The 144,179-nt window shown below is 42.2% G+C and overlaps 3 protein-coding genes across 7 annotated transcripts in view; 1 reads left to right on the forward strand and 2 right to left on the reverse strand.

Annotated features, from left to right (window-relative positions):
- LOC147633699 (uncharacterized) overlaps positions 1–12,503 on the reverse strand; it is a 14,279-nt gene extending 1,776 nt beyond the window's left edge. The window contains exons 1-4 of one of the 4 annotated variants that reach the window (XM_086804706.1): positions 12,347–12,501; positions 2,724–3,363; positions 1,020–1,136; positions 1–910 (exon numbers count right to left, since the gene is read on the reverse strand). The exon at positions 1–910 is cut by the window's left edge and continues 247 nt beyond it. In XM_086804706.1, the coding sequence (XP_086660832.1) occupies positions 1–910; positions 1,020–1,136; positions 2,724–3,341 (1,645 nt within the window). In that variant the 5' untranslated portion in view covers positions 3,342–3,363; positions 12,347–12,501. Of the gene's footprint in view, positions 911–1,019; positions 1,137–2,723; positions 3,364–3,509; positions 3,530–3,579; positions 3,617–12,346 lie in introns of those variants that run through there. The other 3 variants (XM_086804707.1, XM_086804704.1, XM_086804705.1) reach the window with 3 other exon arrangements.
- A 42,366-nt stretch (positions 12,504–54,869) lies between these two features.
- On the reverse strand, positions 54,870–114,725 carry LOC147633700 (uncharacterized). Of its 2 annotated transcripts, XM_086804709.1 has the most exons (6): positions 114,222–114,725; positions 113,636–113,992; positions 112,496–113,511; positions 112,305–112,394; positions 55,664–56,524; positions 54,870–55,572 (listed from the first exon to the last, which is right to left on the reverse strand). In XM_086804709.1, exons 2-6 carry the CDS (start codon positions 113,724–113,726, stop codon positions 55,435–55,437), a joined length of 2,196 nt encoding a protein of 731 aa, XP_086660835.1. In that variant the 5' UTR covers positions 113,727–113,992; positions 114,222–114,725; the 3' UTR covers positions 54,870–55,434. The 2 variants fall into 2 exon arrangements, with proteins under 2 accessions (XP_086660835.1, XP_086660834.1); XM_086804708.1 differs by having other exon boundaries at positions 113,636–114,720.
- Positions 90,100–91,160, forward strand: LOC147633701 (uncharacterized). The gene has a single exon (XM_086804589.1). It carries the CDS (start codon positions 90,195–90,197, stop codon positions 91,158–91,160), a length of 966 nt encoding a protein of 321 aa, XP_086660715.1. The 5' UTR covers positions 90,100–90,194.
- Positions 114,726–144,179: the final 29,454 nt, after the last annotated feature.

The raw sequence follows: 144,179 nt of genomic DNA on the forward strand, positions 1-144,179 counted from the left end.
GGGGATGGTTCAAAACCTGGGTATGGTTCACCAGCTGGGGATGGTTCATTACATGGGGAGGAATCAAATGGGGTCCTTGCAAAGGATGGAAAGGCAAAAATGGCCCACCCAACTCAGGTCGAGCACCTACTGCAGGCCCAGTAGCCATTGGGAAGGCATTTGGTACAGTAGCACCAACAGGAAAAGGATAAATCATACCAGGTTGAATCGGGATTCCAGGTTGAAGTGGGATCTGGTGGTGCATTCCAGGAATAGGAAGCAACCCTCTTTCACTTGGTATAGAACCCAGCAAAAAGTGACCCGGCAGCTTTCCTCCATCATTGATTGGATGTTTGGTGTTATCCTTCTTTGTAGAATCTGGCACAGAACTTCCAGGATAACCCAACCACCTTGGGTTTGTTATCCCATCAATCCCAGCTGGGAAGGGCACATCCTGCTGTAAACCATTTGGTTGAAAATTGATCCCAAAAAAATTTGCTCCGGGTGGCATACCGGATTGCCAATGATCATTTGAGGGGTTCGAGAAGCCAAACTGTGGGTTGTTTTTCAAATAGTTGGACAGCAGGCTAGTATTCACCGGATCCAGATGAATGCCAGAAAATCCAGGATCATTTTGAAGGTATCTCAAGGCTAATTGATCCACCTCTTCGATCATACCCTGGCCTAATACAGCTGCAGGATCAGGGTGAGCACCATGAGCAAGAGGCTTGTTCAGGAGGAGTTGAGCCTCAGAAAAAGCATTCCTTTCATGCAAATGAGGTCCTTGGAGAGCCGAAGAAAAGCGTCCTCCATCTGGTTCAAATGCATTGACTCGCAGTGGTGCAATTTTGCTTTCCTGTGCCACATTGTCTCTCCCCTGACCTGAGCCCCCTGGATGTTCATGGGAAAAAAGCTGTATGATTTTGAGCACCTGTATACAAAAAACAAAGATAAAAGACTCGGTAAGATAAACAATGGGATTTGTCCCAGAGAAACTGTCTGGCCCAATCCCATGCAGATAGGAGAAACCACCATGGTACCTGGTCGGCAGAAAGCTCACAATCGAACTTGCCCCTCTGGCTAAAGTTGTCTCTAAGCACATCTCTAGCAATATCATCCGCCAAAGGCAAGCATTCCCTAAAAATGTTGAAACGCACCTGCCGAAAAGAAAGGGGACAATTATGCTTGTGTTCATACATCTTGATACCCTTGAATGATGCCATACAAGCACAAGCTCCTCCAAAACTCAAGAGGATAAAAAATGGGACGGCAGGGAGAGAGAGAAGATACTATGTCTACAAAAGACCCAAAGGGTCTATGAGACCAAAAATTGTGGGCATATGATCCATGAGTAAACTGGACGTCAGGACAACATTAAAAAGAAAACGAAGCTGCCAAAAGAAAAAGAGAGACAGATTATCACGTGGGCAACAAGAGACATGCTATGGCATGTTAAGCCCTTATTCAAGGGCCAGGCAAAAGACTGCACAAGCACTTTTGACCCAAGACTACACTAAATAGTGGGACTTCCCACAAAAATGCTTGAAGCATCATGCATATATCACACTTCCTAGACTGGACCTTCAACTGGTAAGAAGCCAATAGGACGACCAAATGGACAGCAGGCACAACAGAGTAGCAGTGTGGGCAGCGACTACACTAGTGGGACTTCCACAAAAATGCTTGAAGCATCATGCATAAATCACATTTCCAGTTGCTAGACTGGAGCTTTGAGTCTTTGGCAGGTGAGAAGCCAATAGGAAGACCAAATGGGCAGCTAGGTAGGCCAGCAGCATGGTCACCCAACCCGCTGCCAAACTGGCCAACCACAACTATGCAATCGCCCAAACCTTCATGAAAGGGCGACCCACTGCACTCCTCCGTCAACCCCAACTCCTCCATGAAAAGAGCAGCCCACTACACTCCTCCATCAACCCCAATGCATGATGCATAGTGCAGCCTTACTCCTTCCTTTGGTCTTCACTTTCTTGCCCAACTGCTGAGGGAGTAAACCAGTATTTTTGGTAAAATAGTTCAGATCATCTGTTGTAGAGATTTTTTTAAGCCAACACCTTAAAGACCCACATCCACAAAGACCACTGGATACATGAATATGGCTTTACAAAACCATGTCTTTCGTCTTCTGATTTCATCAGTTTATGTAGACCACAACTGTCACATGCTTCATCACACAATTGAGGATTTCTAACTTTCCTCCTGCGATCTGCATTCTAAAATGGACAAAGAAGATCGAAGAGATGATCAAACACAGGCATTGTACCACATACATGAGACCACTTACATGGCACATAGGAGCAAGTGTATTCATATGCAAGTTCAAAGAACAAAGGGCTCCATGGATCGTATAGAGCACAAGATACACAATGTACGGCACTTCTTTCTTCACAAGGCTTTGCTACTTAGGAGCCCACTCATAGCATGTCACACCCCTGCATTGCCTGTTAAGATCACAAGGTCTCACACCATCTACTTGACTGATCCAATGTACCAAGGTCCAGCAAGCACACACACACACACACACCCCAGTAACCTTTTACAAAAAGACTTGAGGTACAGCCAAAAAGGTATCTGAAATCTGAAACGGATAAGTAAAGCTGCAGAATGCCGCCCGCAGGGGGAGGAGGGGGGGAGGGGGGGGGGGGGGGGGAGGCGGCAGAGAGAGATTGTCAAAAATTACCATGCATATATAAACAGTGTGTATGAAGGAAGAAAAATGTACCAACCTGGGCAGCATATGACCCTTTGGAGTCTTGAAGTGCTTCGGGCACAAGGTTTAAGCCACCATGAGAGGCAGCCTCAAACACACCAAAAAGCTCTTTTGTGTCAAAGTTAAACAAGAAAAGTTTAGTTCCTGGAACAACCCGTTCCACAATGTCTCTTTGAGCTTCTGGCAGACCCAAAACACGATAATGGAAGCACTCCCTCAGTGTTACGGAGCTGCACAAGAAGACCAAGCCAGCAGGCCCTCGTCCTTCTCTGCGGCCTTCTTGACATGTGGCCCGAAGGCGATACTCCTCTTCAGCCCTGTGACGTTCATTGAGAGATGGCCTGAGTCCATCATCAAAACCACTTTTCCTTGATTTCGGTGGAGAACCAAACCCCCTTTGGCCTGCTCTTGGAGAAGATTTGAAGTCCCTTCTCCGCATCCTCCCAGAGGAGTCCATACGATCTCTTGAGGGGGATTCCCACCTGCTTCTCTTTGATCTTTCAGGAGATTCTAGCTCCCTTCCACGAAACTGCTCGTTCTTGGCCGGGGACCCTCTTCCCCCTCTTGGACGTCTTCTACCAGGGGAACCCCTTTCCCATGCCCCAGATTGTTTAGAATGCATTCTCGCAGACATGCTTCAAATCCGAAACAATTTCCTGTAAAGTCGACCAAAAAAACCACCTATGAGTTTCAGATAATCTACAGCTTAACAAGCTTCAAATTAGATGACAAGCTTTTCGGTTTCCTAAGAAATAGATCCTTCTATCAGTTAAAAGAAAAACCAGCCAGCCATGCTCATGACCTCCAAAGGAGGAAAAGGCACTGGTGAGGGTAAGTCCCCTCCCTGGCTTGCCGCTCTCTGAGATAACTACCTCGGACAAGGAAGAGAGGGGGGTGTTACATGCACTGAGGTTGATCGTGATAACGCACAACAGGGCCTTCTTTATACCTTTATGTAGTGAGAATCTTTAGCATCCAAATTCATAGAGTAGAGAGAGCGAGAAGAGAATGAGAGAGTGAAGTAGATGACACCTTATTGGATCCCAAATACCCACTGAAACCCCCCCCCCCCTCCCTTGCAAGCACGAGTATTTGCTTATATTATTCTTTGGAGAATGTTGTACAATGCTTGAGAAAACAAGCGATATGAATGCCCAACACAAGGACGAGGAAGACCGTACGTCGGCTGAGTATCCACCAACTGTAGAAGACTCTTTGGGCCACTAATGCAAGTTTAGATAGCTGTAGGACTGCATGTATGCTGGCTGAGTGCTGAAGAGGACTTCAATGATAGCATGGAGATGATTGGATGCTGAACTGCTGTTGTACTTTGCTGAAATACTGAATGAATGAATGAGGAATGAAGCACTTGTTTATATATGTCCTCCAGGAGCAGGTTGGCCAGCATATGCTGTCAGCCAGTTCCCTGTTGGACAAATAATGTTGAAAAAGAGCATTTAATGCTATTAATCAGCATAAAATGTTGAGCACTGCTTGATGTTCTGTTTCAAGCCTTTATACTAGCTGCTACTGATTTCTTAAGCTGGCCGACTGCTGCACATACAGAGTTAGGCTGTCAACCTGTTGCAAATGCTGGCTGACTCGAGCATACCGGCCCCAACTGCCTGTCATGTGGCTGGCCTCGTCTGCTGCCTAGGGCTGTGAACAGCCCTCGGACAGGCTGATTGTAATTTGATTGAACACAATGCTAATCAATACACTTAAATACACTAAGATTTGATGGACACTTGCTCAAATACAAGAAGTAAATTGCTGAATTGACAAGAGACACACAATGAGCCGGAACGGCCGACCCCTCCCTCAAATAAAGTATATTGATCTTGGAGAATCAAGTACATAGTGTCATGGGCATTTTTGACTAGATTTCCATACCAATGCATATGAATACAGTATTGCAAACAAGTGGTTGTCGATGTAGACTTGCAATCCACACTACCCTCTCAAGTGTCCATGTTCCCTACCATCTGCTCTCTATCGTTCCACCAACACACGGTCGCAACAATATGCAAGAGAGAATGTAGGACAAGAGAACACTACACAGGGTATGTGATCTTGTAATCCGGTTCCTCCCTCCTGCTACTTGCTTCCATATTTAAGCATTAAAGCTTACCAATTGCAAGTAGAGTCAATGACAGTGGAAGTCTTCGCGCTGGAAGTCCTTGGAGTGAAGAGATCTTCGATTTGTCGCATTTCTTCACGACAAAAGTCTTGAAGAGGATGAAGGGAACCTTAGGAAAGCTTCCCCTATGGTTCAACTTGAGAAAGGAGGGTTGAAATTAGGGTTTTCAGAAAAAAGACCAAAAATTACGACAATAAAGAGAGCTGTTTTCCTGAATTTCAGTCATTGGGAGTGTGTAGGAGAATGATTAGCATCCGGAAACACTCTTGGAAGCTTGAGAATCACCTTAGCAAGCTTGGAAATGGAGTTGGGAAGGAGAAAGTGCAGAAAATGCAACCCAACAGCCCTCATGAAGGAGGCGCCAATCTCTAGAGAGAAGAGGAGTGAGGTGGTGAGTTGTCCAGTGTAGATGGCAGGCAGGTGCTTTGTGGAGCAAGCTAGAGCGGACACATGGCTGGTTACTCCCTTTGTACAAAGGAGATAAGGTCTGGGCGGTGGACATTGGGTTATGTCCACCTCGGGACATTAGTGTGTGTGAACACCGGACTGGTTATAATTTATAAGTGAGTTTTGGTCGCCCAAAACTTAATGTAGTATAAATTAGTGCTAACTCCTAAGGCTAGGTTTATGACCAATACTTACCACCTGTCACATGCCACATAACCATGTTAGCAGACAGTTTCACACGCACAGTTCGCGGGCGGGCGTCCCCTTACCCGGAACTACACATTGGTCAAGCAAGCATGAAAACAACATGCAATTTCAATTGCAAGCAAGCACATAAAGATGCTATGCAATGCAACATTGGTATGGACAATCCACGTTCATGAGACTATACCAAAATAGACGTGCTCCAAGCAAGTACACGAGGTACCAGACCCAATGGAACACCAATCCACCAAGCATTTCTGGGCATGTACACTGAGGCACAAGTCCCAACGGAAAGCCAAGTCCACAGTATCACGAGTGGCATCAATCCCCGGCATAAACAACTGCCATGGACACCAGTCCAATGTACATACATGATAAGAAAGCACAGGTGGACCAATTGGATGGCCAAATGGTGACATTCCTCCCGGCTTCTAAACAGTTGTCCGCAACTGAAAAGCATCCAAATATGTCTGAAGCACATGCGGGCAATCTCTGAAGAACTCTTCATCTACCCATTTAGCATCAATGGGAAGATAGTTCTTAAACTTCACAAGGTAACGCCTCACAACTTTGCCTGCAGCAAGCTTGCGTTCCTTGTGATACACAATCTGCTCTGGCTGCAAGATCTCCTCAAGCTCATCCACTTCTGGTGGATCTTCAATGACCGTTTCACTGGGCTCCGGTCCTACATACTTGCGAAGGAGACTCACATGAAAAGCATTGTGTATGTGCCAATGACTAGGTAATGCCAATCTGAAAGCCACTTCATTGATATTCTCGATCACTCGAAAAGGCCTATAGTACCTGGTTGCAACCTTAGGATATGCACCCTCTTTGCTAAGCCTCTTTGCAAGTCTTGCTTTCTCAAATTTCAGCAATACCCAATCATTCTCTTTAACACCCAATTGCCTTCTATGATTGTCAGCAACCTTTTTATGCTCATCTTGTGACCTTGCAATGGCTGTCCGCACTTGAGCAAAAGCAATATCCAAGTCTCTTACATACTCATCAGCTGCAAATATCTCATCCTTGTGCGAAGGATGGGTGGTAAAACCACCTTACCATAAACAATCTCAAACGGGGCCTTTCCCGTAGATGCATGCATCGTGTTGTTGTATGCAAATTCCACAAGCGGTAAGTACTTTTCCCAAGAAGACTTCTGATCTGCCACATAACATTTCAAGAGATCCAACACGGCTGAATTTGCAACCTCACTTTGCCTATCCGTTTGAGGGTGATAAGCTAATGAGAAGTCCAATTTAGTGTCCATATTATCAAATAAGGCCCGCCAAAAGAGACTTGCAGTCCTGGGATCTCTATCCCCTTCAATGGACTTCGGCATTCCATGATGCTTGAACACTTGTGCAAGATATATTTTAACCATATGCTCAACTTTGATGGTCTTTTTGACTGGCAAGAAATGAGCTTGCTTGCTAAACCTGTCCACAATTGTCCAAATTGTATCATTACCCTGTTGGATCCGTGGCAAGTCAGTCTATAATGAAATCAATTGTAATACTTTCCCATGGCTGCGTGGGAATAGGCAATGGCTGAAGCAAATCTGGTGCTTTTTGCCTATCAAATTTCACCTTTTGACAGGTGATACATGCACGTACATGTGCCTCTATGTCCTTCCGCATACCTGGCCAAAAGAAATACCGCTCAATCATGTGCGTAGTAGGCATTATGCTTCTATGACCAGTATATGAAGGAGCATGGCACTCATCCAAAACCTTTTGCCTCATGTCAGACACCACACATAGGCAATTATCTTTCATGAGATAACCCTCTTTGATCACATATGAGGCATGTGCATGACCAGCCATCAAATCAGCCCAAAACATGCATACACACATACACACACACACGCACGCACGCACACATGCATACGCATACACATAAACTTCCGAGAGTCAAGTGTTATCACAAATACATTTGAGACCATCAATGTAAGAGCTCATATGAAAGCTAGAATACTCATAAGTACCTAAAAAATCTCAAGAGATCATATCACAAGAAGAGTAGAGAGAAGCAAAATTGTTTGCATAGGCATCCTCGGTACGAGCCAAGTATGCACGTGCTGCATCCCTCGGTTGCATGTGCAACTCTTGAGCAATCATTGCTATTGCATGATCCATATAAGATTCAGCTTCCTTGGCCTTCAAACAGTCATGTACCAATGGATCCTCGCGACGGTAAAGATTCAATTCTTCTTGTTGTGCATGGAGAAGAGCCTGCATATGAGTAAGTTCAGCCCTCAAGACTATAGACTCTTCAACCTGCATCTTCTCTTTGCCACAGGACGGCTGTCCCACATATTCATGTTCTCTATTGTGCACCACATGAGTTTGCTCATCTTGTAAAGCATTGGAGGCATGCATTTCAATGTCCCTATCTCTTGTGTTAGCATCTCCAACATTCATTGTATGGTTGTCCATAATGTCCTAAGTGTAGAGTTCATGGTGATCGTCTCTCACGATAGAAGTGAAAGAGAACCGTATGCTCTGATACCAATGTAACTTGGTTGAACACAATGCTAATCAATACACTTAAATACACTAAGATTTTATGGACACTTGCTCAAATACAAGAAGTAAATTGCTGAATTGACAAGAGACACACAATGAGCCGGAACGGCTGACCCCTCCCTCAAATAAAGTATATTGATCTTGGGAGAATCAAGTACATAGTGTCATCGGCATTTCTGACTAGATTTCCATACCAATGCATATGAATACAGTATTGAAAACAAGTGGTTGTAGATGTAGACTTGCAATCCACATTACCCTCTCAAGTGCCCATGTTCCCTACCATTTGCTCTCTATTATTCCACCAACACATGGTAGCAACAATATGCAAGAGAGCACGCAGGACAAGAGAACACTACACAAGGTATGTGATCTTGTAATCCGGTTCCTCCCTCCTGCTACTTGCTTCCATATTTAAGCATTAAAGCTTACCAATTGCAAGTAGAGTCGATGACAGCGAAAGTCTTCGCAATGGAAGTCCTTGGAGTGAAGAGATCTTCGATTTGTCGCATTTCTTCGCAACAAAAGTCTTCAAGAGGATGAAGGGAACCTTGGGAAAGCTTCCCCTATGGTTCAACTTGAGAAAGGAGGACTGAAATTAGGATTTTCAGCAAAAAGACCAAAAATTACGACAATAAAGAGGATTGTTTTGCTGAATTTCAGTCATTGGGAGTGTGTAGGAGAGTGATTAGCATCCGGAAACACTCTTGGAAGCTTGAGAATCACCTTAGTAAGCTTGGAAATGAAGTTGGGAAGGAGAAAGTGCAGAAAATGTAGCCCAACAACCCTCATGAAGAAGGCGCCAATCTCTAGAGAGAGGAGGAGTGAGGTGGTGAGTTGTCCAGTGTAGGTGGCAGGCAGGTGCTTTGTGGAGCAAGCTAGAGTGGACACATGGCTGGTTACTCCCTTTGTACAAAGGGGATAAGGTCTGGGTGGTGGACATTGGGTTATGTCCACCTCGGGACATCAGTGTGTGTGAACACTGGGCTGGTCATAATTTATAAGTGAGTTTTGGTCGCCCAAAACTTAATGTAGGGTGTACACACTCACTTATAAATTAGTGCTAACTCCTAAGGCTAGATTTATGACCAATACTTACCACCTGTCACATGCCACATAACCATGTCAGACAGTTTCACACGCACAATTCACAGACGGGCATCTCCTTACCTGAAACTACACATTGGTCAAGCAAGCATGAAAACAGCATGCAATTTTAATTGCAAGCAAGCACATAAAGATGCTATGCAATGCAGCACTGGTATGGACAATCCCCGTTCATGAGCCTATACCAAAATAGACGTGCTCCAGGTAAGTACACGAGGTACCAGACCCAATGGAATACCAATCCACCAAGCATTTCCGAGCATGTGCACAGGCATAAGTCCCAACGGAAAGCCAAGTCCACAGTATCACATGAGTGGCATCAATCCCCGGCATAAACAATTGCCATGGACACCAGTTCAATGTACATACATGATAAGAAAGCACGGGTGGACCAATTAGGTGGCCAAATGGTGACACTGATGACACTATGAGCAATGCAATGCTTATGTTTAATGCTACTGATGCATACCTATTTCTAAGGCTCACTCTACATGCACTATCTGATGAATTCTCCAAGTGGGTTAAGAGGACTGGTTCTTGACTAACCTCTAAGGCTTAGAGACTGACCTACATAGCTCGTGCTGCCTGACTACCCCTGGACTGAGGGCTCACAATGGAGTCACGGCGTACGACAAATATTTCTATAAAAAGGTACTACTTCGGTACAAAATGTTGCATTGATGATCATGCCACCGTGTCAATGTGTACCCCAGTGCAGGGTGCACATGACATTCCCTACTGCTTAACTTGGCGGCAGATTCAAAGTTTCCAAGTAGTCCGCCAACAAACTGGGAATACTCCTAAAAGAACTCTTCATCCAGCCATGCTGCTTCATGAGTTTCTCGGTCGTTGAATTTCCAGTAAAACTGTCATATTCTTCGATCGGAACCATGCTTCTATCTATGGAGGAGAATTTTCTCTGGCTCTTTGACTTCGGCTTCCTCGATCGTATCTGGTTGTTGCTCTTCTGATGATAGATCTTGCAATGTTGGACCTACATATGACTTCAACCAAGAAACATAAAAGACATTGTGCATAGTACAACTTTCCGGCAACTTTAACTTTAAAGAGACATCACTTAACTTCTGAATGACGCGAAATGGGCTAAAACTTCGGAATGAAAGCTTGGGACAACGCTTGCCCACTTGCTTAAGCCGTTGTTTCATGATGCGGTGATATACCCAATCTCCCTTCTTAGAGTTAACATCTCGCCTAGATTTGTTGGCTTGCCGGATATATGCTTCCTAAGCTACGACATGGCGCTCCTTAACTAACTCAATGATTTCTGAGAATGTCTCGGTTGTCTTATTGGCCTCTAGAGATGGTGATACCTGTCTCGTAAAAAGAGATGAGGACCGGCAACCAAATGCTGTCTAATATGGCGTACAGCCAATACTCGATTAGTGAGTATCGTTTAGAATTGCCTAAACCAATGGAAGGTATCGTTCCCATTTCGATTGCTAGTCATCGTAGTATGATTTGAGAACGTCAAAGGCCAATTGATTATAAATTTTTGTTTGGCCATCTGTTTGAGGATGGAATGCACTCGACAACAACAACTTAATCCCAAAATAGTCCAATAATGCGCTCCAAAAATGGGACGTGAATTTAGGATCTCTATATGATGTGATTGTCCGTGGCAAACTACTAATGGGATACCAAAATCGAATGAACAAGAAAGCTATGTCCTCGGTTGTGGTTGTCTACTTACATGGAATGAGCATGCAAAAACTTACTAAATCTGTTCACAATAATCATACACTGGCTGTTTCTAGATCCACCTGAGGCGGGAAGAGGACCTACGAAGTCCATATTGATGTCATGAAAAAGTCCTTCTGGAATACGCAAAGGTTGAAGTAACCCTGCTAGTTTCATATGAGGAACTTTCATCTTTTAACATATCTGACATGATTGGACGTGTTGGTAGACCTCCCGTCGCATCTTACGCCAATAGAATGATCTCTCTAACTTATCCAAGGTACTCTTGATACAGTACACAGAGACGGTTCTTGAAAAACAACCAACCATCATGTATACTGTAGTGGCCTGGTTTTGAACCAAGAGCCAATTGATATTGAGTCTCAAACTCTTCCGAATCTGGATACTATGCCTTCATTCTGTCCAAGTCTTTGCCTGGAATTTCCAGCACAGTGGACTCCTACAATGTCTGAATTATGTCTTTTCAACTAAGAGCATTGGCAACGGGGTTATTTTTACCAGGGACATATTCAATCATTCTCCCAAATTGTTGGATCAATCAACTCCATCTGCATTGCATGTCACTCCATCGGGCACTGGGCATGGTTTGCAACCATTTAAGTGCCTAGTGATCTGTCTTAACTATGAAGTCTCTCCTGTAAAGGAAGTGCTTCTAATGTTTAAGAGCGGTCATCACCCCCAAAAGCTCTTTGTCATACACCGAATAATTTTTTTCGGCATTATTCAACTTGCGGCTATAATAAACCATTGGCCTACTATCTTACTGTAAAACAATCCCAATGGCAAGGTTACTAGCATCGATAATCACCTCAAAAGAATCATCTCATGACGCCAACTTCAAAACTGGTGACTCCGAGGCAACTTTCTTCATTGTTCGAATGCCTCTAGAGCCTTGTGCGTGATGGAAACTTTTTGACAACGAGTCTTCACGCCCTTGAGTAAGTCCGTGAGAGGTACTGCAAGGTTAGAAAACTTGTCTGTGTGTGTGTTGTAGGCCTCTGTAATCTGGACATAGGCCTGTGTTATTGATCCTCTTTCATATAATGTGTTTCATATAATGTGTATTAGGACTGTTTCTTAAATATGTCATCCATAGCCAACTCTGTCTGGAAAACCATAACCCTAGAAAAGGACCAGAAACAAGCTAACCCAACCCTAAAAAATCAACCAGGTTCAAACCCCGCTGAAACCATCCCGTTGGTGCGTGGCTAGGCCTACGGGCTAACTATTAGGAGGATCTACTCAACAGAAAAAGAAAAAATAAACAATTAGTCTGGAAACCCTAACCCTAAAAGCATCTCTAAAACACTCGCCCTAAACGCACTTCTTGCACTACTCCAAAAAGCTCATTTCTGCTAAGAACCTAGGCAGGGAACAGATAAATCACCTTACAATGAGGTTTTCAACAGCTTTACAAAACCCTAACGAGTCGGAGAAACGCGAAATCGCATGCGCAGTAAAACGGAGGTAACGATAAAGAAAAAAGCAGCATACCTTAGAAGAGCCCTGTCAATGGGGCAGCCAACAACACAGCCCCACGAAGCCCTTGCTTTAAAAACAAATACATACTAGTACATCATTACATGTACATAATATACATACAATAATAATCAAACATGCCTCTATATACCTAAGAAAACATACAAACATATGTGTGCACAACATAAAGATTAAACCATAAATGTATACAACTTGAACATACAGCCATATACACACACACACACACACACACACACACACATATATATAACATGCATATACACCACACATGAACACATACTTGACACTCATGAACACATGCATTCACACATTCGTATGCTCCCACATTTAAACAATTGGATATTGCCATTAAATGCCTTGTTTTCACCATCATTTGCTCTCTTAAATGGTTATTTATAGAAATATGAAATGAACTTATGAATCCACCATAACCCCAAGGATAGCATGGAATTCCCAGTTACCCTCTCCCACCATCCCAAACCATGAAGCCCAGATTATCTTTTCAGTAATTACATAGCATTTTACAAAACATAGTATCAATTGCAGCCCAGATTATCCCCCTTTAGTTACACTTAATACTGAAGTGGTAAAGATTTTGAATAACAAAGGCATTAGATATCAGGGGGCTGACTGTTGGCGTGGAAAGAGGTAACCTCTTATCTATGGAGTTTCAGTTAACCAAGAAAGAGAGAGACTTGATGACTCAGGTGCTGGAGTTGCTACATAGTGAATTATGCTCCACAGCCACATTGATATTTCAGTCTAGATTAAGGACTGGTCTTGGATTAATGGTGTCAAATTAAAGGACTAGTCTTGGATTAATGGTGTCAAATTAAAGGAAGGCAAAACTAGGGATATTTATGCTTTAATGAGAAAAGGGGATGCTAATGTTATGTACTGTAACAAAATATGGAATGTAAAGTCGAGTGCTTCTCGCTAGAAAAAGAGATGGCACCTGATCTGGAACTATCAGGTCCCTAGGAAATTTCAAGTCTTTTTGTGGAAGGTTTACATGTGGGCACTACCTATTTATTGGTTATAAGCTGCATAAAAGAAACATGGCTAGTGGCATTTGCCTTAGATGCAGATCTTCAATAGAAAGTGGCAAGCATGTGTTTTGGGAATGCCTAGCCTTAAGGAGCACTTGGTGCAAAATGACTAAGTGGATACAGAAGGATCTAAATATGCAAACCTTTTGGGAGGACTGGCTACTTAGGAACTAGGCAATTTTAATGATGAGCACAGTGGGTTGGTATTTAACATTGTCAGAACTTGCACTCTATGGGAAATCTAGACTAGCAGAAATGAAATTGTTTTTTGAAGACTACATGTACAGGATTGCAGGATACTGAGCTATAAATGTATATGCATGTGCTGGTCTGTATGTAATGTACATAAAATTAGGTCTTTGGAGCTGGATTTGCTGATTCAGAATCTGCAGAGGAGTATGCCTTGATTATTTCCCTATTTTTGGCAGAGCTTCATGTATACTAGGGGTCTCTCGCTAATGTGGATTTGTTGGATGCAGGTGAGGTGCTGGATTGAGAAGAAAAGGCCTCCAAGATTTGTTCCTAAAACTCTAAGATGGTACCACAAGGAAAAACAATTGGATCGCACTTTTGTGGCTTTTATTGAGAACCCAGTTGGCACTAGACCTACTGTCAAGGTGTGGTCAAAGCATGGGGGAATGTTGGAAAAACAATATTCCCCAGGACTACACTACTGAGGCCATGATGGAGGCTTGCTTATTATTGGGATATCATATCTCCTAGGATCAGTCTAGCTTCTTGTGTGAGGATGAAATATGGGAATTTCTTTATAAAATTTTGAATGAGATAAAAAAGGAGTAGATAGTTGTGTTTGTGGGGGTGATGTATGACTGAGTTTTATAGTTGTGTTCTTGGGGGTGATGTAATAGTTGATATAAATATATTATTGGTCCCAAAAAAATATATGAAATGAACATTCTCAATGTCTAGATGTTAATAGGAAATAAAGCTCGATTGTTTTTAGAGCTATAAAAGTAGCATCTATGGTTGGATATTGTAATTAAAGGCCCTATTTTCACCATCATTTGCTCTCTTAAAGGGTTATTTATAGAGATATGAGCTAAACATTTCCAACTTTAGGTGGATATTATTATGTGTAGATAGATGCTAATAGGAAACGAAGCTCGACTGTTTTTAGAGCTATAATAGTAATATCTTACATATAAATAGGCGTAATAAATATACATTTAAAATTGTATAATTTGAAAATAATTTGTAGAAAAATAATCTATAGAAAAAATTATATAATTTGTAGAAAAAATTCCATTGTGTATTAAAGTTAATGAATTTCACCTCCTTGAATACCACTAGACATATAATAGGGCGTGATTAATTAATTAATACCTTAGTGTAGTCTAAAATATTAATCTCCCTCGCCCTCGCCTCGACCACCCTCTCCTTCGCCCCAGCATCGCGTCTGGGCGTCCCTCTCCTTGCTTACCCCAACGAACGACGACCACCTGCTCTTGCCCTTGCCTCGACCACCCTCTCCCTCTCTCTCTCTCGCCTTCGCCTCGACCACTCTCTCTCTCTCTCTCTCTCCCCCCAGCCTACGTCTCTCTCCCCTTTGCCTTGCCCCACTTGCCACCCCCTCCTGCCCTCGCCTCAAGCACCCTCTCTCTCTCTCTCTCTCTCTCTCTCTCTCACCCTTGCCATCGCCGTCACCCCAGCCTCCCTCTCGTTCCATTCACCCTAGCCTCCCCTCCATGTCCGTCTCAATCGTCTTTTATACCTCTTGAAGTCGGCCTTCGACAAATCTAGAGAAGGCACCAGATTTTCGCATACATCACTTAAGGTTTATGGTCCTAGCTTTAATTCTTTTGTTCCAAGGTTTCTCTCGACAGTTTAATTAATTAATCAAAAATGAAATTTGGGACCCATATGAGCAATTGATAGAAAATATATAATTATAAAGACTGTATACATAAAGAAGATTGTATTTTAATATTAAGTGTTCTATCCTCATATGTTTGCATATATATATATATATATATATATATATATATATATACTTAAAACTTTTAATTATATACTAAAGAACTAAAACTCTCATGGTTTTAAAGAACGCTAAATATGTAATTGGTAGTCCATAAATAAAGGAACATGGTCCAAAATATATTACGTAAGATGTTTTTTTTAATTTGTTCACTATGTTATAGGTGGTTCATTATAAATAAACATAAAATTACATAAGCAATTTCATATTGTCTTCTCTTAGCTCGTCTATTATATATTGTCATTTCTTAGCCTTTTGTTTAGTTAGCTTTTATAGTGTGCTAGGTGTTTCTTTCTCTTGTTAGATATACCTTGTGGCGCCATGTCCAACTTTGAAGACATAGATTCAATGAATTGTGATGACTTCTTTGCCTTGAGGCTAGTCTTTTTTTCTTTACTCTTACCAACTCTTATTCGCAAATGTTAAAATCTATGCTAAATTTGTAAGCATGTTTTTGACTATGTTTTAGTGCTTGAAAAAGTATCACCTTCCAATGTTGGATCTTTGCATGATAAGAAGCCCATGGAACAACCTAGAAAAGTTGCCAAAGAGATTTTCCCTTCTAAGAAATGAAAACGAAATCTTTTTAGTAATGCACAACACATTTAAATTCTATTTAGTTTTTGGAACAAATTTTAAAGTTGTCTTGATTGAAGAGTATTTTCATTGTTGTTTGCAGTGAAAAAATGTCAAGCACAAAAGGCCATTAAGTTTGGAATATGGTTTACTCTCCAAACGTCCATGAGCATCATGTCCCTGTTAATCCCTTAGATACTTAGGTTATGTGGGGAAATAACTTATCATTCAAAAATCTCATGAGCTTTCAATAGTCGTAACATTCATATCCTTTGCATATTAAATACATCAGAGTCTTGTTCTAGATTTGCTTTCGAGGAGGGTAAGATCCTAAATAAGTATAAAACATATAAGCTTAGTGCTAGCTCCAAAAGACTAAAAGTTAATTTAATTAATGTAAAGAATTGAGATACTATAACCTTGGTGGTGGCTAGAAATAGTATCTATCTCATCAATTTGAACATTGGGGATTTTATACATATAGAAGGACCTATAGTGAAGAAGAAACACATAAATGATGGGTGTTCTACACTTTTCTCTCTGCATTTATATGCTACCTCTGTGATCATTAAGGCGGCACAACTATTTGATGTATCTCTTGGAGTAATCAAAAGCCTCTACCAATGCAACAAAGTCATTGTATGGAATAATAGTATTTGTGATTCTCGAAATAAACAAGTTAGAGAAAATCCTTGGTGGCACAATGTAATAGTTGATTGTGGGGTAGAGGTCTAACTAGCTTGGATCGTGCAACTTTGATTCTCTAACCTTGCTCGAACTTTGGTACTTCTTGTTATAAATTATTTTCTAAGCCTCTTCTTTGGCATTTATTATTTGTTAATGATAGGAATAAGGACTCAATGCTTTAGTTGGGGAGTTTGAGTCTAGTGGAAAAGTCATTTATGTTGCAAGAAATGTAGAGGTCTGGGCAAAAGCAAAGTCACACTTTCTTTGTCTATCCTTAATCTCACCCTATTGAGACAATGGCTACGCATGAGGGTTTTTGGGATGAATTAGAGGATGTCTTGAGCAAACAAATTACCGAGCTTGGTCTTACAAAAAAGAGGCGAGACATAAGCATTATAATGTACAATAATTGAATGTAAAGCTCAAAGTTTGCTTCTAAGAATCTCTTTGTTTGCCAACTAATTGGAACATTGCAAGTCATCAATGTGAATAGTGTCTTGCTAGAGTATGTTTGTGGAGTGTGTTGAGGTGTGCGCTTGAGCCATCAGGGCGACATTGCATTTTGTTTTGGTTGTTCTAAAAATATTAAAGTTCTTCAAGTTCCAAATCAGTACGTTAAGATTGTACCACACAAGGGTATGCCAGTTATTATGAGATGGCTGGCACGTTTGTGGGCAAAGTCTTGGATTTTGAAGCCCCATTTGTGTCTTTGTATAGTCAAAATGTCCTTGGAACAAGAAAAGACTTGTAGATTATAAGATGATTGGCACTTTTGTAATTGATCACCTCGATCACATGGTTGGGTTTAGGTATGGAGGTGTTGCATATAAAATTTTGACATTCTAGGATATTTAACTGTTTTTTACCAAATGTGTGCACCATAGATGTATTCAAATCTTTTCAATATATAATAGAAGGTTTTGTTCCACAAGTTTTCTTGTTGCAACAATGGATGCTTCTCATATTGAGGATTTTGTTGTTATTAATCCATCAAATAAAAGTATTTTGATGGCTTTAAAATACTTATTGAACCCACATTCAACTATGGAACTATTATCAAATTCAATTCTAGAAGTGATCTGCAAAGAAGTAAACATTATGGGATCACACATAAGGAACACAATTCAATCTTTCATAGATTGTCATAAACGAATAGAATAAATTGATTGAGCTCTTTGTTGTTAAAACTTTGTTGGATTCATGTGAAAATTCAATAGCACTTATGATGCGTATTTTAAGAACATGCACACAAGTGTTTTGTGAAAATTCAATAGCACTTATGATGCTTATTTTAAGAACATGCACATAAGTGTTTTGTGTCCAATTTTTAATTCACATCTATGAAACCATTGATAGTGAGCCTAAGATTGTAACTTTGACAATGTATAATTTTTTGAAATCTCACAAAGTAGTGATTGTTTTTTACAGAGAGTACATCTTTGTACTCCTAGTTAGAGTTAATAATAATCGTAAAAGAAAGCGACAGAGTGTTATTCCATGTGTGCATGCACTCCATGTGAATTCAACCTTAACCGACTCCATGTGAACTCAACCTTAACCGCCATAAACCTTCACCTACCCTATGCCTTTTCGCATTCCTCATACAGCTTGGTATCACATGACTGAATCTTGATTGAGAGAGGGAAGCTTTAATGGAAATCTCTCTCTTTCTTTCTATTTTTCTTTGCAAATAATTACCTGTTAAGGCTATGACCCTAACACTTTGACGATCACAATGTAAAGAATGTCCTAGTGGTGAAATTGGTGCATTGTTGTGAATGGAGGCTTGGAGAGTGAAGTTTGAGTCTGAGTCAGAAGATGATTTGAATCACATCTGAAGTTGGAGCTAGAAGCTGAAACAAGTTTCGAATCAGAAGTTGTAGTCCAAGCATCCATCAGGCATGCCTCTACCCAGTGAACAAATCTAGAGTTCAAGCGGGTCGAATTGACTAACAGTCACAGTCAGAGCATCCATTAGTAGGAGGATCCAGTCGTGGACCATCCAACCAGAGGAGAGTCGAATAGTCATTTGATGTCCGTGCAAAGTAGACCATCCGACTTGCTGAATCCAAAGGCGGAGCAGATTGGTCCAAATAGAGCCAAGTAGGAAGGGTTACAGTTTCATTGCTCCTTTACCATTCACCAGAAATCAAAGCAGTAGGAAGAAAGCTAAAAATCTGATGCCAAAGTAGACTACACCACGATTAGTGCCATGGGTAAATCTTGATGTCGTGACCGTGTAACGAGAAGCCATTGGACCAAAGACTGCCAATTCTACTTGTGCCAACAAGGTTCAAAACAAGGTTAACGAAAGACCTTCTATATGCGAAAGCTTTGGAGGAAAAGCTGAAGGATGTCTAGAGGGGACTATGTAATGCAACCGTAGCAAGCAAATTGATAAAAAGGACAAAGGATTTGGCTGATTTAGTTGAAACATTAGCTTGTGGATGGCATCTTACCCATAACCAGGGAACTCTGTAAGCTACTCATAGGATTCTAAAGATTGAAGACCTGCAAGTAGCAGCCCGTGAGATGGAAATGCTTGATCAGAGCTCCAATGGCATCCCCATTAACTTCTTTGATGCCCATTAGGCGAAGGCGCTTGAGATTAGGATAACACAGGGCGACCACTTGGATGGCGTCACTGGTGATTTTCTCACAATCGACGGGTCCAAGCTGGAGGCTTTCCATGGTTCCATCCGTGCAGCAAGCATGGAGAGAGATGCATCTGTAAGTTCCTTGCAACTATCCCCAATGAGATCCCTTAAGCTGATATGTTGCAATGGCCCCATAGAATCTAAGCCAATGGCACTTTGAGCATTTGCTAGCAAGATAGATGGTAGTGGCAAAATCTAGGGTATGTGCTTGCATGTCTAAGGATTTCCAGAGGCACCATGTTCTATAGAGACAAAGGCCAGGTCGGTCCCTGTAGTTGAGAAGGACAAAGAGGGCTATGACTATGTCATATGGAAGGCTTGTCCAGTCCACAATGTTGTGGATTCAGTATGTGCTACGCAATACTGTAGAGCGGGGTAGACTTGGGTGATGGGTCCAAGAGCATGCAAGCATTGTGTGAGGTAGCAAGGTTCATCAGTCTAGTAAGTGTGTTCCCTATGTTCATTGTGGCAAATATGACCATGACAAAAAGAACTGCCTCTTCCAAGTTACTCAAGTGTAGAAAATCCAAGGATGTTGTCCGTCTGCTGAAGAACAAGAAGGAGCTTCAGAAGTTTATCAAAGATGTGAGGTAGGCTTCAGTGTGACATGTCCAACATACTCAATGGGGAGATTCCTTGCATAATGTTGAATGTGCAACATTTGCAGCTGGCCAACTCTCGTTCGATGTGAAACATGAGATTTATAATCTGGACGATGAGGACAATAGTTCTGAGAGAAACTTGGAGAGTGACTCCAAAGCTTCCGATGCAGATCCGAAAGATGCTTATGGCTACCATGGTAATGGAGTAGACCGGGCTACGATTGCAGGTGAAAAGGAGGGGCTATTAGGCAGAGTTTGGCAAGGGGATTCCTTAGATCTACTTGACGACGATGTGCTAGATGGACCTAATGTTTTGGCAGCTCGTCGTGTTTCTTATGCTTCTGTTAGGTCTACTCCTAGGATGATCTATGATGTTCTAGCACCGAGGAAGACTTTGTCTGACATTGGATGTGTGGAAAGTGTTTCTCCTGATGCTCCAACTGTACATGATGATGCACATTAGCTTGATTACATCCTACATGTCAGTGATGGTAGATGGCATATAGGGAATGAGCAGCATGTACCTCCTGTAGAAGAGGAAGATGATGCATATCAAATGAGGTAGTAGATGAACTCCCTATTGGGTAGTGTAGGTTATGGGGTCAACTTTACAAAGATGTTTCCGTCTGCAACTTTCATACCTCCCACATTTCGACATCCTTATTATCACTTTGGTTTGGGGTACCAATCAACCCCAATGGAGGTGTTTTTAGGTTGCCAATCCTTAAGTGTTTAGTATGAAGACCAGGTGTAGAATGATGTGACCAAGTCCAAAATTAGGACCATGTGGATAGTTGGCAACAGTCTGCACCTTATGAGCAGCCCATGGCACATTTAATAGATGATCCGGAGGAGCAAGCTCTTGCTATGCATGCACGAGATGTCTGTGTAGAATGTTTAACCTTCTCTCTTTTCAATATGTATGTTGAAGACTTGACACCGATAGCAGCCTACACCAAGATGCCCCAATTGCAACCAGTAGTGTGGCACATGTTCATGTTGAGGTTGATGCCGATGTTGATGCCATATTAACATGGACCAATATGGGACCTAGAGTCCGATGTGATGAGAAGGAGGAATATGCCCTTGATTAGCATAATGAAGCCCTTGAGAAGGTAGATTTGGTGAATGCATGCAAGATAGAGAAGGACCAAGATGTCCAGCTTGTGCACTCCCTTGAAACCTCAAGTGTGGTTTGTGGGCGGCATGCATGTATTGAGGTTGTGAAAATTTCTAATTTTGCTATTCATGAGGATTCTCTTTTTACACCAGATGCTATGGCTTCCTTGGAGCAGCATGATAAGGTAGATTTGCTTGTATGGGATCTTGAACCTGAGGAGCAGCAAGCTCTTTTTGAGATTGAAGATGATGCCTCTCAATGAGCAAAGGTGGCTGGACAGCTCCATGATCCCAAAGATGCAGCTCTAGGAGTAGCTTGTTTGCTTGATGAATGCTCAAATGAAGGAGCATGATACTTACATTATGGATGCTCGCATGAATGAGCAAAATGTTTGCTTTAAGGATGCTCGGATAGATGATGAGCAGGAAGGGTTGCAGAGCATGCACCCATGGATGAGGTAGAGGGTGAGGCAGTGGAGGAGCCGTGTGGGCAAGAGAGCCCAGGAATGCACTCACATGTTGAGACCCCTCAGATAGATATGCAAGAGAGCATGGAGGACGATCCCCAGGATGCTGAGATGCATGAGGACAAAGGTGAGGTTGTGGAGGAGTAGAGTGGTTGCGAGATCCCAGAGAAGCCCTCACATACCAAGACCCCTTGGATGGTCGAGTACTTGGATCACTACCATGCCAAATATGCCCATATGATGGGCAAATGTTTACAGGAAGAGTGTAGTTGTGCACTCACTTTTTGATGTTGTTCATGATGGGGCTGATGCTGTTTAGCCAGCCTTGACTTATGCATGCATGCATTATGTTCATATTATTGTGGATGTATGCCTTCGTTGATGGTTACAACTACAAATCCATGGCAAAAAAACAAGGCCTGCCCACCATAATGCTACAATAGAAATTTTTTCTATATCATGTGGATGCTGCGAGTTCATTGGGTGATGCATAAAGTGCAACCATGCGCAAAATTTTTAAATTTGATTTCAAGAATCAATGGGAAGCTCAACATGAATCATTGGCTTGAGAGCATGCATGGGCATCATTCAAATTCACCTCTGCTGATTTTATGTTGCAAACTCTTTTCCCCTCCCTACCATGGTTATATGCTGCATGCATGCCATTTGTTTACCCACTTCAACTTTTAGCTAGTATGCAAGCATGGGCACGAGTGCTAGAGCTTCATCGACACATCCTTTTGGTCCCGACACTTATGTCCATCTTGTATCCACTCTATGCTATTGGACTATCGAGATCCTTTGTGATACATGGTTCTACCTTTTTATATTGTATAATCATGTATGGATGCCCTTATATTTTATGGGTTCCCAACCTTGGCATGTTGCCATGAAATGGTTGCATTTTACTTACACTATGATATATGTTATGTGCAGTGTTATATTATGAGAGATATTCACTTATATACATGGCCATAAGTGTTCACACTCACTTAAACTGTGGCCGGCCATGCACTTTAGGCTCATAAGAGGCCTAATGCTATTACAATGACTACTCTCTCATAAAATATCCATGAAGTACATCACTTAGGACTTCATCCTAACTTGCTACCACACGCTCTTGAAGTGGGAATTGCCATAAATACTCCATCACACCATGATGGGCACCCTTCCAAGTTGTAGCTTTGGACACTATTGCTTCATATCTTGAATGTATGACCCTTTGGTGTATCTATTGTGACTCCTTGGTGTAAGATAATGACGGTAGATATTGTTAACCCTAGAATTGGGTTAACATCCCACCCTTCCTGATGGCGATCGCATCCTTGTGATCGCATTGAAGACCTTTGTGTGGGGAGAATGGACAAGCTTTGTCAATGGCTTTGATGTTGAGTGACGCTCAATGGTCTTAGTTCCTCTGGGAAGGAATACGAAAAGCTAGTTAGTGAATTAAAAGGTTAGTGGTTTCTTGGGAATTCATAACGAGGTGCGGTTTTTTGCGAATGATTGCATGTTTATATTTGTGTAAGCATTTTTTAAAAGGGTTTTTTTGCTCACATTGTTTTTGGTAATCATAATAAGCAATGTTACATGTGATTTGTGTTAGTGGGGATGCTAAGAGATATTAATAATGGGAGAGAAGAGAGGAAAGGATCTGGAGGAATATAGACTTAATCATTAGAACGAGATGGTGATTCTCAATTCCTCATTTGATTCATTGAAGCGACATTCATCATTTGAAGAAATTGGCCTTCGATGATGTCCTTTTGTGTGGCTGGATTCTTGTCAAATGTTGTTGAGTAGGACATGTTCCTGCTTTCTTCTTCCAGTGTGCTTTTTATGTTTTTATGTATATTTAAGTGCTCTTATGAAGCAAATATATAGAAGTACAAGAATTGAGTCATATAGACTCTTATTGGACTGCTCTATGTTGAAGTAGCCACTTGTTGTGGTGAGGATTGAAAGAATTACGTTGACTTGCGAGGCTAATATAAATATCTTCACTAAGGATTAAAGATCATTGATTTGTGAAGATGGTAGTGTCGTTTGGAGAGGTTTGTAATTTGAAGGAAAATTCTAGGCGATGGGTTGTACCATTGACCAGGCTTTCACCCACCATGCCCCCCCCCATCCAGAGATATACTTGGAAGTTGTCGATAGTGAAGCTTTGGTGCAAATGTTCTCTAGTGCATGAGTATGGATATGTACTCATGGAGTAGCTACTACATTAATTTAGCCAAAAAAATAGTAAGCTTGAAGATCATTGGGAAAGTGTTAATGCATGAGATAGCTTAATTTGTGATGTGGCTTAAATTGTGAAAGTGCGGGTTCTTAAGCCGTGAGATTGTTAATTCGTAAGAGACATGAACTCTTGAGATTGCAAGTTTTTTGGCTTGTGAAGGGATATTCCGTGAAATGGCCTAATCTCGTGAAAGTGTAAGTTTTTTGGCCGTGAAGGGATATTCCGTGAAAGGTAATTCCGTGAAATGGAATTCCGTGAAAGTGCTAGTTTTGATTTTGTGAATTTGCAGGTTTTTTAGGCCGTGAAGGGATATTCCATGAAATAGAATTTCGTGAAAGGTAATTTCATGAAAGGTAATTTCGTGAAATGGAATTCCGTGAAAGTGTAGGTTTTGACTTCGATGATTTTTTATTGAAATGATTCTATGGGTTAGCTATGGCATGACATGCAAGCAAGAGGTTCTTGTGCACTTATGCTTCACATCCAGAGGGGTGACAAGAGAATTGTGAGTTTGTCTCTGATGCGCTCATAAGTCTCTGTTCAGACGTGGGTATTGATTCTTGAATTTTTGGCTCAAATGTTATCGAAGCGGTAAGTAAGACTGCTGGTTGGTTGCTCTTGAACACACAAGCTCTTGTGTAGGTGCTGAGTACACAAGAGTGGTTGAGTGACTTGGTTGGTGTTGCTTGGGCCTCTATGCTTGTCGAACTTTAGGTGAAGCTGTTGGGGTTGAAGTCTGTGGTGAGGTTTTCTTCACGTTGTTCGATTTTGGCAACCATATGATGGGATTACCATCATAGTATCCTTGTTGTTTTTGCACCTGCACATGCAGCCATCTTTAATGAACATTATAAACTGGTGGTGGCTGATGTGCTTGGTGCTAAGGCTTCCTTCTTTGTGCAAGCTTAGGGGACTTTGTAATGCACTTGGGAATCCAAGCTTTGGTATTACTTTGGTAGTACCCTTGTGCTTGTAGTAGTGTTTTTGGTACCCACACTTGTTGACTTGGTGGAGTTCTTTGAGGAACTTGCATAGGCTTTTGTGGACAGTGTTGTGGAATATTTTTCTTTTTATTTGGCCTCTGAGTGCTACATTGAGGAAGAGGTTTTGATTGTCGAGGCACCCAAATTTGAATGGCACCTTCATAGTAGCCTTGAGCTACAACTAGCTACTTTTCCACCCATATCTTGATACTTTTAAGATACCTTGATTGTGGTTGTCTTGGTGGAGTTTTCTTTTGGGTTGATGTGGAAGGTTTGGGGCCCTCCTTGAATTTGGTTGGCACTGAGGCTATAGGTTTGAGACTCATGGGCATTGTTGACGATAATGAGGCTAGAGTCTCTTGTGGAGTGGCTGTCCGATGAGGCTTTCGAGCATGCTGTTATCTCCTTTGCTAGGGTTTGTCGATGAAGAGATATAGGCTCTGGGCTTTTTCTTTGAGTTCCGTGCGAGAAATAGATGGTTGCATTGTGGGAACTTCTTTAAGAATAGCTGTTGATTGTGAGGTATTGGCATCTAACTTCGTTGTTGGTGAGGATGGGGTTGAAAGAGTAGATGCTTTATCAGAGTCGGTCGTTGATGCAGATGGTAGGTCATTGTGTAGAGGGGCTTTTGTGGAAGAGGCTTGTAACCTTTTGTGTTCAGCATCATAGAAATCCATTAGAGTTGGATCCTCTTCCTTGTAGTATGGTATCGTCAACTTTTTGTCGTTGACCATCATGATGACTCTATCGCTAGCAAAGCACAGTGGTGCTTGGGCAACAATAGTCTATTTATGCCCCAAGATCAAATCTGCTTCCAACACATACTCAACCACCAAAAACTTGCAAGTAAGGGGGTTATTTTCAATATACATTGTATGTTTAAAGTACCCCAAACATGGCATGTTCAAGTCTTGTCTAAAGGGAATTCTTTCAGGATGTGCTGTGAGTGTTGGTTGACCTAATAAATCCCATAACTCGAGGGTCATGAGATTGTGTTCTCGTGTTGGATAAAGTTGTGCTTGAGCTGTGGTGATTTTATTTGAAATATCCAATCCAACCATAATCTTAGGGATCTTTTCCATAAGATATGTCGAAAGTTTTAGCTCCTCCAAGGTCTTTTCCTCTCGTAAAATAGCAATTGTACATTGCCTATAGGAGTGTTCAAGGTGACTATTTGCATGGATTCATCTATTGAATACGAGTCACGTATCCAAGCTCCACCAAGGATGACATCATACTCAAGGGAATCTAGGGTAACTGGAATGTAAATTCCACATCTCCACCTATTGTTTATCATAGCTAAAGTAACCTGGAACTTTAATGTTTTATCCCTTGCCTCCTCTTGCAAGACTATTGTCTATAGGGATGAGTTTAGGTTATCCCAATGACACCCAAGTGTCTATTGTCATGATGTTGTGACTAGCTCGAGGACTAATTAATGCGCATTTGCGCTTAACATCATTGCATGTAGGGAAATCCAACCATACCATAATAGAATCTTCCAAAGGAGCCATGGATGTTTCAGTTTTTGTTTAAGCTTGAGATCCCCTTTTTGTTTTATATTCCCATTCTCTTTTATCCTCTTTTTGGCTCTCAGCTTTTTCAAGAGTACCGAATGTATACACTGGCACACTTGGGCCTCTGACAATTCTAAATGAGATTTGTTTGGAAGCTTGCATATCCTCATTAATGTTTTTATGCTATTTAATTTATGAAAAAATTAAGAATCAAGTCCATAATTGGATATTGATCTAATTAATGGTTATTCTAATCATAGGGATATTACTAAACTTTATGCTTTCAAATTATTGAGATTTATCAGTAATAGCAGCGGAGCTATGGTAAAATTTTTGAAAAAATTAACACATAAATCTTTTTCATTCATAATATGAAAAGAGGACTTCCTACCATATTCTAGGATTAATCATCCTAGATTAATTGAATGATTCTCAGTATAATCATGGAAATTTTGATTTTTATGTTTATGCATAAATAGTTTAGGAAAAAGAGGAATTTCTAGTAATCCATTTTTATGTTAAAAGAGTAATCCCCATGACAATGGAAATCCGTGCATTCCAATGACATAAGAGAAAAATTATGATGCTAAAATAATGTATATTTTATTTAAAAATTAAAGAAGGATTTTAGTTAAATTTATCTTTTTGCATAGATAAGTTTAAATAATGAAAGAGGAATTCCCACCATATTGGAATTCAAATATTTAAATGAGAAAAGTGTAATTCCTAGTGTAAAGGAATTAATGGAGATTTTCATTTAAATTTTAAGAGAAAATTTAGTTAAATTTATCTTTTTGCATAGATAAGTTTAAATGATGAAAGAGGAATTCCCACCATATTGGAATTCAAATATTTAAATGAGAAAAGTGGAATTTCAAGCTTAATTGAATTAATGGATATTTTTATGTAATTTTTAAGAAGAATTTTAGATAGATTTAAAAGAGGAATTCCCATGATAATTGGATTGCACTCATTAAATGAGAAAAAGAGGGATTTTAAGTTTATTTAAAAAAAAAGATATTGGTATTTAGTTAAAGAAGAATTTTTATGATATTTAAGAAAAGAGGGATTTGAATTAAATCTTAGTGTCAAAAGATGAATTTCCACCATAATTCTACCTAATGAATTAAGGTCGAGAAATTATGTGGTATAAAGAATATCTTTGGATACTTTAATTGGTAAAATCACTAAATGGATATTTACCCAAAACTAGATGTTTATCTGAAGGGAATCCTTATAGAACTAAACCGAATGAATTTGGTTAGACTACGAGAAGGACGGACAGTAAACCTACTTGTCCATCTCTCGATCTGAATCAAGTAAAAACTTCGTGACCAATTTCAATTTCTAATCACAAAGAATAGACTAATGGAACTAAGCTAGTTTTTCCTGACTGAACTCACCAAGAATCTAGTTGGACAATCAGACTGAATGATGGGTAGATTACCTGATGAGAGATTAAGGATCCTCATTATTATGAAACTGGGAATTATGGAAAAAGGGTTTTTGGAACCAATCTCAAATTATGGAAAAAGGGTTTTTGGAACCAATCTCAAATTGGAATTTTACTTGCATTGGAACCCCTGTTTTTTTAATTCAAAGGACTGTTTTACACCAAAATGCTAGAGGAAGCATTTGGCTTATGTTTTTCTAAGAGGAGGTTTGTTGGAACAGCTGGCGGGGAGTCGTCAAGGGACGCGGTCGCGGAAAAGCCTGTCGAGGTCTTGACCAGCCTCGGTATGGTTAAAATGGTACGCTTTTGGTACGATGGGCGAGGACCGACGAAGTGGTCCTCCCAAAGTGAAGTGCTAGGACACCTAAGGAGGATCCTAGAGGGTTCTAACCAGGCGATGCACGGACTCGCGGTTGCTCTAGGACACCCATGTGTACGTCGAGGAAGATTTCGGATGGACTAAAAGGAAAGATTTTTGGGAACCAAATTTTGATATTGGATCTCGTTGGTTGGCCAGCTGGTCTTCAACGGAGAGTCTAGAGGATATTATTGTAATACAATGGACTCGAAATTTTGAAAAATGATGATCAGAAATATTATGATTTCTATTGAAGGATTGTTTTAAAGCCAGTCGATTCTGTTATAAATGGTAATTTCATATTGGGTGTGTACGTGGTATGCCTACCTTAATTTTTGCATGAATCGCCGGCTAGGGGACCTGGGAACACTTTTCCTTGGTACCCGGGTAAAAACACAACCAAATCTTTATAAAGGAATCCCACCAATACAGTGGTCGGGTGGTTGACTAACCCATGGGCCGGATGGGGCTGGATCGGAGGATTCTTGAGAAACAACTAGATACGATTAGTTACGTTAATTAGTTTAAATCCTGAGAAGACCTTGTTCTGTGGGAGGGGCTCAGCGTCTGTGCCTTGTAAATGAGAAAAAAAGCGGTGATTCCATGGACCAAGTGCAAGTCTCTTCTTGATCTGACTATGTGACTTCACGTTCGGGCAGATCAGCTTAACTAGTTAAGACTTTGACTCGTCATAGTAATTCCCCGTTAGAAGATTTTTTTCTATGGCGGAATCGCCTAGGCTAGTTCCTCAATGGTCTTTGTAATCTCCACGGCAATCATTTGATCCCCGTTGGAAGATTTTTTTTCTATGCATTCCGGGCGAGGGGAGTCTTCCGGGCCCACCGATCTCGGAGGGACCGCCCACGCTAGCCTCTCGTTCCCAGACATCTGCGAGACGAGCGAGGCCCTGAGTGTGGATCCCCGCCCCGCGCAGGAGGCCGGCGCCGCTTCCGCTGTCCGGCAGGGCACCGCGGAGGGGGGGCACGAACCTCACAGCTAGTATAGAAATGGGTGGAAACTATGGAAGAATATTTTGACATCACAAGCTACAATGAGCAAAGCAAAATGGCTCTTGCCAGGCTAAAAATAGTGGAAATAGCCAGGGTGGCATGGAGGAACCATTGTGACACCAACCATCTAGACAGGAATACTCAGTCCTGGAACGACCTTAAAACCTATTTGAGGAAGAGATTTTGTCCCCCTGGGTTTTTGGAAACCAAAATGAACGAATTCTTAGAGCTAAAGTAGGGGAGCAAAACCATCGAGGAATATCACTAGGCCTTTGCTCTTCTACTCAAATATTCACCACCTCTAGATGAAGAGCAACTTATGGCCAGGTTCATTCGGGGAATGAACGAACCCTTGGACACACTGGTCAAGAATGCCAAGCTAGTGTCCATGGCAGAAGCTGTCAGAATGGCGAAGGACTTTGCCAAAGCCTTCATCGTGAAAGTCCCGCCAAAGCCAGCTCCCTCATCCTTTAAAAGATTTCAGACACCGGGAAGTTCTTCCAACTTTCTGCCTCCAAAGAGACACTAAGGTCCTAACCAGAATGTGGAGATGGGAAGCTTCAGAAATGAAGGAAGACCTTTCCCCTGAAGTACATTCTCAAGAACTCCGACTCTCTCGAGAATGCAAAGGGAAGAGCTTCGAAGTGAGAACAAATGCTTCGGATGTCAGGGATTTGGGCACCAGCTTAAGGATTGCCCATCTCCTTCAGTGGGCCAAGGAAGCCAGGGTCCTAGAGTTCAGAGACTGACTCCTTCATTTCAGTCCAATCAGGGTCCCTCGTGCCAGAATCATGGTAACTCAAGAAGAGTGCTAGCTCACCCTACAGCCTCCATGCAAAGCAACCTCCGAACTCCCTCCCAGAATTGGAATAACCAAAGAGAGAGAGTTCTGCCTCAGACTGTAGCGGCCAGATCAGTCACCATAGCTGAGGAAGTAGAGGAAGAGAAAGGACAGATCTATGCAGCAATAGAGCATCAGGGGAATAACCGTCAATTCTCAGTCCTCCTCCAGACTCCAGCAGAGTACCAGGGTAAGAAATTCAAGCTTTTGATTGATTCAGGCAGTACTCGTTCTTTTAAATCAAAAATCAGGGAAACCTATGCAAGTGGAATTAGCATTTGGGAAGATTCTTTTCACTCACCTTGAGACTGACCTTATTCAGTTTAGCCTAGATGGGAACATAACAGAGTGCCAATTCCTACCCCTGGGAATATATGATGGAATCCTTGGAATGGATTGGCTCCAAAAGAATCAGGCTGACATTCATTGTCACAAAGGAACCATCTCTTTCCTTGACCTTCACCATGGGAGTAAAGTTCAAGGAATTGTAATTTCCGGATCCCCAGTGCTACAATTAGTCAAGGCTTCCAAATTATTAAAAGGGCTCAGAAAGAGACAAGCTGTGTATGTCGTTAAAATGAATCCAATAGACATAAAATGCAAGGCTAAAGAACCAGAGTGGTTAAGTGAGTATGCAGATGTGTTTCCTGAAGAGCTGATTGAGATGCCTCCATCTCGTGATGTAGATCATGAGATCGAATTAACCCCCGGAGCTCAGCCAGTAGCCCAGCGTGCATATGAAATGCCAGTCCCTGAAGCCATAGAACTTAAGAAACAGTTAAGATAATTGTTAGAATAGGGATTCATCAGACCCAATGTCTCACCTTGGGGTGCGCCCGTTCTCTTTGAAAAGAAGAAAGATGGAACGTTAAGACTGTGTATTGACTACAAAGGATTGAATCAATTAATAATTAAGAATAAGTATCCTATTCCTAGGATTGATGAACTTCTGGATCGGTTAAGTGGGACCCAAATGTTCACAAAGATAGATCTCAAATCCGAGTACTAGCAGATTAGAATCAAGGAGCAGGACATCCCAAAGACATCATTCAATACTCGCTATGGGCATTATGAGTTCACATCATGCCATTTGGATTGACTAATGCCCCGGCGACATTCAATTGTCTTATGCAAGATATTCTCAGAGAATACTTGGATGACTTTGTTCTTGTCTTCTTTGATGATATCTTGGTATACTCAAAGAATGTTGCAGACCATGAAGATCATGTGCACAAGGTCCTGGAAATCCTAAGGAAACACCAACTCTTTGCAAAGAAGAGCAAATGTTCTTTCTCTATTGGCCAAGTGGAATACTTGGGATTCAAGGATGGGATTTCTCCTGACCCCACAAAGATCCAAGTAGTCGTAGAATGGCCAAAACCCAAGTCAGTAAAGGAAGTCAGAGGATTCCTAGGGTTAACTGGATGGTATAGGATCTTTATACCTAGGTATGCTCAGATAGCATCCCTCTTAACTAACCTTCTCAAGAAGAGTGCACTTTTTAAGTGGACTGCAATGTGTCAGAGTGCCTTTGACAAGCTAAAGATAGCCCTAGTAATCAACCCTGTCCTTAAATTGCCACATTTTACCAAACCCTTTGAGGTAGTTACTGATGCCAGTGGGTTTGCCTTAGGCGGTGCTCTGATGCAGGAAGGTCATGCAGCACTGCCTATGAATCCAGAAAGCTCAAAACACATGAGAGGAATTATGCTGTCCATGACTTGGAGTTACTCTTAGTAGTGTATGCTCTGAAGTTGGAGACATTATCTTTTGGGACAAAGGTTCACCTTGATGTGACAGATCATCAAAGTCTGAAGTGGATCTTCACCCAAAGGGATCTCAACATGCGTCAAAGGAGATGGATGCAAACCCTACAGGAATTTGATTTTGAAATAAAGTATCGACCAGGGAAAGAAAATGTGGTTGCGCTCAACAGAAAAGCCTCCTTGCTTGCAATAAAGTATCGGCCGGGGAAAGAAAATGTGGTTGCAGATGCGCTCAGCAGAAAAAGCCTCCTTGCTTGCAATAATAGTGGTGTCAAATCCATTGATCAATGAAGCAAAGGAGAAAATCTTGCAGGACAAATTCTTTGCCCCTATTGCTACCCTTCTGATGTAGGAAAGCAAGACTCCTCAGGAAATGAGTCGAGTTCTTGGATACAAACTGGATGAAGGATGCATGTATTATAATAATCGGCTATGTATCCCCAATGATGTGGGAATAAAGGGAAGAATTATGAGAGAAGCCCATGAAAGCCTGATAGCTGGACATCCAAGGTTTATAAAAACCTATATGTCTATGAAGAAAAGCTTCTTCTGGTGAGGACTCAAAAAGGATGTACTTGATCATGTGCGGAAATGCTTGATGTGCCAAAGAGTCAAGGCAGAGAGATACCACGTACACATACCACGTACACAATATGAAATTGCCATTTATAACAGATTCGACTGGCTTTAAGATAATCCTTTAATAAAATCATAATATTTTTTATCATCATTTTCCAAAATTCCAAGTCCATTGTATTACAAAAATGCATCCTCTGAACTCTCCGTTGTTGAAGACCAGCTGGCCAACCAACGAGATCCAGTATCAATTTTTTGTTCCCAAAAACCTTTCCTTTTTATCCATCAGATATCTTCCTTGACGTACGCCTAGGTGTCCTAGCAACTGCGAGCCCGTGCATCGCCTGGTCAGAACCCTCTAGGATCCTCCTTAGGTGTCCTAGCACTTCACTCAGTGACCACTTCGTCGGTCCTGTGCCAATCGTACCGGAAGCACACCATTTTAACCGTACCGAGGCTGGTCAAGACCTCGGCGGCAGGCTTTGCCGCGCGGGCGACGTCCCTTGACGACTCCCCTCCAGTTGTTCCAACGAACCTCCCTTCAGAACAACATAAGCCAAATGCTTCCTCCAGCATTCTGGCGTAAAACAGTCCTTTGAATGAAAAACAGAGTTTTCAATGCAAGTGAGATTCCAGTTTGAGATCGATTCCAAAGACCCTTTTTCCAATAATTCCCAGTTTCATAATGAGGATCCTTGATCTCTCATGAGGGTAATCTACCCGTCATTTTATCCATTTATCCAACTAGATTCTTGGTGAGATTGGTCAAGGAAAAACTAGATTAGTTCCGGTAGTCTATCCTTTGGATTTAGTAACTGGAATTGGTCCACGAAGTTTTTGTATGATTCACTTCGAGAGAAGGACAATTAGGTTTACTGTCCGACCTCACGTAGTCTAACTAAATTCATTCAGTTTAGTTCTACAAGGATTCCTTTCAGATAATCATCTAGTTTTGGGTAAATATCAATTTAGTGATTTCACCAATTAAAATATCCAAGGATATTCCTTCTGCCACATAATTTCCAACTTTAATTCATTAAGTGGAATTATGATGGAAATTCATCTTTTGACACTAAAATTTAATTTAAATCCATCTTTTCTTTAATATCATGAAAATTCATCTTTTAACTAAAATATCAATACCTATTTTTTTTGAATAAACTTGAAATCTTTCTTTTTCTCATTTCAATGAGTGCAATCCAATTATCATGGGAATTCCTCTTTTTCATAAATTAAATCTATTAAAGTTCTTCTTAAAATTACATAAAAATAACCATTAATTCCTTTAAGCTAAAAATTCCACTTTTCTCATCTAAACATTTGAATTCCAATATAGTGGGAATTCCTCTTTTATCATTTAAACTTATCTATGCAAAAAGATAAATTTAACTAAATTTTTCTCTTAAAATTTAAATAAAAATCTCCATTAATTTCTTTGCACTAGGAATTACACTTTATTTATTTAATTAATTGGATTCCAATATGGTGGGAATTCCTCTTTCATCATAGAAAATTTATCTATACAAAAAGATAAATTTAACTAAAATCTTTCATAAAATATACATTATTTTAGCATTCCAAATTTTTTCTCCAAATCATTGGAATACATGGATTTCCAATGTCATGGGGATTACTCTTTTATCATAAAAATAAATTACCAAAAATTTCTCTTTTTTCTAATTTACTAATTATGCATAAACATAAAAATCAATTTCTCCATGATTACAATGAGAATCATTCAATTAATCTGATATGGTAGGAAGTCCTCTTTTCATATTATGAATGAAAATGTTTTATGTGTTTATTTTACAGAAATTTTGCTATAGCTCCGCTGCTATTACTGATAATTCTCAATTTAATTGAAAGAATGAAGTTTAATATTATTGATATGATTGAATGACCACTAATTGGATCATTATCTAATTATGGATTGATTCATAATTTCTCTATGAAATAAATATCATAAAAGCATTAAAAAGCCATTATTTTGGCCTCCAATTAGACAAGCATAGAAATTACTTTTGGATTAGAGAAATGCTTCATGAGAAGCTTCATTTGGATTGAGAATAGGTCATAGGAATGACCTTTCTTTGGGGGGAGAGAGAGAAATGCTTAAAAACCATTAAAATTAAGCATAAATAAAAATTTATGTGATTCTTTATTACAATTCATAAAAGAACTTCAATAGTAATCAAAAGCCATTCAAATTAAAGCTTCTCAAGCTTGAGAGGGGTTGAGAAGAGAAGCATTTGGAGTTTTAATAAGAAAAAGACAATAATCCACACTTTACCGTCTAATTTACTTGATTCTTTGATCACAGTAGAGGCCCCCAACCAATCAATTGGTTTGGTATGTTGTAGGAGTCACCAAGGAAGATTGAAGAGAGATAGAACCTCCAATCTCTTCAATTTTGTTGAGGTTTTTAGAGGATAATAGAAATTAAGCTTAGTTTAGAGTAATATCGGCATAGTTTAGTTCACAGATAATAATACAAAAGAATGAGGGTCTATTTATAGGAGAGGGAGGCCACTAACTGAGTCCAACTGAGTTCTAGAATTTTCTAAGTTTAGTTTGGCTGAATTTGGACAAGATTTGGACCAGTTTGGCTCCCTTTTTTATTTGGTTTGACACTTTTAATTAATTCGAGTTGCACCTTTCTATTTTGATTTTCTATTTCAAGGAAATATTTTTTTGATATTTGTAGAATTTATTTATCCAAAAATATCTCAATTTTGATGTACCACTCTCTAGAAATTTTTATCTCACTAGGCAAAACAAGGAAAAATGATATTTTCTTGTATTCAGAAACATAGAATGATTACAAGGGATTGAAGTAGAGTCTTATTCAATATTCAGCCTGAGGAGGAATCTTACAAATACAAAAGACAATATCTCAACATGGGTAGAAGAACATGCTTTAAAGCAAAATCCAAAAGAAAAAGCAAAACCTTCTAAACACAAGAAAAACAAGGGACAACAATCTATCAAAAACAGGGTTGAATTAAAGGACAAGGAAAAGGAGCCTATGGAGGACATAAACACAAAAGAGCCAAAAGATACACGTGATGTAGAAGCATCCACATCAAAAGCCACCACACAAACCACAAAACCCATATGTGTGACACAAGATACAAAAGCCCAAAAGAAAATTCGATCTCGTCGCATGGGCAAACACAATGAAAACTTGACAATCCAAAGGAAGTCAGAAGATGAAACAAGTTCTAGTACGTCACTTAGTGAGGATGAAACAAGTTCTGATTCGTCTCACTCAGTGCACCTCATAGGCCAATCAAGAAACTAGAGCCTACCCAACCACCCAAAATGGAAAATCATGATCATACGACATATGCGGAAACACAAAGAGCAAGCTCAAGAGAACATGCTTAGCTTGGTTGAATGTCTTACAAGATCACCGGTTGTGATTGAGCCTCATGATGCCAATCCTAAAAAAGCAACCAAAATACAAAGCCCAGAGGAGTACCACTTCTCCTTTCAAGAGGAAGACTCTCTACACAGAAGAGTCATTTGAGACAGATTGCACGAATTATATGCGTGAGAAAGCACATGAGGAATTCGATAATTCTCTTACAAAATTAAAGCAGTCTCTGAAAACCTCATTTGGAGGAATGCTCTTCTCTCATGGTGAAGCCAAGCCACTTATTTGGCCTCAATTAGACAAGCATAGAAATTACTTTTAGATTAGAGAATTACTTCATGAGAAGCTTCATTTGAACATAAAATAGGTCATAGGAATGACCATTCTTTGGGGGAGAGAGATAAATGCTTGAAAACATTATAATTTAAGCATAAATAGAAATTTATGTGTTTTATCACTACAATTTCATTAAAGAACTTCAATTGTATTCAAAAGCCATTCAATTGAATGCTTCTCAAGCTTGAGAGGGGTTGAGAAGAGAGAAACATTTGGAGATTAAAGAAAAAAAGACCATAAACCACATTTTATCTTATAGATTGCTTGATTCTTTGATCAAAGTAGAGGCCCCCAACCAATCAATTGGTTTGGTATGTTGATGAAGTCTCCAAGGAAGATTGAAGAGAGAGAGAAGCTCCAATCTCTTGAATTTGTAGAGAATTTTTAGAGCATAATAGAAAATAAGCTTATCTTAGAGTAATACCAGCATAGTTTAGTTCACAGATGAGAATACAAAAGAATGAGGGTCTATTTATAGGTGAGGGAGGCCACTAACTGAGTCCAACTGAGTTCTAGAATTGTCCAGCTTCAGTTTGGCTAAATTCGGACAAGTTTTGGACCAGTTTGGCTCCCTTTTTTATTTGGTTTGATCTAGGAGAGAGGAGATTAAAATATCCTATTATTTTTGAGTTTAAAACTCATCCACACATGTGAAATAGGCACGTCCTTGAAGGGCCCCCTTCTCCTTACCAGTGTGTCAAAAATGAATGATTACTCCAAAATATCTCATTTTTTTATTAATACTTCATAGTTTTTAACTTATAAATCTACTTAGTCAACTCTTCATCTTATGTGGGCATTTACTCATTTTTGGGTATTTTCTTTTATTCTTTGGATTTATCTTATTCCAACACTTGGATTAATCTTATTGGTCCATAGGAACCTTAATCTAAATTTTTTCAGAAAATCTTGACCCTTAGGATAAGGTCTTCTAAATCATTTTTAATTAATTCCAATTGCACCTTGAAAAATTTATTTTGATTTTCTGTTTCAGGGAAACATTTTTTTGATATTTGTAGAATTTATTTATCCAAAAATATCCCAATATTGATTTACCACTCTTTAGAAATTTTTATCTCACTAGGCCAAACAAAGAAAAATAATATTTTTTTGTATTCAGAAACATACAATGATTACAAGGGATTGAAGTAGAGGCTTAATTGTTATTCAGGCTGCTGAGGAATCTTACAATTTAAGTGAACATGGAGTTCAGATTAGTGGGGCTATAGCCTTATAATGTAACAACCAGAGTTGCATGGCTATTGCCAAGAACCCTATGTTTCATGCTCAAATGAAAACCATATTGAGATTCAATATCATTATGTAATGCATATGCATATCCAAATGCAAAGTGCATGTGTGAATGTGCATGTGCATGTGCATGTATACATGGACGTAAATGTGTAAGGGGTGTAGGGTGTGGGAAAGCATGCAATGTGCACATACGCAGGTGAGTGTGTGTAAACAAGTGTATGCATGGTACAGATGTGAAGGTGTAAACACAAATACATATGTGTACGCAAGGCATGCTAAGGTGTATGTGCATGAGTGGGCAGGTGTGGTTGCATGTGCACGAGACATACAAATGTGTGGTCGTGTGGAGTGTGCATGTGCACAAGTTATACAAGTGTGTGGTCATGTGCGGTGTGCATGCGCAACTTGCAAATGTGGACGGGATGCAATTGTGCAAAGGGGAGTGTGCAGTGTGGGTGAAAATTTGGGTGCAGGAGGGGCATGGGTGGAGTGCACTTGTGGTGTTGGTGGGTGTAGTGCATGTGTGTATGCACACAAAATTGGATATAGGTGGAGTGCGCTTGTGGTGTTGGTGGGTGTAGTGCATGTGTGTATGCACACAAAATTGGATATAGGTGGATGAGGGTGCATGTGTGTGAGTGGGCGTGCATGTGTATGCAATGCGTGTGCACGTGCATGTACAAGTGAGTGTGTGTACGATGCATGTGTATGCAATGTGTGTGCACGTGCATATACAAGTGAGTGTACGATGCATGTGTGTATAGGTGTAAGTGTATGGGGTGCATGTACGTGTCTGGAATGTGTGGGGAGAGTGCATGTGTGTGAATGTGCATGTGTGAAAATGTGTGGGGAGGGTGCACATGCATGAATGTGTGGAGAGGGTGCATATGCATGAATGAAAATGTGATGTATGTAAGAGTGGGTGCACACGTATGAATGTGTGTGCATGAGGTGCAAATGTGCATGCTTTAGTTGTTTTTGGACTTTTTTTTGTTATGTTTTTGGGTTTTTGTGTTTTTATCATTCCTAATGAAGGTAATAACTGTACACAAGAGATAAGGTTCAAGGCTTACCATGCATGCGAGCCGAGGAGGATAGAGAGTTATTTGCCCATCCATGAAAAAAGCTTAGAATGATGCTTTGTCTTTAAAATGTTAACCAAGGGCCCAACATCATTAGGTGTCTACTTAGTAAATCAAATGAGACAAGGTGGGAATGGTGACTTGTGTAGATCATGGGTGGAATTTGACCGCACCCATCGAGTTGTCAACTAGAATACCATGTCATGCCATGTCTATAATCCTAGGTAGATATATATTTGATACTAGAGAGAGTGAACTATATTTGATACTGGAATACCATGACATGCCATGTGTATGATCTGAGGTAGATGTATATTTTATACTGGTAAGAGTGGACTATATGAATTCTTTGATCATACTTTAATCAAAATTTGGTGTTTTGCATTTGTGTGCAAGAGTTCATGACAATTGCGACATATGAGATGAAAGAGGAAGACACTGAGAGTCAGATACTCTTCTAGGAAATGTTAAATGAAATCATTCAATAATGTGGTTAACCATTCGCCAACTTCCATGGTTTCATGTCAGATGAAGTTGGGGCTGATTAGAATGCCGTGAGAAAAATATTCAATGGATGTCCAAAGAATGTAATGGAGGAGCAAAAATGGAGCTACCTGTTTCATTGGGAGAACAAAGCAACACACCCGAAAGATTGTGATGACATATGCAAAGAATACGCACCTTATAATGTGTGAAAGGTGGAGGTTGCGTAAGACTAGGGAAGAGGCAATTAACTGAGGTAAGAAAATGGTGCCATGAAGGCAATGTACGAGAAAATAACACCTCATCAATGGAAATTTGGTAAAATTGGTGGGGGGTGAGGGTTGAATGGGTGTGGGAGGTGAGAGTTGCACACTCGGGTGACCTCATGTTTGCGGTATGAATTCATGACTCTATTTGTGCCATTTGTGATTTTTTTGCATCAATAATAATTACATCTCAACTTATTTTTATTGAAGCTTCAGCGTTCAAAGAGGGTTACAATCAATCTCATTAGGATCTTGATTTTTTCTTTCACAGTTGTAGGTGGCAAAGAGTTCATTGGAAGATGCATGTACTCTAAGAGCAAACTTGGTAGAGAGCATGGGGGTGTAAAGCAAGCATGAGTAAGCAAGCATATTTTTATTTTTAAATTATGGTCTCGATATATGAGCATGATTGAGTAAGTACATTTGAGTCTTATGAAATGTAGTAATAGAAAATAACAATATTACAATATCTTCACAAAAAGACAAGTTCAAAATTGCAAATCTACAATGAGACCGATTTATTTAAAGTTATTTTAATAATAACACTAGCATGCAGAGTAGCATGTATAAGAAACACCCTTTTGATACTCTACATTTGCAAAATTGAGATAATGTCTATAACATTTGAAGCTCTATCACCAAGAGTAAGCATAGAAAATGTCTATAATAACTAAACACAGATAATGTCCATAATATTTAAAGCTCTAAGTGTAAGAGTAGCTTCTAAATATAAATAAATAAATACAAGAACCAAAGTATGTAACGATGTTCCAAAAAAGAAGGCATCATTGGCATTTAAGTTTATTGACTTTGTTCTAAATATATTAAAGAAACATATAAATAAAAGTATAAATGTTAAAGAGAAAAATATATTAGTTGCACATTAGTGGTAATTAATTAACTTATGACCTTGGCAGAGTAGGGTTTAAGTAAGCGCTCATAAATGCACTCATCCTTCTCTAACAATATCACATTGCAATCCATATACATTGATGCAAGACCAAGTGTCCCAGTCCCAATGAAACAAATCCACAATAGTATCTCCAGGTTTGTTGAGCAATATACTTGCATAACTTCAAGCCTCTCTGTAGCTACCTCTCTAAGTAGAGCCCTTTTTTAAACCAAATTTTTAGGGGAAACTATGTTGATTCAAAATCAAACTACATGATGAACATAAAGATAATGATAACTTGATGAATATAAAGTTAATTTTGAAAGTGAATACATACATATCATGAATGAGTTCATGCTCCACATCAAGTTGCCCTCCAAGGTTCAACTCTTTAACTTGATCCACGATGTATTGAGAATACATTTTTCGGTGAAGAAGAGCATACAAATGTAGTTAGGATAAGACATGTCACCTGTGTAACACATTTGTTAAGCTAATGAAAATAAAATTTTATTACCATTATGTGTAATAAGATTTTTTGTAAAAATGTTAACTTTGTTGACATTCAATTTAGAAACTACTTGCTTTTTAGATAACCCTAATTCTCTCAAGGAATCCTTGAGGTGTACTAGTTTTTAAGAGCTTACCAAATATCTCTATTTTCCTCTTGCTTTTACTTTTTGGCACATTTGTGTTCTGTGTACTTTTTGATGAGCACTTGATTCCCCCTCATTTTTTCCTTGATGAGCACTTTTTATTGTAGTCTCTTCTTTATCCCCCATTCATTGCAGTTGCTTCTTCATCCCCCCCATTCATTACCTTCATTCCCCCCTACATGATCTTTGTCAATCCCTTCTCATCCTCCTTGTTCTCCTTCACAACCCTCTTCACATTCATTACCTTCCTCCCCTTCTTTTTCTCCATAACATCCTTCCCCTTTTTCTCTTTCAACAACAAGAAGCAACTCTTCAATGTCAATGTGTGCTTCTTCAAGCCTAAATAAACCTCAACCAATTGTAGAAGAGCCTTATGCACCAACACTCTAACTTACCTGCACAATCTTTTTATGCTTACGATTAGATCTAGGAGAAGCAACCTCCATGCTATCACACGAATGTGTAGGTTCAGAACAACAAGACTGTGTAAAATATATGCTACCCTTTGAAAAGCTAGGTAAGGGAACTGTGTTCATCAATGTATACATCAAGCAGGTGACCCTCTCGACTAGTCACGGTTAATTTCTTCAATCTCAATGGCTATGGTGATGTAGAGTAGGGTGGCTAAGAACTCTAATATGTAAGCCTGTCTTACAATTTTGTTAGGAATTTGTTTCCCCTGTTGTGTGAGACCGGCTCCTATAGTGCCATAGGCAAGCTTTCAGCCCACAGCACCCTACACTTGCCAACACCCTAAAGCCCATCTCCTTAACCTCACTCTCTTGCGCTATCTTCCAAGCTTAACCTTTTTTCAAAACACTCTTTTGGCTTTGTTAGTCTCTGCGTTCTACCTTGAATGCCACATACATGGACATGTGGTGATTGCCCCCCATTTCCCATGGCATCAAGCTCACCTTTGCCCTATTCCCCCCATCTCCCATGGCCATCAAGCTCGCCCAAATTATGGTACCATGTAACCCCAATATGGCCCATTTCATAGTAGCTAATGGTCCACCCACCTATAGCCCGTCTCGCCATGGCCAATGGTCCACCTATCTACCATCAAGCCTTTCATAGCCAATGGTCCACCTACCTACCATCATCAAGCCTGCCATAGCCAATGGTCCACCTATCTACCATTAAGTATGCCATAGCTAATGGTCCACCTGTCTACCATCAAGCCCGCCACCATGAATGCCATGGCTTTTTAAGCCATGGCAATCACCATATGTTCGACAAGCTAGGATTGGGTTAGGCGGCCAATCAAAGATCTTGGACCCTATCCTAGCACATATCTTTAACATGGCTCTTTGTGATGGCTTTCCCTTGTCTTAAACTGCCCAAACCATTGTTTCCATTGGTAAAGTAGGAGAGACCACTTAGACCTCGCTAACTACCATCAAGAATGCAATGGCTTTTTAAGCCATGACAATCACCATATGTCCGACAAGCTAGGATAGGGTCAGCAGGCAGCCAATCAAAGATCTTGGACCTATCCTAGCTCACATCTTTAACATGGCTCTTTGTGATGGCTTTCGCTTGTCTTGAACTACCCAAACCATTGTTTCCATTGGTAAAGTAGGAGAGACCACTTAGACCTTGCTAAACTACTAAATAATTATGATCAATGGTCATACTTGTGGTGATACATTGGTGGGGTGACCATACATTGGCAAGATTTTTTAAGAGCCTTGGGAGGTTTGGATTATCTCTTTGTGGCAACAATGAGACATTGATAGAAGGCAGGCCAGCATAGAGGAAGAACTGCTCAACCACCTAGAGTACATCTTTACCATTTGTGAAACCATATAAAGGAGGCAAGAGCGCGACATAAAAACTGGGTCTTTGCTTTATGGACTTCAAAAGAAGAAAGGAGCAAATCCGACATGTGGTGATTGATTTCCATGGCTTGTAAAGCCAATGGTATTCAACATGCATTCAATCACACTAGGTGCAATCAAATGCCATGGGGAAGAGAGTTGAGTGGTGGGAGGAGCTGTGGGCGACTGGATGGATACATGATGAGAGTCGAGAGAGGAGGGAGGTGGCCTGTTATGGGGAGGTGATGGGGTTGGCCTTGTTAGCACAGCAACCTTTATCCTCCCACCACAAGCTTCTCCTTTTCACTAGCGTGTTGATACCAGTACCCATGTCAGTATAGCAGGCAGAGCCATGTCCTCTTCAACTACCTCATCCTCCTTCAGTGGAGGATGTTGAATCTCCTCTCACCCCCCAAAACAGGAAGTGCAAACATGCACCTTTCCAAAAGCACACCCAAAAGGCCTTTAGAAGGGGCTCCATCCTAAAATGGAACTAATGAATGGATCTCAATGGCCATCTAGTCCACTCGCAAATTCCAAACCACAAAAAAAAAGGCAAGGAGTACATGTGCATCTATTGGTAAAAGGGAATGATGGAGCATTACAAAAAAGGCACCCAAAAGGTTGAGATTCAATCTATCTACCTGTCACACATTTTCTAAGACTCTAAGAGTCAAAAAATTTTAATGGAAATGGCCATGAACAAGCTGTGGTAGGTCAACTTAGGATACAAAGAGGGGAAAAAAATCAAATAAAAACACCATTTAGTGACACAAGGGTGTCCTTTATCATTAACACTTTTTGGGCTCTGTATTATATAATGGAAGATTTTTTTGATTATAAAATGCAATGAGGAAGGTTATTTACTAGCTCTTTTTATAATAGCCATCCTTCTCTCGAGATAATAATGTGCTTATATCCTTGTCATCATCAGTAGGCATTTAGAAGCAATAAATGCACTTAAAGCATTCTATTACCAAGGAGAGTTGATTTAACTTGTTTACATAATAGTTTTCATCATTTCAGATAGATACAAACAAATTACCCCAATAAAGTTTTAATACCCCATCCTTCCCTTAATAAGGAATTCTACCTATTGATTTCCTACATCTTCCCTTGAAGTTACAACTTTATAAGGAGCTGCCTTCTATAGATTTGTGCAAATGGTGCTTGGAGATGCTAAGTCTAAATTGATTTACATAATACAAAAAAAGAATTGTCATTGGACATATCAAAGACTGGTTACACCACTTCTTTGTAATTCACAAATGCGACGATCTCATACTGTCTTTTTGCTTTCTAAGATCAATGAGGTGGATAGTAGAGAGCACTATCTCTTCAAATGCTCCATCTAATATAAGATCCAAAAAATGGTAACATATTTAAAGATGGTTTTGGATTGTGATGACAATTCACAGCCTACCCTAACACAAATGTGTGGAATTATCATTGGACATATCAAAGACTAGTTACACCACTTCTTTGTAATTTACAAATGCTCAAAGGGGACTCCACAATAGCCAAAAGGAGGCACCTATTGCAAGTGGAGGAGGATCTTGTCCCAGTAGGTAAAGGGTGATCCCTTTCATAGTGCCCAAATCAAGGGATGTTTAGGGTTTTGCTTAATTTAAGGGTTAACCATTATCTTAATCCATTTTACTCCAACCTATTTAAAGGCAATGATCTAATGTAAAAGTAAACTATCATCCTCTCATTTTAATGTGTCATTATGATGTCCATTTTATTAGTAATGTAATTAGCATTAATCCCTTTTCTAGCTTAGCTAAGTTGATGCTTTCACCACATGAGTTTAATCATGTACTTTAGGTCCCCATAATGTCAACATAAATCAACTCCTACAAGCCCCCATAAATGTATAAATAGTACAAAAACCATTATAATAGTACAATGTACTATTATAATTATGTATCATTTTTATCTCAAATTCTTGATATGTTGTTTGGCATTTGTATGTGTACAAGTGGAACTATATAATATATGCTTTAAAAATGTCTAAGCTAGCAATTGCCATGTACCAATTATTTCTTGTAGTAGTATTCAAACTCTCTTCTTACTTTCGTCCATGTACATATTTATGAATATGTGTGTGTGTGCATGAGCACATGTGCATGTGTGCAAGTACGTGTACGTGAGTGTGTGCATGCATGGGTGCGTGTATAGTGAGTGTGTGTGTGTGTGTGTGTGTGTGCGTATGTGCGTGTGTGTGTAAACATGTACATTTATTTCTTATATAGTAGTATGTGTATACGTGCATGCATGCATGCGTGCATGTGTGTGTTTTCAGTCTTCTACATCAATAATCAAAAAATTCCAAGAACCTTATCCAAGTTGACCAGTAAAAATGTTTAAACATGATTATATAACATTAGATTTGTATACAATAATCATGCTACAAGTAAGTGGAGCCAGTGACTCCATTATTTGAAAACACTTGGTGTACAGCATAAACCCAAAGATATTTTGAGAGAATAGATCATGTTACCTGCATCCATCCAAAGACAAACAACAGATAGAAAGCCCGTGTGTTTCTTGCAGGTGTCATAGAATCTACCACATGTTATAGATGTCACCCAAAATGTCACCCAAAATAGCTTAAGATTTATGCAGTGATGGGATCTAATCCCTTGATATGCATAAGGTATGTAGCCATAGTATCAGCCCAAAGTAAAGGGAGCAATCATTATCTCCCTCTACAAGTATGAAAGACGATTGGCTCCCTAATAATTCTAACTTTTCATTCAATAACTCAGTAGATATTCATCATATCTCCTGTCATATCATCATAACCAGAAACTAAAAAAGTTTGCGTATATTTGTTTAAACTTATCAAGGCATATGATAGATTATGTGGATAGCCACTCGGGTATCTCAACAGATCTTCCAAAAACAGTAATAAAATAACATAACAATAATCCATATACATATGATTCAGAAAAATGGTTGGCTTATCAGTATCGTAATAGGGGATATCCTCCTACAAATCAAAAAGAGACCGAGTCGCTTCTGTAAATGCATGCTCTTTACAGTGGTATTTCTCACTTGTACTCCATAAGTTGCGTCCCTAAACACAGTTGTCATGTTATTTTAAGCGTGGTGTTATAACATGTATAACGATTCCATACCCATTATAATATTGTTAGACCAGAGTCTGAGTATGTAAGCTTGATCTAGTCTTCAGTACTAACATTATTAACATCATGGGGCAACCAGCAACATGAATGACCAAGGTAAAAAATTATCAAAAAAATCAAAATATTATTTAGGCTTTACCATTACCATAAGCCCATATATAAAAAAACGTATACCACGCATCATGTTTCAATATTAGAGGGATTCCAAAAGATTATCCCACCAGCCCTGTATCATCAGAAATCTAACGATGTTTTTTCATGCATTATGTGTGCATAGGGGATCAGGGCATTCTTAGCTGAGATTAGATTTCAGGATATGACCATATCAATAAATCAAATGCAGGCTAATAGCATCATAACAATCAATGACAGGCCTGTAGGTGCAACGTAAAGGATTGAGAGCATGTATTGTTATAACTTTTCAACCGAAAAAACAGATAATATAAAAATCTTATCATATATTACGCAACATTAATCTTAGATAGGATTCCCCAAGAGGTCATCATCCTATCATACCTTATTAAAATAGGCCAAGGTTTCTCAGGCATTCTGAAGCATATGCATGCTGGACAAAGCAATAAAGCACGAAATGGGTTTCAAAACCAAGTCATCAACCCATAGTCTCGTATAGAGCAAAAAAATCTCCATTATGAGTCATATACAAAAAGCATCATGAAATACATCGTGGGATTCAATAGTTCATTATCCCATCCATAGTGCAAAATCAAATTAATATGAGTTACCTGAGAGAAAGATCTCACAACTGATGCAAGAACAACAGACATGGCAAAAGAGCACCAAGACACGGGCTGAGTGAGTGTGTAAGCACTCACCGTGCATATCTCGTTTTATAGGTAGAGCTAGGTTGTACCTGTCAATCATCTCGTCATTAAAGCTCCTCACCAGTGTCATTCAATATGCAGAATATTAATCCACAACCGTCCATAGTTGGTTTACTCAAAATGAGTACCTTCTTGTGAGGTTTCCAATATGGCAGGCAAATCTCGCATGCAGGAGATAAAGATTTAATTATTTTTAGGAAGTCGGCTAAGTATAGCACACATGTGAATAAGCCCCTTTGTGTAGGTGTTCGTGTAAATCCATTCCCAAAGTTCTCATCTATAGTAAGAACCTTACTATAGATGAGATGTGTGTGTGTGTGTGTGTGTGTGTGTGTGTGTGTGTGTGTGAGAGAGAGAGAGAGAGAGAGAGAGAGAGAGAGAGAGAGAGAGAGAGAGAGACAAACACAGAGATAAAGACAAAGACATAGAAGTCTATCTGTGAGTGTGTGTGGGGGAGAAGAAGAGTGTGTTTGTGTGATTTTGTGTGTGTGTGTGTAAACGCATGAATTTATTTCTTATAGTATTGAAAATCTTTTCTTATTTTACTTACCCAATTTACATGTGTATGTGTGTGTAAATGCATAAATTCATGTGTGTGTGTGTGTGTGTGTGTAAACACATGAATTTATTTCCTACTATAGTATTCAAAATCTTGTCTTATTTTACTTACCCAATTTACATATGTTCAATGCATGTACTCACTTGGCTCACTTGTCTAATTAAGTTTATTTATGTTTTTTATATCGGGTGCATGCATGCACGCACGCACGCACACACACACACACACACACACACACATTTACCAAAAAAAAAAATCACTGTTATAATTACTTGAAAATTAGTGCCTCTTCTCCTTCACCATTCTAGAACCTATACAAGGTTTTTGAAAACCCCCCTTCAAACATACACAACATATCAAGTTCTTGAGAATTAATACCCCCAAGGGTCTTTTAGTGCCTCTTCTCCTTCACCATCCTAGAACCTATACATGGTTTTTGAAAATCCCCCTTCAAACATACACAACATATAAGGTTCTTGAGAATTAAGCCTCCCAAGGGTCCACCATAATTGTCTCTTCTTGAATGTGCAGGTATAAAAGTCTTATTGCGAACAGACCTAATTTATATATACCCTCATATTCCCACACTACTAGCAATATGCTTAAATAAAGAGATGTACAAAATATAAGAGATTTCTCACAAATATAATCCAATTGAAGTGGATAAGACATATAAATTGTGTTGCTATAATACTATGCAGACCCAAGTCTATAGAGAAGAATGTAAACTGGTAAATTATAATGGAGTAACACACTCTATAGAGACGAGTGTAAACTAATAAATTATAATGGAGTAACACACTCAATTTGGACCTACACATTGATGACAAAATGGCAATGCTTATAGAGATTCTCCATGAATAACAATCAATTGAAGTGGACGAGACACATGCACACTTAATGTATAGGTTAAGGAGGACATCAAGGATGGTGAAGAAGTTGAAAAAAGTCACTCAATATCCTATCACAAGATTACCCCCAAGAGAAGTGGTAGAGTGACAATAAAGAGAAACTGAGAAATGAGGAGTACAAGAAGGCATCCCCAAAGAGGAATAGGAGAGAAAAATATCTTAAAAGGGGCAAAGCAGTCAAAAAATGATGATGAGAAGTAAGAACGTTCAGATCCCCTTGTGATAAATTTCGGAGGTAAATTTCACATGGATGTGCTTGGACTCTCTTAGTTTAAGTTACCAGGTAAGGTTTTGGGATGTAAGTGTGTGTTTAATTCATCAATAAGGTATTCATTTAAGCACTTTCATGTAGGTAAATGTCAAAAGGGCGATGTATGTGCCACTTATTCAACTTTTTATAGATTGTTAAGTAACCCCTCTTTATACATGTCAATGTCTGATATACGAAGCTTTGTGGTAATTTTTTTGCCCATGGCTATGTTAGAGCTAAGAAGCATACTTATCTATAGCACTTTGATGTGATGCTTGGACAAAGCATAATGAAGACTTCAAGAACGGGATCAAGGGAATCAAGTGGGAATTTTTTAGAAACAAGGGCTAACTTCAAGAGTGAAATCGAGGATGTGGAAATTTTTAGGAAACAAGAATGTTTTATATATGGGATGGAAACCATCAGGCTGATGGCATGGATAGAGGAGATTAAAGAAGACATGGTCGCAAATCTTTATAAAGAAGCATCTATTTAAATTGCAAACATTGAATTCACTTTTTGGTATATCAATTTCAATGTTCTTTATGATCCAATAATATGATTAAACCCTACATCTTGAGGCAACCTTGCTAGAAGTAGGCAATAGGACAAGGGTGAGGTTATTTTTCTTCTCAATATAGCATGACTAAATAGCATCAACAAGAATGGGTATATCCCCTCAATTATCAACACACACAAGCTATGCTTAAACCATGTTTTGGGATGTGTCAATAAGGACACATTACTACAACATGCATCCATGAACAATCCATGCTTAAACCTTGTTTTGCGCTATGTCAACAAGGACACATTATTGCAACAGGCATCCATGAACAATCATCTAGCATCGATGCAAAGGCACATGGAAAGGGAGGGAAGAGTGGACATCAACAACCCTCCTTATTCTCTCACAAATATTGTTGCAAATTAAAGCTCATAAGTACTTTGATCGTTACTCCCAATAGTGCTTTTATTTGCACTATCATCCAGTGAAACTCATCAATACATTGCTAGGATGCCAACATTAGATGTTAATAGGATGGTGTACAAGGTATCCTGATTGAGAAAGGACGCCAAATGCTTCAAAGAGAAGGGGAGAGGACATAAGGTGCAAGAAAGCAACAAGGTGATACCATTGCTAACCCTATAAGTGGAGATGGATTTTCCTAATAGAAGTCTTCACCATCATGCAGGTGTTTAGAAGAATAATATTTCATGATCAGACATAATTTTTGGTTTTTTGTTTGGGCACTTGGTGTAGGTCAATTAGGTTGAAAAGCTAAAAGGTAACAAAGGAATATGTGTAGTCAATCATTTGCTTGGCATTACCCCCCCTATAGGAGAAGAGCCATGTCTTGTTCTTGTTGTTGAAAGATGTTGATGATGCGACACTATAGTAGACACATTATGTTTCGAATGCACAAATACAGCCTCTCTCTCTCTCTCTCTCTCTCTCTCTCTCTCTCTCTCTCTCTCTCTCTCTCTCTCTCTCTCTCTCTCTCTCTCTCTCTCTCTTTGCCATTGAGAATCAATGTGCTAAGGGTACAACATGAGTAGAGCAACGGGGAGAGAACATACATTAAAAAAGGAAGAAATAAAAGGATCCTAACTCAAAGGTTAACTTGTAAAAGGTGAAGTCAATGGTCAAAAAGATAATACATGATGGAAAGCACAAGGAGGCACATGGAGTATGGGCATTTATTGACACATGAATGGTGCTAGGGTGCATATATCTTATTGGAATAAGGACTCCTTTTTAGAGCTATAAAATCATGTGATACTTTGGTCATTGTAGAGCTTGATTAATGAAATCATCATGTGATTAATATCTTGATTACACTTTAGTTAATCCTTGTGATTTTTTATTATTTAACCATGAAGTTTATTTCTTGCTATTTGGTATTAGAGTCCGTAAGGCTGGTCTAGTAAGTGATTAGTAACTTAATGAGTTCCTGCATACTCTCATTAGAGTTTAGGGTAGGTTACAACTTTTCTCACTCTATCAAGGTTTTTCATAAGAGAGAGAGAGAGAGAGAGCATTTATTATTTACAACTACTATTTTACAGTAACTTGATCTAACATCCTCATCTTGACCCAACATCCTTATTCTTTCTATAGCTTGACCTAATGTCCTCATCCTTGACCCAACATCCTCATTCTTTCAGTGTATCTTAGCAATATCACCGATTGGTCGGCATCCTCAGGAGCATCTCCTTAGAAGGCATAAGAAAAAGAAAGAGATTTACATAGTTATGTTGTGCTAAAAATTTAAAAAAATGATATTTTTTAACCTTGTTTTCTAAAAAATTAATTAAAATACATTAGGGGCTGTTGTGGAGTGGAGACAAAGGTAGCAACACACATACTTTATACAAATGCAATAAGCAAGCAGAGATAGAGAGAAGCATAACTCTCAAAGTAGATTGATAAGAATGAGTGACGTATAAGTGAAGTGACGTGATAAGATCACGTATACAGTCAATCATAAGATTTTGTGCACATTCTTGGGGGAGAAAACCTCATAAGGAGAGAAAAAGTAGCCTGAGTCCATCACTACCATATAAATGGCTACAAATCCATCCTATAATGATGATTGAAACATGTACAGGAATCATGTGGCTAATCAATCTCCAAATGACTACAAATCCCCCCTATAGGGATGAATTGAACATGTATAGGGATCATGTGGCTGATCAATCCCCAAATGGCTACAAATCTCCCCTATAGGGATGACATGAACATGTACAGGGATCACGTGGCTGGTCAATCCCTAAATGGCAATAAGCGCAAAGCTTTGTAAAAATCTTTGAACTTCTTTCGTGAGAGAGCCTTCGTGAACATATTGGCCACATTGCCGTGCGTAGAGACACAAGCTAGGCTACTCTCCTATAATGAGCCTCTCCTTGATATAATATTAGTACATCTCAATGTGCTTTGTATGAGCATGAAACACTAGGTTCCTCACAAACGGACAATGCATGGCATTGTAAAAGTTGCCCTCTACTTAGCTTCATAGCTCAAAGTGGTGGCCACAATTGGATGCTTCTTACCCATGGTATACATGAATTACCAAAATGAAAGAAAAAGGCACTAATTGACACACCTATCGTAACATCCAACCCAATCAGAGTCACTAAAAGCATGCAACTGAATATGACTCCCTTAGCATAGAATTGCCCAAGGGATTGAGTGACCTGTAAATATTGGAATACTTGCTTGTTGCTGAACTAGTATCAATATATAGATTACTTGTATTATCCTACATTGGTAAGACACGGCTAGTACCTATAAGTATTGGAGTACTTACTTATTGAACTAGTATCAACATCCAAAGTACCACTTGGTGAGACAGGGCATGCCTCAAAACCAATAACAACATTCCAAAGCTCTTACATGACGTATCAAATAAGGTAGTTGGTCCCGTCAAGCTTATCCTTAGCAGAAAGTATCTCAAATACATCATTGAGTTGTCATTTTAACGTATAAATAACGAATCTCTAACACAAAATACAAACAGCCTAACTACGTGCAAGTACTCTCAATGACATACAACCGAGATGGCTACCAGTAGATCACTATTTGAATGAAGAAACCTACAAAGCGTATAAAATTGACAATGTAAAGTGTAGAAATGTTACTAGAAGGGATATAAAAGTGTGGTACACCCCGCTAATGGCATCCACGGTAACCAATGAACCAGGGGCACCTTCACAGGCTTCTACAAATAAACAACACATATATATTGCATGAAAACAATGTCCAAATAGTACATTCGTATTTCAAATAATATACACCATATTCATATCCGAAGAAGTGTAAACCATCATAAGCTCGATGAGACATCACAACTCTTGAGTCCATACTCTTGAGTCCATACACCGATTAAGTCGAATTCCTCTAGTCGCATATATGTCATGGTGGCGAGATCTTCTCAGGACATTCCTTTCTAGATACTCGGATCACTCCTAGTTTCCCTTTGGAGATTTGGACTCCTTAGGACATTCCTTTCTCATGATATATCATGGGCGAGGTCTTCACAAGACATTCCTTTCTAGATACTTGGATCACTCCTAGTTCCCCTTGGGAGATTTCGACTCCTTAGGCATGTGGTCAATCATCACAACTTTAGGGTAGAGTTTACAAATATGATAGGTTCTTTCTAAGGTCAATCTACACTCTTTCTCTTATTTGAAATTCATCACATTGATGTTTACAATCTCTATGAGTCTTGTACCCTTATATTGGTGCACAACTATGCACATTGAGCTAAGTGGCTTCTTCACCCAAAAATTATTGAATGACATCTTTGTCTAGCATTAACATATCCTAATTTCCACTTTTAGGGACTTATTATCCTCTACCACCTACAACTTGACAATCATGTGTTCTCATTGAATTCTACTGTAGTGTTACTAGGCTTATAATCTTATTTCTCCTTGAGTTTTTTATCTCTAACTTTACCACTTGTGATGAAATAACTCCCCACATGATTTAGGTAACTCTAATCAACCGAATTTCGTCCTCTCCTAGGGTTTGGCCATTTTCTTCACTATTTTCTTGAGAGAGAATGTGAAGTTAGGGGATTTACTAGGTATACATTAGATTCACGTACGTCATTTATTTTTCTTCATAAAAAGATAAAAAGTGCTTCATGTGGGAGTGAACCTTGAGGTTCTTGGTCTTGATTTGCTCCTTCACTGGAGCTGCGCCCAAACATAGGACGGGTGAACGCCTTCTTCATAAAATTTAACAGAGCCACTTGGGAAATCTAGAGTTTGGACTGTTTGCTGGCTCCTATTTTTACGTATTCCATTGTTCCTCCACTCACGTCCATATTTCATTGGCTCATTTCTTCCCAAAGGTCTGCTATAGGTCGATTCAAAGAAGTCCAGCTTTCTTAACATGGGAGCACTCTGTTGAGTGTGTTGGTTGTTTGATGGGATCAAAGACTTAGTGGATATGAGAAGGTGTGGTTTGATGCGTTACAATAAACTGTAATATCGTGTAATGCTACCTTTGTCTTCACCTCCAACAATTGGTATCAAAGCAAGCCTCGCCATCCCCTCCTCAACCTACTCTTATTATTATCTTAGATTGAGCTATCCTCTTAATCGGAGGAGGTCTTTACCCTATAGTGTGTTGTCAATTACGTTAGTAGTTAAAATACATTTTGAAACTTTCAAGCAATACATTTTGGGACTCATTCGCATGTAGAGTTTTTGTAGACATATCTCCAATGGGTGTCATTTCAAACTATCTTTGTTCAATTTTAGGTTTTCTGCACTAAAGCCACATACATTTGGTATACAAGTAGGATAATCATTGTCGCTTCTTCATTGTCATTGACATCACATCTTCGAGCTCATTAACAAGAACTTTAAGAGCATCATCGTCATTGTCACTGTCATTCAATTTATGCATCCCATGTCCACACCCCACGAGATTTGCTAGCATCAAAATCATTGTCAGTGACGGAGGTGGCCATCCTAGACCTTGACCCCTCTCGATCAAACGTAGGCCAGCTCAAGGCAACATGGTTTCGTGATATTCCTACACCTAAATATTTAAAAGCATCCACTTCTTTCACTTGCCAATGTTGATCCTGTACAATTGAAACGGGACCTTTTAAGGTCTTTCCCAACAATATTTTTGCCCTCTCAATGACCATTAACACACTATGTACACAAAACTATTTCATGTTATTAACTCATAGGTCCTTCACAGTAAATTGAGAACCACATAACCAACATAAGACGAAGAAGCGAAGTTGCTGATCCCATGGACGGCCCAGGTATGTTCCTTCATGTAGCACAATCAAGGATCGTGCCTTTGAGCCCAAGCAAGGAGCGCTTCCCTATTTCACACCAATAATGTCACAAGTGAGCATCCCTAAAGCATATTGTTAAAAAACTGACAGAGAATGTCTCATCACTTTGCATCGGATATTTAAACAACATTATTTGCATACGAATGAACTTTTTTGCAGTCCATCTTGAATATGGGTCCATCATTTTGTGAACATGAAGGTGTGCATAGCTAATGATAGCCTTTTGTATTCACCATTTTCTTCACAATAGCTCTCGTGATCCAAACACAATTTTAGTATTCTGGTGCTACCTTGAAACCTTAGTACTCATGGTATTAAGTGTCGATGGGAATGCCTCATCAATTTAATCACATGGAGCAAAGAGTTGGTAACTAAATTGTGCCAGGAACACAGAATCAAGCACCTATGTATTGTAACAGTGAACTATTTGAACACAGTTTTACATATCGGTTGAAAGCAAAAATCGAGTTTTTTTTTTGTTCAATGTATAACAAAACTTACCTGCATAGTTATCTCTACTTACTTCCTAATCCAACAGGAATCACGGCACAAAACCTGCTGTTAGATGTGCGTATAAAAATAGCAGGCTACCCGCTCAATAATATATACTGACCATAAATCCTGTGCATTAGTAGCCACCTCATTAGCAATCACCAACACGCAGTAGCCAAAAGCACGGTAACCAAGCACCAAGTGGTATTACAGAACCACTAATTGGCCCCACGCACCTGGGTGGACTTCAGCCTTGATATCCACAACCTCCACCTCATAAACAAGATTGTGACAACAACAGAAGATTACATTTCACCACGGCTAAAGGCATGCAAGACTACACTTCATTATTGCAGTCGCATAGTCAGCCAATCCATTGACATTCACAAGCCGGAGACGGCAAATCACCAAGAAAATGATGCGAACAATGGGATTGTTCATATATTACCTGGTTGTAGGAGCATGCCATTACGGTCAAAAAATGGGTCATTTACTAGCAGCCACTTCACCCCATTAATGCAAAGCTGGCAGGCAGAGTTGCAATTAAAGTAGGGAAAACAAAGCACTTAGTTTCTATATCTACCGCCATGCGTCCTTGTGATAAAAAGGTGACTGTTCATTAAATCTGAAGACAGACTTGCTGCACAGGACAGCAGCAATCAAGAATACTTGATGGTCCCAGGATCAAAAAAACGAAGTACTCTCAGAGAACTTCCCCAAGACTGCTCACAGATAAGGGCAGACATACATCCATTCCCTGGCTTTGCACGTGTGTGTTTGTGTACAATGGAAGTGTGCAAATTAAAGATTATTCATCAACCCTGGGAGAGTTACATTTCAGTGGAACAACCTTACCTTTCAATCGTGACATACTGTAGCACTACTCTTGCCAACACATTGCTGCACATTTTGCAAAACCTCCCTGTGAACAAGTCAAAACTCTGGCCAACACTTCCATTTACCCTTCAATGGGAGAGAGCCTTTTCATGTGAGTGGTTCATCATCGGAATCAGAATCAGACGAAGACAGGCCTGAAGACGAGCTCCCTAAACTGCCCACACAATGCTCCACGCCAACATTGTAATGGCCTTTGCTATTGAGCAGCTTCTTTCTCTCTCTCATCTGCTAAGAACAGGTCCAGTAAAACAGTCAAATATACAAAATATAACAAGTACCGCAGAAGCAACCTGCAGAAGCAACTAGAATGGCTGACCTGATAGAATGCATTTATCTCCTCTTCTGTCAACTCACTACCTTCTGCGTTTTCTTCCCAACCAAGAGACCGCATGAAAGCTGCTTCCTCCTCCTCTGAGTCCACATCTAGACTCTCCTGTGGCTGTTCTACAGTTGAAGAATCCTCTACTGGGCTACCTATCTCATCTGTAATCAAGCCGTTTCCTGGGATATGTTCTACATCTCCGTTACTGTGAATCTGAGATACACACTCGATAGAAAGAGAATCCTCACCTACACCGTTTTCTTTTGCTTCAGAGCCATGGCTGGAAGTAACTGCCTCCTCAGCCATTGCAGCTTCACTTGATGTTACCACGTCACTCTTCGTTTGAAGTGATGAATCAGATTTGAGAGTATTGAAGGCACTTCCATTACCAGCTGCTTTTTTTCTCAGTGCATTGAAAAAGTCACTTCTATTTTGAGCTTGTATGGAAGAACGTTTGTCATCCGTAGGATCCTTTGTACGCAATCCAGCCAAGGCATCTTGACCTGCAGATCCTGGTTGTGAAAGAGTTCTGCGATCATTAGACTTCTTGCGATGGCCACCAGTGGCAGAGACAGACAAACCTGCTGCACTCATTGTTGATGCAGTTAGGCTGATATTCCCATGGGACAATGCTTGAGTTGAATTGCTTCCCTCAGACTTTGAAGCAGTGGCAGCCATTATGCCGCCATCTTTGCTAGCTTTCAGAACAAGTAGTTTCCCTTGAGAATTCTTTGGGGTATCTGGTCTATTAGGATTAGCTGACCTGTGTACAGAGTTTAACGACTGATTCAACTTAGTACTCACTGCTCCATCAAGTGTACGTACTGCCTTGGACTTCGCCTTATCAACCAAACTCTGCACAGATGAAGCACCACCACCACCTTTTAAGATAAAGTTAACACAAGCATAATAAGATTGCATGCACATATCCCCTTGCTTCAATAGCCAGCAAAAGTCCTCGAACCCCCCGCCCCCCCACTCATCAATCCAGAGCAGTGGCATTGCTTCTGGCACAAATGAAGAGACTGTGGAACACATTGCAGTATATGCAAAAGGGAGCATCACCATACACCACATTGCATATGAAAAAAGAGCGTATGCGGTTAATAAGACGCTACTGAAGCGGAGGTTACAAGTGTGAAGCACACTATCACCTACATGCATCACCATGCACCATCCAAAGGCACCTTTAAAAAACCACTTTATAACTTCCTGGCATCTGGCATATCTATATCTTGAGAAGTAACAGCTATTATTTCTGTATAGCACCAACAAAAACTTGCCTTCTCCCATCACTAACCTTAACACATATCTATGGCTTGAGAAATAACAGCTATTATCTCTGTATAGCAGCACCAACTAAAACTTGCCTTCCCCCATCACTAACCTTAACACATATAGAGAAATTGTCAAGAATACATATGACATAATATGGAAGCTTGCAACAGCATTGTCTTTTACTCATGGCATCAGAACTAACACATATCCAAACCAAAAAAACCTGGTAATATGCTGTCTGCCTTAAGGACATTGTCACCATTTGGCCACCAAAATTGTCCTCTCCAGTTTCTCGTGCCCATTTGTGGCCAATGTAAAAATCCGAGTGTTCGGGATCCCTAGTTCTTCACGCATGTTTGTGACCACTGCACAGGATCCCAATTCCGCACTTTCCGATGTGCCAAACTTGTGCCCAAAAATGCCAATGTTATACTTGTTCCATGACCGGGAGATTTATTCATGACATATTTTGTGGTGTGTGAACAAGTGTGAGTGGAAAACTTATTAAAGTGCCCGGGGCCCAACTTGGTGGACACCCCTAAGCAAAGAGATACAAATGTGAAGGAAGGGAAGTGCTTTGCATGTGGGAGCAAAGACCATGTGTTTAGAGAATGTCCTTTGTAAGAGGCCTTCCACACCCAACCGGAGGATCAATACTTTGATTCACCCCCAGCTAGGGGCTAAGGTTCCACTCCACAAATACATGCCAATTAGCAACGGCGTCCCTTACCACCACCAATGCCTTCTCACACGGACCCTCGGCAAGACTATCTACGATCTGCACTCTAGTCTAGGCACAGACCCATCATAAGTGCACTGCACAACTGACTACCAAATAATAACCCAAGGGAGTCGGGTACAGCTAGCCAACAACTACTACTTCCCAACTAGGAGCATTGGTGCTCATATTCATCTGCGTTACTCAGCATTGTACATTACTCAACATTGTACTTCACTCTATAGGAATGTCACATGCATCCCGCACTTGGATGCCACGTGGACATATTTGTACAGCAAGTGCAAGACCTACAATGGTAATTGGCGCCTTGTGAGCCCTACTCTAGGACGTGTCAACCAGGGAACCTCGTATAGATAAAAGTCCAAGGTAATGGACCTCGTAGATAAAAGTCCAATTTTTTCTCATTGACATACAACTCAATGCTTTCCGGCAAATTCATCACTTTTTTTATGTCAATGTCGTGTTGCTCTTCCGTCGCTGAAAAAAATCGGTATGTCATCCAAAAGATGAAGACACACTTACCTATCAAGTCCTTGAATACCCGCATCATCATATGGTTAAATGTAGCTGGGGTGTGTGTCAAATCAAACGGCATGACCACGAACTGAAAGTGGGCCAGTTCAGTTCGGAATGCGGTTTTACGGATGTCCCCATCCACAATTCGTACTTGATGGTACCCACTCTTTATCAGTTCGTGGGCCTATTCAGTTCGGAATGCGGTTTTATATATAAACTTACTTCGGGGTTTGGAACTTGAAAGGAGTTCAATTTTGTGGTCCTCTGGTCGAGATGAAGGGAGCTTAGGAGGAAGGTTGTATCGGTCATGCAAGGCCTTGTACTTCTCGGAAGCAATAGTAGCCGTCTAGGTGGTCTAAACATAGCTCACTGCATACTGTGCACCTTTCTGAATCTCTCGTTTAGCCTGGATATGGCTAATGACCGGAAGGTTAGGTATCCCTGGCTTGATCACAAAAGCCTTGGACACATTTTGGCTGATTCGGAATGTGTGTTGCTCCCAATCAATGTCAGGACTTCTCAGCCTACTAGTGATTTATATGACATGATTAAAAGACATAACACTAAAAAGTAAGATGCTTAGAGCGGAAAGCTGTGTTATTTGCATTGAGACACAAGGCCTTGTTAAATAGGGCTTGAAGAGGTACAAATGAAGAGGCACATGAAAAGGTGTGACTCTTGAATGAATAGTTATGTCCTTTGGACTTAGAGATGTGTCCTTTAATCAATAGATGTGTCTCTTTGAATAGACATGTCCTTTGGTGATGACCCGTGTGACAAGGTGTGAGCCTTCACTGGTGTCCCTTCAATGATTAAGAGTAATTTAGCATAATTAAGAGAGATTAAGTCACAATTGTGACATTCCCTCCCACTTAAAATAAGACTCCAACTAAAGAAGAGACTAAAGATCTTCATCATTAGGCCATTCATGCTTGTGGTGAAGCTTGCACTGAGAAATATTGAAGAAGTTTCCTCTATTGCCTTGCTGTTGTGCTTTAAATGCTAAATCCCAAGTTGTAGCATCGTTCTTTAATGTCTTCTTCTTTGTCCGCTTCCAAATGTTGAAGTTGTCATGTGCACAGTGTGTATCTACCGTGTGCTACACGCACGCAAGACTAGTTTCGAGGCTTGGGGAAGCTTGGAGCTAGGCAGGCTGATTGACGAGCTGAGTTAGGGATATACTAACGGGCGGGCACCCAAGTATGGACGAGCGGGCGCCCAAGTGTGGGCGCCCGATGACCGGCCAAGAGCCTATAAAAGGGTGGCCAAGGTTAGTTATTGGGATATAGAGAGTCTCGCGAGTTTGTGAGAGCTCTATGGTCTTGGAGCCTGGATCTAGTGCAGACGTGCACTTGCTTTACGCAGCCGAGGCCGGCAACAATCTCGAGGCCCGCGAGGGTAGCTTCGTGGCGGTATGGTGCGTCGCGAAGAGGAGATTGGTCGGTACGTCAACCTAGTTAGCTCACCTCGTGGCTCGATGGGGACAGCCAAGACTGTGGGCTCGCCCACGACTGTCATGGTTGGGAGGTGAGTCAAGCCTGCACCCCCTTGTTTATTCGTTTGTTTGCAGGATTCGAGTCTAGTACCAAGAACGATCACGAGGAGATCCGTTGGGGATTTGACAATGGTATCAGAGCATACCTCGTGAACGAGCAAGTCGGTAGGTAGAGAAGATGAGGTCAAAGAAAGGTATGTGTTCAAAAAGCTTGCTGTTTTTTCTGTGCATACTGCTGTTTTCAGATTCAGTATGTGTTTTTCTTCATCAAAGAAATCCATGTTGATGGGAGGTGGTAGTCTAAGTAGGATCGTTTGCTTTGCAATGAAGAGGCATGATTCGTTTGTGCAGTCGCATGAACGTAGAGAGAAAACAGGAACAAAAAGCAGGTTTGCTTTTCGATTGAACGAGTGAGAGAAAGAGCCAGTTGTGGCATGCTGGTCGAACTAGGCAAGGTTGGCAGCCGACCAAGTGTACGAAGGCGCCCAAGGCTGCGTAGCCAGGCGGCCTAGGCCTACGTAGCCAGGCGGGCTAGGCCTGCGAAGCCAGGCGACCAGCCTAGCGCAGGCGCCCAGGCCACGCAAGGCAGGCACCCATGCCCATGCGGCCTTGTGGCCAGGCCTACACGGGGCTGTCGCAAGCGCAGGCGGGCGAGAACGCAATGGCAAAAGCGCAGGCGGGCGAGAACGCAATGGCTGAAGCGCAGGCGGGCGACAGCAACCGACGGCAGGCTGGAGTGGCGCCGGCTGGAAAGCTAGCGAAAGCAGCCGCGCAGGTGACGACAGCGGGCAGCCGACGCATTAATCCAGGAGGAAAGAGGGGGGAAAAAAAACAAGGAAAGCACTCATTTTTTTGGGCTTTCGTCTTTTTTTTAGTTTATTTTTTATTTTTTAAGTTTAAAAACCCCCCCCTCCAAAGTTAAAGGTGTTTTATTTTTTTTAAAGAAAACAGAATGTGTATATACACATATATATATATACATATATATATATATATACATATATATATATATATATATACATATATATATATATATATATACATATATATATATATATATATACATATATATATATATACACATTCTGTTTTCTTTAAAAAAAATAAAACACCTTTAACTTTGGAGGGGGGGGGGTTTAAACTTAAAAAATAAAAAATAAACTATATATATATATATATATATATATATATATATATATATATATATATATAAAACACAAAAGCAAAAGCTAAAGATAGCTTTTGGGGATTTTTAGCGTTTGGGGCTATATTTATAAACCCCTTAAGTGGGGTTCTTGCCACACATCTCTCAAGTTTTCAAGCTCTCAAGCTCTCAAGTTGCCTTGCACTTTTATTGTGCAAAGATCGAATTTTCTCTCCGCTTACCCTCTTCACGATGTCGACCCAAGAATCAGAGTTGGAGCCCCTTGTGGAACGCGAAGGCTTGCCGGCTACGGACGATACTGATGCCGATCTTTTCGACGATTATGTGTCAAAATCAGATTTCCAAGAGTTCAAAGAAGCTCTCGAAGCTTCTTCAACGGAACGTCAGGCACAAATCGCAGCCCAGATGCAAGCTTTGCAAAACTCCATCGCTCTATTGACCACTACCCTCTACTCTATCGGGTATGGATACCTTGGCTTCTGCTTTGGGCCCCAACATTACTCCGGAACCGTTCGGGGGCGAGCAAAAGCAGCGCACCAAGGAGATCGTGGACACTTGGCTACATAAGTGGCAAGTTCACTTTCAGTTTCATCCATATGATGATGGGAAAAAGATCCAATTAGCAGCAGGTTTCCTGTCCGGCAAACCTTTGCTTTGGTGGAAGGAACTCAACCCTAAGCCAACGACTTGGGCACAATTCGAAGACCTCTTCAAGAAGGACTTCCTCAAGAAAGAGGATGATTATGATGTTGTTGCCCGGTTTTCAGCTTTGACCATGACCTCGCAGCACCTCACTTATGAGGTCTACCGCCAGAAGTTTAGGGACTTGCAGATGAAAGCTACAAAGATGGATCCCACTACTCTTTTGGGGTTTTTCGTAGCTGGTTTACCAGACTCATATCGTTTACAGGTTAAAAATAACAAATGCAAAACATTGGACGAAGCCATTCATTCAGCTCATATCTATGATGATACGATGGTCTCTTCCAAGTCGAAACCCGTTACCGAATCTCAGGGACCTCTTGTAAATACAATTGATTTTGGAAATATAATGGATTCTTCTTTGTATACCGCTTTCCATTGTGTATTGATTCCACTTTCTTCCTTTCTCATCCCTTCCTTGGATGTAAATGAATTAAGTGTGTTTGAAAGCAAAGAATTACAGAAGATACTTGATTTGTTTCAAGATGTATTTCCTAAGGAACTGCCATCGGGTTTACCACCTGAACGGGTAGTAGATCATCATATTGACTTGATCCCTGGTGCTCATCCTGTCACTATTCCACCTTACAAGATGAGCCAAGCTGAGGAAGATGAGTTGGCTAAACAACTCGAAGATTATTTAAGGATGGGCCAGATCCGTCCAAGTAAATCACCTTGGGGTGCACCTTAGGAGAAAGAAGGGAGAATGTGTATAGATTACAAGAGATTGAACAAGCTGACCATTAAGAACCGTTATCCTCTCCCTATACCGAACAGTAAAACAACTTCGTCCTTTTCACGGTTTTGTAGTTTTTCTTCGAAAATCTGTGCGGGAGTACTCTCAGCTCACACTACCGATGACCGACTTATTGAAAGGTCGTGGACGTAAGTCAAATCAGCCTATCACTTGGAATAACAATTTGGATATGGCCTTCAAACTTTTGAAAGATAAAGTCAAGGAAGCACCTATCTTAGCATTGCCTGATCCTAGTCGGCCTTATGTTCTTGAAACTGATGCCAGTGACTATGCTATCGGGGCTGCTTTATTTCAAGATGGTAGACCGGTTGCTTTTGAAGGTAAAAAGCTAGAAGACACTCAATCTCGTTGGCCAACCCTTGAGAAGGAGCTTTATGCTATGATTCATGCTCTCAAGGTTTGGAGACATTATTTATATGGCTCCAAGTTTGTGGTATTAACTGATCATCAGTCAATCAAGTATGTGTGTGATGCGGATGATTTGAGAGGAAGGAAAGCTCGTTGAGCGGAGTTAATGCAAGATTTTGATTTTGAGATCCGTTATCGGAAAGGGTCCATGAATAGTGTTGTAGATGCGCTTAGTTGAATTAGAGATGTGAATTCTTTGTCGTTCATCGAGATTTCTACTGACTTATTTCAGTCATTGAGAGGGCTTTGCAGGACTGATAGTTATTTTGGTCCATTTTGGTATAAGATCCAGGACGGGAGCTCATTGATTGACCAAGACTCAATGACTGAGCAGTCTACCATTCAGGCTGCAGGAGGCCAGTGGATGATTCGGAATGGTTTACTATCCCATAATAACAAAATTTGTGTACCACAGATCCCAGACATTAGGTCCAAGATTCTTAAGGAGTGTCACGACGCCGCTTCTGCTGGACACCCTGGGGTACACAGGACACTATCGTTAGTGAAACACACTTTTTATTGGCCAAAGATAAAAGAGTATGTAGAAGATTATGTTCTCAAGTGTCAAATTTGTCAGGCAAATAAAGCTGAACGCTTTAGACAGGCTGGGTTGTTGCATCCTTTGCAAATCCCAGGTAATAAATGGGAAAGTATTTCCATGGATTTTATTACCGAATTGCCAAGAACACATCAAGGCCACGATTCTATTTGGGTTGTGGTAGATTACTTGATAAAAATGGCTAGATTTTTACCGACCCGAAAGACTATTACAGCTACGCAATTAGCACGGTAGTTTATCGAGCAATTGTTTAGATTGTTCGGGTTACCGCAGGACATAGTCAGTGATAGGGACTCTAAGTTTACGAGTGATTTTTGGAAACTTGTTTTTGAGAAGTTGGAAACAACTTTGAATTTGAGTTCCTCTGATCATCCTCAATCTGATGGCCAGACTGAAAGAGTGAATCAGATTTTGAAGGATATGCTTCGAGCATATGTATCCAAAAGACAGAGTTCATGGGAGGATTATCTTCCTATGTTAGAATTTGCACATAATACGAGTACAGGGTTTAGTCCTTTCACACTTATGTATGGTTTTCAACCTCGATCACCTGTTACAGTAGGATTCTCAAGACTTCAGCATGATGCAGCATGTAATTTTTTGCAAGATATGCAGGAAATGTTACAAGTTGCGAAGGAATCTATTAGAAGTGCTCAAGACCGAGACAGGTTTTATTCTAATAGACATCGTTCACCCAGAGAGTTCTCTGAAGGAACGATGGTGTATTTGCGAGTTCCGAAAGATTCCGAGACTTTACGGACAAGTCGATCTCCGAAATTATTCCCTAGATATTGTGGACCATTTCGTATTACACGACGGATTGGTTCAGTTGCATATGAATTGGATTTGCCTTCTCATGTAAAAGTTCATCCTGTATTTCATGTCAGTAGACTTAAGGAAGTACTGGGTGGAATAGATCAGTTAGTTACTCCTCAAGCAATTATAGATGTCGAGGACATGACATTTGTTCCGCACGAACCTGAAAAGATTCTTGGATTTCGTGAAAGAAGATTGTGTAATACGCTTATCACGGAATACAAGATCAAGTGGAAGGATCGTGTTGAGGAGGAAGCTCTTCAGAGAGATTACCCTGGCTTTTTAGTAAGCTCGGGAGTGAGCTCTTAAGGGAAGGGGAGTATGTCATGTGCACAGTGTGTATCTACCGTGTGCTACACGCACGCAAGACTAGTTTTGAGGCTTGGGGAAGCTTGGAGCTAGGCAGGCTGATTGACGAGCTGAGTTAGGGATATACTACCGGGTGGGCACCCAAGGTTAGTTATTGGGATATAGAGAGTCTCGAGAGTTTGTGAGAGCTCTATGGTCTTGGAGCCTGGATCTAGTGCAGACGTGCACCTGCTTTACGCAGCCGAGGCCGGCAGCAATCTCGAGGCCCGCGAGGGTAGCTTCGTGGCGGTATGGGACGTCGCGAACAGGAGATTGGTTGGTACGTCAACCTAGTTAGCTCAGCTCGTGACTCGGTGGGGATAGCCAAGACTGTGGGCTCGCCCACGGCTGTCATGGTTGGGAGGTGAGTCAGGCCTGCACCCCCTTGTTGTTTATTCGTTTGTTTGCAGGATTCGAGTCTAGTACCAGGAACGATCACGAGGAGATCCGTTGGGAATTTGACAGAAGTTAACTTGGCTATGTTGTGGTGTAGAAGAATCTGAAGGTTCACCCATGAATTATCTCGATGATACCAGAATAGTATATGCTAAAGTGTTCGGCTTGAAAGTAGTGAAGTGCTCATCCAATTTTGTTAGAAGAATGTGTGAAATTCTTTGCAATGTTGAAAACATTATCCTCTTGCTTGACGTCAACTGTGTCATCCCATGTGGGTAAGGTTGAAACAACTGTTATATCCACTTTTGTAATTTGTCTTCAAAAAAGTCCATCGTTTGTGACTCGTGGCTCAAACATGTGCACATCCCACTGGATCTGCGTGTCAAACACCCTACAAGAATTGACCTCTTTTGTCCTCATTTGATTTTTGCAACTATGTGAATGACTTTATTTGCAATTAGAGGATTGGTTGCACGTTCTAGCGCAATTCTCAATACTCATTCTCGAGCCACTCAAGATAGTGAGGCGGTAGGAATCGCTTCTTTCGGTCCGTGACAAATTGGTCCCATTCAGAGACAGCAACTCCACCAAGATATGGCTTCCCCTTCTATGTAGCAACTAGCTAGCACAACCTTCTCTATATCCAACTTCCTACCAATAGCAAAATAGGCTTCAAACTGTTGAATTCGAGACTACAAAGCTACGAGGTCGAGTTTACCATTATACTTACTAAAATTCACCCTTTGGAGAAGGTGAGTCGAAGAACTGGCTAGAACCGCAATGAAACCATCCACTGTGCGTGGGAGCCGTTTCCGGTCGCTTAAGGAAACCGTCCAGGCGACACACCACTCGCCGCCACCCCTTTCTGTAGAATAATGATATGTTGATGCAATACAGTAATCTCCTGTCAAAGATCAGCCATCACTACCCTGGTTCCTCAGGATAGAGATCTCTACTCGGAGTTTCAGCATCCCACTATCGAAATGAACCTTCTCCACCACAACTATCTCCTCTTACACCACTATGGTATGATGGCCAAGCTCAGTATCACGGCTAGTTCCCCAACATCTGCCCCTATATCTTCATGTTCCTACTCATGATCCAATAAATAAAGGAGAGGGGTTGGGGTGTTGCCATGGATATGAGAGATGAAAGAGAGAAAATTCAAAAATACAAGAGTGTATCTCTATAACTGGCAATTGCAACCAAAAAAAAAAAAGAAGGAAGATTGATATCTGCCAATTCTGAATTTTCAGAAAAGAGGGGGGAAAACTACATAATTGTGGCTAAACTTTGAGACCGTCACTACCTGAAACTTCCTAAGCTCCGTGTACAAGAAGAGAGGTGCGAATTGTGCTCCTCACTGTTTTGTTCCATGCCGAACGTAAAGAAGGATCATCGTTTGATGGTTTACTAGGGTATGATGAGCTCTATTATCATAGTTGCATGAAACGAAAATTGCAACGTCAACGGCTCAAAACTAGGAAACGGTGGATGTATGATACATAGTATAAAAATAATGAGAAAATTAATAACTTGGGAGGAGTATACCATCATAATTTGATATAAATAGTGAGCAAAATTTGTAGAAAAACACTAAGCAACAAGCACTAGATAAGACAATCAATGGGTGATATTTTGATTGGAGATTAGAAAACAGAGAAACGAAAACGGCAACTCTTAAGAAACGGAGTTTCCGCGTTTTCGGGCTAGGAAATGGCCGTTTCCTCTTACTTTGTCCCTAGCTGTTTTTAACTACTTAATACTTTCCTTGAAAAAACTGGGCACCCTCCTTCTAGAAACCCCTATAAGTGGCTAAGTGTCATATTTAGAAGGTTTCCTTTTCTAGTTTTTAGCTTTGTTAGGGGAAAAAAACCCCCCAAAATAACAGCCCTGCTGCTTCTGTCTCCCTAGCAGCCTACTTTCTACCAGTGCACAACGCCAACCTGTAAGCGCATGCTGACACCATTCTGTCGTGCTATGACCTCGTCTTTGCTGGCCACCCTCCTCTGCTGCGCCCAACACCCCCGAGCCAGGGACTAAGGTTCCACTACACACATACATGTCAATCAGCACTTGTGTCCCATACAGCCAATGGCTGCCCACAGGGGTCCTCAGCAAGACTATCTGCGATCTACCATGTCCACGACAGGAGTAAAAACTCTGGTCCAAGCACAGCCCCATCAGAAGTGCACCGCACGACTGACTACCAAATAATAACCAAAGGCATCACTTATATAGTGATAACTGCCACTATAAATAGCTAACCTGTTATAGATAGCCACTAGCCTTAGTTTTATTAATTCAGAACCTTAGCTCTCTGTATCTGCCTGCTATCTCCTAATCCCAAGGTCCCCTAACCTTGCTCGATTAGGCTTAGTAATCCAAGGATTAGCTCTAGGTACATAACATCCTCAATGGAAGAAGAATGAAACAACAAGCAACCCGAGGTGAGTGTGCATGTCGCTCCTCATGTGCAAGGGAATACTAGTCATGAAGGCAATGAAAGAGTGGTATGCAAAGCTTGGGGACAAATCAAGGATCAACCCGCTCTCTTTACGTACGATGATTGTCCAAATATAATGGGAACGTCCCCAGCCTCTCACGAGCCCGAGAAAGGTCATACCATCCCAGCCTAGCGAACGGTCACTACTTCACGTATGCAGTCAAGCTCGGCCTAAGACAGGTCCGACACGAAGCATAACATACGAGAAAAACCCCCTAAACTACCTACCGACAAACGAACTACCCCCGCTAGACATGCTAGAATCGGATTTCATGTCTTGTTCTTTTTATTTATTTTGCAGATAAATAACAAAATGCGATAAATAAAATAAATAAAGAAACAAAGAAATGACAAGACGAGAATTGAAACTAGCTACCCAGGTCCCATAGAGTGTGCCGACCGTTGGAGTTGTCGTCTCGTCGATATGAGAGAGAGAGAGAGAGAGAGAGAGAGAGAGAGAGAGAGAGAGAGATGGAGGTCCATCTCTTCGCATATAAGCACCTACCTCACCGACGGCCTTTGGAGCCCTTGTGTGGTGTGTGTCTCTTTATCGCCCGCTTCAAACCACTGCACCAAGGGCTTCTTGCTAACTATGCTGCACTTATAGACGAGTAAGTGAAGGAGAGTGAAAGTCCCCCCCTCCTTGCTAGTGCGCATAGGTTGGAAGAGAGAGAGCGAGAAGGTGACCTCTCCCCCTCCTTGCTTGTTACTGCGCACACGGGGGAGAGAGCGAGAAGAAGACTGCGCACACGTTGGAAGAGAGGGACTTTGTTTGCCGTTTGCCTGTTGTCGAGATTTGCCTGCTGGAATGCTCTTGTTGCTACATTGTGCACCTTCTCTACCATCCACGTTGCAAACCTGCCGGGCTAACTGGCAGGCGTGCGTGACTGCACCAGACCCAACTTGTTGTGTCGGCAATGTACTGTCGAAGGTGGTGGCAAAGCCTGTTGTGCTATTGGACAGCCTTCATGCGCGTGCTTTTCTGCTACGCACGAGAGAGAGAGAGAGAGAGAGAGAGAGAGAGAGAGAGAGAGATGCAATAAAGCTTCACGACCTCCCTCTACTGCAAGTGGCTACCCACGTGAGAGAGAGAGAGAGAGAGAGAGAGAGAGAGAGCTTGTTGCTGCTCCTGTCCACACACGGGAGAGAGAGGGAGAACCTCCAAGCTTGTGGTTTTGGCGTTTCACTTGTTGCGCAACTATCGTCCTCTACCCTGATTAAATGGCGGTTGCTCCTTCCTCCTCCACACACACTGTCGTGCGGAGAGATAAGGTCCTTCCCTCAACCACACAAAAAAAACTATCTTGATAAGGTTAACCTTTGTGGGCCTGGCCCCCGTTCACGTGGCGCAAACGAGAACCAAGGCTCTAATACCAATGTTACACTACGGTGTGACAACTAGTCGAGGATGGAGGAGGAGAGCTCTAGGTCACCACCCAACCATAGAGGGAATGAGGGTAAGGTTCCCCACTGTCAGGTATATATGGTGGCCTACCTACCCTGTTACATGCGGAAGCTCTAGGAGTCTTCTTTCAACCCTAAACATCATCCTAGAACATGCTGATACAAAACGCATACATAAGAGAGAGAGAGAGAGAGAGAGAGAGAGCTAAGTATTCAATATAATCTTTAGTACAAAACGGTACATACAAATCTTGGTTGCCTTCATGAGAAGGTGTGTAACCTAATCTAAAACCTAGTCTAATGATCCAGCCCAATGCTGGACTGAATAGTCTAAACGATAAGCAACTAGTGTCTTTTATAGACTTTGGGAAGTCCTAGTGGAGTGGCCCATTGCTGGTCGGCCAAGTCCTCGACACAAATTCCCCAAATATACTACAGCTGACAGGTGTCTCTCTCTAGTGCTGGCTAACAGTCCTCTGGTGTCCTCCACAAATCCTCTCAAGCACCACATGCTCCAAAATCAAGTTCTTATCTGGTTCTTTTATCTGTTGCCCTTCAGGACTAGCTCTGAGATCAGCCCTACACACGTCTTGCACATGACCTCCCCCTCTACTAAACTTGATGACGGGACTCCAATCTGTGTTCTTGAATGACTGTCATCATCCCGTTATCTATTCACACAGTCCCAACCCGTCATCCTTCCCTTCCTGGCAACCTTTTCACTGAAAACTCGGCCCGGTCTCCAAATCCACTAACTCTCATGAAGATCTATGCATATGTTCCATCATGTCCCCTTTCCATTCCTTCCCTATCCCTGAACACTATCTCTGGTCTTCTTTCCCAAGTATTGAGTTTGGAACTCTCACTCTACCCCTTGGAGGATCATCCTCCCCCCTGGAACCGTTGCCTAAAAGCCTTTCCTAGTGTGCACCTGACTCACAGGACTGCCATTCCCTTGGGTTTTGTGGAACACCACCAACCAACCACCTAGGAATTTCTTTCATGTCTCGTGTTCCTTTCCTTGGGCCTCATACTTGTGCACTTTCCTGTACCTTGGACCTAGGTCTTACGCACCTTCATCCAGGACTAAGTGAGTGTTTAGCCTTGTTGAGCCTGATGCTCTGATACCAATGTTACATGCGGAAGCTCTAGGAGTCTTCTTTCAGCCCTAAACACTATCTTGGAACATGCTGATGCAAAACGCATGCAGAAGAGAGAGAGAGAGAGAGAGAGAGAGAGAGCTAAGTACTCAGTATAATCTATAGTACAAAAAAGTACATACAAATCTTGCAGCTATAGGCTGCCTTCATGAAAAAGTGTGTAACCTAATCTAAAACCTAGTCTAATGATCCAAACCAATGTTGGACTAAATAGTCTAAACGATGAGCAACTAGAACCTTTTATAGACTTTGGGAAGTCCTAGTGGACTGGCCGATTGCTGGTTGGCCAAGTCCGGGACACAAATTGCCCAGATATACTGGGGCAGATTGGTGTCTCTTTCCAATGCTCGCCGACATGATGTCTCTTTCCAACACTGGCCGACAGTTCCACAAGTCCTTCCCCTGCCCACTCAAGCACCACATGCTCCAAAATCAGGTTCTTATCTAGTTCTTTTATCTATTGCCCCTCAAGACTAGCTCTGAGATCAGCCATGCACATGTCTTGCACATGACATGCCCACACATACCTGATCACCCACAAAACTACGTCCAAGCCCCCTGAGCCCCGGCTCACTCGCCGCCCGCACTCCGGTGGGTGGTCTCGAAGTTCAGTCAAGCTCCCCGTAGCCACTACAAACTACATAACAATCTATAACATTACTACTAAGCGGAAGCGTGCTTAATGATGATTAACGCAAAGCAGCAAAGATTTACGCTAATCACATGCTCATGACATAGAAAAGTAGAGAGAGGGAGAAGGGAGAGACTCTTTACCTAACCTACTCTTACTATATATTACTAAATGAATGAATAATTACAATGATTGTCATAGATCCAATGTAGATCTAGACTATGAACCGATGCTTATTGTCCTCCTCTGAGCATTAACGGAAAACGCTAATTAGGAGATGTACTTGGCTAATCCAAAGTGTTAGACTGCATATCCTTAGTCTTGGCTTTGCAATATCTGTCTTTGAATTCCAAGAATGACCCATGACTTGCCTTTATATAGAGATTTCTATAGCAAGTCGTAATCAAGTCGCGTTACCTTTCAAACCATAAAAAGTCATCAAAAATGTCATAAAATGTGTTCATATTGTGCCCATAATATGTCCCAACCATTGGTGCATGTCTTGGGCACCTATAAGGCTGCCAAAATGGCTCTAATCTGTGCATAGTCTTCCTCTAACTTTGCCCTTTATGCAGCTGAAAGAAATAAGCATGTCCACGTCACACGTCGGAAGAGGATGCACGAACATTGTTCACACATTGCCAAGGGAGCTACCACCTCAAAGGCCCGAGAATCATCATATTGACTTGGTTCCGCGTAGTTCTCCACCTAGAAGACCCGCCTACCACATGAGTGCCGCACAACAAGAGGAGATTATGAAGCGTGTAAATGAGCTTTTGAAGAAGGGTTTAATTTAGCCAAGCTCCTCGCCATTTTTCTCTCCCATGCTCCTCGTACAAAAGAAGAATGGGTCATTCCGTTCGTGTATTGACTACCGAGCATTGAACATGCTTACTATCAAGAATCGCTTTCCGATTCCACGCATAGATGGCATACTTGATGGGTTGGCATGCTTTAGCCGCATTGATTTGAAAAGCGGGTATCACCAAGTGTGTGTGGTATTGCAAGATGTTCATAAGACAGCTTTTGAGCTTTAAATACTTAGTCATGCCATTCGGTCTCACGAATGCCCCAGCTACATTCAATAGAATGATGGACCGCATTTTCTGCAAACATCGAAAATTCACAAATGTGCTCTTTGATGACATCTTCGGGCTCTCCAAGAATGAGAAAGAACATAGAGCTCATTTGGCCATAGTTTTTAGAGAGCTTCGCAAGCATAAGCTCTTTATAAAGAGCAAAAAGAGTGAATTCTTCCTTTCAAAAATACACTATTTCGAGTACGTCGTATCTAATGTGAAGATGGATACCGCAAAACTTGATGCCATTCGTAATTGGCCAGAGTTGACCTCCATACATGAAGTACGAAGCTCTCTTGGCTTATGCTCGTACTATCAACGCTTTATAAGGCATTTTGCTTGAATTGCCTCTTCATTTGTAATGCACGCACGTGTGAAAGTGACAAAATTGATAACCTACTTGTAACAAATCCACTTAATCAACAATCACACATAATGAAAGAAAGTAGGATTCAGAGAAAAGAGAAACAAGACCTTGTTGAACAGGGAACAGATCCCTCCCACTTTGCAGAAATTTATTGAATCAAACCATAGGCACAAAGTGCCAAAACCTTTACAATAGTTGAGAAGTGCCTTCCCAAATGAAGAGGGAGTGCTCCAATTTATAGGTTTGAGGCTTCAATGCTCTAGAATGGAAAGAGTAAGCTCCAAATGACGAGTGGCTACTTTAATTAACAAGTATTAAGCTACATTGACAAGTGTAGGGACACTTGTCTCATTCTAGATGCCACATGTCCCATTCAAGATGCCACATGTCTTAATTTAAGAGATGATTCTTCCATAACTTCTATGCTAAAAATATCCCAACTCATAAAGAATTTCACAAAGGAGCTTTAGTAACTCTTGGTCCTTGCGAAAATCCAGAGGTTTTGATGCGAATGGAATTTCCATCAGAGTCTACTAAAATAGCAACTCTCCTAGATTCTAGGAGTTAGGCTTCGTTGTAAAGATTCACTTGTTCGTGGTTTGTGCAAATGTTTTGAGCATCGGGTTTCACCCTCGAAACCACTCATCACTCATCTAGGCATTCTAGTCAATTTGACTACCTAACAGCTAAACCAATCATCTGGGCATCTGGTCTATGATCACTTGACTGAAAACTTTGGGCGTTCTGTCAATAGAAATGAAATTTTAGCTTAATTAGCTACTCAAAAGATATACAAATCACAATTCATGCTCCATAAGCTATCTAGTAATTACTAATTGACATATGGAACCGTTTTGAGCAAGACAATGATCAATTTGAAGAACAAAGGAGGAGGCTGCTCCCTCCCTCTTAGAATATATCTTGGCCTCAAGACAATGAATGAAGTGCTTTTGGCCCAACAGATTCTTCATAAGCTGTGAGTATTTCAAGAAAATCCTTGAAATACTCCTCTGGCATCCATTTAGCATCCATGTGAGAATAGTTTTGGAACTTCAAGAGGAATTCTCTAGTGATGTTCCTGAAAAGATGCAGGGAGGAAGAGAGCTTGAGCTCTTGCAAGCACACACACACTCACACAAACCCCAAAAGAGAGCACACAAGATGAGAGACTGAAAATTAGTTCTCTTCTTAACAAAAGAGGTCTACAAAAGAGAGAAGAAAAATACAACATAAGTACTAAAGTACTATGTACATGCGGTCCATAATATGAACACACTAAGTGACAAAATAAGAATGCCATAACTTAGTGGTGGACTAGTAGATGGTATAGACCAGACGTAGAATCACTGGCGAAGATCCAAGAAGGCTTCGTTATAAAGATTCACTTGTTCATGGTTTGTGCAAATGTTTTGAGCATCTGGTTTCATCCTCAAAACCACTCATCACTCATCTAGGCGTTCTAGTCAGTTTGACTACCTGAGTGCTAAACCAGTCATCTGGGTATCTGGTCTATGATCACCCGACTGAAAACTTTGGGCGTTCTGTCAATAGAAATGAAATTTTAGCTTAATTAGCTACTCAAAAGATATACAAATCACAATTCATACTCCATGAGCTATCTGGTAATTACTAACTCATATATGGAACCGTTTTGAGCAAGACAATGATCAATTAGAAGAACAAAGTAGGAGGCTGGCTACATCCCTCCCCCTTAGAATATGTCTTGGCCTCAAGACAATGAATGAAGTGCTTTTGGCCCGATCGCTTCTTCATACGCTGTGAGTATTTCAAGATAATCCTTGAAATACTCCTCTAGCATCCATTTAGCGTCCATGTGAGAATAGTTTTGGAACTTCAAGAGGAATTCTCTAGTGATGTTCCTGAAAAGATGCAGGGAGGAAGAGAGCTTGAGCTCTTGCAAGCACACACACACTCACACAAACCCCAAAAGAGAACACACAAGATGAGAGACTGAAAATTAGTTCTTCTTCTTAACAAAAGAGGTCTACAAAAGAGAGAAGAAAAATACAACATAAGTACTAAAGTACTATGTACATGCGGTCCATAATATGATCACAATAAGTGACAAAATAAGTATGCCATAACTTAGTGGTGGACTACTCGATGGTATAAACCAGATGTAGAATCACTGGCGAAGATCCAAGAAGGCTTCGTTATAAAGATTCACTTGTTCATGGTTTGTGCAAATGTTTTGAGCATCTCGTTTCACCCTCAAAACCACTCATCACTCATCTAGGCGTTCTAGTCAGTTTGACTACCTGAGTGCTAAACCAGACATCTGGGCATCTGGTCTATGACCACCTGACTGAAAACTTTGGGCGTTCTGTCAATAGAAATGAAATTTTAGCTTAATTAGCTACTCAAAAGATATACAAATCACAATTCATACTCCATGAGCTATCTGGTAATTACTAACTCATATATGGAACCGTTTTGAGCAAGACTGTCACCATTTGGCCACCCGAATGGTTCACTCTTGCTTTCACACTATGTACATATTGGATTAGTGTCCATGGCTTATGGAATATGCCTATGCAGGTGATTGACACGTGTCATGCTGCATAGTTGGATATGATATTCCGCTGGGACTTGATGTTATTATGCCCGGAATATCTGGAGGACTTGGCTTTCCACTGGGACTCGTGCCTTTGTGTACATGCCCGGAAACGCTTGGAGGACTTGGCTTTCCACTGGGACTTGTGCCTTTGTGTACATGCCCGGAAACGCCTGGAGGATTGGCTTTCCATTGGGTCTGGTATTGCGTATACTTGCCTGCAAACGCCTGGTATTATATGGTTTCATGAACGGAAATTACTCATGCCAATGCTGCATTGCATAGCATCTTTATGTGCTTGCCTACAAATGAAATTGCATGCTGTTTTCATGCCTGCATGACCTATATGTAGTTCCGGGTAAGGGGACGCCCGCCCGTGAACCGTGCGTGTGAAACTGTCTGCTGACATGGTTGTGTGACATGTGAATAGGTAGTAAGTATTTCCCGATCTAGGCTCAAATAGCCCTTAGGACTTAGCCAATATTTATAAGTGAGTGCGTTCCCATTTCATTAAAGTTTGGGCGCCCAAAAGTCACTTATAAATTATGACCTCTTCCAAGTTCACACTCACTGAAGTCCCGAGGCGGACAAGACTCAATGTCCAAGACCCGATCCTCCTCTTTTACTCATAAATGGGCATCTCCCCATGTCCCTTCACCTGATTGGACCCCAATTCACTTACTTATTAAGAGAAATTCGTGTTTTCTCTTCAAGAGGATTTTTGGAGGCTGAAAACTCTGTTTTTCCACCATTTCTCTCCATTTCCAAGCTCTCCATAGCCATACCCAACTTGCTAGGGTGTTTTCCAAGCTTCCAAGAGTGTTTCCAAGTGCTAATCACTCTCCTACTCACTCCCAATGACTGAAATTCAGCAAAACAGCTCTCATTTTTGCTGTAATTTCTGGTCTTTTTGCTGAAAACCCTAATTTCAGCCTTCCTTTCTCAAGTTGAACCATACGGGAAGCTTTCCCAAGGTTCCCTTCATCCTCTTGAAGACTTTTGTCGCGAAGGATTACGGCAAATCGAAGATATCAACACTTCTAAAGCTTCCAGCACGAAGGCTTCCGCTTGCAACAACTTCTATGAAGACTGGTAAGGTAATTGGACAATGTATTGTCATTACTTACTCAGTAGAAGGGCAGGACTCCTTGTTTAGCCGCCCTGTGTAGTATTTCTCTTGTCCTATGTGCTCTTGAAGATGTTGCTACCTTGCTTGGTAGAACATAGAGCCAATGGTAGAGAATATGGGCACTGAAGTCGGACCGAGCATCAAGGCAGCTCCTTGGTGATCTACATCGACATACCATTGTTTTCTAAATGCTGAATTTCATATGCATTGGCATGGAGGATTTGGCAATGAATGCCCGTGAAACTATGTATTGAATTTCTCCAATAGTAATACAATTTACTGAAGGGAGGGGTCGGCCGTTCCGGCTCATTGTGTGCCTCTTGTCAATTCAGCAATTTACTTCTTGTATTTGAGCGAGTGTCCTTCAAATCTTAGTGTATTTAAGTGTATTGATTAGCATTGTGTTCAACCAAGTTACATTGGTATCAGTGCATTCGGTTCTCTTTCACTTCTATCGTGAGAGACGATCACCGTGAACACTAGCTATCTCTACACTTAGAACATTATGGACAGCCATACAATGAATGTTGGAGATGCTAATACAAGAGGCAGGGACAATGAAATGCATGCCTCCAATGCTTTACAGGATGAGCAAACTCATGTGGTGCACAATAGGGAACATGAATATATGGGACAGCCGTCCCGTGGCAAAGAGAAGATGCAAGAAGAAGAGTCCATAGTCTTGAGGGCTCAACTTACTCGTATGCAGGCTCTTCTCCATGCACAACAAGAAGAATTGAATCTCTATCGCCGCGAGGATCCATTGGTACACGACCGTTTGAAGGCCAAGAAAGCTGAATCTTATATGGATCATGCAATGGCAATGATTGCTCAAGAGTTGCACATGCAACCGAGGGATGCAGCACGTGCATACTTGGCTCGTACCAAGGATGCCTATGTAGAAAAGGCAACCATCCCACATGTCTTGGAATCCCCACAAGTACCCGAACAAGAACTTCTTTCTAAGAGGATGAACCTCCATGTGATGGGAGAGGAACAATCAGTGACTTCACGCCATGCAGGAATACCTCATGTAGCCCGTGAAGGATACAATGTTTATGGCAGTGGTCAAAATGTATGTCAGATGCCATTGCCGGCTGAAATGTACATGCACAACACATGCAACATGGGCTGCAATTTTTTGTTGGTGCAGGTATTCCGCGTATCTCTCATGCCACTCATGCCTTCGAGTGTGCTCGTGAGAGAGAAGTTATGGCTGAAAATGTATCAATGCATGTTGAGAGGCCAGCCATGCCTAATGCTTACAGGGCACATGTATCTATGCCTTATGCATCACCTTTTGGTTCAAAAATGATGCCAGTCATAGGAGCTGTCCCAACGGACAAACATGGGGGAAAACATGTTGAGATGCACACACATGCATCAAAGTCTCGAGACTTCAAAGCCGGAGACAAATCTGTGAAGTTTGACACATATCATGGAGAATATGATGCATCAAAGGCACTTGCTTTTATTGCCCAATTTGATATTGCTTTCAGTGATGAGGATTTCACTCAGAAATCCATGATCCGGCATGTAAGCATGTTCATGAAAGGCACTGCTGCCCATTGGTGGCTCACGGAGAAGCTCTCACCGAATCCTGTTAGATCATGGAAAGAGTTCAAGGAGAGGTTCTATGCTCAATTCTTGCCTCCCTTTTGGAAAGTGCTCTTGGAGGTGTCTCCATTTATGCATGTCACCGAGGCGGAAAGGAAGAGAAGGTTTCAATCGGGATTGCAACCCGTGTACAAAGCGGGATTACAAATGTATCCTGGTCATACCTTACACCAATTAATCGCAGCCGCCACCGCCACCGAGCAATTGGAACTCAAATTGAGTCGATCCAATAAGGCTAAACCCTCATTTCAAGGCAAAGAGAGGGCTGTCCAAAACCTGCAAAATGATGGACAGCCACCTAAAAGGGACCAAAACCAAGCCAAATCAGGTCCAAAAGCTGAAAATAAGTTTGCTAACAAGCGCCCTCATAAGCCGACAAACTTTGGTCTTAGTGCTGAGAAGAAGGAGCAACATATGCCTGAAGGCAAATGCTTTACTTGTGGCAGCACTGAGCACATGGCAAGAGCATGCCCAAATAAGAAGAACAAAGCTGAAAATGCTAATGTACCGAAGCCTAATGTGCATATGGTTCCGGATGTGCAGGGCAACACTTCACATGATAACAAAGATAGGGTTGTATGTAAAGCTTGGGGACAGCTCAAAGATCAACCCGCTTTGTTCATGTTTGATGATTGTGCATCGGAGAATTTCATATCCACTCAGATGGCAGCTGCTTTGGGTATTGAAGTGGAGGACATGGGTCCTCAAATTGAAGCAAGGGCTGCCTTTGTTGGTAGAGAAGTGCAGGTCATGCCTATTTTTGGCAAGTTGCGCATACACATTCAAGGCTATGTGGATCATGAGGATTTTCTTGTGGCGCCTTTGAATGGCTGTGATGTATTGCTTGGAAAGCCTTGGCATACACGTATTGATCCGTGCAAGGCGTACAAGACTAACAGGATCACCTTCATGCATAAAGGCCGAGAACATGTAATTGATGCTGGTGAAGAGGGTGATACCATTCCCCTTGTATCTCATGTTCAAATTAAGAAAGTAATGAAAAAAAAGTGTTTTTGCGTACTTGATTTTGTACGAGATCATGTTGAGAAAAATAATGTATATGTAAACACTCTTAGTAATGATAGGCTGAAATTTTTGCAAGAGCACAATGATTGTTTTACTGATGAGTTACCAAATAAGTTACCACCTGTACGACCGGAAGATCATCGCATTGATCTTGTGCCGGGTAGCTCACCGCCTAATAGGCCAGCCTATCGTGTAATTGCATCCCAAAAAGAGGAGATCATGAAGCAAGTAAATGAGCTTCTTGAGAAGGGTTTGATTCAGCCAAGCTCTTCCCCATATTGTTCACCCGTCCTCTTAGTTCAAAAGAAAGATGGATCCTTTCGTATGTGTGTGGATTATAGAGCTTTGAATAAGCTTACCATCAAGAATAGGTTTCCGATTCCACGCATAGACGACATCCTTGACAAGTTGGATGGATCGGCATGCTTTAGCCGAATTGATCTCAAGAGTGGATATCATCAAGTGCGTGTAGTGCCTGAGGATGTACACAAAACTACTTTCAGGACAGCATTTGGGCTTTATGAGTATCTTGTTATGCCTTTTGGTCTTACAAATGCCTCGGCTACATTCAATAGAATGATGGATCGCATATTCCGTGGGTACAGGAAATTTACAGGTGTCTTCTTTGATGACATACTAGTCTTCTCGAAGACCGAAGAAGAGCATAAAGCTCATTTGGCTATTGTTTTTGAAGAGCTCCATAAGCATAAACTCTTCATAAATGCAAAGAGTGAGTTCTTCTTGTCAGAGATACATTATCTTGGGCATATTGTGTCCAAAGATGGAGTGCGGATGGATCCTGCAAAGATTGATGCAATTCGGAATTGGCCCGAATTGAGTTCAGTGCATGAGATCCGTAGTTTTCTTGGATTATGCTCTTACTACCGCAGGTTCGTTCGGCACTTTGCATGGATTGCTTCTCCTTTGCATGATTTGACAAAGAAGAAGGCCGTGTTCAAATGGACTAATGTAGAGAGAGATGCATTCCTCCAATTGAAAGATGCAACTACTCATGGTCCAGTGTTGATCGTTCCGGATTTGCAAAAGCCTTTTTGTGTGGAATGTGATGCATCTGGAAATTGAATAGGGACTGTCCTTAATCAAGACGGACATGCCGTGGCTTATGAGAGTCGTAGATTGCATGATACAGAGCTATCTCTTGGCATTTATGAGAAAGAGCTCTTGGCTGTAATTCATGCACTTACTATATGGAAACATTACCTTCTTGGGGCTGATTTCACTGTGAAGACAGATCACCAGAGTTTGAGGTATTTTCTTACTCAAACTAAGTTGTCAGAGAAGCATATGAGGATGGCCAATTTCCTCTCTATGTTTCATTTTCAGATCTTGCACACCCCAGGAAAGAAGAATGTAGTCGCCGATGCATTGTCACGAAAGCCGTATGTAGCAGCTATCTCGGTTGCCTCTCATGGGGACTTGTCTACCATGCGTGATTTGTATCATACGGATGCTGATTTTGCCACTATTTGGGCTGATTTGATGGCTGGTCATGCACATGCCTCATATGTGATCAAAGAGGGTTATCTCATGAAAGATAATTGCCTATGTGTGGTGTCTGACATGAGGCAAAAGGTTTTGGATGAGTGCCATGCTCCTCCATATGTTGGTCATAGAGGCATAATGCCTACTACGCACATGATTGAGCGGTATTTCTTTTGGCCAGGTATGCGGAAGGACATAGAGGCACATGTACGTGCATGTATCACCTGTCAAAAGGTCAAATTTGATAGGCAAAAGGCACCAGGTTTGCTTCAGCCATTGCCTATTCCCACGCAGCCATGGGAAAGTATTACAATGGATTTCATTATGGACTTGCCACGTACCCAACAGGATAATGATGCAATTTGGACAATTGTGGACAGGTTTAGCAAGCAAGCTCATTTCTTGCTGGTCAAAAAGACCATCAAAGCTGAGCATATGGTTAAAATATATCTTGCACAAGTGTTCAAACATCATGGAATGCCGAAGTCCATTGTGGGGGATAGAGATCCCAGGACTACAAGTCTCTTTTGGCGGGCCTTATTTGATAATATGGGCACCAAATTGCACTTCTCATCAGCTTATCACCCTCAAACGGATGGACAAAGTGAGGCTGCAAATTCAGTCGTGTTGGATCTCTTGAAATGTTATGTGGCAGATCAGAAGTCTTCTTGGGAGAAGTACTTACCGCTTGTGGAATTTGCATACAACAACACGGTGCATGCATCTACGGGAAAGACCCCGTTTGAGATTATTTATGGTAAGGTGGTTTTGCCACCCATCCTTCGCACAAAGGATGAGATATTTCCAGCTGATGAGTATGTAAGAGACTTGGATATTGCTTTTGCTCAGGTGCGGACAGCCATTGCAAGGTCACAAGACAAGCATAAAAAGGCTGCCGACAAGCATAGAAGGCAATTGGATGTTAAAGAGAATGATTGGGTATTGCTGAAATTTGAGAAAGCAAGACTTGCAAAGAGACCTGGCAAAGAGGGTGCATATCCTAAGCTCGCAACCAGGTACTATGGATCTTTTCGAGTGATCGAGAAGATCAATGAAGTGGCTTTCAGATTGGCATTACCTAGTCATTGGCACATACACAATGCTTTTCATGTGAGTCTTCTTCGCAAGTATATAGGGCCGGAGCCCACTGAAATGGTCATTGAGGATCCGCCAGAAGTGGATAAGCTTGAGCAAATCTTGCAGCCAGAGCAGATTGTGTATCACAAGGAACGCAAGCTTGCTACAAGCAAAGTTGTGAGGCGTTACCTTGTGAAGTTTAAGAACTATCTTCCCATTGATGCTAAATGGGTAGATGAAGAGTTCTTCAAAGATTGCCCGCATGTGCTTCAGACATATTTGGATACATTTCAGTTGCGGACAACTGTTTAGAAACGGGGGAGAATGTCACCATTTGGCCACCTGAATGGTTCACTCTTGCTTTCACACTATGTACATATTGGATTAGTGTCCATGGCTTATGGAATATGCCTATGCAGGTGATTGACACGTGTCATGCTGTATATTGGATATGATATTCGGCTGGGACTTGATGTTATCATGCCCGGAATATCTGGAGGACTTGGCTTTCCACTGGGACTTGTGCCTTTGTGTACATGCCCGGAAACGCCTGGAGGATTGGCTTTCCACTGGGTCTGGTATTGCGTATACTTGCCTGCAAACGCCTGGTATTATATGGTTTCATGAACAGAAATTACTCATGCCAATGCTGCATTGCATAGCATCTTTATGTGCTTGCCTGCAAATGAAATTGCATGCTGTTTTCATGCCTGCATGACCTATGTGTAGTTCCGGGTAAGGGGACGCCCGCCCGTGAACCGTGCGTGTGAAACTGTCTGCTGACATGGTTGTGTGGCATGTGAACAGGTGGTAAGTATTTCCCGATCTAGGCTCAAATAGCCCTTAGAACTTAGCCAATATTTATAAGTGAGTGCGTTCCCATTTCATTAAAGTTTGGGCGCTCAAAAGTCACTTATAAATTATGACCTCTTCCAAGTTCACACTCACTGAAGTCCCGAGGCGGACAAGACTCAATGTCCAGGACCTGATCCTCCCCTTTTACTCATAAATGGGCATCTCCCCATGTCCCTTCACCTGATTGGACCCCAATTCACTTACTTATTAAGAGAAATTCGTGTTTTCTCTTCATGAGGATTTTTGGAGGCTGAACACTCTGTTTTCCCACCATTTCTCTCCATTTCCAAGTTCTCCATAGCCATACCCAACTTGCTAGGGTGTTTTCAAGGCTTCCAAGAGTGTTTCCAAGTGCTAATCACTCTCCTACTCACTCCCAATGACTGAAATTCAGCAAAACAGCTCTCATTTTTGCTGTAATTTCTGGTCTTTTTGCTGAAAACCCTAATTTCAGCCTTCCTTTCTCAAGTTGAACCATAGGGGAAGCTTTCCCAAGGTTCCCTTCATCCTCTTGAAGACTTTTGTCGCGAAGGATTGCGGCAAATCGAAGATATCAACACTTCTAAAGCTTCCAACGCGAAGGCTTCCGCTTGCAACAACTTCTATGAAGACTGGTAAGGTAATTGGACAATGTATTGTCATTACTTACTCAGTAGAAGGACAGGACTCCTTGTTTAGCCGCCATGTGTAGTATTTCTCTTGTCCTATGTACTCTTGAAGATGTTGCTACCTTGCTTGGTAGAACATAGAGCCAATGGTAGAGAATATGGGCACTGAAGTCGGGCCGGGCATCAAGGCAGCTCCTTGGTGATCTACATCGACATATCATTGTTTTCTAAATGGTGAATTTCATATGCATTGGCATGGAGGATTTGGCAATGGATGCCCGTGAAACTATGTATTGAATTTCTCCAATAGTAATACAATTTACTCAAGGGAGGGGTCGGCCGTTCCGGCTCATTGTGTGCCTCTTGTCAATTCAGCAATTTACTTCTTGTATTTGAGCAAGTGTCCTTCAAATCTTAGTGTATTTAAGTGTATTGATTAGCATTGTGTTCAACCAAGTTACAAAGACAATCATCAATTTGAAGAACAAAGTAGGAGGCTGGCTACATCCCTCCCCCTTAGAATATGTCTTGGCCTCAAGACAATGAATGAAGTGCTTTTGGCCCGACAGCTTCTTCATAAGCTGTGAGTATTTCAAGATAATCCTTGAAATACTCCTCTGGCATCCATTTAGCGTCCATGTGAGAATAGTTTTGGAACTTCAAGAGGAATTCTCTAGTGATGTTCCTGAAAAGATGCAGGGAGGAAGAGAGCATGAGCTCTTGTAAGCACACACACACTCACACAAACCCCACAAGAGAACACACAAGATGAGAGACTGAAAATTAGTTCTTCTTCTTAACAAAAGAGGTCTACAAAAGAGAGAAGAAAAATACTACATAAGTACTAAAGTACTATGTACATGCGGTCCATAATATGAACACACTAAGTGACAAAATAAGTATGCCATAACTTAGTGGTGGACTGGTAGATGGTATAGACCAGATGTAGAATCACTGGCGAAGATCCAAGAAGGCTTCGTTATAAAGATTCACTTGTTCATGGTTTGTGCAAATGTTTTGAGCATCTGGTTTCACCCTCAAAACCACTCATCACTCATCTAGGCGTTCTAGTCAATTTGACTACCTGAGTGCTAAACCAGTCGTCTGGGGATCTGGTCTATTACCACCCGACTGAAAACTTTAGGCGTTCTGTCAATAGAAATGAAATTTTAGCTTGATTAGCTACTCAAAAGATATACAAATCACAATTCATGCTCCATGAGCTATCTGGTAACTCAGTGGTGGACTAGTAGATTGTATAGACTAGATGTAGAATCACTGGCGAAGATCCGTCATGTCAGCAACCTACCAAACGTGCCAATGATGTAAATGGCAGAAACGGTCACCCAAGCATATGATAAGTGTCACCTCGGGTTCAGCTTGACATCTCAACACTCCCCCTCGAGATCAACTCCATCTCTAGGACTCCACGCATAGTCCGGAATCTGCGAAGCTTCTCTGCTCCCAAGGCTTTCGTGAAAATGTCAGCTACTTGCTCCTCTTTGCTAACATACATGAGATCAATATCTCCTGCTAGGACCCTCTCCGATGAAGTGATAGTGGACCTCTATGTGTTTGGTCCACGGATGAAAAATTGAATTCCTCGCCAACTGTGTACTGCTAAGGTTGTTGCAATAGATGAAAACCTGCTTGTCAACCTGCAACCCCAAATCACCAAGTCCCAAGTATCATTTGCAATGCAGTCATTTCTCCATTCATGGCTATCTCCCAATCTACATTCCCAACAGCTTCTTCATCAAGACATGTGGATTCAATATTTTACACAACTTTAGCCATATATGTATAATGATGAGCTACATAACCATCATAAGTCAACCTGTCAACAGGTTTTCTAAATCTCCCTTACTTGCGTTCATTATTGTCACGGTACAAAAATACGATACCGTAAGGTATAATACTCGTACGATTTTGAGATACTGTACGATAAAATACGGTTTTTTATTAAAGAACACTTACAAACATAGACATTAAGGATAGACTTTAGAGAAGTTGTTTCAAACCAAAATTTCATTAAAAACAAGTTTGAAGTAACAAACAAAATACATAACCATAGAGATGCGATACGCGCTAAGCGTGAGTACAAAAAAGTCAGTACAAAAAGAGGGCCAAGACCCAAGGAGAGACTAGACAAAGGCATCATTATAAGAGCTCTCGCTGAAATTATCCTCATGAGAAGAGAACACATTGGTGGCCTCGCCGAAGTCGCCATCGCTAAGGAGGTTGCCCTCATCATCGAACTCAGGCTCTCTAAACCAAAGGAAGCATTCTCATTTGCAAGAGCGAATGTGAGCTACCCGAACCATGCCGCACATTGGTATGCACCATGTCCCTAGAGGCGCGACCAATCGTGCATCCACGGCTTTCTACTTGCACTCCTATGCCACTACCTCCGAGTGCGAGTAGGTCGTCGATCAAACGACTCGAGCTCTCGATAGATCTCTGCAGAGATCCTCTCCTCCTCCTCATCTTGCTCTTTGTTAACACTCCTAAGCTATTGGAAAAGCACTTTAATGGAAAAAATCAGCTCTTACTGGCTTGATCAAGACATTAGTGCTTGTTTCACAGTTTCACTAGATGAAAAAAGTTATGTACAATGATCAAATGACAAGTAATGTATTAGAATTTAGTTTCAATCAACATTAGAGTTTGAATGCATAATTTATAACTTATAACATATACCTGTCTCGCCGATTCCATCTTTTGCATCACGCATACCATGCGCAAGTTAGCACAGCAATACACTAGCCGCTCTAACTGTCTCAAAACAGTCCCGGCTGTGCGCCTCCTTCTGCCCGCCTCCTTGAAAAAGAAAGAGAGATAGAGAGAAAGACCTGTTCAGTCTTGCGCCTCCCCTCGTGCAATGGCCAGCAGTCCTGCGCCGCCTTCCATGGGAGAGAAATGAAATGAAATGAAATGAAATGAAATGATATATTAACGTCTTCAAAAGGCCAAAATGACCTATGAGACCAAAAAGGTTACAACAATTGGTGGATCTAATACAATGTCTGTGTAAGCAAAGCTAAAAACAACTACACAACTAACTGAAACTGAAACAACTATGAGGAAAAGTACGGTACTAGGAGCTCCTAATGGATAACATCTGGGAGGAAAACTCCAGCAACAAAGGTAAGCATCATACACATCACTATCCAAAGATGTCTCTCATCGGTCGATGGCGGATATCCTCAATGTCCTCCATGGTGAGTACTCTGACTGGACGTCTCCCATGCCGATGTCACCATCCCTGGAGAACTCCCAAATGTCATCATCCAAAATAGAAAAGGGAGATTGCCCGCTAGGTGATGCATACACTGATGTACTAGGAGAAAAATAGCATATAGCAATGTAGAGATATCTGCCGGTCTCTGCCCTCAGTCTAACCCACATGTACCTAGCCTGCTCATCTCTGCGGACTATATGTATCAGTGGCTGTAGCTCCTCTCTAAACAATACTGCCACTCCTCCTGAGCCCCGTCCTCTATGCTCTGAACGAGTCTCCTGTCTACAAGCTATCTCCCATCGGTATCCACTAACATGTGGCATGGACTGTCCAGGAGCCTGATGCGTCTCACAGTAGAAGACGATGTCCCTCCCAGTGAAACTATCCTCAAAAGCCCCTACATCAAGGCGTAGAGATCCATTACAATTCCAAGTAGCAACTTTGAGTGTAGTCCCATAGGTCTCGCGCCGTCATGAAGAGCGCCTCTCCATAATCACCACTCTACCATCTCTATAGAAGGCCACTTTCCCTTTCTCTCGGGCTGCCCTTATCTCGGGCATAACTTCTTTCATGTGGGCAAGTTGCGAGAGTGTGAGGTCATCTCCAAGAAATATTCCCGTTTGCTTGAGTGTAGGACGTCTCTTCAAGAAGTCCTCCTTCGCTTCCATGGAGGGGAAACGAATGATAAGTGCTCTCTCCTTAGAAGAAGATTCGCCACTACCTTCTCTCTTCTTTCCCACTCTCCATGCCTTTGTGTGCGTGGCTTCAATGCCCATCATAGAGAGAGAGAGAGAGAGAGAGAACAGTCTTGCACTTCCTAGAGCCGGCCTCCTTTCAAGAGAGAGGGGGCGTGAGAATCTGTTGGCTGGGCGCTTCCTGCAGCCAGCCCACCAGCCTCTTTTCCAAGCCAGTAAAGCATGTATCTCTGTTGCATCTGCCCGACCAGCCCTTCCTGTAGACCTGTCCGCTTTTCAGCACACAGAGAGAGAGAGAGAGAGAGAGAGAGAGAGAGAGAGCGCTGCAGTCTGGCTGCTTTCCAAAAGGGGAGATAGAGAGTGGGTGAGCTTGCTGAGCTGTACGCTGCCCTGCAGTCTGCCCACCTGCGCTCCTGGTCATAAAGTGCTGTCGGCTGATGCTAATAGCCCCGACCTGATGCAAATGAATGCCTTACATGCTCATGAAGACTAAGGTGCTGATGGTGGTGCTGAAACACCCCCCATATACATGCTTATGCTGATATATGCCTGACTAATACTTAGATGTCCTGATTAATGCTTGATGATGCCATGCCACTTGTACACCTGATGGGTGTAAACGTGACATTCCCCTCTGCTAAACTGTTGCTAGGTGGTATACCTGGCAACCTTTCGACGCCTCTATTGATTCTTCTCCACTAAAACTATGCCCCCTTCTGACTTCTTCTGCCAGGATTGAGGTCGACTGTAGGAGTTGAATCCTTTGAGCCATAGACTTGTCTACTGCGGGGACATGAATGGCAAATGCTGCTAAAACTGCTTGGAAATACCTGAGTCACCCCTAACTTGTCTGTGGAATCCTTTCACCTACCATCTTCATGGTTCCTGAAATTGGAGCAAACTTCTGTCTTCTTCTGTGGAAGAGAACCCCCTATTGTTGCCAGTTGAAGCTCAAAACTTTATGTACTCCTTTGATGATGGATGTCATTCTTCCCCAGAGAACTCATGGGCAAACATGTATGCCTTGCAGATGCAAGACTGACTGCTATGCAAGCCATGTGCAACCCTATATGCTGTGCAAGAATGCAGATGGATGGGTTACTAATGCATGCCTAAGGGGAAATCCCTAAGGATGGCCTGCAAGATTTTGAGAACTGGGTTTAACTGTGCGGAAGCGATTAACATGATGTCTGACTAAATGACTGATGGAATGAAAATGATCTAAGGCTGGTTACCTTGTAACGCTCTGATACCGATGTGACATGTGAGGGATTGACCATCGTAAACACAACCTTAGGATAACTAAGCTTCACTTAATGATGCTTGAGAGATAGACAAATAGTGTCAATGTGAGGATTACTGTTATTACTTAGTATTTCATCCACTTATCTGTGTATTTAAGACTGAAAGTAGACTCGAGAGACTTGAACACAGATGTTTGATTGATTGATTGAAACTGTGATACAACAGGCTCCTTATATAGGAGTCCAAGAGACACGAATGAAGAGACACATCCCATGACCAATAGTCATGACTCTAGGCGAAGAGACACATCCTTTGGACGAATAGCTGCAACCATTGGGTGAAGAGTTGCAACCTTAGAGCGAAGGGGTGTGACCAGTCGTCGAAGGAGTGTGGCTCTTGATGAAGAGGCATGTCTCTAGAGCAAATAGTCGTGACCATCCGAGTGTAGGGGTCCTCTGTAATCATGTCACTTCAGTATCTGTAACCATGAGGAGACTGTGTATAATGAACTAAGTCACAATCGTGACATTCCCTCCCATTTAAAATAAAACCCATGTGATTAAATGAGAGTCTGTCGTCTGCCAAAGAATTCTTGGAGGAGTTGAGGATATTGTTGCATTTCTTCATCTGTCTGCCAAGTAGAATCTAACTCATCCAAGTCTATCCACTTAACAAGAAATTCTGTAGTAATCTTCCGTCTTGTTTCTTTCTGACGAACGTCAAGAATCTTCTCAGGAACAAGAATAATGTGATCATCTTCAATCTCAGGAACATAAGAAGATAACTCCGGAATAGATGAATCTCCTTGTATGTATTCCTTGAGCCAAGAGATGTGAAATGTCGGATGAATTTTTTCCCAAGATGGTGGAAGATCCAACTTATAACTGACAACTGAAATCTTCTTTATAACTTTAAATGGACCATAGAAACGCGGTCGCAACTTCGGAAAGACTGACTTTACTGTCTTATATCGATGTGGTGCAACATAAAGCAAAACCAAGTCACTTTCTTGAAACTCAGTATGCCTTCTGTGCTTATTCGCATATTTTTGATACTTCTGCTGAACATGAACCAGTCTGTCTCGAACTTGCACAAGAATATCTTGCATTTCTTGAATCAACTAATCTGCTAATGCCACCTTGTGTTGAAGAACAAAGTTTGTAGGCACAAGCGGAGTGTGACCATATGCTGCTTGAAAAGGAGTCATTCCAGTGACTGAATGCGGAGAATTATTATAAGCAAACTCCACAAGAGGCAAATATTCTTCCCAAGAAGCTAATCTTGTCTGAATATAATGTCTAAGCATTTCTTCCAAAATTTGATTTACTCTTTCTGTCTGTCCGTCTGTCTGAGGATGATAAGCAGAACTGAACAAGAGATTCGTACCAAGAGATTTGAATAAGGAAGTCCAAAAATGTCCAGTAAATTTCGGATCTCTGTCAGAAACAATAGATCTTGGCAATCCATGAATTCTGAAAATATGCTGTACGAACAACGCTGCAAGATCTGGAGCAGAAACTGTCTTCTTGCAAGGAATAAAATGTGCCATTTTGGAAAACCGATCAACCACTACTAAAATTTGAGCATTGCCTTTCTGCGAACGCGGCAAAGTAGTGATGAAATCCATGCTTATGCTTTCCCATCTTTCCTGAGGAACTGGCAAAGGCTGAAGCAATCCTTGAGGAAGTTGTCGTGAAGCTTTCATAATTTGACAAGAGTGACAAGCTTTAACAAACTTAATAATATCCTGTTGCATCTGAGGCCAAAAGTATGTTGCTGATAACAGACGATATGTCTTGTTAATTCCAGGATGAGCTGCAAAGGGTACTTCATGATGCTCTTGAATAAGGAGTTTCCGCAAAGATGCATTGTGAGGAACACAAATGCGATCTAAGTAATAACAGTAATCCTCACAGTGGTATCAGAGCAAAATTTTTCCCGGGCCTACAGTTGTGAGCCTCTCACCCTCTCCGCTCTACTCCCCTACCCAGCGTTGTATGGAAGCAGAAGAAAGATGGAACCTACACTTACGAGTATGAGGTAACCCTAAAACTTCTTTACTAATTACACATACATAAGACAGATACACAGATGTGTGTGTGTGGCATACCCGGTATGTGTGCGGAGGTGACTTGCCGGTAACCCTTTGTGTGCCTTTTCATCGGGTCGTGCCCTTTCATGCGCACTTCCTCCATCAGCGTTGGTGCCTCTTCATCGCATGGTGCCTCTTCACCGCAGCGCACCTTTTCCCAAGAGATGGCACCTCTTCGCGATGCCCCATGGCTGCGCACCTCTTGGCCACTTGTCGCATAAGCGCTAGTCTTGCAATTCAGCCAGCGCAGGTCTCTTTTTACGCGCAGCCCTTCGTGGGTTTAATACACGGCAGCCTACCCAGCCGGCCAGCCCATTAATTAACTTGGGCGTTTTCACACCTCAGCCGGTCCCTTTTATTACATTACGTGCCCTTTCGATAAGTCAAAAAAAAAAGGCGAATATGGGACCAGCGCAACGAAATAGTCAACCGGCCAGCCCATTCGCTCCTCTCTCACGCTGTTCCAGGGAAGGTTTTGTCACGCCAGGGAATTCTCTCCACTCTGGCACACATTCACCTTCTCAACCAGGCGTCCAATGGAACCCAACAGCAATCAGCCAGAGCCTTACATCTCGTACATAGACGAGGTCCCGGAAGCCATATTGCCCGAAAATCCTCGCCCAGCCCCGGAAATAATGATTATACCCGATACACCCACACCGGAGCCCGCCCCATTACCCGAACCTGTTGCAGAACCTGTTCCGGCTCCAATTCATGTACCAAGTCCCCTGGACTATTTATTATACGTCAGTCACCGCCACGCCACTCAGTTACAGGCGTGGGTGATCTGGCATATTTACTTGACGTGTCCAGCACACCATCTTGCTCATTACGAGTTTATTTTGGGACGGTACCCATATCTTGCATATTCCCTGGACGAGTGCCGTGTGGATGCAGTAAACCGGATCATCTCGCTTCAGCCCTTGGTTCGAGTATACAGCGAGCTCATTGTGCCAGATTACACTCCATTAACCCCTGCAGAGACACCTCCTGTCGACGAGGTGGAAGACTTCGAGCCTTCGGAGTTAGGCTCCAATTTTTTAGCAGAATTGGGAGACGATTCACTGTCACTCTCTCTCCTCCAGCAGTACCACATATTTCACCAGCTTCTCCGCGCTACTCACTCTAGCAGCTCCAACATGCCATCTATCTCAGAGGAAGAGGGCCAGCAACAAGACGAGCAAACGCAGGCCATTACATCATTACGCGAGCAGATGGAGACACTTCAGCAGACTTTTTCAACAAGTCTCTCTACCATCAGCAGACGACTCGACCAGTTGCAGCGGCCCCATCCAACGCGCACACCAGCCAGTGATCCACAACCATCTTCTTCAGAGACTTCGGTAGCAGAAAATGAAGATGAACCAGATCGAGCTGCCGAGGTAAACAATGCAGAACTCCAACTTCTTTATAAAATATTTACTGCTGCACAAAAAAAGAAACTCGATGTCAAACTGCCTGCCCCTTATAATGGTTGCCGCGACAAGCGCGTGCTTGACTAATGGATATTCAAAATGGAGGTATATTTGACCAATACCGATTTGGTCGAAAGCAAGAAGGTGGCTTTAGCCAGTTCACTACTCAAGGATACAGCACTTCTATGGTGGCAACGACGTGTTGTAGATGGTAAGCACACTCCTACTTGGGATAAATTCCGGCGCGCCCTCCGCAAGGCCTTTGAACCTGCCAGTGCGGACTACCATGCCCGGTCTGCTCTCCGCTGCCTGAGGCAAACAGGATCCTCAGCCGCGTATATCACAGAGTTCCAACGTTTAACTCTGGAAATTGAGAGCCTCAGCCCCGCTGACAAGCTACACAGCTTCATCGATGGACTTGAACCCAACTTACAGGAAGATGTGCAGAAGTTTAACCCTCTCACCATAGATGCTGCCATTGCCTATGTAGAGCGCCTTGGAGATCTACGACGACAACCCAGGACATCCTTCTTTGGCAATCGGTCCTCAAACAGTGCTCGTTTCTCCCAGCACAATCGCAGAGGAAATTTATCTCAACCTGAGTCTCCATATTCCCAATCCTTCTTCTTGACCAATAAAACTGGAGCACCAAAAGGACTTTTGCTTGGACGTATATGACCTTTATCCAACAACTCTGCCAATTGTCTCTGAATTTCTTGAGACTCTGAATAAGAAACTCGATAAGGAGCTCGAACTGGCGGTGGTTGTCCAGGAATTAGATCAATCATATGATCTACAGAACGTCGAGGAGGCAATGTCGTTGGCAGCTCGTCAGGAAATAAATCCATATAAGGTTGAAAGAAGGGCTGCTGTAAATAAGAAATATCTGATGGCGAGGATTCTGATTGGTCAACTGTATTGTCTTCTGCTTCTCGCAACATAACTAAGGCAGAAGTGCTGTCACGTTTACGCACTAAGCGTTTGACTTGCATAGCAGAAACCACAGTAATCGGCTTAGAATTAAACAGATCTCGTAATTCCATTTCTCGATGATTATGATAAAGTCGAATGGAATGATCTCGAAAGCTAATCAAAGAATCATACTCATATAACCAAGACTGTCCAAGAATCATGTCATAGTGTGACAAAGGCATAATAGAGAAATTCAGCTGATCCTGATAGTCTTGAATCTGAAAACGCAACTGATGAATCCGTTTGCTGCAATGCAAGGAAGAACCATCTACAAGTTCCACTTGGAAAACTTCCGCACTCTGCTGAGTAGGTAATCGCAACTTGCTGACGAGAGTAGTTCCCACAAAATTAGTCGAGCATCCACTATCAACAAGAACATTGATAGGATGCTGGCCAATAAATCCCAATAAGCTCAAAACTTGATTGGAAAGGTTAACAGACACTCAAGTATGGTTGTGGGCATTTAACATTAAAGCACTGACAACTTTAGAAACTCGCACTGCATGAACCACCTGCTTGCCAATTTCTGGCGCAGAAGGATGATGAGGATTTCCATGTTCACCTTCTGGGCAACATTCCATGTTTGAATTTTGGCGAGAATTATGCTTTGGGCACACACACCACCTGTGTGGTCCATTGCAAATTGTGCAAAGACCTGGAGGGTTATCTTGAGAGGTTGAAGGTGCCGATGTAGAGGCTTGCTGACCTGCTGAGGTATCGCGGCGAAAATTGCGGCGATTGTTGGGTCGGCGACCTTGCCAGTTGCGTCCTCGATTCCGATTGTTGTTGTTGGAAGAGGACCCTGTTTGTGAGGCTGCTGCCTGACCTTAAAATCTAGGCCGAAAGGGCTGTTGCCGAGTAGATTGTTGCTGACCAGAGGATTGGGAATATGGAGACTCAGGTTGAGATAAATTTCCTCTGCGATTGTGCTGGGAGAAACGAGCACTGTTTGAGGACCGATTGCCAAAGAAGGATGTCCTGGGTTGTCGTCGTAGATCTCCAAGGCGCTCTACATAGGCAATGGCAGCATCTATGGTGAGAGGGTTAAACTTCTGCACATCTTCCTGTAAGTTGGGTTCAAGCCCATCGATGAAGCTGTGTAGCTTGTCAGCGGGACTGAGGCTCTCAATTTCCAGAGTTAAACGTTGGAACTCTGTGATATACGCGGCTGAGGATCCTGTTTGCCTCAGGCAGCGGAGAGCAGACCGGGCATGGTAGTCCGCACTGGCAGGTTCAAAGGCCTTGCGGAGGGCGCGCTGGAATTTATCCCAAGTAGGAGTGTGCTTACCATCTGCAACACGTCGTTGCCACCATAGAAGTGCTGTATCCTTGAGTAGTGAACTGGCTAAAGCCACCTTCTTGCTTTCGACCAAATCGGTATTGGTCAAATATACCTCCATTTTGAATATCCATTGGTCAAGCACGCGCTTGTCGCAGCGACCATTATAAGGGGCAGGCAGTTTGACATCGAGTTTCTTTTTTTGTCCAGCAGTAAATATTTTATAAAGAAGTTGGAGTTCTGCATTGTTTACCTCGGCAGCTCGATCTGGTTCATCTTCATTTTCTGCTACCGAAGTCTCTGAAGAAGATGGTTGTGGATCACTGGCTGGTGTGCGCGTTGGATGGGGCCGCTGCAACTGGTCGATTCGTCTGCTGATGGTAGAGAGACTTGTCGATAAAGTCTGCTGAAGTGTCTCCATCTGCTCGCGTAATGATGTAATGGCCTGCGTTTGCTCGTCTTGTTCTGGCCCTCCTCCTCTGAGATAGATGGCATGTTGGAGCTGCTAGAGTGAGTAGCGCGGAGAAGCTGGTGAAATATGTGGTACTGCTGGAGGAGAGAGAGTGACAGTGAATCGTCTCCCAATTCTGCTAAAAAATTGGAGCCTAACTCCGAAGGCTCGAAGTCCTCCACCTCGTCGACAGGAGGTGTCTCTGCAAGGGTTAATGGAGTGTAATCTGGCGCAATGAGCTCGCTGTATACTCGAACCAAGGGCTGAAGCGAGATGATCCGGTTTACTGCATCCACACGGCACTCGTCCAGGGAATATGCAAGATATGGATACCGTCCCAAAATAAACTCGTAATGAGCAAGATGGTGTACTGGACACGTCAAGTAAATATGCCAGATCACCCACGCCTGTAACTGAGTGGCGTGGCGGTGACTGACGTATAATAAATATTCCAGGGGACCTGGTACATGAACTGGAGCCCGAAGTGGTGCTGGAGCCGGAACAGGTTCGGGAGCCGAAACGGGCACAGGTTCGGGTGCCGGAACAGGCTCTGCAACAGGTTCGGGTAATGGGGCGGGCTCCGGTGTGGGTGTATCGGGTATAATAATTATTTCCGGGGCTGGGCGAGGATTTTCGGGCAATATGGCTTCCGGGACCTCGTCTATGTACGAGATGTAAGGCTCTGGCTGATTGCTGTTGGGTTCCATTGGACGCCTGGTTGAGAAGGTGAATGTGTGCCAGAGTGGAGAGAATTCCCTGGCGTGACAGAACCTTCCCTGGAACAACGTGAGAGAGGAGCGAATGGGCTGGCCGGCTGATTATTTCGTTGCGCTGGCCCCATATTCGCCTTTTTTTTTTTACTTATCGAAAGGGCACGTAATGTAATAAAAGGGACCGGCTGAGGTGTGAAAACGCCCAAGTTAATTAATGGGCTGGCCGGCTGGGTAGGCTGCCGTGTATTAAACCCACGAAGGGCTGCGCGTAAAAAGAGACCTGCGCTGGCTGAATTGCAGGACTAGCGCTTATGCGACAAGTGGCCAAGAGGTGCGCAGCCATGGGGCATCGCGAAGAGGTGCCATCTCTTGGGAAAAGGTGTGCTGCGGTGAAGAGGCACCATGCGATGAAGAGGCACCAACGCTGATGGAGGAAGTGCGCATGAAAGGGCACGACCCGATGAAAAGGCACACAAAGGGTTACCGGCAAGTCACCTCCGCACACATACCGGGTATGCCCCACACACACATCTGTGTATCTGTCTTATGTATGTGTAATTAGTAAAGAAGTTTTAGGGTTACCTCATACTCGTAAGTGTAGGTTCCATCTTTCTTCTGCTTCCATACAACGCCGGGTAGGGGAGTAGAGCGGAGAGGGTGAGAGGCTCACAACCGTAGGCCCGGGAAAAATTTTGCTCTGATACCACTGTGAGGATTACTGTTATTTCTTTAGTATTTCATCCACTTATCTGTGTATTTAAGACTGAAAGTAGACTCGAGAGACTTGAACACAGATGTTTGATTGATTGATTGAAACTGTGATACAACACGCTCCTTATATAGGAGTCCAAGAGACATGAATGAAAAGACACATCCCATGACCAATAGTCATGACTCTAGGCGAAGAGACACATCCTTTGGACGAATAGCTGCAACCATTGGGTGAAGAGTTGCAACCTTAGAGCGAAGGGGTGTGACCAGTCGTCGAAGGAGTGTGGCTCTTGATGAAGAGGCATGTCTCTAGAGCGAATAGTCGTGACCATCCGAGTGTAGGGGTCCTCTGTAATCATGTCACTTCAGTATCTGTAACCATGAGGAGACTGTGTATAATGAACTAAGTCACAATCGTGACAGTCAATGCAATGCAATGCACCTATATTAGATGAATGGGTTTACAATGAGATCTAAATAGATCTATGATGCTGTCCTAGATGAAGATCCTTCTCGAGATGAGATGGATGGGCTGAAGGCTGAAGATGAGGACTATTCCTTGCTCCAATGCTGAGGTCCACCCTTCGATGCCGGCTTCCCTCTATGTAGGAGGTAGGAATGATGAACTATATGCTGAATATGCTGATTTGATGACTATATGCTGGATGAACTATTGTCCCACTGACTTTCCCTTGTCTCATGGGAAGGAAACGCTGAAGGGAAGCTTGGTGCTGAAAACGCTGATGAACTGATGCTGAACTTGTTACCTAGGAAGGAAACGCTAAGGAGATGGATGATCTATGAACTGCTGAACTGAGATAATGGGCTGAATGGATGCGCTTCTTATATATATGTGGGAATGATGCTGGTCGGCCAGTGTGCTGCAGTCGGCCAGCCCCCCAGATGCTCACGACTTGCCATAAATGCCTAACTGCTGTCGGCTGCCCATACCATGCTGTTGGCTGGTCATAAAGTGTTGTCGGCTGATGCTAACAGCCCCGGCCTGATGCAAATAAATGCCTTCCATGCTCATGAAGACTAAGGTACTGATGTTGGTGCTAAAACACCCCCATATACATGCTTATGCTGATATATGCCTGACTAATACTTAGATGCCCTGATTAATGCTTGATGATGCCATGCCACTTGTACACCTGATGGGTGTGCACGTGACAAAAAGAAGTGTCCACAATATCACTGGCTGCAGAGCACGCAGAAGCAGAAACCATCTGTTGATCACTGGCATCACCATACAGGTTACAAAGCAACTGGTACACATAGAAAGTAGAAGCATCATCACGAGCACAGATGAAGTGTCGAAGAACCGAATCCTGACAATTCAGGTGGAGAAAGCCATAGATTTGTCCGTCAGTCTTCCTCCACTGACACACATCCTCCATGGAGCCAAGGTCCGGTAAGCACCGATTCTTGTACGAGAGAAACTCCATCAAACCATACTCCCTGAGATTAGAAGTAACCTGCAACTTAAATGACTGAAAGCTACCACCATCCAACTTGTCTGTGTCATCCAGAAAATAACAAGAAGGTGATCCAATCATTAGGACCAAACCTCGTAAGCCCAAAACTGCCCAAATCAGAAAACGCTGATGTAGGTCTATTCCTCCCACCAAAATGCAGCCCTAACAGGGTGGACAGCACCTGAAAATCCTCCTGCAGCGAAAAAACGCAGAAGCTTCTTTCTACATGTCACCATTTGGCCACCCAAATGGTTCACTCTTGCTTTCACACTATGTACATATTGGATTGGTGTCCATGGCTTATGGAATATGCCTATGCAGGTGATTGACATGTGTCATGCTGTATAGTTGGATATGATATTCCGCTGGGACTTGATGTTATCATGCCTGGAATATCTGGAGGACTTGGCTTTCCGCTGGGACTTGTGCCTTTGTGTACATGCCCGGAAACGCCTGGAGGACTTGGCTTTCCGCTGGGACTTGTGCCTTTGTGTACATGCCCGGAAACGCCTGGAGGATTGGCTTTCCACTGGGTCTGGTATTGCATATACTTGCCTGGAAACGCCTGGTCTTATATGGTTTCATGAACGGAAATTGCTCATGCCAATGCTGCATTGCATAGCATCTTTATGTGCTTGCCTGCAAATGAAATTGCATGCTGTTTTCATGCCTGCATGACCTATGTGTAGTTCCGGGCTAGGGGACGCCCGCCCGTGAACCGTGCGTGTGAAACTGTCTGCTGACATGGTTGTGTGGCATGTGAACAGGTGGTAAGTATTACCCAATCTAGGCTCAAATAGCCCTTAGGACTTGGCCAATATTTATAAGTGAGTGCGTTCCCATTTCATTAAAGTTTGGGCGCCCAAAAGTCACTTATAAATTATGACCGCTTCCAAGTTCACACTCACTGAAGTCCCGAGGCGGACAAGACTCAATGTCCAGGACCTGATCCTCCCTTTTTACTCATAAATGGGCATCTCCCCATGTCCCTTCACCTGATTGGACCCCAATTCACTTACTTATTAAGAGAAATTCGTGTTTTCTCTTCATGAGGATTTTTGGAGGCTGAAAACTCTGTTTTTCCACCATTTCTCTCCTTTTCCAAGCTCTCCAAAGCCATACCCAATTTGCTAGGGTGTTTTCCAAGCTTCCAAGAGTGTTTCCAAGTGCTAATCACTCTCCTACTCACTCCCAATGACTGAAATTCAGCAAAACAGCTCTCATTTTTGCTGTAATTTCTTGTCTTTTTGTTGAAAACCCTAATTTCAGCCTTCCTTTCTCAAGTTGAACCATAGGGGAAGCTTTCCCAAGGTTCCCTTCATCCTCTTGAAGACTTTTGTCGCGAAGGATTGCGGCAAATCGAAGATATCAACACTTCTAAAGCTTCCAACGCGAAGGCTTCCGCTTGCAACAACTTCTATGAAGACTGGTAAGCTAATTGGACAATGTGTTGTCATTACTTACTCAGTAGAAGGGCACGACTCCTTGTTTAGCCGCCCTGTGTAGTATTTCTCTTGTCCTATGTGCTCTTGAAGATGTTGCTACCTTGCTTGGTAGAACATAGAGCCAATGGTAGAGAATATGGGCACTGAAGCCGGGCCGGGCATCAAGGCAGCTCCTTGGTGATCTACATCGACATACCATTGTTTTCTAAATGCTGAATTTCATATGCATTGGCATGGAGGATTTGGCAATGGATGCCCGTGAAGCTATGTATTGAATTTCTCCAATAGTAATACAATTTACTCAAGGGAGGGGTCGGCCGTTCCGGCTCATTGTATGCCTCTTGTCAATTCAGCAATTTACTTCTTGTATTTGAGCAAGTGTCCTTCAAATCTTAGTGTATTTAAGTATATTGATTAGCATTGTGTTCAACCAAGTTACACTACAATACCTCCAACCTTGAGGCCACCAGAAGAGGGAAGCAAAAAAATGCTGATTTGATAAGAGAGAAAAAAAACAGCTACACAGGACCTGAGAATATGCTGTAAGAAGGTGCAAGAGGAGGGGCATCAACTAGGATAGCCCTCACTATTACTCGGGCTCTCCGCAAGAAAAAACGCACAATCTCAGAAGAAGAAGAAGTGTGCACCACAAGTACTAAGGTTGCCACCATAGTAGTTAGGGGGTTGTTTGAAACGGGTTTCCTAAAGGTTTCAAACGCGTTTCAGACTGGTTTCGTAAAATCAGAGCGAAGTTTCCTACCTACAGGTTTTTGCATGTACAAAATTTCAAATATATACTGTATAAACTGTGTAAAAATAACACTAAATGTATAGAATACATGGAAACATCAATTTGAAGCCTATAGTCTATAGTCTTTGAATTACAAACAACAAAAACCATATAATCATCCATAATCAATGTCAAACCATACATGACACTCTCACGACTCACACTACATAGGTTAAAACTTATAAGTTTGAAGTGTAAAACTTATAAGTGTAAAGTGTTCATGTCACATCAATGATCATACATGAATCATGATGAATCAATAGTCATGGCCCAATGCCCATAAACAATACATAATAAATCATGATAAGCCACATGGCTCAGGCTCTCGACTCTCAGTCTAGCTAGTCCTGCAAGTCCTCAATCCCCTCATCCTCATCATCGTTAGACTCAGACTCATTGTGAGAATCTGAATCAGATGTGGAGGAAGACTCAGCTAATAGCTAGTCCTGCAAGTCCTCAATCCCCTCATCCTCATCATCGTTAGACTCAGACTCATTGTGAGAATCTGAATCAGATGTGGAGGAAGACTCAGCTGCTGCACTCGCCTCACCTGTTGCACTAGAGCTAGCACTTGTTGCTGTAGATGAATGTGCACGACTAACACGTGCAAGTGCTGTGATCTCCTCATATAGCATGGCATAAATGTCACGCTCCTCTCGAGGAATCTCTGGGACTTCTTTCACTTTCTCAATGTCGATTTTATCAACATTGACTTGGTGAGTCTCGATGGGATTGCCCACTTGCTCAATTAGGCAAAGGTTGCAATGACAAAATACCAACCGCTCTAATTGAGCAGTGGACAACCGATTCCTCTTCTTCGTATGGAAGAGGACCCAAGTGCTCCAATTCCTCTCGCAAGGACCTGAGCTACAATCCTGTGATAGGACACGAATGGCGAGGGATTTCTGTCATAATTCTTGCAACAAAAGAAGTTGAAGCCCTTATTAGAAATAACTTATAAGTATACTACAAGTGGATTCTTATGCAAGATTCAAGAACCAAGAGTCAAAACTCACCAAGTGAGGGGTGCTGATGCCATATTTCTCCCACCATGACACTGGTTGTAGCTGTGTCTCTTGCATTTTGGCCGTCACCGAACCAAATTTAAAGCTACCATTTCGGAAAATAAGTAGCTTATCCTCCAGCTGTCTTAGCATGTCCACATCCCCTCTTGTGTATCTCTGGATGTACTGCTGCCATTCATCCTCAAGCTCCTCGTTATTGTGTTGCTCCTCATTTCTCTAAAGAGGATGCAATATGTGAACAACTGCATGGATTGGTCTATGAAACCAATCCCATCGTGTGTTCCACACGGCTCGGATGTCTTGAACCCTAAAAAAACAGCCATGAAATGTATACAGTATAATGTCGACTCATGACTCGTAAACATGATATTATACAAGATTGAAGAGAAGGTTTGAGAAGCTCTAAGTCACTGTGTGCCCGATACATAGCAAGCACCTTTGGCCTCTTTGTCACAAACTTTACCATTATGCGAGAGGTCTCAAAGATGTCTGACACCCAACCTATCTTTGCCACATCCTTGATGAGGAAGTCCAAGCTATGAGCAGCACATGGAGTCCAAAGAATGGCAGGAAACTCCTCCTCAAGCATCCTTCCCATGGAGACACAGTTTGAGCCATTATCAGTGATCACCTGCACTATATTCTGTGGCCCAATCTCCATGATAGCCTCTCGAATGTGTCGCCAAATGTACTCAATTGTCACCACTGTGCCTGCCATGGATGCATGATGCATCTATGGCATGCAAGAACTGTCAATACCCCAAAGGATCTCCTCGTAGAACACTCCTGGTTCGAGACTCGAAACCTGCAGACAAACAAATAAACAAGAAGGGGGGTGCAAGCTTGACTCACCTCCCAACCATGACAGCCGTGCAGGCCTGACTCACCTCCCAACCATGACAGCCGTGGGCAAGCCCACATTCTTGGCTATCCCCACCGAGCCACGAGCTGAGCTAACTAGGTTGACGTACCGACCAATCTCCACCTCGCGACGTCCCATACCGCCACGAAGCTACCCTCGCGGGCCTCGAGATTGCTGTCGGCCTCGCTGCGTAAAGCAGGTGCACGTCTGCACTAGATCCAAGCTCCAGACCATAGAGCTCTCACAAATCTCGCGAGACTCTATATGACTAATGACTAACCTTGGCCACCCTTTTATAGGCTCTTGGCCGGTCATGGAACGTCCACACTTCGAGAGTAGTCAATGTCTCCCATGTAGCGTCCTCCTCAACATGATCCTTCCTCTTGATCTTGTATTCCGTGATAAGCGTATTACGCAATCTTCTTTCAATCACGAAATCCAAGAATCTTTTCAGGTTCGTGCGGAACAAATGTCATGTCCTTGACATCTATGATTTCTTGAGGAGTAACTAACAGGTCTGTTCCACCCAGTACTTCCTTAAGTCTAAGGACATGAAATACGGGATGAACTTTCACATAAGAAGGCAAATCCAATTCATATGCAACTGAACCAATCCTTCGTGCAATACGAAATGGTCCACAGTATCTAGGAGATAATTTCGGAGATCGACCTGTCCGTAAAGTCTCGGAATCTTTCGAAACTCGCAAATACACCATCGTTCCTTCAGAGAACTCTCTGGGTGAATGATGTCTATTAGAATAAAATCTATCTCGATCTTGAGCACTTCTAATAGATTCCTTCGCAACTTGTAACGTTTCTTCCATATCTTGCAAAAAATTACCTGCTGCATCATACTGAAGTCCTGAGAATCCTACTGTAACAGGTAATCTAGGTTGAAAACCATACATAAGTATGAAAGGACTAAAACCTGTACTCGTATGCTTAGTTTAGTTATATGCAAATTCTAACATAGGAAGATAATCCTCTCATGAACTCTGTCTTTTGGATACATATGCCCAAAGCATATCCTTCAAAATCTGATTCAGTCTGGCCATCAAATTGAGGATGATATGAGGAACTCAAATTCAAAGTTGTTTTCAACTTCTCAAAAACAAGTTTCCAAAAATCACTCGTAAACTTAGAGTCCCTATCAGTGACTATGTCCTACGGTAACCCGTACAGTCTAAACAATTGCTCGATAAACTGCCGTGCTAATTGCGTAGCTGTAATAGTCTTCCGGGTCGGTAAAAAATCTAGCCATTTTTGTCAAGCGATCTACCACAACCCAAATAGAATCGTGGCCTTGATGTGTTCTTGGCAATCTGGTAATAAAATCCATGGAAATACTTTCCCATTTATTACCTGGGATTTGCAAAGGATGCAACAACCCAGCCTGTCTAAAGCGTTCGACTTTATTTGCTTGACAAATTTGACACTTGAGAACATAATCTTCTACATATCCTTTCATCTTTGGCCAATAAAAAGTGTGTTTCACTAATGATAGTGTCTTGTGTACCTAGGGTGTCCAGCAGAAGGGGCGTCGTGACACTAAGAATCTTGGACCGAATGTCCGGGATCTATGGTACACAAATTTTGTCATTACGGAATAGTAAACCATTCCGAATCATCCATTGGCCTCCTGTAGCTTGAACAGTAGACTACTCAGTCATTGAGTCTTGGTCAATCAATGAGCTCCTGTCCTGGATCTTCTGACCAAAATAACTACCAGTCCTGCAAAGCCCTCTCAATGACTGAAATAAGTCAGTAGAAATCTCGGTGAACGACAAAGTATTCACCTCTCTAATTCGACTAAGCGCATCTGCAACACTATTCATGGACTCTTTCCGATAACGGATCTCAAAATCAAAATCTTGCATTAACTCAGTCCAACGAGCTTTCCTTCCTCTCAAATCATCCGCATCACACATACTTGATTGACTAATGATCAGTCAATACCACAAACTTAGAGCCAAATAAATAATGTCTCCAAACCTTGAGAGCATGAATCACAACATAAAGCTTCTTCTCAAGGGTTAGCCAACGAGATTGAGTGTCGTCAAGCTTTTTACTTTCAAAAGCAACCGGTCTACCATCTTGAAATAGAGCAGTCCAATACATAAATCTATCTTCGTGAAATATTTCGCTCCTGCTAACCGGTCAATCAGGTCATCTGATCTAGGAAGAGGATAACGGTTCTTAATTGTCAGCTTGTTCAATCTCTTGTAATCTATACACATTCTCCAATTGTTGTCCTTCTTTCTCCTAAGCAACACAGGTGCACCCAAAGGTGATTTACTTGGACGGATCTGGCCCGTCCTCAAATAATCTTCGAGTTGTTTAGCCAACTCATCTTCCTCGGCTTGGCTCATCCTGCAAGGATAACATAGCATTCCAGAGTATCTTTGTAGTCCTGAATCCGGATTGGTAGCATCTCCACCTTTCGATCCCATATTTGCCTTCCCGCAGGTAGACGTACCTCATAGGTATGATTGCTGGGGGTCGTATCAAGACTCAATTTTTGCACAAGTTTGTAGTTAACAAAATTGTGTGAGCTGCCAGGGTCTCGAATAATGTGGATTCTATGGCCATTCACTTCTTCATAAACTCCAAGAAGATCATGCAAGCCAAAAACGTTGAACAGACAATCAGAACATGAACTAGGGTGAGAAAGTACAGTAACTGACGTACCTGTCAAAGACAACTGGTTAGCTACCTTTGGCTTGGATCCTGCGTTGGTCTTTACACCTTTTTGCTTCGGGCACTCGTTACGCATGTGTGCTTTTTCTTCGCAGATGAAACGTCGTCCCTCCTTCTTGAGCTTCAAAGCTCTAAGGAGACATTTCTTCTTCGTTGGTGTCGAACTTGAATTCTTCGAAGGTTGGTCCGAAGACTTTCCTTCAGTCGTGTTAGCCATTGGTGCGGAGAACTTTCTTTTATGCTTGTTCCCCTGCTCGGTAACGGGTTTAGACTTGGAAGAGACCATTGTATTGTCATAGATACGAGCTGAATGAATGGCCTCGTCCAATGTTTTGCATTTGTTATTTTTAACCTGTGAACGGTATGAGTCTAGTAAACCAGCTCCGAAAAGAGTAGTGGGATCCATCTTTGTAGCTTTCATTTGCAAGTCCCTAAACTTTTGGAGGTAGACCTCATAAGTGAGGTGCTACGAGGTCATGGTCAAAGCTGTAAACCGGGCAACAACATCATAATCATCCTCTTTCTTGAGGAATTCCTTCTTGAAGACGTCTTCAAATTGTGCCCAAGTCGTTGGCTTAGGGTTGAGTTCCTTCCACCAAAGCAAAGCTTTGCCTGAGAGGAAACTTGCTGATAACTGGATCTTTTTTCCATCATCATATGGATGAAACTGAAAATGGACCTGCCACTTATGTAGCCAAGTGTCCACGATCTCCTTGGTACGCTGCTTTTGCTCGCCCCCGAACTGTTCCGGAGTAATGTTGGGGCCTAAAGCAGAGGCCAAGGTATCCATACCCGAAAGAGTAGATAGGGTAGTGGTCAAGAGAGAGATGGAGTTTCTGCAAAGCTTGCATCTGGGCGGCGATTTGTGCCTGACGTTCCGAAGAAGAAGCTTCGAGAGCTACTTTGAACTCTTGGAAATCAGATTTTGACACACAACTGTCAAAAAGATTGGCATCGGTATCTTCCGTAGTCGGCAAGCCTTTGCGTTCGACAAGGGGCTCCAACTCCGATTCTTGGGTCGACATCTTGAAGAGGACAAGAGAGAAATTTCGATCTTTGCACAATAAAAGTGCTAGAGAACTTGAGAGCTTGAAAACTTGAGAGATGTGTGGCAAGAAGCCCACTTAAGGGGTTTATATAACCTTCTCCAAAAGCAACTTGAGCTTTTGCTTACATAAAGCTTGTTCTTTCTCAATTCTTAAAAAACAATATCCAAATGCTTTTTATGCCCTTCCTCATCATTAGAATGTACTAAGATATCATCAAAGAAAGTACCTGTGAATTTTGGATGGGCTCTAGAGATTCTATCCATCATCCAGTTAAATGTGGCCGGGGCATTGGTGAGACCAAGGGGTGATCCAAGAAATTCATATAGCCCAAAGGTAGTTCTCAACTCTGTTTTGTGCACATCCTCTGGAGCAATCCTAATTTGATGATAGCCACTCTTCAAGTATAACCTACTGAACACTTAGGATCCATCCAACCTGTCTAGGATATCATCAATCCTGGGTATGGGGTGTGTGAAAATAGTATTTTTCCCAGCCCTAAAAAGGAGATTTTTCTGGATATTTTGGTTTTATTTGGGGATTTTGCGTCTTTGCTGCTGACCAAACAGCAGTCACCCATAGTATATATAGCTTTTCCTTATCAGTCATCATTGGTGTACCGCATCATTGATCATACCCGGTACCACTTCATATGTTGCTGCTCATTCTCCCAAGTACATCACATAGCTTCATCATCCTCGTCTGGCAGGACCACCTCAGCGTTTTCTCATCTGGCCACATTACGGGACAGCAGCCCACTCTCTGCTACAGGCCACCCCGTGGGACAGCAGCATTCAGCCTTTACATCAGCATTCATCAGCACATCATCAGCATTTACATCAGCATTCATCGGCACATCATCAGCGTTTACATCAGCATTTATCAGCGCTTACATCAGCACATCATCAGCACTTACATCAGCTTATCGTCAGTGTTTTATCACAGCTCATGGGACAGCAACCCCCTCTGCTACATAGAGCACTTCAGCGTTTTTCCTCAGCTCTCACCATCGGGACAGCAGCCCACTCTCTGCTACATCATACTATCGGGACGGCAGCCCACTCTCTACTTATCTTCACAATCGACACCACTTCAGGTACGCAGCACCTGTGTCACCACAGCTTGCACCACTCGGGACAGCAGCCCTCTTTGCTCCTTACCACTTCAGGTACACAGCACCCATGTCACCAAAGCTTGCACCACTCGGAACGGCAGCCCTCTCTGCTCCTCACCGCCCCCCAAGTACGCAGCACCCTTGTCACCATAGCTTGCACCCCTCAGGTACGCAACACCCTTGTCATCAGAGAGCCTACACCCTTCAGGTCTTGCAGTATCCTTGTCCTCATAACTTGCACCATCACCACACGCGACAGCAGCCCTCTCTGCTCTTCATCTACCACCTCAGGTACAGCAACGTCCTTGTCACCAGAGCCTGCATCACCTCTACCACTACCACCTCGGAGTGCCACTGCTTCCACCGACGCAAGCCTTCAACACCAACTACCTCTCGGAATGCTTTGCCTCACATCGACGCAAGCCTTCGTCATCGACTGTGCTTCAGCTCCGACATCATCTTTGCTTCTGCACTGGTCTTTCTACTCAGAGTCACCTCACATCAGAGGGCTCTTGTACATATGTTCACTCACCATTATATATAGACTCACTCACATATTTCATGATGTGTTGTTTTGCTCTAATCTCTCGTACATCTGGTCCTTTCGCCCCCACATGGGGAACTTGTTCTTTATATAATCTTGTTGAGGGCTCTATAATCCACGCACGTGCCAATACCCATCCTTCTTCTCTAGATTAACAATACTGGAGAGCAAAAGGGTGAGGAACTTGTCTGAATATGCAGCGGAGATGATAACAAAATCTGAGAACACGAGCAAGTGCACTGTAGAAAAATACAGCAATGGAGAAGGAGAGAGAGAGGTGTGTAACTTTGCTCTATATACACAAGAAAATCCCGAAAATATGATACAAGTGGGGGGCCATGTGCAGTCGGCCTCCTGTAGAGACAGCTGACAGTAGCAGAAAGTCCACGACCAGCATATGTCACCAGTCGGCCAGCTTCTCAGGGTCGGCCCTCACACGTGTGGAGTCGGTCAGCAGCAAAGAGAAGCAAGACCAATAGGCTAACACCTAGACCACTCAGGACAGCCTCCCACAGCAGAAAAAAAGGAAAAAAAATAGGGAAAAATGAGAAAACACCTAATCCGGGCGAGCAAACCCACAACAAAGGCCCTGGTGTATATGTACAGACAGGAGATGACTGCTAACACCCCCTCTCAGCTCCTGGATGTGAAACCAACCCCAGGGAGCTGGAGTGCCGCCAGAGCAAAGCCTGAGATAGAGACTTCATGAAGAGGTCCACCGCACTGTCCTCCGTCAAGGAGAACTCTAGCAAGATGTCATCAACAACGATCTTCTCACGAACAAAATGCTTCTGGATGACCGTGGGTTCCACCAGTGGAAACCCAATCTTGCCAAGTAACCTCTACAACCTCACCACCTCGCAAGCAGCACCACAAGCAGCCCGGTACTCTGCCTCTGTCCACGACAAGGCAAGAGATAGCTGCCTCTTACTGCTCCTGAGCCAAGGAAAAAATTGTAGCCTGATGTAAAGGTCCTCGTGTCTGGCTCTCCTCCCAATCTGAGTCACTACGACCGTGGAGTCTGACTCCATCATCAATCCCCCTCCTGTGTAAAAAAGTCCAAGATCCTTCGCATGCTGCAGAAACCACAAGATACGCAATCCTGCCTCCCAAAGAGTCCTCTGCAAACATGAGCTCAACAGCCTCATCAAGAAGCTCCCGTCCAATCTGGTATACATCAACCAAATCAATGAACCATTCTGCTTCCGAGTCAAGGAGGCATCATACTGCTCACAAGGATCAACACCTATTACGGTGGGATGCCAAGTCCTGGAAACCTGCTGAAAACCACTGGAAACCTGTAACCAACCCCCTCTAAATCCGGAACCACAAAGCCTGGAGAATGTGCAACATCCACCTCCTTCTGCAAGTAATCAACTGCCACCTGCCTGGCTTTCCAATAGGTCTCCGTGGAAAGAACTTCCTCATCTACAGGAGTTTCTTTGTCCCCAATACTACGAGACATCAGAGCATAGGTTATCTGTAAAGTTTCCTCTGACTGACAAACACAAGAATTACCATCACCTATACTAGAAAGTTCCTGCCAAATGCTGCCATCATCTGGCAAGCTATCCACCATCTGGTTCAGGAAAGCCTGCACCTGCAACGTATCCACACTTAAGTGGCCATGACCAGACTGCCACTCATCACAAAACTGAGGACCTGGAGGAGAGAGTCCTGAAAGTTTGTAAACTCCATTCTCCACTCCGCCTTCCCAAACTACCTGGCCTGTTGCCTTGTCTCAGAGAGTAACAAAATGCTCATCAAACTCCACCCGTAAGCCAGTCTTGCAAACCTGATGCCCTGACAACAAATGAAAACCAAGTGATAGAACATACAACACCTAGGAGGAATGCTTCCCCCCTATGCCATCGGGAACTATCTCCATCCTGCCCTCACTGTGAACTGGGATAGTGGATGTATCTCCAGTAAGAATGTGATCAGAGTACCTGCAGAGATCTTGTAAAGCTGAACAGGAAGGAGTCATGTGCCTGGAAGCACCACTGTCTAGAATCCACTCCCGAGAATCCGTAGAGCGGAGAGTACCCCAACTTCCTCCCTGCCTGAAGAAAATGAAACATCGATGTCCATCACCTCCAAGTGCACAAAAGCTGGAGTCTTCACAGTTGCTGCTGAGGATTTGGCACCCTTCTCGGTACTCCGCTTGAGACATGCCTCCAATAGTGGCCTTTCTCCCCACAATCATTACAAGTCCTCTCTGCCTTCAATTTCTCGCGGTCTGAGTCGGACATCTTCTCAAAAGACTTCTCCGATGAAGCCTTCCCTTTGCCCTTGTTGTTACGGCCTTTCGACCATTGGCCAATTAAGGCCTCCGAACCTCCGCCTTGTGGAGGGTTCGTGTAACTCGCGGCGGTGCCTGGGGGACTAGGGCCTTTGACACACTTGTTGATACCATCAATGCATATCAAAACACTTAAACATGACCACTACCTTAACACATATCCATCATCACTTTGCATAAAACATAAAAGCTGGACAAAACATCCACAAATGCTGAAAATGGATCTTGCACATGTGACACCACATAGAGGTCGGAATGGGCCGACCCCCTCCTTGGAGTATTTTATTACCCAAGGAGAATAATATCATGTACAAGCTTTGAGGGCCTTACTCTCCCCACGGGAGATGCCGGATTATCCATATACAAATGCCATAACAAGCCCAACACGAGGCAACCAAGACGGAACATAGGTTGTAGAAATGCCGAGCCAACAATATAATCCATATACCTCCGTGTGGGTACTGATTCTTTCCCAAAAACCAGTTGTCTTCATGCAATAGAGCTGGTATAGCAAGTACAACTCTCCATTCAGCCGGTACAACAGGTACAATGGCTGGTACAGCCGATACAGTGGCTGGTACAGCAAGTACGATGGTTGATACAACAAGTACAAATGCTGGTACAGCATGTGCATTGACTACTACAACAGGTACAGTGGCTAGTACAGTAAGTACAAAAGCTGGTACAGCCGATACAAGGGCTAGTACAACAAGTACAATGGCTAGAAATCATAATAAATGATTAAATACCCTTGCCTTCAGTATTTCTTCGCGATGAAAGCCTCCAAAACAGTCCCCAACAGCCGGTATTCTTCATGGGCAGCCTTCAAGAGAGAGAGAAAGAGAGTAGCCATCATTAGGGCAACCTGTAACCGTGGTAGAGGCTAGTGTGCAGCAAGAGAGCCTCCATTAATGAAGAGAAAGGGCTCCAATTTATAGATTTGGGCCTCCCATGAGCTAAAATGGCAAGGGAAGGCATGACAAGTGGAGAACCACACAATAGCTGGAGTGACGTGTGTGAGGCCACTTGTCTCCGTTTGATCCACTTTCTAACAAGTGTCAGGCCACTTGTCTCACTTTGGTCCACTTTCTTGCCACATGTCCCAATCTAAGAGATGGGTCCTTCCATAAACTCTCTCTCTAAATATATCCCAACCGGTAGACATTCTGTCATAGGCACTTTGCCAACTCTTGGTATCTGCTCAATTCCAGATGTAATGACGCGAACAGAATTTCCATCAGAGTCGGACCAAAAATAGCAACTCTCCTAAATTTTAGGAGTGTGGTCCTTTGTATTCTAGGATAATCTCCCATTCCCAAAGCTTGTACTTTCCAAATATTTAGACATCCTGGAGTCCACCAAACCCCTTTCATACTTGGAAATGTCCAAGCTGGTGACAGTTCGAGAATCTTTCCTCTTGGTCCAAGACCATGGGCACAAGCTCCTCCCATGTGATGGTGCTGAGCCTGCCACTAGTAATCAAAGAAGAGTAGAATGCTGAGTACGGAGAGGGCAAATGCGACAGCAACGTTATGGCAATATCCTCCGATAATATCTCCTTCCCAACCTGAAGAACTTCCTGCTGAAGAGCCTGCAGCTTGTTAACGTGCTTCCGCATCGTCAACGATCTTGCAGGATTCATAGCCCGCATCTGTACTGCCAAGGAAATCCTCTTCATGGGTGATACCCTGTTGTAAAGAGAAGCCAAATGCTGCCATATACCTCTGGCCAACGTCATATGCTTGATAAGATTGGTTACCTATGGTGTGAAGTTGAGGAAAATGAAAGAACGGACCATAGCATTGACACGATCCCACAACTGTGCATGTGCCTCGTGGTCCTTCTCAATCGAGGGTAACTCCCCTTCCTCTACCTCCGGCCGTGGAACCCCAACAACAATGAAATCAGCAAGGTCATAAGACTCCAAAACAGATTCCATCATTACCTTCCAGATGCCGTAGTTATTCCCATCCAACTGATGGTCGACCGAGAACATGGGGAGTGTCGGGATCTTCACATGCTTCTCAGCCATCTCAAGTAAATCTGCCATTGCGGGGATGTAACTGAAAAGGGTGGGTGGGTGGGAACAAAGAAGAACTTAAACCTACAAGTGGCTGTCCAGCAAATCAGCCCACCTTCCTCTTGCTTCTCTTCTTCCCAAAACAGTCTACCAATCAGCAACAAAACAGCCCCTCTCTTGCTCACACAATTCCCAAGATCTATCAAGAGCCTAGAGATGATGACAAAATCTGAGAACACGAGCAAGTGCACTGCAGAAAAATACAGCAATGGAGAAGGGGAGAGAGAGAGAGAGAGAGAGAGAGAGAGAGGCGTGTAACTCTGCTCTATATACACAAGAAAATCCTAAAAATATGATACAACAAGTGGAGGGCCATGCCCCACGTGTAGTCGGCCTGCTGTAGAGACAGCTGACAGTAGCAGAAAGTCCACGACCAGCATGTCACCAGTCGGCCAGCTTCTCAAGGTCGGCCCTCACACGTGTGGAGTTGACCAGCAGTAGAGAGAAGCAGGACCAATAGACTAACACCTGGACCACTCAGGACAGCCTCCCACAGCAAAAAAAAAAGGGAAAAAAAAATAGGAAAAATATGGAGAGTGGAAAAAAAATGAGAACACACCTAATCCGAGCGGGCACACCCACAACAAAGGCCCTGGTGTATATGTACAGACAGGAGATGACTGCTAACAGAACTAGGCCTAATCAAACCCTTTTCCAATAACTCATTTACCTAATCTCCTCCTGCTCGGTTAGGCTTGCGCGGTAAGGTGGCTGGTTTGGAGGCAAACTCCCAAGAATAAGGTCAATCTGAAGATCCTCTGGCCTATCTGGTGGTGGTAGAGAATCTACAAAACAATCTTCATACCTCTTTAAGAAATCAATCCTCTCTCAGCCTCTTTATTTTTAGAGTCTTGTACAAAAAGCAAGTATGAGAAAACATATGATTTCATTGCTTTGGAAACTTGTCTTATGGGAATAGGGTTTCCTTCAACCTTTCTCCTTGTTCTTGTGAGGATTTTCGAGGTGGCTTGAGTATGGTGGGACTTCGAGGTTCCAACTTGACTACCTCCTCTGATGATGGTGGATGAAGTAAATTTCATGGTCTGACTTTTCTAAAGTAGAGACTCCTTTCACGCTGAGGTAGTCTTTCGCTGCACAACACCATCAATCACAGCAACCTTCTCCATAAGAAAGTCTTCAAAGACTTTAGCTTCAGCTCTAGCTTTAGCTCTTCTCTCCATCAAAGCTTGAATCTCTGGATCTCTGCTTCGAGCTCTTTGTACCTTTGAATCTTCCTAAACTAAGGCGAACATGCTGTGGCTTATCAGCGCCATCATTTGCATGATGCTGAGCTTTTCTTGGGTATCTATGAGAAAGAGTTATTGGCTGTAATTCATGCCTTGACCATATGGAAACACTACCCTCTTGGGGCTGATTTCATAGTAAAGTTGGATCACCAAAGCCTAAACTACTTTCTTACGCAAACCAAGCTCTCAGACAAGCATGTGAGGATGGTAAACTTCCTCTATGTTTTATTTTCTGATTGGCAGATGCATTGTCTAGGAGACCAAATGTGGCTGCAGTTTAAGTTGCTTCACATGGAGACCTATCTGTCATGCAAGATTTGTATCACTCCAATGTTAATTTTGCAAGTTTATGGGACTCTATTTCAAGTGGAAGTCTTCTTGTGATTTTACAGCGAAGGGCATTGATCAAAATTCTAGCTGATTCAGTTCAGGAAATAAGCAAAGGAACAAAAATTTGCAGGAGTCATAGAGCTACCATGGTCTTAGGCAAGGAAGGCATCATCGGAATCAGCTGCCTAGACTGCTTCAACGCAAGCTCCTCCAACCTTTGGCTTTCAGCAGATAACTGCATACAAAAGGACACAAAAAATGTTCTGCACCATGTTAAACTGAAAATTGGCAATGTAAAGAGCACAAAGGGCAACAGACCCAGATAATGATAATTACCTGCGGAGGTGTGCGCACACGTGGAGGGTTTTGAGTTAAAGCCTCTGCCATATTCAACACAGTGACAGTTGCTGCAGGACTAGGCACAGAAGTAACAGATGATGACACTCCAGAACTGCTGACAGGAAGAACATTCACTCCCAAGCTGTTGTTTTGCAAATTACCATTGGAAGTAGGTGCTTCAGCAAGTGCAGAGCTCCAAAGATCACCTCCTCCACATCCCCCATTAATAGATGATGGAGTGGTTGGAATGGGAACACCAAAACCCCCAGCCAATCCAGGTGAAGACGCTCTACCTAAATCTGAGCGTGAAGAAATCTGCCAAAGAGGACGTGGGCTAGCAATAGAAGTACTTCCAGAACTCGTAAGCAGACCCCCTGGTTTATCATCAGCACCAAGAGATGGAAAGTTCCGTTCAAAAACAGCTTTCTGCATGCTGGTTGCCAAAGCCCCACTCACAGAAGGCACGGGTGATGAGATATTAACCATCTCATTCAATTTCCGCACATTACTGTCAGAAATCCTGGGAGACAATCCCATAGACTGTGAGCGTCTCAACTTGGCATCCGCATCATACTTTCCTGGCATTCCTGGTATAGAAATCCGCAGTTTTCCATTCTCCAAATGGTCCCTGTCTCTCTCTCTCTCATCTGAACCAAACCCAGAAAGCATCTCTCTTTCCCTGGGCCGAAAGTCTCTCTCACTGTCTTGTTCCCGTTCTCGTTCACAAACAACATCACCCCTATGTCCATCCCATTCCCATTCCCTATCTGGTGTATCATAGCTACGTTTTGAGGAGCCACTCCGTGTCAAGCTAGGATGTGACCACCCTTGGGTGTGATTTTCTCTGTCAACACCCACTCTCTCAAGGCTATTGCTGCTGTGCCCTCTCCGAGCAGAAGAAAAAGAGATCCGATCAAAAGTGGCTGATCCCCGAGGAGAATCGTAATCTGTGTGAACACCTGCAACTTGTTGTGTAGCCCTAGACCTGGGAAAGAATGGGCTGCCTCCATCATCTGCACGATGAGGTAACAGCCTCACCGTTAAGCATTCAGTGAGTAGAAACAGAAAACAGCAAGGTGCATTGTGCAGTACAAAAAAGCAACAAAATCTGCAGCAGCAAGCCATATGAAAAAATACCTTGGTAGAAACCTGGCTGAGGCGATGCCAAGGCACCCCCAGAAGCTCCCTTGAGCCATTCTGGGATTAAAGACGGTTCACTTCTCGCCATCAGAAATATTTACCATCGTCGTGGATGTCCCAGAGCTGCTACTAGACGACCTAGTGATTCATTTCACCTTCTAGAGATTTTTGAACAGTAGGACTGGTGACCGGCCCCCTCCAGATGCCTTCGGAGGGTGAACCTCAAAGTGACTGTTGAACTCAAAAAATCCTGTGTGCAGGCGATGAAAAAAACTGGTTTTACCATGCGAGACCTGATTCTGGATAGCGTGAGACGGTACCCGAATCTGAGACGATCCACTGGTCCTATGCCCCCTACACAAGAGTCATGGCAAAAGCTAAAACCCTGTAGCCATCGCATATGTGCCCTAGAGCAAAAGCTGACCCTGATAGATGCCCCAGTCAACGACCATGGCAAAAGCTGACCCTGAAGATATTTCCTAACATGTACCCTAAACAGCAACCATGGAAAAAGCTAAAAAAGTGAAGCCCCGTGCAGACATAATAGACGGACATTCAGCAGCCTTCAAGATGGGAAGCCAACCTGCGGCAAACGCCAAGGCAACGGATGAATAATCACGACCTGCAATCGAAAATCTGCCAGAGAAACCCTCTGCCCGCAAGACAAGGGCCGTTTGAACATGCGCTAAGCAAGATATTAGGGTTTAGCTAAGTTTCGCTTCTGCGATTTTTCCAGCAGAAACCCTAGAGAGCACCTGGCGCTCGTAAAACTTTAAAAGAAGAACGAGAAGAAGATCTGTGGAGGGGTCATTTCCTTGTGTTTAGCCGGAGTCAAGATTGCAATCCAGCTAAAACCTAATCTGTCCAAAACCAGAGGATGTCCAAACCCTAATCTGTCAATCCTTGAAGGCCAAGAAGAGAGCCGGGAAAGAAACCTCTGCGTGCTGGCGAGGGTAGGCCAAGACCAATCAGGTGAAGTGGCAAGAAAGCGAGGAAGAAAACAGGACAAAAAAGCTTCGCAAGGCGATGGCTATGGCAAACAAGGCGTAGCGGAGAAGAAGACGACGAGGGCCGATAAAACTAAAAATTGAAGGGCGTTAAAGAAAACATTTTAAAAAAATGCAAAAAATCAGATAATTTCACAGACCGTTGGTCCGAAGCTCTACCCTCTGGTTCGCGATTGCGCCCCCTACACCGTCGGATTCCTCTCCAGATTCGCGCCCCGTGTCACTCCCAAGTTAGTTTCAAGCGGTTGCATCTTTTCTTCAAAACTATCGATAATGTACTATATATATATATATATACACGTTGGTAATAAGCCACCAAGATCGTTTTATTATACAGTTTAACGTTCTAATAAATCATTTTAATATATACCAGCAAAAATTTCAGGTTATTTACAAAACTAAAGTGTACATACATATATTATTATGTATGTATTTATATACACAAATGTATGTATGTGTAATACACATGCTAGTCCACGGGACTAAATGACACATTATGAATCAGGAGGGATCTAAGGCTGAAAAGAGGCGTTACGATCTTGCCTAATCTAGACAGTCGGATTCTCGTCGGGCAAGTGAACTAGGGGTGAACTCAAAGTATACCATGGGGATTTTTGGGACTTAGAAAATTTTCAAGGGGTTGAGCTCAATATAAAAGAGGATTCGAACTTGGAACCAACCGCTCAAGCTTTCAACATCTAACCACTATGCTATACTTTCCACGGCAGGTTGTGGAGAGTGTTTTTAAATTTAAATCTTGATATTTTGTTCCCTAGTTCACTTTCTTGCTGGAAAATGTTTCCCTAGTTCACTTTCTTGCTGGAAAAGTTCACCCCTAGTTCACCTCGACTTTACCCACGAGGTTTACCCCCAAGTTTACCCCTGAGTTTACCCACAGTTCACCCATAGTTCACTTGGGAATCCAACGGTGTTCATGAAATCGCGATCGCGACGCCTCTTTCCAACCATAGATCCCTCCTGATTCATGATGTGTCACTTAGTCATGAGGCTAGTTCACCTCGACTTTACCCGTGAGTTCACCCCTAGTTTACCCCCAGTTTACCCGTAGTTCACCCATAGTTCACTTGGGAATCCAACGATGTTGATCAAATCCCAATCGTGGCGCTTCTTTCTAACCATAGATCCCTCCTGATTCATGATGTGTCACTTAGCATGAGGGTGAACTAGGGAGACCTTTTCCGGCAAGAAAGTGAACTAGGGAACAAAATATCAAGATTTAAATTTAAAAACACTCTCCACAACCTGCTGGAAAGTATAGCATAGTGGTTAGATGTTGAAAGCTTGAGCGGCTGGTTCCAAGTTTAAATCCTCTTTTGCATTGAGCTCAACCCCTCAAAAATTTTCTAAGTCCCAAAAATCCCCATGGTATACCTTGAGTTCACCTCTCCTTAGTTCACCCCTAGTTCACTTGCCCGACGAGAATCCGACGGTCTAGATTAGGCAAGATCGTAATGCATCTTTTCAACCTTAGATCCCTCCTGATTCATAATGTGTCATTTAGTCCCTGGCTAGATTCATTAACAATGTATGTGCACATACACACGCTAGTTTCATTAACAATGTATGTACACACACACAAAATTAGTTTTTTTTTCATAAGAGATTTGTTCCTTTATTGTATATGCACACACACTAGTTTTGTTAACTATGGGATATTTATGTATGTATGTATGGATACACACACACACGCAAGCTAAAATATTAATTTTTATCAATATTGAGTGTGTATGTATGTATGCACACACGCACACGCACACGCACACATAGGCTAAAGTATCAATATTGAGTAGTAATATATTAATGTATGTGAAAATAAAAGTATGTTTATTATTTATTTAGTTTTTATGCTATACCTTTTAACCATTACATATAATTTATATCTTTGTATTTTTTACACTATAAGTGTTTTGCTAGCTCTATATAGTTATTTTGTGTTGAATTTATAGTTTTTACTCTATAAGTGTTTTGCTAAATGAGATACACTCTATATAGTTATTTTGTGCTGAATTTATCATCAAATATACAAATAATAAATCCCATATCTTATATTTATTGTATGATTATAGCTCAACATATAATTATTAAATATAGTAATATTTAGCATTTTTTTCAAATTTCTATTGAAAGGGACATCAATACTCACTCACACACACACACACACACACACACACACACACACACACACACACACATGTGGAAGGATAACTTTCTTTGATGATTATTATGTTTCTATGAAGAAAATGACAAAGCAAATATCACTTTATTAAGCATCATAATATTCTTTATATTGCTCTTCAAATTAACACATGGTCACTATTTGTAGTCGTTGTTTTTGTAACCCACCAATTCAAATCCCCCACACATAAAGGACATGGTCTATAGAGATAAAATTTAATATTCTCGCTCATGGTGTGGGCACAACCACTATCACACCATGGCCCATTAAGAATGGTACACAAGGGAAGGGAAGGGTCCTTGCCTGCTACCAATTTCTCATGGTTGAAACCCTATGCACCATGGATCATGCCAAGTGCAAGTGGGTAACTTTGACGAGATAGACACTCCACATCCATAGCCTCTTGAGCTTAATGGGAAGCAAAGAAAATACAAGCAATCTTAGACTGGTGTTCTTTTACGAACGTTCTTGAAAATTGAAATGATCATTTTTTATTTCATTTTATCCTCATTGAACTTGTCTTGATGATGGCGTTTGTTTGATCCTTATAGTTATGAGAGTTGTTACATGTTTTTTTTTTACAACCTCAATGAAAGAATGTTATTTTTTAACCTTAATGAAAAATGTGAAAATATGGTTTCCTTTAATTGCTATCATAAGGGGTTTCATGTATCCCCATGACGAGTAAACAAAAAGAAAGAAAGAGAGCTTTCCATGTTCTTTAAAGCTGGTGCATGAAGCCAACACTTGTGTCTATAGGCATTGTTACCTTTCAACTTTGAAAATATCCATGTTAAGATCCATATGAATATCACATCATTACACCCCTTAAATGGTTTAGTTTTGTTAAATTCAAGCTTAGAGGGTCATCTCAAGTTGCTTGTTTTTATACACAAGCTTATCGATTACCATCCTGCTCTTCCTTTATTTTAACCCCTCCTATACATTAAATCAACCTTCTTGAGGGCAAGGTGAGCCATGCCTTAAATGGCCAAATACAAACAAATTCATCTCTTTTGGCTATTAACAATTCAAAAAATGCTCTAAACAGGGTTTGTGATTCATAGTCATAAATGATACACCTCCTACTTATATGTGTGTGTGTGTGTGTGTGTGTGTGTGTGTGTGTGTGTGTTGAGGCTTCTTTATGATTGAAAATACTTTGAAAAGGTTCATTAGGTTCGACCTCACAACACTTGCTATGGATGCTTACCTACTTAAAAACGTGTTTTTTGGTGCTTATGTAAGTAATTAAGTTCCCCTTTGTTTTATCCCATGACTTTCATATGAACTACTTTTTATGTGAGGAAGAATCTAGCTTAATTTGTGAAGCTTTTAGGTACTTTTGAATTTCCATGACAAAGACTTACTGGCATGACCTCTCCCATTGCTATTGTGTGTGAATGAGGAGAAATTTCCTAATTCATATGTGAAGGGTTTGATTGCTCAAGGATACATATTCATGAGAGTATTTATTTGCACAGTTAATCAAATTGAAGATCTCTAATTTGTCTATCAAACTAGTAACATGGGTTGGAGTCAACCTAGATCAAAGATGAGAGTCTATGATGCAATGTAACTTTGCAAGTGATCTTAGTCAATAAACTATTGTGCGTAATAATCGAGACTATCTCCCCCCCCTCCCTTGTAGTATAGTAAAATGTTTAGTATTACTGAACTTTATACTCATATGCTATAAATAAATGTTGGAAAAAGTCGTTGAATAAGATAGTCTCAATTACTTTTCAATGTTCAAATTACCCACTTACATTGACTTCAATGCCCCTTTGCTACTTTTACTCTTCCTATAGGTCTATTTGTGATATAGTGGGTCTCGAACAAATGATAGTAGCTTTAGGCCCATTTTATGCAGCCACAACATTCAATTGTATGTACCTTTCATTCGTCTTTCCTTTGCCTTGTAGTTGTCTTGAATTTATCACTAGTATCCCATGTCATTTGAAGCCAAGTGTTGCTATATTTAGGTGTCACTCCTATTTATGTGGCTTGGTTCATGGAGCTAGCATCCATGTGTCACTCAATACTAGTTGCTATTCTTTAATCTTTAGTCTCTACTAGTACTTCTCCTTTAGTATTTGAGATGATACTACATTTTGGTGAGTAAACTCAAGGGTAGTTATGTTTTTCGTAAAGTCATAGAGATCGTGTTTTGAAATGAATCATGCATACACCAAATTTTAACTCATCACTTCTCCTCTCGAAGTTTTAATTCAAGGGCTATGTCTAAAACCAATGGCACAATAATTTTATGATTGTAGCAAGGCCAAGGATGTGCACCTTCTTTAGTACTACTCAAAATGGAACATTTACACATGTGTTACATATTTGGATTATTCCATTTTGGAGGTAATGTACACGTACTCAAAATGGCATATCTCTCGCTTGGTAATTGTGGGGATTAATATTATTAATTTAGTGAGTTTCTTGTGGGCACCTGATTTCATGTGTAGAAAGCTAAAATGGTTAGGTTCAATACCCTACCTAGCAACCACCATTACCTCTATATGCACAAACATGGCTAGCCATGCATGAGATTTATCTTTTACGTGTATCTTTACATTGACGCTCTTTTAATAGCCTACATTCCAAGCCATACATAAGTTACTCGTTAAGTATTTATGAAAGAAGGCTCCCAAGTTTCTCCTTCGAGTTCATAAAATGAGAGATATTTTATGACTCTTCATAAATTGATTTCTGATTCTCTTTTTTATTATGAGATGTTGTAAGATCAAGATGGGACATTGGTGGCTACATATGGAATGATCCCCATATAGAGTATGGGGGGTTGCATTCATGTTGCTATCGTACAATGCCAGTAATAACGATCCTTCCTTAGCTCCCTTTCTCAGCACACGAGAAGTTGTGTGTGGTGCACCCATTTTTTTTAATGCAAGGTTGTGTCAATTATTTAGGGATGAAGAACCAACCTCTCTATCTTAGCATATGGCTTGCAATATTTAATGTTATTGTGACAAAGCTTCCACTTGCAACATGGCTTGCATATAATGTTATTGTGCCATAGCTTCCACATTCAACATTATTTTGAAACACTATCCTACGTAAATTGGCTTCCTTAATGCTCGTTTTTGGAGGAATTATTGGTGGTTGGAGTGGCAGGGTTCCTCTCTTGTTTTTTTCTCAAGTGTGAGCTATGTAGATCATTTTAACGTGGTGTGTAGACTACGTTGCAGAAACAATGTCCATTGCCCATTTGCATTTTTATAAGCTAGCAAGGTGTATTAGTAGTTGTGGGGTGGGGCTCAAACAAGTGGGGTGTGTTAGTAGTTGTGGGGCGGGGTGTGTTAGTAGTTATGGGGATCAAACAAGCGATATTGTATCAAATTAACCCTTCATGTTTACCCATGAACAATATTTGTTGCAACCTCATAGCCCCTTGCGTTTTTCAATATTTTCAAAACTAGGACTCAGTAAGAGCAATAGTTTCTTGTTATGTAGCAATAATGTTCCCAAGTTTCCATCAAATGATATTCATGGACATATGCAAACTTTTACACCAGACAATTTGATGGGATTCATCCAATCTTAAACTTTTACACCAAACAATTTGATGGGATTCATCCAATCTTAAAGTTGTGTCAATTGAGATTTTGTTCATCTTGATGTGTTACATGATTGCTCATAGTATCATGTTGAGGTAGGTTATTCCTTTAGACCCATCTAAAAATATTCGACCTTGTCAACAAGCAAAATCATGCATATTATAATATTAAAAACTTAATTTCTTAATCACTAGAGACCTCTAAGTCTTGCACTTTTTATAACTTCTCATAAACATAATTTCTTTATGAGAGCATTAATGTCTATTTTTTTGCTTAGGGGTACATGTGATTAGCACTTTCCTTATTTCCAGTTTGTGAGCTTTGTAGCTAATATGCTAAGTAGAACTCTATTAGGAAGTGGAAGGCTTATATAGGAAACCACATGGTTCCACTATGTAAATTATATAAAGTTTCTTGAGTGTGTTGCATGTGAATTTTTGAGTGAGGATTTGTGCTAAGATAAATGGCTAAAACCCATACATTACTTAGCTTGTTCATCCAGCACAAGGGTAGTAAGCCATGCAAATTAGAGGATTGCTAGGTTGTTATTGTTGGAAATTAATGCCCCACCTTCAACATTATGACTAGTTGAGGTTTGGCTATACCGCAGTCCTTGTGTTTCATTGGCCAACGTTTTGAAGACTATTGGACTCGATTCCTATGGCTTTAAGCTTGTGGAGCTCATTTTTACAGTTTATATTATAAACCTTATGATTAATCTCCACTCTAACAATTGGTATTAGAGCAGGTTCTCTTTACCCCCATCCCCTTGTCATCTTCTCCTCAAGGTGCTCTTTTGATTGTCTTAGATTGAGCTATCCTCTTCGATTATTGGAGAAGCTATACTCCATAGAGTGTTACTATCTAAGTTAATGCCGCTTTTCATGCAATTCAGAGTGTTTCCAGTGCGTTTCGGGGCTCGTTCAAATGCTAAAAGGTTTTGATAGCGTGCATACTGAAGGAGTGTTAGCTCAAACTTCTTTGTTTGATTTTGGGTTTTTTGCATAGTAGCAACGACATTTGGTGGTAGAACGTGCTGCCATCATCTTTGACATCGCATCTTCAAGGTCATCTTCAACAACTTTGCAACATTATCATTGATTTCTACATTCCTACCAAATATCATTTCCACCTCTACACTCTGTAAATTTTCATATACTTTGCAAGTTCCCTTCATCATTAGTTATCTACTATAACAACCATATCAATCGCATTCAATGGCCATTGATAGTATCTATGGATAGTTGGGATATTTGCCCTTTGTGTCAGAGAATAGTTGTTTGCAAGCTAAATGGTAGTGATGTATGCTTTCTACTGAGGATAATCTTGACAGGACCAACTACCCGTTATGGTCCTATATGATGTGCCATGTATTGGTTGTCACCAAAGGGCTTTGGAATATTGTTATTGGCATTGAGGCACACCTTCTCACTAGCACAACAACATAGTACATGTACTTTAGATTGTGATACGAGTTCTAATGTAACTGTGGTATCCAGCTCCATACCTCCCTTAGGTAGAACAAGATAGGTGGGATGATAGGGGTGCATAAGCACATGCATTAGTGGAAATTTTAGTGAAAAGGACCATTACTCCTCACATTTGCTCATGTAAAACTATGGAGCATGCTTGGGATACGCTTGTTGCACGTAACCATGTGTGTAACAAGGCATGAGTGGCCTACGTGTACAAACAATTATAGTCTGAACATATAAATTAAAGAGAATGCGAGGGAGAGGGAGAGCTTGAGTTCCTTGCAAGCAAACACACACACACACACACACACACACACGAGAGAGAGAGAGAGAGAGAGAGAGAGAGAGAGAGAGAGAGAGAGATGGATGGCTGAATCTTCTTCTATCTTCTTTTCTACAACCATATAACTAAAAAGAGAAGAGTAAATATTATAAGGGAAAGTACTCTCCTAGAATAACATAGAATGGTCAGTCCTCCATAGTGTAAACTCGACTATATGAGGTAGGGCTATCACACAGCCTATCATTCACTCTAGCAGCATATTAACCATATTCTCACCAACCATGACAGTGGCATAAATGTAGAAGCTATCACCTAGGCGGGTCATCAATGTCTGCAACACTAGTTGATGAGTCCTCTCATTCTCTAAGCAAAACTTTTCAAGCGAGGAAAAAATGGAGCAACACATTCCAAGGAATAGGCACACAAGAAGGCTAAGGCCAGTAATGAGATCACCATAGGTGTGCAACACAAATTCAACACACTTAGGAATGGATTACATGTGTTTTTATGTATAACTTTTCCTTCACAGCTAGTACACCTTCAAACTTCATCAGTAAATGGAAAGTCGCATGCAAATCATTATGACACGTGTATCGAGATTGAAACATACACCAATAAAAGAGAACACAACAAAGCATACGACACTTTTCAAAATTCCTTAATAACAGCGCAAGTGGCAACTTTCCAAAAATGCATCAACTCTAGTGGATTACAAAAACATAACGTGGACAGGAAGGCATCGCCCTCCTAAATAACGTATGCTAATTGTATTTTTAAAAAACCCCTCAAAGATGGTTTGCCATCATATGTTGATTTTTTTTTTTTAATGTTGCACCACGTCCCTTACCTCTGGAGCTAGCAAAGCTATTACCCTCCCCCTTGCCTCTTTGACAATGGTGCCGGCATCCTTGTGTCCACCATCTACCTATCGAAGGTGATAGAAGGCAAGAAGGACATTGAGAGAGAGAGAGAGAGAGAGAGAGAGAGAGAGAGAGAGAGAGAGGGGTTGTGTGCACGCTTGTTGGCTCTTAAACACCTCATACGCTATTGTATAAGAAAGAGGAAGAGAGAGATGATTAAACAGGGAGGAGAATCACAACAGCAATTGAACACCACTTCCACCTAGCAATAATAGAGAGAGAGAGAGAGAGAGAGAGAGAGAGAGAGAGAGAGAGAGAGAGAGAGAGAGAGAGAGAGAGAGAGAGAGAGTACGTGTATGTCTCTCAGAGAGAACCTACATGTAGGAGAGGGAGAGATGATGATGTGTTTCTACCATTAAGAGAGAGTCGGCATGCATGCAGGAGAGAGTAATGTGATTGTGCTGCTGCTGCAAGAGAGCTGACCTCCTCAAGTAGTACATAGAATCCTACATAGGGTTTTAATAGAGAAATGGAATTTTGGTTCCACATGAATTTTCTTGGTTAATTTGAAAATTTATTTATGGAGAAATTTTGCTCGTAGATGAGTCGAGAGCTTTGATTTTCTCTCTCTCATGAGCCATTAGAGAGCCATTATTATATATAGCCTATCCTCTACTCTAAAAACAATATAGCCTAGCTATGATCAAGGTTAGTAAGATAAATTTGAGTAGGTCGCAAGAATTAAAACCACAATCACAATTATCCAAGTATTCTAGTTACTTTTATGGTAGGTTATTATTGTTTTTTTTATTGAACTTGACCTGCACTGTATTGAATGCAGTGGTGTTCAACATAGCAGCTTTTTCTATATGGGAGCTTGTTGGAATAAGACCTCACTGAAAAAAAAAGTTTTATTGTACACGAAATGTAAGAACATAAGTATGGTGAGGCTTTCTGTACACGAAATGTAAGAACAGAAGTATGGTGAGGCTTTCACACATGGAAAGGCATCTGTGTCCTTAAGGGCCTTCGACCGGCCGAAAGTTTAACACTTTGTCATAGCCGCCAGTTGTCCCAACGTGAAGTGGCACTAAAGGAAAGGCACTGTTTCGTGGTGGTCGATGGAAGAAGCTAGCATTGCATTAGACTTTTGACCAGGCACACGAGAGGCAAAATGTCGGCGCACATTGGAGATTATGCAGGTTGATGCGATGTGATGCAAATGCAATGATGTATGATCATAAGAAGCTGCTTGTAATTCATTTAACATGAAAGATGGATGCTAAGCAAAGGTTGTATTGAAAAGGAGAAAAAATTAATGTAAGCTAAGAAGAAAGTGTTTGTTGGCAGAGGAGTTGATAAGAAATGCAAAGCAGATTGCGACGCTAGGGAAGGGCATTCTTGCGGCCAATGAGAGCACGGGCACCATCGGCAAGCGCTTTACGAGTGTAGGCTTGGACAACATCGAGCAGAACCGGTGGGCTTACTGGGAGATGCTCTTCACCGCGGGGCACTCTTCAATACCTGAGTGGAGCCATCCTCTTTGAAAAAACCCCCAAGGAGGCCACGCCGGCATGGCCTCCTTGACGGGTTTTTTTTTCAATACACGGTAGCTGAACTTGTCAAATAAAAAAACCCCTCAAGGAGGCCACGCCAGCGCGGCCTCCTTGAAGGGTTTTTTTTTTAACAATAAGATTTTTGTGCGCATAACTTCTCTTTGCTCTCTATGGTGATAGCCAGCTTTTGCTATGTTGCTTTGCTCTAGTATTAATTGTGGGCACTAAGGAGGGGCACGTGATGGCACTATGGCTAAATCTATGGTTGTAGGCGCGGTGGAAATGGCATTTTTTTAAATTTCATCTAGAGCATGCATGAAGCGAAGGGCTGTTAGTGGGGCCTCTTTTAAGGTTACAGAAGACGAAAAATCATCCTTCGTTTTGCTGGCCACATCTATGGTTGTGGTATTGCTCCAATTTTTTTAAAAGGTAGCTATCATAAAATTCACAAAAACGACAATACTACAAAACTCTTATTGCATCTATGGTTAAGGTGTGGCTATGGCATCGATCCATGAAATTCACCAAAAAAAAATTGCCTTGAAGGAGGCCAAGCCAGCGCAGCCTCCTTCAGGGTAAATTTATCTGTGTATGCCATGGGAAATTCATTGTGTGAGGGTGCCTTCAGGGGGCAGTTGGATTCATGTGGGAAATTCTCTTTGTGAGGCATTGCCATGGCATATCCACCATTGCCAAGGGCATTGCCATGGCATATCCACCATACATGGTCATGGCAATGCCCTTGGCAATGGTGGCCACATGCATGACAAAGTGTATGCTTCCGTTTAGCCTGGAGAGGCAGCAATTTGTTTTTGTGTGGGGAATTCATTGTGTGAGGCCACCTTTAGGCTCACATGGAAAATTCTCTTTGTGAGGCATTGCCATGGCATATCCATCATACATGGACATGGCTCCACAAAACAAAATGGCCAAGAGAGGCCGGGCTTTTGGCCATTTTGTTTTATGGAGCCATGTCCATGTATGGTGGATATGCCATGCTTGACAAAGCCTATGCTTCCATCCAACCCGGAGATGGCAAATGACATAGGGGATATAACATGATTTAGCATGTTGGCCGAAAAGCTACATGTTCAAGAGAATCCTATACCTCAGAATAGCACAAATCATGCCAAAATTTGGGGGCACTTTTAGAGCTCCATTATGCACAAAAACCCTAGCCGGAGTCAAGTTTTGTATGTTAATGCCTCTTTAATCTATTTAGCATATAGTGGTCATCTAAGGGTTATGCACCAAAAACCCTAGCCTGACCTTGCTCGAGGAGACCATATATACAAACGATAAGGCTAGGGTTTTTGGTGCATAACCCTTAGATGACCACTATTTAGCATATAGTGGTCATCTAAGGGTTATGCACCAAAAACCCTAGCCTGACCTTGCTCGAGGAGACCATATATACAAACGGTAAGTTGCAGCCTTCTATTGTAATTTGGCTTCACACATGGCGCCCTATTGTATTGGTCTCTTGCATATGCTATCTATGTATTCACCCATGTCTATTGTTTTAACATACCACCTAGTACACCTTCAGTCCATGGCACCTTATTATATTGGTATCCTTACACATGTAGTAATGCTCTAAGCCCACTTTCTCCTTTCTCTTTGAGCTCTCTAAAAAACTCTCTCTTCCTAAGTCTAATACTAGTGCACACTTAATGTAAGCTTAAGATTAGTGCTGCATACTAAAATTCATGGTACCTTCACTAATGCAAGTGGATTAAGCTAATCACATGCTAATGATGAGTGATTACACTAAACTAAGGTGGATGGTGTCTAATTAGACCCATGATGATGTGTATGTGCAATAGACTCAAATCAATTAGGTTCTAAGATAGATTAGCTTGGACTTATAAAGAGACTTAAGATGTGTGCAAGTGCTTGTGCTTTTCATTGCTTGGAAATGACTCCTTTTATATGGGTAGAGTACATCTTTGCTTGTTCCATACATGTGGGATAATCCAGTTTGCCATATGGCTTCATACTCACCTACTCACTCCCTGCCTCTACATTTTCTCTATGGCACCACACTTTTCAACACCCTCCCTTGGTGCCATATCTCTAGGCTACTCAAGGTGGTCGGATGTGAGTTTCCATTTACTGATGATGAACTCTGAAGGTGTACTAGATGTGAAGGAAAAGTTATATACAAAAACATATGTAATCCATTCCTAGATGTGTTGAATTTATGTTGCAAATCTATGGTGTTCTCATTACTGGCCTTAGCCTTGTTGAATTTATGTTGTAAATCTATGGTGTTCTCATTACTGGCCTTAGCCTTGTTGTGTGCCTGTTCCTTGGAATGTGTCCTCGGGGGGGGGGGGGGGGGTGCACCTCAAAATATGTAAGTCTACCACGTGCGATCATTAGGTGGGGTTTTTTAAATCTAAAATATTGGGTAAATTTACAGAAATACAATTACAAGTGGGGTATTTTAATTGTACTTTGGAAAAAAACCATAAGTTTATAAAGAAAAAGGGGTAGTTTTATTAGCTCAAAATTCACAGATAAGGGAATTTTTAAATACCGCTTGAACGCACGTCGTAGGAGGGGCTTCCATATAGTGGACCCCCCGAGAATGTGTCGCTCGATTTTTTCCTCACTCGAAAAGTTTCACTCGGAGAACAGGAGGACTCCTAGTTGAGCTTGATATCTCAACACTCCCCCTTAAGCTCAACTCCATACACCGAATTCCAAGTAAGCTCTCCTAAACTTATGGATCTTGTGAAGATGTCAACCATGTGATCCTCTGTGCTGACATATACCAAATCTACATCACCTGCTAGAACCTTCTCCCTCATAAAGTGATAATGCAACTCAATGTGCTTCGTTCTAGCATGGTATGCCAAGTTACTGGATTGTATGCTACTCATGTTGTCATAATAAATGACAACTGTCCTATCCACAGGCTCACCCATATCACCAAGTAGCTTTTGAAATAAGCTACCTCACAAGCCACCGTAGGCAGCACCCCTATACTTTACCTCTATACTTGTGACAAAGGCTGTTTCTTACTGCTCCAACTTATAGCAGCACTCCCAAATGAAAACATAATGCCACTAGTAGACCTCTTGTATGTGACACTACCAACCTAATCTGTGTATCATGTAACTGTATCTCTATACCAGCCTCATAGAAAAGTCCATAATCAGCGATGTTGGAATATATCATCTCCAGAGGGTCTACATCACCTTTTCATGCTTGTACTATCATTTTATGAGACCCCGCATTGGCATATTTAGTAGACATTTTAAAGGCATTTTATGCTGCTGGACAGCCGGCCTACACCTGGCCGCCGACCAGCTCTTTGGAGGGATATATTTAAGGGTGCTGATCCTTCCTCTCACTTTTCATCTCATTCTTACATATTTGCTAGAGGAGGTCATTGGCTGTAGCAACAGTCTCTTATGCTTGCAAGCACCTATGGGTTCCCCTCGTGCTCATTTTCAGCAATAATTAATTGTTTCCAGCCTTCTATAGTTTGTGCTTTGGGCCTACAACCTATGATGCTCTTTCTTTCATGATGGTATCAAAGCCAAATGCTGATCCACAGGTAAGAAATTGTTGGGTTTTTCTTATTGGAGTAGAGGCTTCATCATTGTGTTGCGTTTTTCTACATCTGTATTGAACTATTGCGTTTTTCTACATCTGTATTGAACTATTGCGTTTTTGTGTTAGAGGCTGAAGCTCTCTTCTAGGTGCTGAGGACAAGGTTCCCGAGAGATTTGCTTTCTCTATTTCTCTTTTCCCACCCTCCCTCCCTTTCTTCTTCCTCTCCTTTTGTTGTGCACAGTTTGAGAGGAGGCTATTTGCTGTTTTTTTTTTTAACAACCATCTTTCTTCATATAAGGTTTTTTGTTAGAGGACATTGCTTCAGGATATTTCTCTAGTGCTTCATGGATCCCCTACTCGTGCTCCACATGAGGTTCCTCTTCCCAATATTTCTTCTTTGAGTTTCTCTCATCCAAGTCTTGCTCCCACCATTACCCATATCCCATCCTACAATCCTCCCCAAGTTAGTGACTCCAACAAGTAACTATCATACATGGTCTTTCTACAGCCAGTTATTGCTGTTGGAAGGAGCCAGTGTGTGGATGACTATCTCCACACCTCACTTGGTGGACCCTGCTTTGAGAAGCATATTGGACACTTAGGCTCATCTTATCATCATCCATTGCATGACTCCATCTATATAGGCACAGTTTGTCTCTACCCGGAGTAATGCTCATCAGATGTGGACAGAGATGTAGAGGAGGTATGGGAGAGTTTCAACAGTGAAGATTGCTAAATTGGAGTTAGATTTGGAGAGTTAGATAACTTGATTGAGAAGAATGGAGAGTTCGCCTGTAGTAGCAAGCTACAACTTGAAGAGTATAGGAGCACCGTCAACAATCTCATCCATAAACTTCTTGGTAAATTGCATGCTTCATTTGATTCTTTTAAGGATAATATTTATTTCCGTGATCCTCTCTCCCCTTTTGAGGAAGTCGTGAGTTATCTCCACGACAAGTGCATGCTTCATGGAAAAGGCAAGTCGAAGTTTTCTTTTGTTTCCTTTGAAAAGGGCAAAGGCAAAGGCGAAAAAAGGGACCTCCAACAAAAAAGAAAAGAAAAAGAAAAAGGTAAAGGCAAGGGTAAACAGGATTCAAAGGAGTCCAAGGACAAAAGCAATGAATGTGATTATTGTGGCAGGACAGGTCATATTGAGGCACGCTGCTTTGCTCGTTATGATGAATCTTGAGCAGCCAAAGCCAAGTATAAAGCCCAAGGTGCTTCCAAAGCATATGACAGACAACACCAAAGACAAGGGCAAGGACAAAGTTTTAGAGGAGGGATCTACCAAAGTTGCGTACATGGTAGTTTCACAGATTCATCTACTTCTTAGGATTCACTCTTCATGTGATCACATCGATGACTTCTCCAGAAGACACACTTGAAGTGGTGGAATGGGTTGGTGAAAGTGGTATTTCTACTCACATGACCAATCAAGTCCATATCTTAGAGGACTACTAGACTCTCTCTTCTTCAGTTTGTATCGACGAAAATTCTTTGCTTCTCACCGGTGTTGGTAATGTTTCTTTGGGTTCCTCTGCCACCTTACATGATGTTTTACATGTTCCATGGATTTTCAAAAATATGTTTTCTATATACAAAGCTTCTCAAAAGGGACTCGGTGTGTACTTTGATGATGAGGTCATTGAAGTGATCAACATGAAGACTCTCTCGATTGTTGTGCCAATGGAGTCCATGAAGGGGATCTCTACAAGATGGTGCACCAGCTTTTCTTCCCAGATCCCTCGCACACTGACTCACATATTCATTAGCTTTTCTCCCCCTTGATGGCTTTGGTTTTTGAGGCAGATACTTCTCTGTGGCATTCTGGCTTCGGTCATGTACCCATTGCTGCCTTACAAAAGTTCCATTCTCAGTAGGTTTTTAATGGACTACCTCAGCTCAGGTCGCTTTCACACATCTACTCATCCTGCACGATCGGCAAGCATCATCGAGATGCATTTCCAAAGGAGGCGACTCATCAAGAAACCTGAAGACTGGAGCTTATACATTCAGATCTTGTTGGACCTATGGAGATTAAGTCTCTTGGAGAGGCTCAATATTTTCTTCTTCTTGTGGATGATTTCACTCGCAAAGTCTGGGTATGTTTTTTGGCTCACAAGTTAGATGCTTTTGCTAGATTCAGGACTTGGATTGCGATGGTGGAAAATCAGTCTAGGGATACAGTTTCATTTCTCCGAACTGATAATGGTGGCAATTTTATACCATTTGATAACTTTCTTTGCGTCAAAGGGCATTCATCGGCGACAGACCTCTTTCTCCTTACACTCCTCAACAAAATGGAGTTGTGGAACGGAAGAATCAGGCCGTAAAAGAGATGGCTTGTTCTTTGTTGCATCATGCAGGTCTCCCTCCTGCTTTCTGGGGTGAAGCTGTGACTACCTCAGTTTATCTCATTAATCGCTCTCTCACAAAAGCAGTTGAGGGGGGGTGACTTTGAAGGAGGCTTTTACATGACACAAGCCTTTTGTTTCTCATCTACATGTTTTCGGTTATGTTGCTTATGTATATGTCTCAAATTAAAAGAGGACCACTCTCACACCGAAGTCAAGGAGGATGATCTTCACAAGCTATAGTCTGAGATCCAAAGGGTATCGCTTATGGGATCTGGAGGTTGATGACATCATCATTTCCCCATGATGCTCGGTTTGATGAGAGCTTGATTGGTATCGACTCCTCTCCACCCGATGCATCTTCCAACTTTCTGGATGATCCATTCTCGGTCGATGTTAGTGATCTTATACCTCTTCCACATCTCGTTCCTCCTCCTCCTCCTCCTTCTCCTACTGCAACTCCAGTTCCAGCTACTACTTTACAGCCACTAGTTCATGTTGCACTAGCTTGTGCAGCTCCCAGTCCCCCTCTCCGAGTCTTGCTTTGACTATGGGATTACCCCCACTAGTGCTTACTTCATCACATCTCCCAACGGCATTGGATGAGTCCTCTACTATGCAATTGGATATTCTTCTTCTTCACGCTTTGAGTGGAAGGCTAGCCTACCTCGGTGGGTTCAACAACTCTTTAGAGATTTTGGTCTCATGATGCACAGTTCCATAACCAGATCTCTACCACCACCCACCGTTCATCTCGGGCTTCCACATCTCATCACACAGTGAATTACGCTCTCATGATTTCTCAAGGAGATCGATGAGCCTGAGAGTCTAGAAGAGGCTCTTTCACAGGCACAATGGTGGCAAGCCATGGAAGCAAATATGTCCTCTATTGCGAGGAATCACACTTGGTCTTTGGTGCCACGGCCTTTACATCGTTGTGTGATTGGTGTGAAATGGATTTTCAGCCAAGTTTCATGCAGATGGTACTTTGGATAAGTACAAAGCCCGCCTTGTTGCTCACGAATATGCTTAGAAGGCAAGTGAAGACTTTGATGAGACATTTGCTCCTACATCCAAGTATACCACCATTAGGATTGTTTTGGCTTAGGTTGCACACTTTAGACGGCCCGTGTTCTAGATGGATGTCAAATCTACTTTTTTGAATGGAGATTTAGAGGAGGAAGTTTATGTTGAGTAGCCTCTTGGTTTTTGATTCAAGGATAGGACACCCATGTGTATCCTCTACAAAAGGCTCCTTATAGTCTCTCAAACAGGCACCTCATGCCTGGTATCAGAAGATTGATGCCTTCTTGTTATCTCTTGGCTTTGAGAGGGCATATGCTGACAACAATCTCTACGTGTTTCTTTCTGATGGTCTCAAATAGGCACCTCATGCCTGGTATCAGAAGATTGATGCCTTCTTGTTATCTTATGGCTTTGAGAGGGCATATGCTGACAACAATCTCTACGTGTTTCTTTCTCATGGGGATATTTGTGTCATTGGTTTTTATGTTGATGACCTCATCCTTTCTAGCTCAGATATTGAGTTGGTCACAAGTTTAGTACAAGCTTTCAGAGACATCTGAGATGACTGATCTTGGCCTTTATTATTTTCTTGGCCTGGAGGTTTGGTAGAAAGATGACTGTATCTTCATTTCTTAGGAGAAGTATGTGAAGAAGCTGCTCTCACTTTATGGGTTGTCAGATTGTACATTTCTCTCTTGTCCCATGGAACCCAATTCCAAGTTATCCACAGAGTATTGGAAGATTGTTGGCTCATTGCTTTACCTTGCCAACACCCTTCCAGATATCTCCTATGCTATGAGTGTTCCAACCAGTTCTCATTAGCTGCTCGAAAGTCTCATTGGCATGCAGCCTTGAGAGTTCTTCGTTATCTTCAAGGTACATTAGATTATTGCATCACCTATTCCAGTGGTGCTGATTTGGTTAGTTTCACAGATTCTGATTGGGCAGGATGCATTGATACTCGGAGGTCTACATCTGAATATTGCTTCATGCTTGGTACATGATTGGTTTCTTTGGAAGTCTTAAAAGCAGAGGACTGTTTCTGCTTCTTCCACCTAGGTTGAGAATAAATCCTACCTTCTCTCCTCCACTGAGGCACTTTGGATTCATCAGATTCTAGAGCATTTGTGTTGTGCCAACACTTCCCCAATTACCATCTTCTTAGATTCTGAGAGTGCTATTGTCTAGCTTAGAATCCAGTGATACGGGGACGATCCAAGCATATTGAGGTGCATTATCATTTTGTACGAGACTAGATTGAGTTGGGACTTCTTTGGCTCACCTACTATTCTACGAAGAACAATGTGGCTGATCTCTTCACCAAACCACTTCCGAGAGCTACTTTGGAGGTGTTACTCCAACGTGCTGGTCTTGAACCGCCCCTTTGGTGCTAAAGAGGATGTGTTGGAATATATTATCTTCAGAGGGTCTACATCACCTTTTCATGCTTGAACTGGTCGTTTTATGAGACCTTGCATCGGCATAATTAGTAGACATTTTTAAGGCATTTTATAGCATTTTATGCTACTGGACAACTGTCGTCCTGCTATAGCTAGCTGACCAGCTCTTTGGAGAGATATATAAGGGTGTTGACCATTCCCCTCACTTTTCATCTCATTCTTGCATATCTGGTGGAGGTCATTGGTTGTAGTAAAAGTCTCTTATACTTGTAAGCAACTATAGGACTCCCTCGTGCTCATTTTTAGCAATAATCAACTATTTTCAGCCTCCTACAGTTTGTGCTTTGGGCCTACAACTTGTGATGCTCTTTCTTTCAAACTATGGACTGTATGTACCTAAGAATCTGTCCAGCCACATCCAAGTGTGGCTTTTTAGGGGCGTACATAAACTAACTCACAAGTCCAACAATATAGCTCAAGTCAGGCCTAGTGATGGTCATGTAGATGAAGCTACCCACTATGTGCTTGTACGTAGTGGGGTTCTCCCAAATCTCACTTGTATTTGTGGAAAGCTTTGTATTATGCTCCAATGGCATTGAAATAGGCTTACAACATGTCCTACCATACTTGGAGAACGTGTCCAAGCCATACTGCCTTTGTAAATAATAAAATACCATGAGGTGATCTTATAAGAATATGGCACATCAGAAAAAGATAGCAAGACAAAGCACAATAGAAAATTTAATAGCTACACAGTGGAGAGAATTTAAAATTTTGATTATACCAAAGAGGTACAAGTGATGGTGCTGTCCACCTGTGCGCTCTCTCAAGTAGAGCTTAGATGGCAATCTAGACAGACTCTGGATGGAGTATATACGAGGTGTAGAAGGGGGTGGACACTCACAAGCATTGGATGTCTTAGCTCATGGCAACCATGTCCATATATAGTATTGTAGGCAGTGTGGTACACGCGTATACAACGAGGGTGGTTACATTGCATAGACACGGTCACCGCCCGCGTATCAAGAACGCAGCTCACCGACCACCGCCCACTAATGATGGACCTAGTATCCGAGGAAATATTTTAGGGAATAACGCTTGTACCCTTGACCATTTCCTAACCATCATCAATGGTCACAATAATGACCCCATCGGGATCTAAGCTGGGGTTCCCACTAAAGACATATGCACCATGGCTTCTCCTCATAATGGGGGCCTAACAAATGTGCATTATACATCAAAGTGAGATACATGGTGAGAGGCGGGCATTGACTAACACCCCCCTCAATGTCCACCCGAAGATGAACTAGTTTTTTGGCCCAACGCCAAGTCGATGAGAAGATGCCAAATGAGTTGGTCCTTCCCTAGAGCCTTGGTGAAGATGTCGGCACATTTTTCCCTATAGAGCAATACTCTAGCTCGACTATCTCATCCTCTATCAGCTCCTGCACATAATGATATTGAATCTCAATGTGCTTCGTGCAAGCATGAAACACAGGGTTCTTGGAGATAGCCATGCAACTCTGATTGTTGCACCACAAGACTGTAGCCTCCTTGATTTGAACTCCCATGTCAACCAAGTTTCTCCTCAGCCATACTATCTCACATGTAGCAAAGCAAGCTGCCTTATACTCAACCTTTGTGGAAGGAAGTGCCATTGTAGGTTGCTTTGCTGGTCCAAGAGAAAACACCAGAACCAAGCAAAAAACAATATCCAAAAACTAATTTCCTAGAATCACAATCTTTTGCCCAATCCAAGTCACAATAACCTGAGTGTTACCCATGCTGTAAGTGATGCTATACTCAAGAGTACCTCTGATGTACCTAAGTACCCTTATCCCTTCCTTCCACCAATGACTCTCTCGTGGCTTGTTGGAAAACCTGCTCAACACACCAACTGTGAAGGTGATATCAGGTCTAGTGTTAGTGAGAAAAATCAAACTCCCCACCAACTTCCTCTACTTCCTGATGTCAGCAAAAATAAGTGATGCGGAAAGCTTCATGTTCACTTTCATTGGCGCATAGACACAGGCTTGCAGTTTGTCATCCTTCTCTGGGCATCTCAAAACCTGGTGGTTGAGCTACATATACCTCCTCCTTGAGATGGCCGTTCAGAAATGTTGATTTGAAATCCATGTGAAAGACTGGCCACTTTTTGTGAGCAGCCAAGGCAAGTACTGCCCTGATAGTCATCATAGAAGTTGTGGGAGCAAAGGTTTCATCAAAGTCGAAACCCTCTACCTGTGCAAATCCTTGTGTGCAACCAACCTAGCTTTGTATTTTTCAAGTGAGCCATCAGCCTTATACTTAGCTTTCTAAACCTATTTGGTACCAATTACCTTTCTGTTTGTTGGTGGTCAGTCAACTAGCTCCCAAGTGTTGTTCTTTATGATGCTATCATACTAAGACTGCATCATGGCTTTCCACTTTGGATTTGCTAAGGCTTCATCCAAGGTGGCTGGCTCCTTCACTATTCCTATTATCTCAGCCATCAAGGCCATATTGACAATGAGATCATATGTTCTTCTGTGCTCCTCTATTCTCCTTGATCTGCGTGGTCCATCTGCTAAAGATTATGGCTTCTCAGGTATTGGATTACGCTCACAAAGAGTTGTTGTGCCCACTTTGGAAGTGGCTTTCCTTGTGGTGTAGTAGCAGGCTGTTGTGATGTGTGAGAGTCTTCATCCTTTGAAAACTCCTCCTCCTTGAGAGGAAATCTGACTGGTGGGTTATGGTGGACTATTTCTCCGCTGATGATAGAGTGGATGGACCTCCTTCCTCCATTGAGTGTGGATGTTCTACAAATACCACATCTTGGCTCGCCACAATCTTCTTTTCCTCTATCATAGAGCCGATATGTCTTTGACTCTTGACTATATTCCAAGAAAGATACACTTCTTGCTTTTGGCATCTAACTTGGTCTTGGATGCATCTGGAATATGCACATAACATTCACAACCAAATGTTCTGAAATGAGAAACTGAAGGTTTCTTACCAGAGTCAGAGTAGGCCTCTTGAGGTGTAACATCCTTGAGTGCCTTTGTGTAGCTATGATTGAGGACATAAACTGCTAGCAGTGTTGATTGCTTCAGCCCAAAATGTATTGGGCAAACCCTTTGCCTTCAACATGCATTGAGCTATCTCCATGACAGTTCGATTGCGGCGTTCTACAACACCATTTTGCTGAGGTGTGTGAGCAGTGGTGAGTTGGTGCTTGATGCCATTCTCCTTGTAGTAGTTGTCAAATTCTGCTGAAAGGAATTCTCCTCCTTGATCTGTACAAAACTTCTTCACCTTCTTTCCTGTCTCATTTTCCACAAGCTTATGCCACTGTTTGAACTTGCCAAAAGCTTCAACCTTATCCCGAAGGAAATAAACCCACATCTTCCTACTGTAATCGTCAACTAACAGCATAAAGTAAGAAGATCCCCCTAATGTAGTAGTAGACATTTTACCACAAAGATCAGCATGTACTAGCTCTAGAGGAGTCTTTACTCGATTTGCTGCTTTCATGTGGAAATGCCTTGCGTTGTTGCTTACCCATCATATAAGCTTCACATGGTTCTTGCTACAATTCTAAAAATGCAGGCAAATTAGCTACCATACCCTTTTTCTGCATCTCCTTTAGCACGACAAATCCAATGTGACCAAATCGCTCGTGCCAAAGCTTGCTTGTGCTCTTATCTGCAGACACTGTAAGGACACTTAGCTTGTCGAGATTGTTGCACCTTACTCCTTACCTTGCTAACAACATCTAGAATTTTTGCTTCAGTTTTCTTAAAGCGTACTTCAAGCCCACGATCTGTCATTGTAGTAGCAAGTAGATTTCTCTTTATCTGGGGTACATAGAGCACATTTGACAGCTTCTTCTCTTCACCTGTAGTTGCCACAAAAGATATGGTTCCAGACCCTTCGGCTGGACATTTCGCATTATTCCCAACAACAACACTAATGGGTTCCTGTAGAGGCTTCCATGAACTATACCAGCCCTTCTTACTAGTCATGTGTCGGGATGCTCCACTATCCAAAATCCATGAATCATCAATTGAAGCCTGAGCAGATGAACATACCTCTTCAATGGCGACCCAAATTTCAAGCTCGATCTCAACATTATTGACTTACTCCTTTCCCTTCCATGAAGACTTCAAGGTGCCATTCTTCTCGTCAGCCTGCTTCTTTCTACAGTCTTTGCCAACGTGACCCTTCTTGTCACAGTAATAATAGCTCCCTTGAAACTTCTTCTTCTTTAGCTTCTTTTCTTCTCATCAGAAGATGTCATGCCTTTGCATTTAGCATTGGCCGAAAATGCAGTATCACTACCATCGCCGCGGGTCTTCAGTCGCATCTCCTCCTCAAGTAGCATAGCACTAAATTCTTCAAATGATAAAGATGGTACTCTAACCTGAGTGTTTAATGATGTAGCCAAGACATCATACTTCTGTGGAAGAATTCGGATGCACCAACTCCTCACTAGTGTGTGTAATCCCTACAACAACAATCATTCGATCTCGAAGATTTTTGATCCACGAGATAAATGCTTCAGCAGCTTCTCCTTCAGCAAATTTTTCATCAGCAGAGCAAGCTGATTCTCCAGGTTTAAAATCCTGGTCTGATTGTTTGCGAGTCTCATACTGATTTCTCAATTTGATCCAAGCCTCTGTAGCCTTGGTAGTATGAATCAGAGTGAGAATAGAATCACTTATGCTGGTGATGATGGCAGCAATGGCACAAAGTGCATCAGCATTGCGCCTTCTCCATGCCCGAAGAAGTGTAGCATCTGGCGAAAGCATGTTTGCAGGGTTGTTGGGGTCGGGACTTTCCACTGGTTCTGCATCCATTCCCAGAACAGTTTCTAGGAGCTTATAAGAGTCTAGAATGGTATTGATTATGAATTTCCAAAGAGTATAGTTCATCCCATCAAACTTGCCTTCCGTGAAGGCAGGTGGACAAATACGCAAGACTGGTGCAGCAGCAGCAGAGGTAGAAGCCATCACTCCTAGGGTTCAATGTGCAAAGAAAGACTAAACTTTATGCACTATTCCTGCTAAGAGCACCTAAGCTCTGATACCATATAAGAATATGGCACAGCGGAAAGAGATAGCAAGACAAAGCACAATAGACAAATGTAATAGATACACAATGGAGAGAATTAAAAATTCTGATTATACTAAAGAGGTACAAGTGATGGTGCTATCCACCCGTGAGCTCTCAAGTAGAGCTTAGATGGCGATCTAGATAGACTCTACTTGGAGTATGTATGAGGTGTAGAAGGGGGTGGATACTCACAAGCATTGGATGCCTTAGCTCATGGCAACCATGTTCATATATAGTATTGTAGGCGATGTGGTACACGGTCATCGCCTTTGTATCAAGAACATGGCCCACTGACCACCGCCCACTAACGATGGACCTAGTATCTAAGGGAATATTTTAGGGAATATTCCTCATACCGTCGCCCCTTGACCATCTCCTAACCATCATCAATGGTCACAATAATGACTCCATCGACGTCTAAGCCGGGGTTCCCACTAAAGACATATGCACCATGGCTTCTCCTCATAATGGGGGCCTAACAAATGTGCATTATACATCAAAGTGAGATACATGCTGAGAGGCGGGCATTGAGTGTATACAATGGCAACCTTAACCCAGACGGAATCTGTGCAATGTTATGCCCAACAAATACCATAACTCACCCAAATCCTTCATCTTAAATTTATGTTTCAAAAGCCTCATGACATCATGTATGTCAGCATCACTATCACCAGTGTGATAATTAAGTCATCCACATAAATGACTAATATCATGATCCCTCTATCTCTCTTTTTCACATAAAGTGAAAAATTTGCATTAGATATCTAAAATCCAATGGTAACAAGATACTCCCTGATCTTGTTTGACCATGCTCTCGGTGCTTGCTTCAAGCCATATAGGGCTTTGTGCAACCTGCACACAAAATTTGGATATGCATCACTCTCATAATTTGGTGGCTACATCATGTATACTTCTTCTTGCAAATCACCATGCAAGAAGGCATTCTTTACATCTATCTGATGAGACCAACCCTTTGCTCTGCTATAGCAATGATAGCTCTCACGGTTGTTGTTCTCACACAATCGGGCTGAATGTCTCCTCATAGTCAATGCCATAGGTCTGTGCATAGCCCTTGGCAACCAATCTCGCCTTATATCTGTTCACTAAACCATTTGTGCTATGTTTGACCTCATATACCCACTTACCTCGCTCCACTTGTGCCGGGGACACTTTGCAAACAACAGATATCACTGCACACATAGAGTCCTCACAGTAGGGCTATGGTGGGCCCACCTTAAATGGCCGATGTAGTGGAATATGTCAAGTGGTGCGATGAATGCCAGAGAGCGGCAATTCCCCGCTTTTTAGGGACACTAAACCCCATTGTGTCCTTTTGCAACCATTCCAAAAGTGGGGCATTGATTTCATTGGACCCATTAGTCTCGCGGCTAGATACACTCAAGCTCGATACATCATCACTATTGCATGAAATGGGTTGAAGTAAGGGCTACTTATAAAGCTGATACACGATCTACTGCAAAATTCTTGTATGAGTCAGTAATCACTCGCTTCGGATGCCCCCTTGAGATTGTGAGCGACAATGGCATACACTTTATTAATGAGGTAATCTAATTCCTCTTACAATAATTCCTTATCACTCAGACAGGAAATCTTCCCCATATTAACCCCAAGCTAATGGCCAAGTAGAAAGCACCAATAAAGTTATATGTGCCATTCTCACCAAAATGGTTGAAGCCAATCGCAACGATTGGGAACGCAAGTTGTTGGCAACACTCTGGACCTATAGAACATCCTACAAGGCTGCTACCAATGCAACACCCTTCAGTTTGACCTATGGTACTCAAGCGGTTATGGAGTTCTTGGTCCCAAGTTTGCAAATTGTTGTCAAAGAAAAACGCGCGGGCAATGTCCTAGGTTATTGCCTGTTCGAGCTTGAAAAGCTTGGCGAAACATGCCTCCTCGCTCTTTATAGTATGATTGTCCCCAAAAACTGAGGCATAAACAATGGTTTGATGATGACCAGCTGAAGAACAAAAAAATGAACGAGGGTGACATGGTCCTCCTCTTTAACACAAAAACCTATAAAAAGAAACTCAAGCTCAGAGGCTTAGGACCTTTCCTAGTCACTGAGATAACCTCACAAGGTGCAATGCGCATAGAGACACTCGACGGCATTGAGATGGTGCAATATTTCAATGTGGTAGCAAATTGAAATGCTACTATGGACAACTAACCAAAACCACCTCGAGGGCCATTCATGACAAAAACAAACACAAAGAAATGAAACAAGCAGCCCAACAAGAGGCTAAAAAGCAGCTAGCCAAACTTCGGTGAAAAAACATCATGGTCAACATGGCCCATGTTGTAGACCTTGAAGAAGAAGATTAGGAGGTGAAACCTCCTCGATTATGGTTAAGAATGACCACCTCGATAAGCTTCACCCAAAAAATAGCTCTTGTAGATATTGGGGCTAATTACAACTTAATGTTTTATGACACATGGCTTTCCCTCGAGAAACCCCCATTAAAAGAGACTCCTGCCATGGTCACAATAGTGCCCTCTCAAGAAGTTGACTGTTTAGGCACAATCACAATCTTATTCCACATTGAAAATAATCCCTTGGAAGGGAAGTTTTATGTGATGCTAATAGGAACTATGCGTGAGGAGATTCTTCTCGGACGAGGTTGGATGGGACACACAACCGATGCAACATCGATTGGGATGCAAGGATTACCACCCTACAATTGGCCTCTGGCCAAGTTACATTCCTAATGATGGACAAAGAACCTGTGCCCTCTGATCCCTCATGCCAAGATGATACTCCTCCCCTCACCCACCACCACTGTTATTCTGCCCTCCGATCCACACTGATCCATACTGCTCAAAAAGAGGCCACTCCCCACTCCGGACACTCCACTGCCTCATGTGTCCTCTCAACTACCCCACTTGGCCGCAGCCCACAGCCCAATCTGAACTCTCAAATGCCACCATTGCTGCTGACCCCCCCCACAAAACTAACAACACTAACCCTACTAACAACTCTAACCAAGGCACACAAAGCAAGCACTCTCGATAGTGGGTACCTAAGAAGCTTCTCACAACCCAAGGGTATTATGAAGGTACTACCACTATGTGGATCCCCCGCCGCTGATCCACTTCCCATACTTATATACCGACAACACAAGCTTCTCGTCCCTCTCAAAGGCAACCCATTCAACTTCAAGCCCACATGGTACAGGAAAATCACCGACCCAAATGCTCCCCAAGGCCAAACCATCCTCGCTCACATCCTAAGCCTTGCCCAACAACAAATTATTGGTGGTGGGGATCCCAAAACCTCTGCTTTAAGCTCAACATTACTATGAGGGCAATCGCCAAATTTGGGTTCCTAAATCACCAAGGTGTAAACTCCCTACTCTTGTCATTTTGCAGTTACCAACCCTTCAATGGAAGCCAAAGTGGCCTCCACCACTAATACTACACAAGAGAAAGGGAAGCAAAAACTTCACGAGGACGACCCCTTGCCCCCTCAACAGAAGCCCACGGTCCATAACAATGATATACCCTCAACTTCGACTACTCCCCCACCCCTCATTTTTTGGCTACCTCCAGAGTACTCCCACTAAGCCCTAACCTCTCCACTCTCAGCTACTCCCTCCTTAAAAGCCTCTAAACTCCCCAAAGAGATACCAACCTCGCCATCACCCAATTGGAATCGTCTTCTCCATTAGTAAATTGGGCACATAATACAAAATCCATAATGGGGTGCTGGCTACATAGCCCGAGGGTACAAAACTTGTTTGCAGGGTGGCCATAAAAAAATATTGCCACGGTCGTACTACCAAAAGAAGCCACGATCGTACCAACCTCTATCTTAACTCATGACCGTACCATTCTCCATCAACTTTGCCATACTGCTGTGTACAAAAAGAAGCCATCGTTGTCCCAACTCCAAACCACAACCGTACCATTCTACATCTCAACTGCACACGGCCGTACAAAATAGAAGACATGGCCATACCAACTTTGTGCCATGGTCGTGCCAACCTCTATCCATTGCGCCACGACCATACCATTCTCTATCCACTGTGCCACGACCAATCATTCTACACCTTAATTGCCACGATCATACCAAAAGAAGCCATGGCCATACCAAAAGAAGCCATGGTCGTACCAACTAGAAGCCACGGTCGTACCAATCTTTGCCAGGCCCGTACCAATTCAAAAGTGTACGCTCATACCCTAGAGTTGCCACGCCCGTACCAAACTTTGCCATGGTCATGTCCTTCCTGAAAACTATAAATATGGGCCCACCACTTCCTTTTCCTCACTTTTTGCTCTCAGCCTAGCCAAACTCTTACAAAAAAAAAATCACATCTTGTCCCCTATCCTCGACTCCATGGCAGAGGACTTTGTCTCCTCACTGGAGGTCCACCACCCCCACATTCCCCAAAAAAAGAAGCACCTAGTAGGGGGATGCTTTGAGGAGTATGAACACCATCCCACACAGTTGTCATACCTCTGGGAGAACTTGATGAAGCAGGTCAGTGGACACACTGTCCACAGCCTGATGTGAAGATCAATCATAAGGTGGAGCACAAGCTCCTTTACTACACCCCTGATCGAGCTGTTGTTGTTTGCCGATCCAACCATAGTTGCCCATATGGAGTAGATTGGGCCCTGTAAGCTGCCAACTTTGGAACCCTAGGACCTAGATCTTTTCAATTGCCTCTATTTCACAAAGACTTACGATTCAATTGCTGGACAGGTGTTGGATGCCACAGGTCAGACCCAGAAGGTGCACCTAAGTCTTGACGTGGTCTGAGATGCATGCATCGCCCTAGGACGAAACAACCTTATGTGCAGCTTGCCAATGCCAACTGGCTGACACGCGTCCTCTTCTAAGGCTCCACCACCAAGGATGGGGTGGAATGGGCCAACATCACACAATAGGAGCTTGTAATGCTAGCCAGGGCCTTTATCAATTTTGCTCACAATTAGGTGGATAGATAGGTTCAGCAGCGACAGCCTCTCCACATTGGCGAGGGTCCATTAATTGGGTAGAATATCTACATAGGGAGCTGCATTCCATTTGTGCCAACCCTCAAGGGAAGCTCCCAGTCACATCCTTACTAACCAAGGTACTATACCACACTGCTAGATGGGAGGAACTCCTAGGGCAATTCAACTACAAGGGCCCAATGTTGTGCCAGTATCTCTCCCTCTCCCCCAATTCTGACCCATCTCTCCACCCCCATCACCCGGAACCAAAGCAACAAGAGCGAATTCCACCCCAATCCAACCAGGGCCTAAACATAGAGGAGATTGCTACTGAAGCCTAACAGAAAGCCGTTGAGGAGGAAGCATAACATAAAGCATTTTTTGACCAGAAATTATCTGAAACCCCACCACCCGGCAGGCTCCTCTCCTTTCCCTCCTCACTACTCAGACACTGGCCCCTCTTCTCCTCCTTCTTCTCATAGGAATATTGTGGAAACCCTCTGCTGGTGGGCACGCACATGACGCTTTCGATCACATGAAGCCTAATCTGAGAGCGTGCATGCATCACATGGGGAAGGCTAGACTTTGCCTAGGGCTTCTCCCACATGGTCCGTGCTTATCACTCAGATGACAGACTACATCTATCGCCAACAATAGGAGATAGCAACTGTGGTGCGCAACAACACACGTTGTTTACAAAGGCACATGAACAGAAAAATGCGGAGGCTCTCTATACTATCATCCTCAACAATATCAGCCTCTAAACAATAGGCCCTGGGTGGATGATAGAGAGAGGGTACTGGATGATAGATACATGCAGCACAAGAAGTAGAGCAATGGGCCCTCCATAAACTCTTCCTCGCCCAAGCTGTAGCACAAGACCTCCCCTAAAGGGCAGCCTAGGTCGAAGAAAGCTTCAACAAAACTAACCTTAACTTCTAGCAACACTGTGAGGTCGCAAAGGAGGCTCTACATCAGAAAACAACATAGTTGGAAGCCGCTGAAGCACGGGCCGCCCGCCCACCAACACCCAACCACCCGCTCTGGCCCTGTCCCTTTCTAGTGTGGTCAAAAGAAAGGTCGACGCATTGATGGACACTGCTACGGAGCTTCCCATCCTGGCCATCCCTCCCCAGAACCCCTCACAAACCCTTGAGCTCAATTTTTGCACCATATGCC

Source organism: Cibotium barometz, chromosome 11 (assembly GCF_041138505.1).
Source record: "Cibotium barometz isolate CiBa-2024 chromosome 11, ASM4113850v1, whole genome shotgun sequence".
NCBI classification, from domain to species: Eukaryota; Viridiplantae; Streptophyta; class Polypodiopsida; order Cyatheales; family Cibotiaceae; genus Cibotium; species Cibotium barometz.

What these genes read in the sequence shown, in the direction of transcription:
- LOC147633701 (XM_086804589.1), top strand. Translation starts at nt 90,195, where the DNA reads ATGGAACCCAACAGCAATCAGCCAGAGCCTTACATCTCGTACATAGAC.
- LOC147633700 (XM_086804709.1), bottom strand. Translation starts at nt 113,726, where the DNA reads ATGGCGAGAAGTGAACCGTCTTTAATCCCAGAATGGCTCAAGGGAGCT. An exon ending in GTGTGCGCACACCTCCGCAG is followed by an intron (nt 112,395 to 112,495) that starts GTAATTATCATT and finishes TTTTGTATGCAG; the next exon opens with TTATCTGCTGAAAGCCAAAG. An exon ending in CTTCCTTGCCTAAGACCATG is followed by an intron (nt 56,525 to 112,304) that starts GTAGCTCTATGA and finishes TCATCTGTGCAG; the next exon opens with AGTTTGGTTGATAAGGCGAA.